Raw genomic sequence first — 132,884 nt, 5'->3', positions numbered from 1 at the left:
GTGAGGAGGAAACCGATTACAAACGAAGCCTAGCATCTCTGCTGCTCTGACCTGGGCGTCTCTGGGCGACTGTCAATACGCCTGACAGGTTGGAACAGATCTGCACTGAAAATGGCTTTTAAACGCTTCAAATTCCTCCACTTTAGACAGTTGGACGGAGAGGAAGTCAGTTTTTTTTGCCAAGGAGATGTTCTTCATGGAAGCTTATGAAGTTTGCACAACCTCTGATGCCTGCAATGTAGCGCCATAGCTGAGCTGAGGACAGGACACTTGCAGTAACTTAACAGCAGAGAAGATCTCCAGTGGCTCAGTAGTGTGACTTTGTGCAGAAAACGGGGGCTGAGATGCTGAAGGTGCTAGATGACTAAAAATCCAGCACTGCCACTTTAACCCCAGCATCCACATTTAGCTGATTCTGTATCAGTTAAAGGAAAATTCAAGGCAATTCAGCAGGGACAGTAAAGGCTGGAACATGCATCTTCCGGTTGAACTTAAATAAACGTGCAAGTCATTCACATGGCTATTTCCCCTGACACTTGTACATATTTAGAGTATAACTATGTTTATCTTTGCACAGGCATAGTTCCAAGTGTACAGACATATGGACAATGTAGGGAAACCTCTATGGCTTAGAAAATGTCTTTGGTGGAACAATATTGTGAAACTGACCGAGAGAACAAATTAGGCATGATGTGTGCATCCTCAGGAAAAAGTCATTAATGAGTGTCCTCGCCCAACTACATAAAGGTATAACTTCAGGTTGTAAATCAGGTCTGTAACATAACCAAATGTTAAAGCATCTAACAGTAGCTATTAAAGGTAAACGATCAGAGTTGTGGAAACGACGACATCAGGAAGGAAAAAAAACACAACTGCTTTTCATCCACAGGGAAAACAGAAGTGGAACATTTACGAGCGGGCATATTGTCAGCCAGCAAGTGGCGGAGAGACATCAGATGGACATTTTGGGAGAGCAGCTGGTAGTCCCACGGGAGACAGTGAACGACACCTGAAGGCATGAAGTGATGTTTAAGTCGGGGGAACAAAGGCCTGTATATTGTGTTCAGTGGATAGAGGGGGCACATAAAGGGAAATGTATACTGGCAATGTGTATGTGTGTGTGTGGTGTGTGTGAGGATGTGTATTACTCGTGTTGTGGGGACATAAATCCATCCACACAGTTACATTGTGGTGGCTCGCCTTCCTTATGGGGACAAAACTCAAGACTCTGTATATGTTTGTGTGTGTGTGCGTGTGTGCATATGTGTGTGTGTGTGTGTGTGTGTGTGCCATGTTTTTCCTACCTAGTAACTACCTGATTAAAATAGCTGCCTGAAGAAAACAGTCTCTGATTTGATGACCGTAATATGAACCCTCGGGGCTCTGGATCCAGGATTGATAACCACGACTCTGCAGTCACTCATGTCAGCTTTGTGAGGCACATATTGCATCATGGATTGTTACACTGCAGCCTCTGTAGTGGAACATGCTGAGTTTGTTCACGTACATAAATATGACTGTTGTTGATCTCAGTGGATTTTTATTTCTTCACAGTAAATCTGTATCTGACACTGCTCTGATCCCCAAAGTAAAATGTTCATCTTCCCCAGTTGTCTCCAGATGTCAAAGGTCACCCACAGAACAGAGGGGGGTGGTGGCAGTTCAGCACGGAGGATTTCATCTGGATTCTTTTGTTGTAACTAAAACTCAAGTAACTAACACGTTAAACCAAAAAAAAACTCGCTCCACTTAGTGCTTTAACAGTCTTCACAATGTATGCACATTCCTGCTCCTGTAAAGTTAAAACCAAACAACACTCCACACTGCGTAAACGTACAGCGACTGAAAGCTGAAGTTGTATCATCTCGAATGATTATATCACGCTGTTCCCTGCTCCTTTCAACTTTCTACCAGGTCTCTTTAGTCTCGATCTTCTATCTACATCCGCTGTGTAAGTTGGTTATTTTTTTTGCTAGATTTCCATCAGGGTTTGACTCATGAATTATTCGGAAGTAACACCTTTATTCTGCTTTGTTGTGCTGAGGATACTCCTCCCTCAGAGAGTTGCACAGAATCTATTTTTACACTCTTTCATACTCGGCGTCGTGTGTGTATGTGTGTGCTGAGGATGTGATGCACACACACACACATATGGAAATGTATGTAAACTAGGCCTTTTGTAGACATTTGCATAGATTTCTCCAAGATCAAAATGATTTTGCTGTTTTGTTTGGAAGCCCCACACACACCGTAAGCCCATGCCATCTGTCATTTAAAATTCCTCTGTGAAAATATCCAGAGTTTGCCATGCACATATCATACCATACATGGTGTAATATTTTCTGTTATTCCTAATTCTCTTTTCCACACAACAAAACTGCTTCTTTTTAATTCCTGTTTTTTTTTTTTTTGAAAAAAAAAATGTTCTTAAATCAGGATAAACCCTTTGAGATGTACCATCTCATTTTCAAGGGGGTCCCAAACTTCACACAATGCAAAATAAACATGAAACAAGCACAAAAGCAGCGCTGTTGATCATTAAGATCCTGCTAATAACTATGATAATTTTCTAAAAAAAGTGCTGCAACAATAGTAGATGATGTTTAAAATGCTAGAACATATGTGTTCACAGTGTCGCTTTTCCACTTTGGTGTGATAAGATTTTTGTTGCGGCAAAAACATGAAAGTCAACAAACCTGGTGTGTGCACAGCAACGTTACTGTGCCATATCTCCTCTATGAAGCAGCTCACACACACACACACACACACACACACAGACACACACAGGATCAATCTCACCTTTATTAAAGGAGACACAGAGAGCATTTCAACCACAGACAGTTTTTCCTTTCATCCCCGTCTGTCTGAAGAAGCCAACCTCAGCCCAGCAGGTTGGTACACAAAAACAAAGACAGTGACCTCAGTGTCCTTCCTGCTGCAGAGCAATGTGGATAAAAATAAACGTCTTCACAGACCAAGCTGAAACTGTCCAGAATAACTCAAACATATATCACCAGTCATCATCATTTCATCATGACCAAGAGTCAGTTATTGTTTGAAAATGTAAAACATATTCGAAATACAATTTTATGACATCAAAAATGTGTTTGACACACAATATCTGATTATTTTATTTATCCTGATGTGGTAAAGTCCTCACATTTAACAGTGAACATATATTGACTTTGGTCTCTGGCGGCTGAAATAGCGTAAATCCTACTCAGTGATGTCTTTCTAACCACAAGAGCAAGCAAAACAAAAGAAAGTTAAAGGATGAGGCTGCAAAATTCTGTATTTTTCTTGAATCCCATGGCAAGACAGAAACCAAGTTTTGTTTGTGCATCCACAGTGAAATCACAGTTTACTCCTATTTTAGTCATGTTTGTCACAAACTACAGTGTCCAGCTGTTAGGGAAGTTGAAGGCATAAATTAGTGATGTGTTTTAAAGAGGGCAGGGGGTCGATTGTCACAGACAGGTTAGGGAAGTCAGGAAGTATTGAGAGACAGACTAACACAGTGTTTGCATGGTCTGTTCATGCAATTTGTATTTGATTTCATATAATTGTATTTCATTTATTGTGATGAAAAATGTAGAGAAAATCTTTTGTTTGAAACTCCTCGGCGAGGACCTCCTGCTCGGTTGGGAAATTCTCAGATTTGGTCAAAGACGCTTCAGGAAGTAGGTGCTGGATCTTAGGCTTGTCTGCTCGCACATAATCTCTATCATCTCAAATAATTTTGTTGCTTTAGAAAATAAGATCTAAAGTACAAAAAACTAATGATCCGTTCAGCTGTACAGCAGAGATACTGACAATACTGATTATGTAGAGACCTGCTGATCTTTGATTTTGTGCTTGCACACTGTATCACCATCTTTTACTTTAGTAAAAGTACTTATGCCACACTGTGAAAATATGTCTGTGAAAAGTCCCTGACAGTGCTTACTATCCCTTATAATGGATTAATATTACTGATATTATATTATTGTTGCATTTTACTGCTGTAGATGTTTACAGTTGAGCTAATTTTAACTATTTTATATACTGTTGTGTAGTATGTTGTATGTTTGTAGCGTCAGTGTGCTGTGAAAACCATGACAATGCATTTTCCAGCTAATCCAAGACTGTTGTTAAATAGTTTAATTATTTTAAGAAGTAATAAATTTTCTCATTCCTTCAGTTTAGCAGAAAAATTCAAAATCGCAAAATTTGGAGATAAGTGTTGCCTGATAAGAACTTGTGTTTTTTTTTTATTAAACCTGCTTATTCCAAAATAAAAAAGAAATTGTTTCAGGACTTGCATTATTCACATGCAGTGGGACTCTCAGTCCCTTGAATCACTGAGCACAATCGATGCACACAGACTTGTCTCTGTGACACTGGTGCAGACTCAGTGACAGCTTACGGAGTTTCACAGTACACACAGTCTGAACAACGGGAGCCGAGTGTAAAGTATAATTCACAGTCGCCGTGTACTGCAGGGGACATCAGCAGACATATAATGCACAGCCGAGCACAAAGTACAAATCAGTCCACACGTACATTCGCCCTGCGGCATTATATAGCACGATGGTTTCTCGTGCAGTCTGCTATACAGTGTGATTGTATCTGCAGCGGGAAGTGATTTATCTTTATCATTATGTTATTTCAGCCTCCACATAAGGAAGCTGAGCTGCAGTTTCAGACTGCTGCCTGTAGCTAACCTGACCTGATATCTATCACCACCACTGTGAAAAAGAACAAACCCATGGCTTTCAATTCCACGCAGATAATACTGTTCGCTTTGACTGGCAGCCGTAAACAATGTCCTCCACATCAGCTGTACATGGACTCAGTTCATCACATATTCTCTTTCCAGTATTGTAAATGTTAATGTTAGGACTGGAATTAGCCGGATATGAGAAGAGAGAGGGGATAATAGTCTATATTTCAGCTGTTAACAAGGGTTTAATTTGTTCAGCTAATTGAATAATAAAAAGATCAGTTCAATAAATCTGCAAAAGACGTTCAGCATCAACAGACTTTCCGCTCAGTGCTACAAAACCAGAATGAGCTCTCTGGTGGAGAAATTGCCAATTTACAAAAACATCAAGACGGAGGAAAGCAAAAAGAAGAGAACACATAATGCACAAGATGACACTTAGGTAGTGCGATACTATAAAATGAGACGAGAAGAAAGGAAAGCAAATCACCTCCCGGCAGGAAGGCCTCTGCTCGCTCGGGAGGAGAACAACCAGATCAGAGCTGCCTGGGAGAAGAAGAGCGAGACGATCAAAGGTGGCCAGGCTGCGAAAAATGGGAAACTGAGGTGGAAGAGTGAGTTGATTCAGAGCAAGAAGGTGTGGAAGGAGAAGAGCAAAGTGAAGATGATGAGGAAGATGAAAAGGCGAGCTCAGCAGAATTAATTAGAGCAGGATGTCACAGTCCTAATCATTCAGAATGCTCAGCTGCACAGACGGTGATCATTTTGCTTTGGAATAATGCTTCTTTGGACTAAAAACTTCAAATTGCTTGAGGACAAACGTTTGAGAGTGAGATAAAAATACATCGTCTTTTCAAGAGCAAGAACTTCTGCAGCTCTTTCTGTTGAAAGGCAAAGAGCAACGCAGATGGTGGGTGTACGAGGCTGTTCATCACGAAGCTCAGGTCCGGACAGCAGAAGATCGTCTTTCCCGCAAGCACCAGCCCAGGATTTGTAGGAAGTGTGTCTCTCCATTGGTTAGCGGTGACAACCAGCACAAGAACCAATGCCGGAGGTCGTGTGTCCTGTGTGAAGCAGGGCTGATAATAGAGGTGTGGAGATCGGGTATTTTTATTTGTTCTTTGTTTTCATTGGATGACTGTCAATTTTCAACTTGTACATGCAGGATCCCATCAGCATTGGATTTCAGAACTGGTGTATTTTGGGCTGCACTGATAAGACGGGAGTCCAATGGTTCCAGGCTTTCAGTCTGTTAGTGCCTCTGTGAGCCAGGGGTCGAGTCCTAGTATAAAGCTGGAAGGTAGAGAAGAGCAGAGAGGCGGCCTCATCTCTCTTGTCTCAGGTTGTTGTGTCTGTACGCCTCGAGCCGTAGAATCGCTCAGCGCTACATCTTTTGTCTCCACGCGTTTGATTAAAGTTCAACCACGCAGCGCGCATTCAAAGCGCAGCTCTTAGAATTCTGGTCAGGGCTGCTGGAGCGTGTGAGTGCAATGTAATGTTAAGATTGTGCTGCTTCTGCTGGAAGGGCACAGACTGATTTATACAGCTCATAACTTGTACGCTTTAATTCAATATACGATCATCCGTGTAGTAATTCCTTACTATGTCTTCTCTGTCATTAAGGAGTGTGTCAGACATTGCTTCTCCATGCTCCTTTAACTTACATAAAAGATCAACAACTCTCTGCAACAGTGAAATTTCATTTAGACAAATGTGCAACGTTTTTGCATTGTTTGTAGTATGTAGGATTTAGTGGCATCGAGCAGTGAGGTCGCAGATTGCAACCAGCTGAAAACACCTCCCTTTCCAAGCAAGTTCCAAAACTTGCGAAACATGCAAAAGGTCAGTGGTTGGATACCCGTCCTGGGCTGCTGTAGAAACATGGTGGTGCAACATGGGCGGACTCTGTGGAAGAGGACCCGCTCCCTCTGTAGAAGGAGAGCTCGTTCTAAGCAAACAAAATTCTACCAACAAATCGCACTAAACTTTAGATCCTGTAAGGGATGGAGCTGCTGGTCTATGTTGCAGTCTAACAGGCTGATAAGACAGCAATTTCATAAGAGTTCAACTTTTGCCCTTCCCAATTACTGCCTCCTCTGTACATTTAAGCTTTACAGGTTGTACTATAACTCTTAAATGTGGCCACCAATCACTGATGTGTGTGTGTGTGTGTGTGTGTGTGTGTGTGTGTCTGTGTGTCTGTGTGTGTGCGTAAGTACCTCCTCACACTCTCTAAACACACATTGTGTCATTAGAGCCTGGGGACACTCTCCTTGTTTTTATGACTGTGGCTGGCAACTTAATCTAATCTTGTGAGCTCGGCCACCACGGGCGAGCCCAGAGACAGGTGTGTAATGAAATCTCACACAGGGAAAACCTGACAGCTCTGCCGGCCTGGAATACTCCTCTTCATGATCTACACCTATTGCCTCTCCCTCCTTCCTCGCTCTTCCTTTCTCTCCCTCTTTGCGTCCTCTCTTCAAAATCCCCCTCATCTGAGGTGCTCCCGACGGTCGTCACACGCCTCGTCACCGCCCGTCCTTGTGATGCGCCCCGTCTCGTCAAGGCGTCGTGTGCTGTGGCTGCGACCCCGCCGTGGCGAGACGCTCCTCCTCATCAGACTGTGCAGAGCCATTTTTATAATAAGTGCTAGCGGCTGGGCACTGACAGCCACGGAGCCAATCAGCTTCTATTAGCGCACAGCTCACTGAAGGCAAAGTAGGGTACAGCTAATGAGATGCATACTGTGTGTTTGTGAGAGGAGAGGAAAAACATGGCTGCAGCAGATCAGCGCTGCAAAGGGGGACCTGATGCAAATCATAATGTTGTTTTATTTATTTTCATGGTCTCATTATGGGATCATCTTTTACCATAAAATGCTTCATAAATGAAAAGACACCACTCTCATGTCTTACAGTGAATATGAAGCAACAGCCAACAGCCTGTTAGCTTAGCATAGCATAAACACTGAAAACAGGGGGAAGCAGCTTGCCTGGCTCTGTCCAAAGATAACGTCGCTTGTTGTTTGCTTAATCAAAAACCGAATTGTAAAGATGACAAGTTGTGGTTTTGTTGAGGGTTTTGTGCCTGACTATTTCTTGGCTGGGAAGAGCCGCTTCCAGGAGGCACTGTGAGGCTGCCAGATCTCTGGTGGTCTCGCAGGAAGTTCATGTCTTCACACTCCAGTTTTTGTGCAGATGAATTAATTAATTAATTAATCATATTTACCCCATATACAGTATATGACAGTGGAAGTGGTCTTTGCATCAAGAAAGCAAATAAAAACAGTGGATTTCCCCGAAATATTGAACCATTCCTGTAAAAGGTGTTCGATATGCGTGAAGAAAAATAGAGAAAAGCACTTCCTGATTATGAAAGTCTCTTCATATCTGACCCAGCAATATGGATACTCAGCTGAAGCCATGTGAAAACACAAACACACACAAACACACACACACACACACACACACACACACCTTCCTTAGCCTCCACACATACATTTTCCCGGCCATGCAGCGCTCCAGCTGTCATGCCCAGTGGGGATCTCCAGCAGAGTACAGACAGTTCATTTCATGTCTCAGCTCTGCACACGGCAGTTATCAGTGCTAATTACTAGGAATGTTGCCAGTCAAAGGAAAGTGATGATAGTCTTCCTACATGTCAGGCGCCAGTTGAACGTCTGCCTGACGGAGAGAGGCGGCGATGAGTGAACTGGAACCCCCCGACTTGATGTCCTGAGAGTAAATTTAGCGCTCTTTGCCTACTGGTGAGGTCTGGATTCAATTTGTCTTGCCTTGTCTGTGCTGCCGATCAATACCAACTGTATTACAAGTGGAGCAGAGCCAAACCAGCGTGCACTGTCAGCACCTGCACATGGATGGATTGGTCTGAGAATATTGCCATTACTGCTGTTTATTCATATCAGGGAGAAACACCTTGCTGGTAATTGAATCCATCTTAAACCTGTCCTTCTCATCATGTACATCAATAGCAAATTAAGGATAACAGCAATAGGGATGATTGTATTGTCATTTGGTCGCAAAGTAGACTTGTGGATTGCAGAGAGCTTTGTGTATCATGACAACTGTGGATGGATGAAATAAAGTCTAATATAATTAGGCAAATTTTGTTACCCTTGAACAGAGCCAGGCTGGCAGTTTCCCCTTGTTTCCAGTCCTTGTGCTAAGGTAAGATAAGCTAACTGTCTCCTGTACCGTCATAATGTAATATATAATATATAATGGAGAGATATTACAGTGGTATTGATCTTCTCATCAAACCGTCAGCAAGAAAGTGAATGAGCGTATTTCTTAAAATGTCAGACTATTCCTTTAATTACCTGTAGGCTTTAAAAAGTGTTCAGTCATGCACTTTGTAAGAGCACTGTAATTTGACTTTAATTGTTTGAGTAGATCTAAAATTTCTCTGTCAAGCACTTTTCCCAACATTTGGTCTTTTTAAATGTACCTTAATAAATAAATTCACCTGTTTCTGACTGTGTCTGTGAATGTGACGAAACATTTGTGAAGCACTTTCATGCCAGAAACGTTTAGACGGCTTTTACATTTCCAGGACCGTGTTTATGGAGGCGTTAAAAGCAGCTGTTCCATTATGCTGAAGTGTATTTATCGCCTCATGATGTCGCACAAAAAAAAACAAAAAAAACACAGCAACTCTGTAAAACCAGAACAGCACAACCAAAGGCAGGAATCACAGAGAGCAGACAGTCTTAGAAGCTGGAATAGTTACATAATAAAAACTCAGACTGCGAGTCTGAAAGTGTCAGGTACAATCAGACAGCACAGTGATACGTATGAGAGTTTCATTTGGAGGTAAACAAACACTCTGTTTGGTTTAGTGCAGCTTTTATGCAGCTTGAGAGGACGGAGACAAACAGACTGCTAGCTTGGCGTTTCTTGGATGGAGGGTGATTCTTTGTTGACTTTCATTTCCTCAACAAAAAGGGTGGAAAATCAAGATGTTCAGGAGCACGCACACACAAAAATCCACTCCGGAGGTGGTGTGCAATTACGTCGTTTCACACCTTCCCCCGGCTCAGCTGGGAAAGAGGGGCGAAGCTGTAGATTCTCCCATTAACACAATAACGATGTATTCGAGTCCTGAAAGAGGTAAGCAGTCAAGTCAGCAGCAAACGACAGAGCGGCCATGATGACTCAGTGCTTAATTACTACACAGCCAGGAGACCTTGGTTTCCTCCAACTTCCCAATGACATTATTGGAAACTGGTTCTGAAGATTACTTCAAGCTGTATTTTATGAGACATGAAATTGCTGAACGAAGCCTCCTGAACAGGAGCACAAAAGGCTCTGGCAGAGCACGAGGGTGCATTACTGATGGCGTATCAATAGCCATTAGCTTGGAAACCTATTAATCATTCCTCATTCACCCAAATGCCCTGGAGGAAAGAGGAAGGCCGAGACAGGCAGAGGCATCAAGAGAAATTTAGACATATCTGCATGAGACAAATGGCTCTGTTGTAAATGGATGTTAACTGATAAACCAAATATAAACAATGAGGATTTTATTGGCTTCTTCTGCAGCAAATATACAATTAGCACTGAAATTGAAATTGACATCACTGCCTCTGTGGCAATGTGGTGTTAATGAGTGTCTAGATCGCCTTGTATGGAGCAGAAAGGACTGTAGTTCAAATAGTCTGCAGAATCATTTAATATGCAAGTGCACATGCTGAAGAGAAGACGGCATGGCTTTTATCAGAATACATTTCCTTTGTTTCTGAAAATAGGTTTGTTTTTTTTTAGTTGTTTGAACTAAAATGCCAGGAGGGTGCAATTTTACAGCTAAACTCCCCACTGCCAAGGTTGCCAACTGATCTGGCAAGATAATCAGGAGCGTTATGTGCTTCACTTTTCTTTTTTTCCCAATTCTTTCAGGAGATCCTGGTCCTGGTGTTGGATATAGCTGCAGGTTTGATGGTTCAGTGTCATCAGGGCACAGGGTGAAAACATGATCCGCAGAGAGGATGAAAATCTCACATTTTACTGTGCACTAATGTAGGCACACTATGTACGAATTAATAACTGAGGTCAACGATGAAGTGAGAGGCACTCGCCTTGAGGTGCACCACTTTCTGTTAATGTTTCTCTTTCCCATACAGTCACTCTCTCTCTCTTTATGAAGCTACAGGGCAAGTTCAACTAACTCACCCCAGCTCCCACACATCTATTTCTCCTCAGCCTTTCATCCAATCACAGCGTTCCACACTCTACACTTACTATTCCCTCTACAGTCGATGCATTTCCCCACCCTTTATCCAGTCAGCTCAATTTCCTCTTTCTCTGCGGGTGATCCCAAATCTTTGAATCAATCTTTTTGTTTCTTCTGTGACAATTCTTAAACCAATCATAACCTCAAAGTTTATAGGTCGACAGTACGTGTACACCTAATAAGATATGCACTCTATAGTGAGCAGTGTGGAGATTTCATTATCATCATTATGTCATCATAATTTTGAGTCATCACTGGGGACAGAGTCACACCATTGTTCTATTTTGCATCTATAAAATGTGGTGCATTGCATTGTGGGAGTGTTTTTTATTACATAATGGACTGAATTGGATGAATTTCTAAATGCAAAACAATCCATATACAAATAACATAAACATATAAATAATTAGAGGATGATTTTGGTCACAGAAGTGGTCTTTCAGTGTATAGCAAAGTTCTTCCTCTTCACCACATCCAGCATTCACGATCTTCACTTCATCGGCAGCCTAAGTTAAAGCCCATTACCTCACTTACTGTACAGAAACTCACACATTTTGTTACTCTTTTCTGATGTTTTATATGCCAAACAATTGATGGATTAAAATAATCTGCAGAGTAATCGATAATGAAAGTCAACTTTTGTGGCTGCCTGAAGTGGTGTCACTTCACTTATAATAACTTAGTTGGTGAGACTCTTCATGTTACTTTATGATTAAAGAAATAGAATATGCTCTGCAAATAAAGAGGGATGAGATTGGATTTGGTTGAGTGCATAAACCAAAAATATATTGTATTTTAGGTTTATGAGAGCAGTTTATTAATGAAAAAAGTGGAGCTCGCCCTCAAGCAAACGCGTTTCAGATTTCAGCAACTTTCTTTTTTTAAGTGCGAGTTGCATGTCAAAGGCTGTTAGAGTGAAAAATTAGCTGACTTCAAACAAATAAGCTGCCACTGCAATATTCCAAACTGCCATCAGTTATGCAGTGAAGGCATTTGTCATGTTGCTGCCATTGATTGGTGTTTCAGTTAAATAGAGGGACCTGCTCAATTGCCTCCTAATAGCTTGATTTGGCCATTTAAGAGAAAACAGGAATACCACATTCATGGAGAGAACAGGAGGTGAAAACGTCTCCTTTACATCTACAGACAGGAAAACATTTTGATATTTATTAGATTAGATAATGACTTAGATGAATTAGATAATCACTGATGGGAGTAAGAATTGTCTGCTGTGAGAAAATGCCAGAGGTGAGAATAAAATTGATAACACTGTTGATAAATGAAATGAAACTCTGTTAAAATGCATTTCAAATGAACACATCATGGATTGAGTTTTATAGTGTAGGTTCCTGTCCTTATGCAGTGGAAAAACAGGCCAATTCATGCAAAGCACAACGGGCAAGCTTGAGCACTGTAAGTCTGTGGATGTTGTTGTGAAATGGTTTAAAGTTATCAGCGGGTTGGGGAAACGTTACATTTTGGGACGTGATGTCCAGGCGGAGGGCATATGAGGAGATCATCCAAAAATGACAGCTGTGCCATTTGATAAAAAAAAATGCTGCAGTGGACTAAGCTGCACTAGCATGATGTGATGAACCAAAAGCCTCTTACAGGACCAACTACATTCTCCACTTGCACTTTTCCACCTGACACAGCAGTTCAGGAGCCAAACATGCAACAGATTTGTACAACATTTGCTAAAACGCTTACAGGAAGTTACACAGCGATGGATTGGACGCAAAATCTCTTAAATTTATGGCATAGAAACACAAACTGACCCCTGAGGCTCTTTGCTGTTCCCACTCCAACGCGCACCCATCTCGCAAGCTGCCATATTCAGGCTGTCATTACTGAAACCTGTCCATTTTTGCTTCTGTGTCACTATTTCTTGGTCAAAAAATATCAGATGGCCACTGATCAGTGACATCCAGCATCATGTTGCCCTCTACGGCATTTTTTGCCTTTAATATTCTGTGTGTAAAAGACACCATTGATTTTTTTTCCCTTCTACTATTTTGAGGTGTAAGGCAGATGAAGTGTGGGCGGCTTCCCTCTCTGAGCCTGAGGTGAATTCTCTCATGGTGTAGTGAAATACCCTTCATCTTCCCCCACCTATCATGAGATCCCACCGAATGATCGAAACTACCTTTAACATACAGATAGAAGAGAAGTGAAAGACAAGAGGGAAGATGTATCTGATGGCCCTTTGGAAGAACCTCTGTGAAAGAAGTGCCTCAGTTCAGTCTGAAGACAACTTGCTCCAAGGATTGTTGCAGGCAAGAGTCAGAATTAAACTGTTTCCAACAGCATTTTTGCATGTTGAGTCAGTTCAAAGATCTATTTTGAGGCTGTGTTTTGTGTTGGTGTTTTATTCAGCTGCATTATATTGAAGCCGTTTCTAATATTTTGCCCACCACACTTGCATAAGTTCTAATACAAGACCAAACTAAAGCCTCAAAACTGACCACAGAGTTGAATCAACACCTCAGTGACACAGTGTTAAAAAAAAAACAATTACTGTCAAGCTTTAGCTAGAATTGATGGGTTTAAATAGACAGGTTTCTATTTTTCTTGATTATTTGGCCAGAAGTGTGTCCACCGTTTCTTTAGTTTAGTTTAGTTTTAGTGCATAAGTCAGCTGATTGCAGCAGGGATGCCCGTACATGGCAGAAAAGAAGCCCTTGTGTTTCTGTGGGAATTGCTTTACCAGCCTACTGCTGTCAGGTTGAGCAACGAGTCAGTACTGGATTTTACGAGAAGTGCTTTCTATTACAAGAGTACTGGCACGTAAGTCTTTTTGGGTGCCCATTCAATGACAGCTGGATATCATTTATCAGGACAGCGCTATCAGGGGATGTGGTCTGCAGAAGCGCTGACGTGCTGAACTGCTACGCCCTCGCTGCCAATGTTGTTGCCACCTGAGCCCGGCCATGACAGATGGGCAGGATGGGGACACGTGAAAAAAAGGGCCAGAAGAGCTCAGAGTTTGCTCAGAGTTGCAGGAGTACCGGTCCCTTTGGGAGATACTTGAGGACTCTGCGTCCATTAGGAATATGGGCCTGATCAGGACTGGTATCAGTTCACCTTCAGCAGAGTGAGGGCAAAAACGAACAGAATCATAATTTATTCAGCAACAGTCGACACTTTAACCATCGTATAAATCAGCACACAAGGTATATTCAACTGCAGGTTCCTGAAGCAACAATACGTTAAGAGATAAGATAAGTGTTACTGGTGTAATGGACTTAAGCAAGGATTCAAATGACGACAAACAAATGTTTAAAAATGGATGACAATTTGAAAGCAGCTTCTCCTTTTACCGCATCTGTGGTAAGTAGCCAGAGTGAAAGTGCAGTAATGATAAAGAAATAACGGAGATGTCAGCAAGTAAAAGTGGCAGTCACCAACGGAGTGAGGAAATTCCTAGCACAATAACTGCTGGCACAAAGTAGAGTACATGCCTCTGCCAAATCTATGAAACGGCCAACACATGCTCGTTCAATCTGATCAGGTTTCACCAAATGAATTATTGAAAATCAATTCACATTTTTAGGAATGCGCTGTACCTCAAAAGGGAGTCGAATCCTACCTTCAAGCCCCTTTGAAACACTTATTATTTGTATATTTGCTCATTACTGTACAAAAATTATGACTGTATCAAGATAAGAAAGATTTTGAAGACTTTTTTCCCACTAAAAGAGCTCTCCATCGTCCCCTACGGTGTTCAAGTGGACCAATACACTTTTTAAAATCCTGTTTTTGTCTATGTAGACACATGATTCAGCTTTTTGTTAAATAAGCAAATATCATGCGAAGAAACAGATCCCGCTCATTAAGGATACAACATTCTTTCGAATCTCAGCCGGTAAACTAAAGACTTTTTGTGGCAGATAAGAAAGACTGAATGAGATCTGACACAACACGGTGAGTCACACTCGCAGAGTTGAGGTAGAGGGACTGAACGGGACTGGAAACATACCTCTGAGGCAGAGGAAGTGCTCTGCTCAGCCAGACTGTGACCAGTGCTGACACCCGCTGCACTGGACACCAAGGCCAGTTAATCAGCCACAGGGACCCCACGCAAAAGACAAGGAACTCCATTGTTATGTGTTTTTCTCCGTTTGACCGCTGAATAGCTCTTAACTTTGCACTGTGGTAATTAGCCTGTGAAATCACTTGCTGAGTTGCATTTAACAGCTAATAAAGAGCACCCTTTGTTAACAAGGTCATGTCAAGGATTTTAGCCTCAATTGCTGGTAATGGCCCTCGACACATAATACAGTGGCACAGAGTTACGTTTGAAGGCCTTTAATTTAGTTGGAGGCCCGTGCCGCGATGCTCTTCAAAGCATTACCTTTCAATAATGAGAGGACGTGCTAAGTTATTCATCAGTGGTGCTCTACCAGGGCTGGCCTTCGAGAGCCTAAACAAAGCATGAACCACTTAATTTGCCCTGATCGGCACCAAGAGGGCCCATTTAATTCAAGTCGATCAACGCAGTGGCATCCTGAAGCAGCAGGGCTTTTACGCATCTGTTGTGCTTGAATACGTTTTTATAAAGCTGATAGTCGTGTGCGCCATCATCATGTTCACGTTAGAGGAGGAACAGCAGCGTCCTTGTGGCCCCATGTCTTCAAAAGTCAATGATAAGACGTGATTGTGTCGTCACCTTTGTGCTGACTCAGCTGAGGTGAGGAGTCGTCATCTACAAACCAGAAAAGTCTTCCACCCTTTCAAAAATTTGAGTTTATTTTTGTCATGAACATGTCATGAAACATTTTACAAATCATTTTACTAATGAGCATTTTCTGGGTAGCCCAAGCCTGCTAGCCTCTGGACCATAGGCCACCACTGTTGACCACATCGTTGTACTGGGTGGCATGTTCATTACAGTGAACATGGGCACCATAGTTTATTTTCAGTTATTACAGTTACACACCGTCCTCCTGCTGTAAATCCACTGGAGCACCAAATGTGTGTCAATCCGCTGCTGAAAATAGTCCTGAACAAATGCGCTTGCAGTTTAATCCTGTTTGAGTAACTTTTGCCAAAAACTACAGTGCCCAGTTGTTTTAGGCAATTTAACTTCTTTTGCAAATGAAACTACACATTTGCAAGCTGTTGTTTATATGTGTTTATGTGACAATAACAAAACTATAGAATATTGCCAGCCTTAGACCTTAAAAGTGTCTGACAAAAAGTGAAACACAAAGATGAGGCCGTGCTACTCAGGCACAAACATATTAAATTAAATGTATAATAAATAAAATAAATAAATGTGTGCTTTAAGGTCCTCGCTCTGCTCAGCATCCTCTCTTGCTACAGCAGTTCACTGACTGCACCGCTAATGGACCCTGATGAACAGGAAGTGGAAAGCAGAATATAACAAGCCACTGGAGACATCGTGCCGTACTCCAGAGAGCCATTAGCAAAAGTTTCCATTTATTTATCCATACACTAAAAAAACGAGTGCAGTGGCTTCTCGCTAATTGCCAACAGAAAACTGTTGAGGTTGCTGGGGAGCTGCACCCTATAGCAGCAACTCCTCTCTCGTTGTCCCTGTTGGTTGTGTTCCACTTGGTAATTTTCTATGATGCATGCGGGGAGGAAGGGGATACCTGCTGCACTGACAGCTGGTCCCTTGCAGACCGAAGAAGTTTGCACGTTGACGTAAGAGTCTGGGAGTCGTGCCGGAGAGCGAGCATGTGCAGTGTAAGTGTAGTGTCACACGATGACGCAAGGAGGAATCAGCTTGTGACGGGCAGGAGGGGCAGAGCGGACAGCGGCTGAGTGACAGGGACTCCAGACGTCGGCCACAGTTATGAAGGGCGAAAGTGAGGGACCTTGTTGTGGCCTCACTTCTGGACAGACGAACACTAACCGGCCCTGGCTGGCTCTCTGAGCTTTAGACGCCTCCGAACAATATGAGCGCACCACTTTGTGGAGCGTAACTGACACCCATGGAGTGCCCTAAGTAAGCCCCAGGGAAGGGTAAGGTTAAGCTAGAAAACAAAACACTAAAGCGGGTCATGTAATAGGCCTCTCATTTTGCGCCTGTCTTTGTCAGGCCCACTGGAGGGAACCTAATTTATTTAATAGCCTGCCACTTCAATGCCAGGCGTTTGGTGCGAGAAAACAGAAGGCGGCAACAACGAAAGCGTAGCGGGAGAGAGAGAGAGAGAGGACAAACACTTTCCTCGCATTCACTGGCGAGATGTGATTTCCAAAGCGAAGATCTGTGTCAGCCATCTGGTGATAGAGAAGAGCAGGAAACTATGTCAGCACGCTGTTTTCAATAATGCAAGCGTGCATGCTGTCGCTACATCATTGACAATTCAAGAGGAGATTTCTGTGGAATCGCAGCTTTTTGTGTATATTCTACATAACTTCCATTCGGATGCTATTCATCTATTTCTCCTTTCTTCTTTGTCTAAAAAATGCTGGCAAGCCAAGACAACTGATCTCAACACACTGTCAGAACTAAACAGAGCCTCACATTTGAAGGGTGGTGTGGTAAGTATTCAGTGTTAAATCTTTCAACAGCGGCGCCAGTGCGAAGGTTTGTGGGCTACAAAAGCGTCTTTTGGTACATCAGGTTTCAGGCTTGTTTGTGGCGTGGTTCCATGCCATCATTCAGTCCAACACTTTGGACTAGACGGAAATATCGACGACATAAAACAGAGCGTCCTGTCCACCACCCAGGTCTCTGCCCCGGTTGATCCTGGGGGAAAGAGAATCTCTCCCTCATACTGGATTCTTCATTATATAAAGATATATGACCTTGCAGCCGAGTCCACTGCATATGACTGCATTTGTTTCCAGTAGCGCTTGCATTTGAAGAGATTTAGCCACCATGCCATTCAGTTATGGGCTTGGAGTCATATTCTGCTCATCAAGGTTGCCAACAGAGATAAATCAAATCTGGAGCTAAAAGCTCCAATCTGAATGTGCATTAGCCTTCAGTGAGCTCAGAGAGCTATTCAACAGAGCACAGGCTGCTGAGTGCATGCTTTGCCATTTCTTTCAAGGCCTATGCAGATGTGGGAGTTGACAAATGATGCTTAAATACTAAAAGAGTCAAGCGTCATCCAGAAAAAGCTCATTGGTACAGATTTTTAGTTCAATACATGATTAATCAATAATAATGGGCGAATTACCACATTTGCATTCACCGTCAAAATGGTTTCTGAAATGTGAAAAATAATTCATGTGTTTCAACAGGAAACTGCAGCAGTATGTTAAATTCCAGAGAGGTTTTCTTTTTTTTTCAGGACATATATTTTTTCCCAGACACCAGTTATAGGCATGTCAGGTTTTTAATGCACACCAACTCATTTAATAACAGCAGCGCTGGTGAAACTATAGAGCGTCTGGAGGATTCATATACCTCCACCTCCACCACTCCACTCCCCTCCATCCTTTACTATTATAAAATGCAAATGTTATGTCACCCACTTCATGCGGAGATAAATCTGCTATTCCATGCATTACTGCAGAGAGCTTCACCACCGCATCGCTCTCATTGCAGCACCAGCCACAGAGTGTTAATTTACACTGCAGCCTTTACCACTGATACTGTATTTTGTAACAATTTCTTTTCCATGACTGGTAAATTAATGGAATTTGAGATGCTACCACATATGAAATAGAATAAGAGGTATATAACAGGCTTCTCTGGGCTGGAAACGAAACAATGATGTACTGTAAAACCCCGATTCCACAAAAGTTGGGACGCTTGCAAGAATGCAGTCATTTGCATGTGTTGAACCTCGCTCCATCCTTGCTTGTGAACGACTGATCTTTCATACCCAATCATGATGCTATCACCTGTTACCAATGAACCTCTTTACCTGTGGAATGTGTCAAACAGGTGTTTTTGGAGCGTTCCACATCTTTCCCAGTCTTTTGTTGCTCCTGTCCCAACTTGTTTGAAACATGCTGCTACGTCAAATTCAGAATAAGCAAATATTTGCAAAAATCAATTAAGCTGATGAGGTAGAACATTAAATAGACTGTCTTTGTTCTGTTTTTAAATGAGTATACGTTTTACTCAGATTTTTTTAACACAATGTCTCAACTTTTCTGCAATCGAGGTCGTAAGACGAGGTATGATTGGAGGAGAAACTCTTTCTCTGGGGGGGACGGTGGGAAGACGGTGCAGCTGCAGGTAACAGGAAAAATCATTTAACGTCATCTACTTCAGCGCAAGTTGTCAGCAAACACTGAAGGAAGTCAAATGAAGCCAATAAGATCGGCAGGTGTAGAAGACAAGCCAAAAGTGTCGTCAATAACTGGATTGTTAAAACACCTAACAGCTTGCACGCTGTCTGACTTACACACTAGAGGATTATTCTGGTTTATTACAACTTGGATCTTATTTTTGCACTTTGGCCAGTTGTTTCTTTTTGTAATTATAGCATGAATTTCACTTAGTTAATTGCTGAAATCTGAGAGCACAACAACGTCTCTAAAAAGGAGAAAACCAAGTCAGAAAACACGCATCACAGTTTACAGATCGTCTACCTGGTTCAACTTTGACCCACTGTGCTTATGGTAGTTGCCCACCCACAGTTATCCTGTGTTGTAATGACAAAAACATTGTAACCAGTATAAATGATGGCCAAAGCTGCCTGGATTTCAATAGAAGCCAAGAACAGAAAGGAACACAAAAACAAATTTATTGTGCTCTGTGATACAAAAAAACAGTTGACATATTTTAAGACTACTTCAAATCTTGAAGGTAAAGATGTCACAATATTGTTTCAAATTATTCTGTGCACATTTAACTCAAGACCCAGTAACATTAGCTTCTAGCTTTACAAAAATATGAAAAATTACAACATACAAACGCTGGTGAGTGGCCCACCTGTAACTACTGTGCTGTGCAGCCGTGTTCACCATGAACACTGTCTTTGTACATAAATGTTTTCAAACTGTGGTTATTCTCCTGACGTTCTTGGAGCTTTCCTCTGACAGACACACCTGTGCTGTGCTCTCACTGTGCAGAGACAGGCTGCTGGACGACACGACATCAGGGACCTGGAGCACATCGTCAGATTAAGGCTTTAGTGACAATAATTATCTGCAGCAGCGTAGACAGACAACTATCACAAGAAAAGGCTAAAAAAAACTGACTGTCCTCCACCTTTAGCACCTCTAGAGGAGGTAATGCTATTACCAAAGACAAAGCACCTCAAGTCACAGCTGCTCCACATTAGACGTAATTGGGAAAAGAGGCAACATAAACCAGTCCAGAGGAGTGCAGATGGCCATTCATTAGCAGACACCAGGATATTACACAAGATATCAATAGTGTGTTATCCACAATCAATATAACAATCAATTAGTCGATTACAGGCCAAGCCCAGAAATCCCTTGAGGCACAGTTACCTCATTTGACACTGACAGGCTAGAATCATTTTAGGCTGATGTCAATATTTACAAGGTACAGACAGAAAAGGTATTTTCTTTTCAATTTGCGTCTCAGTCAGGCTGTTTAGTCCACATCTTCATGTACACCTGTAGAAGCTCCACCACAGCGATGATGTAAGCTAAAGATAGTGCTAGATAGTAAGATAGTAGATTTAACCACTATGACCAAAAAGCATGTTATTCCACGTCCCTGCTTTATGCCATAATGGATGTGTTGAGCTGTCTGACACCAAGCTGTCTGATGGACAGCCTGCAGAGGTGCAGCAGTATAGCTGTGCAGGACCCTCTTGTTCTCATCAACATGGATGGAGGTGGCAGAAACTCCAGCTGTAAAATGAATGGTTGCATCTTTCAGCTCCAGTTGATCTCTCTCTTGCTCTCTACCTCTCTATCTGTCAACCCTCCCGCCCTCCCTTTCTCTATCTTACCTTGTAGAAGCTGAAGTCCATCTGGCTACCCGTTTCCATGATTAGCTCATTGTAAACTGCATCTGCAGAGTGAAAAACAGCAATTTAGGCTGATCTACCCTCGCAGCCCCTCTGACCAGCTGCAGCTCGCTGTGGACTTAAAGCAGACCTCAGCGAAATAGGAGGAATTAGGCGATCTATTGACTCATAGGCCTGAGATGTGTACAAAGTAAACACAGCACGCAGTTTAAATCCACCTTTTGTTTCTGTCTGAAGAACAGAATAAAAAATGTTCTCCTCTCCTCCTCCTCCAACTACTACTACTGAAATGTTTTGCTTGATTTTGAAACCTTTATATTATGTTGCTCATGACTGCTCAACTGGTGATGATAGCCATTTGCAAGGCCCTCACCCAGCTAAAGACATTACTTGGTCTGTGTTCCTTGAAGCATCATGTTACTAATTACTGTGGCAATGTACTGTGAATACAATAAGCAATACAGTAACTAAAAGAACCAGACCGTGTTTTTACATTCAGCCCATTTACGACAAAGTATGTGTAGTTTACACCACAGGAAGCCATTCTGCAGGGTTTTCAGAATTTGAGTGGGCTTTTTTCTGCTATTCATCCATTGACTTCATTCCTATGCAATATGAATATTGATTAGCAGACTCTTCAGTCTTTCTTAAGTTGTTTTGTTTGTTTGTTTGTTTTTGTCAAAGTAACATTATTGTTGTGGAGAATCAATCTGCAATAAAAGTTCATTACAGAGGACTCATAATCTAACTTTGACAAAGAAATAATAACAACTTTATGTTAAATGTGATGATTGATTTCTGGAATTGCAGGAAAGCGAATGGACACACATTCCTGCAGTGTGTAGCATGAATTCAAACATGTTTGGCAAAAACATATATATAATATGTATATATACATGGATATATATTTTGTGGTTAACACGCAAACATAGTAAAAAGGCTTTTTTAGCTGACTGAAGCTATAGTGATCTATCACATGAATTGATCTGTATCAGAAATGCATGAGATATGTCCTCTATAGAGGTTTTTGAAGATACAGTCATATTAGATTGAAACATTTTGAAAGGCAAAAACTTCATCAAGTAAATCCACGACCTTATTAAAATCCCAACAGAAATATTGTTGTAATGTAGTGTCATGAGTGTGTAAAAATCTGACTTACCTGTGCATTACAATAGTAATCCTACTTATTGTAATTTAAATCCACAGTTTATCAGATTAAACTGAAACGTTCATCTGTGCACTCATTCTGCTGTCGTTTTTGCATTTTAGAGGTTTACAATTAATATGTTGAACTCTATGTCACGCTCTCACCTGTGGGGCCCTCGCTAGAGTATGCCAAGTTGATCTTCCCGCCCGTCGCCTCAGCAACCAAGCCTCTCCCGCTCACTGATTGGTCAGACCTGCAAATATCCAAACGAGTCGTCCAATGAAAAAGATAACCTTTAGCTGAGATAAGGGAGAGCCGTTTTGTCAGAGGCTATGCTGTTGTGAGCAACATTTTCTTCTCTCACAAAGCTGCAGTATATCCTCTTCATTGTTTTCATTATAAAGTGGTTTGACAGACAAGAAATGAACATCATCATCATTTTTCACTGCATGTTATTAGAGCCAACCAAAGTGCTCTAGTCCCACTTCAATGTGCTCAATGAACAAGCTATAAAATGTATTTCAGCTGCATGGAAAATGCTGACAAATATAACATGTAATATAGCTGCTTCTTAAATGAGTGAACGACAACGTGACTCTTAATTAAGCTGTTGCAAAATGAAACGACTATTTAATGCATGCAATTTCCAATTCAGGTTGTCAGTTTTCTTTTACAATGAGAAACAACAAAAGCCTGTTCATTCACTCTCAGAGAAAAGTTGTTTGAATTCATTGAGATGTGCGCTGAGTCTTCACCTTCTTTCACAGATTTTTGGCAGCTACTTTGTCCTCAAGTCAGTCACTTTTACTCAATACACCACAGTTGATATTAAAGTTCTTTTTGTTAGTTTAAAATGTGAAGAAAATCCAAGTTTTTCATCATCTAAAAATAGCCCCATAAAACAAAGGGTGTCTACAAAAAGAGCTCTTAAATCTTACCTTATTGCATCCTGTGGGCTCGGCTCTGAAAGGTAAAAAAATGAGGCATTAAGTTTACAGAACTATTATGAGCTATCAGCCGCTAACTTTATTATTCTCACTGCGTTGACCACAGAACCACTGTGCTCGCTCACTGCATCTACAGCAATATGAAAGCTGTAAATGTCCCGCCGTTTATTAGTTTTGGGTTCTGCACTAATATCATAGCCTCCAGTCGGTTTGCAATTCAACAGTGAAAGCTGAAGCCGAGTGTTAATTAGTTTTGTAACACGGCTTCATGGTTAGTCTTTGCCAAAGGTCCTCCTGGCCACAGCGAAAACACAACAATATAACAATGGTGCAGATGGCTCTTGCCTCAGGAGAGATATAAACTGTTCCTTTTACAGGGAGAGAAATTGCCTTTGTCATTATATTTTAAATCCCTGCTGTCATGCTGGCCAAAGTCTTTGAGGGTGACTATATTGGATCGCTTTTTTTCCCAATAATTACAAAGCATACATTACTCCCCATTGAGGTGGATTACTCAAAAAAGAGCTTAGTGACTTGGAAGCATGCCACATCCTCTAACATGTGAAACATCCTCATGAAGTTAATTTAACCTGCTCAGGGATGTTACATTAAAGCCTTCGGACTGAAGCAAGGACAATGGCGAAGGAGGTATCAGACGTTTCAGGTGCAGAATCAGCTGCCGGAGGAGAAAGGTCACACCTGCTTTATGATAATCCCTTAGCTCGAAACCATAGCCGTGATTTGCAATGGTCCAGAATCAGTCACAGGGATTAGAGAGACTTCTAAATGTGTGACTCAGGGCTACTTTTTGTTATCGCGCACAAACAGGCCTCCTCCGCCTCCTTGTGCTATAGAACGACGGTCCCCACGGAGATGGCACTCCAGAAACATTTCGACGACGTCGCTCCTTTCTGGCCAGACCTCTCACAACATCACACGACAACTTGCCAACGTATCGACCTCTCTATTTGGAGAGGTGACACCAAGCCCGGCCACGTATATTTGGGGCTGGGTTATGAGCTCTAAAAGAGTTGCAGTAAAACTGTCTCATTGCGTGGTGGTTTTAAGATGTTATTAATGGGTTTTGTAGAATTTCCTGAGCCAGGCAACTTGGTATGGCCTTAGTCACCTTTAGACTTAAACAAGACTGTTTCCAGTCTTTATACTAAACTTGGCTAACTGGTGGATGGCTGTAGCTTCAAAACAGCATCAGTCTTGTGATCTAACTGTCTAACCTGACGCGTCAGATGGTTTGTCATGCAGAACTATCTGGGAAGTCATCCATGGAAACTGTTTGGAAAACGGCAGGCACTTTCAAAAAGGTACTGAATGAAACTTCTGTGTATGGTCATCTATCACAGCCTAACATCCACCAATCAGATCAACGAATCATGTGATGGAGTTGGGAGAAGAGCGAAAACATATTTTCCATGGAGAGATGCCTTCGCTGCTGTTCTTGCTCTTCTTTCAATGAAGAAATGCTCTCCGGTTCTAATATCACCAATGCTATAGCAGCATCTGTGTTAGCCACTTTAGGAGCGGCATCGCTGTTTCTTTAAGGGAACAGTCCTGTTGTTGTCACATCTAAACCGCGCCCACCTGCAGCTGCCAGTAGTTTCTCATACAACACTGATTGGTCTGAAGGACTGTTGTGCAGCCACAAGTGCATAACCTTGAAAGCAAGTAAGTGTGTTTTCCACAATGTCTAACTATTCCTTTAAATCTAGAGTATAAACTGTGTCCAAAAGCTTAATGTGACAGTCTGTTGACAGTGCGGTATGTTCAGTCACACATACTGACTCATCTGACAGGGACCAAGTATGAATCAGGGCCTCATGCTCCCCAAGGTACATTTTCTTCCAGTGTATAAACAGCTGTAATCCTTTCAGCAAACAGGTTGATAGCCAAGGTCACCACTTTGACCGCATTCCCACCAAGCGACTGTGAGCTCATCTTTACATCTCAGTGGCCTTTATCTGACCGTCCCACTGGTGCAACTGATAGGGTTTAGATATAAACTGAGGACCAGGACATGGTCCCTTTGGAAATCTTTTCATCTATTTTTCTGCAACACTGTGTAACACCTTTATTAAATCATGCACCAGCAGTGGAAAGACCACTCATACAAAAGTGGAAGTGCTGTTTCTTGGCTGGTACTTAATAGAAGACATTATTGTGAAGGACAGTAGCACAAAGTTCAAAATAGATGAACAACAAACAAGGAATTACAGAACAAAGTGACAAATGAAGTTTACATTACATTTCTGTATGTATTTATTTACATCACTGGCGTATTGTTCACTGTGAATGGGTCTATAAACGTCCTGTTTCTGATACCCATGGAAAGCTAATAACATTGGACTGATGTGATTAGTGTGAACAGTGGTATGGTAAGCTAAGTGAAAAAGTTAAATTGCAGCCTATAAAGTTCAACTGAAATCACATTTAGCCTTCCCCTTCCCCTTTTTTTTTTTTTTTTTTTTTTTTTGATAATCCACCCTTAAAAGTAAGAAAAAAAGGCGTTCAGGTAAATATCAGAAATGTCCCTCTTTCTCTCAGCCTCTGAGTGGGTGTGTCAGTATGCCTGGTTGATTGATAGCAGAGCTGGCAGGCTGAGCCCCAGCAGGGGAGTTACAAGCTGTGGAGAGACAGTGTATGGTTAGCACATTAGCTCAGCAACATTTCAGGAAACACAATGACATTTGAGGAAGCACAACAACATTTCAGGTTCCAGAAAAGGTAGGAAAACACGACCCAACAGGTGACAGTTCAATGTCATTACCTGTTTCTACTGTGTACCACTGTCAGCAGTGTCCTTGCAGGGTAAAATGATAAGATGGTGCTAACACATGCCCAGACTGTTATCAGCTGCCCGACAGCTAAACTACCAAACAGCAGGGTAGAGTTTCCCTCCAGTTGATCCAATCTACTGTAGCACCAACCCACCTTCACACATCTATTGAAAAAAACTCAGAATTAACTTCGGTTCTGCCCAATCACAAACAAGAAGTGTTGTCCCACCCTCAGTGTAATCTGAAATGCTGTCATGTTTTGTGAAATGTTGTTTTTCTGAAACGCTGTTGTGTTTTGACCCTCAGGGCCACTTCAGATATGTATGTTGTAGCAGGAAAAACACTACTATGCTACTTAATTTCACTTGGAATAAATATATATGGGGGAAAAAAATGAAGTAACTGCAATTGCAGGGACAAAAGTGTTGATGTTTAGCTGGTGAAATGTCTTGCTCAAGGGCACCCCTGCAGTAGTTGATCAGGAAGAGGATAAACAGTCATTACTCCCTCCTGCTTGAATTGTTGCAGTTGTTCTGGGATCTAGACCTCCAACCCTGCAGTCAAACACACGCTTCTCTAACCTCTGTGCTGCCGCTGCTTCCTCAGAAGAAAAGCTTTCTGCTGACAACTAATGTTCCACTTTTGTCAGAAAAAATATTGCGTGCCCTTGATGAAGGCCAGCGTGGGGCAGCACCGAGTCACAGCATGTAACCACCTATCTTCTTCATTATACTTTAATCACACTTTGTGTGCTGGAAAAGACATTTTGTCACTTAGAGCAATTTAAGTAAGAGAAAAATGCCTACTTGCTTGTCTCCTTTGTCTGTACCAGTGGACGGTGCAGATGCAGAGCAAGAGGAGCAGCAGAAGAGCAGAGAGGGAGGCAGTTACCGCCAGCGGGACTGTGCAGTCATCTCTTTCCTGCACCACCTCTGCAACTGAGGAGAGAAGGTCACAGCAGTGTTTTAGTAAAGAAATGCTGAAACAGTCTTGTCACTTTGCAATTCAATTTCAGATTTGCAGCCATAGTGTAAAGAAAGCTGTGTTTAATTTCCTGTTTTAATGCCGGCATGAGGGTGTTTGCTGAGGGAAGCTGCTCTAAGTGTATTTTGAGAAAATGCTACGACTACAACTACAAATGGAACAGTAGTAAGATAATAAAGCAGTATTTGTATTTTGCGGCAGTGGGCCTTCGAGAGGTTTGCAACCTCAGCTCCACTTCAGCGACTGTGATGCAAACTCGTGCAGTCTTGATATGGCAGCTCCTTTCTCTCCTCTTCAATAACAATGCTCAGCGATGATTCACAGGCTTCCCAAAAGAGAACAGGGCAAAAAAAAAAAGTGGAACCAAATGAAACACACAAAGAGAGACAGGCTGAAAAAGAGATTAGCACACAGAAATGTAGAGACAGAGGACTAAAGTAGGACAGAACAAAGAGAGGATCAACAGAAGTTTCTCTCTTTGCATTTGCCTGCACGCATGCATATGTTATTTAATGCAAAACACGATGGTGGCGTTCCCTCACCCACTGTCAGTCGGACACTGCTCTTCATTGGTGTGGGGAGGGCGGACACAGCGGCCAGACAATCCACATGAGAGCTCTTCGCTGCCGTCACGTTGAGGCTGCTGGTCACTGTGAAGAGGCTCTTCCCTGACTCTTCACTACTGATGCTGTATTCACCCTGGCTCACCTCCACGCCAATGCCCAGACAGGGAGAGAGAGAATTAGTATTATTTATACTCTGCTGACTAAGTGGGATGTTTATGATCTGATGTGATGGGATTAACAGAAACAGAGTCTTGATCTTGAGTTTTCTCAAAATTACCTCTTTTGATATAAAGATAAGAGTGATGACGATGTATATGTTTACCTTTCTGTCATACACCTGCCATTGCAGGGTGGGTTGAGGGTACCATCCTGCTGCTTGGCATTCAAACTGAACCCACTGCCCCTTAAAAGCCAACTTGTCATCTCCAAAAACTTTCACGCTGCCCTTTTCTGCAATCAGTCGAAAGCACATTCACAAAAAAAAAAAAATACATAGGTTTATGGGTATGCGTATGGGTTTCAACAGCAGTCTCCTTTGAAATTCATGTAGCTGCATGCACATATCTGTGCCAAAGATGAGCATCACCTCCTCAGCTCGCCTGCTTACAAAAGACGGATTTCATTCGTCCCGGGTGATTGATCGCGTGTCTCAAAGTTTCAAATGCCTGACGAGCGCTTCTCCTCTTTTCCCCTTCATCTCCTTCCCTGCCAGCCAAATAAGCCACTTAAGGCCCTGGGAGATACAGTATCTCATATGTGATGTCTATTGTCTGGCAGAATGAAAGGCGGTGGTTGCAGCAGACAATTGCTATAGACAGAAGGATAATTACAGAAGCTTTGGTGCTTTGTCTAAGCGAATGACATGTCTGTGTTGATTTACGTTCAAATCCCCAGATGTTTCATAGGCATTATTGGATATTCCCTTTTCTCCAGGGGCTTTTATTTGATGCCTGATTTGGTGTCATAAACATCGTACCATCCAATTCTAAAAGCCACCGGTTCTGATAGTGGACTCCAGCTGCTTTTAGAGAGCCTCAGCAACAGTGAATAAAGGTTGGCGAGGAACCAGCAGCCTCATTTTCACTGACTGATGAGGGGCTCTGGGCGATCATGGCTGATTGATACATCTGAACAGAGAAAGGAACGAAATCAGCACTTCCTCCCAACACTCCAATCAAAGTGATCCCTGAAATAAGGTTTCATAGGGTTTGTTAATCACTGTAGGGAAACTCTGAAGACTTTGGGCTGCTGTGGCAGGCTCTGTGAGGCGCGGAGCCCTCAGTTAACTCTAATTCCAGTGATTTTTCAGCTGGAGTCCTCTGAGGGGAAATTGCTACCTTGTGGGCAGCATTAAAAGACTCGTACATGTCTGTGTGTGGGATTGGTGGTACATGAACAGTATGTAACACATTCATGGTATGTGTGGGTGTGAATTTATTCCAATGAGGAGAACCCTATACAGCTATGGGCCAATCATCACAGGGACGGTCACTCTTCTCTGATTTATATCAAAGAGCTTTTCTGCCGCTCAAGCCTTCACTGCAGATCATGTTCGTACTCAACAGCGCATGCAGCCATATTGATTTGCTCAAGTGTGCGGTTTGTGCGTACGTGCTTCCTCAAAGTGTATTTGTGTGCGAGTGAGTCGGACAAATAAGCAGAGAGGGAGCGGCGATAGCAAGCAGCAGTGCGCGGCCATATTTACATCATCTTCATATTGGACAATTAAAGCAGGGAGTGTGGATGATAGCATACAGAGTCAAGCAGCCCGCTGTAGATTTGTGGCCCCATTCCAACCATATATTTGGAGCTGCAGCACACAAATCACAGGCAGAGTTGCTGACTGTTAACTGGGCGTGCCAGCATGCACAATTAATTAAAAGGCTGTGTCAGGCCATAGTGATCCTCTGCATCGAGACTGGAGGGCCTGATTCACCATACACTACTGTTAATGGCTGCATATGTCGTAGGGAATTTGTGGCCCTGGCAGCAATGGAGGCTCTCTCCATAATATATTGGAGGCGATGGGTCATTGGTTTTGTTTCCTCGTGCTTTTTGCAGAGGAGATGTTTCCACGTAGATTTTTAATTTTTTTTTTTTTTGCTGAGCTCTCACTTCAGTTTGTACAGACTGTAGTTGCAAATAAGTTGAAGGATAAGGTCAAGAGAAGCACAGGTCCAAGCAAATCTTGAAGCATTTATGTAATAAGCTGTCGTCCATTTTGAGGCATGCAACTTCCAAGTGAGCTAAAAGAGCGGTCGAGTGGCATTTTTATGAGGCAATAAGGAGCCGTACAAAAACTATGGTTGTGGCGGTGGGGTCCCTTCCCTCTGATGGAGTAAAAAAAAAGGAAATATGCTTCTCTGCACTCCCAAAAATCAGATTCCTCTCCCTTCAGTGAAAAAGGAAAATTGCATAAATCTTTTTCTGCCCTCCCCTCCACCCCAAATAATTCTTTTACAATCCCTAATTTGTGTGCAAATTAAACTGTTTGTGATTACTCTGCCCAATTTAAGTGCAGAAACTTGCCTATTTAGACTTTTTTCAGGGAAGTCCTACTTGTTAAAATGCTGGTCCACACTGCAGTGCTCCAGCTGAGATCAGAACACCATCAGAACTGCTGAGAACAACTGATTCTTATCAAACCCCGACTCTTAACTATCCAGCAAATGTGCTACCCGGTCCTCACACAGCATAACCCCTTTGGCACGGCGTCGGCATAAAAATATATACTAAATGAGGAGAGGAGAGGAGATTGGCTGTAAATCCCGCTCTGCTGCCTGGTCTGACTGGCTTGGAGTCCGTGGCTTTCCACCTGCTATTTATATCTGAGGGACAATCGATTCCTATCCCGGACACCACCCACACTGTCATCAACTATGTCACAGAGCCCATCAAACATGCCTGGGCGACTGTACTCCACCACACAGACCCAAATGATTTCCCACCCTTGATATACAACCTGACTGATCATTAGTTGAGCTGCTTTTACAGGGAACTGAAAACTTTCATTCTTGAATCCCCACTTCAAACAAGTTAAAACGAAGGCCCAGAGACAACAGTGTGTGGGCGGGCAGAATGAAAGCAACTGCACAACTTCTGCTTCGTCCCTTCGTTTACCTCTTCTTTATACAGGCTGCTTTTTGCCTCGTCAAGGTTAGATTCAGCGTGTTACTGCACTCCCTCGCACTGCTGCCGTTGAGTCCCTGAGAGGATCTGGCTGCACAAAAAGCCTTTGAAATTCTCTGCAGCAGAAATAAACAGTTTCCTTGCTGCCTTCCTGCTACAATGAATGAAGCTAACACACACACACAGTTCCTCCTCTGAGTCACTCTCACACACAAACATACAACAATTGCATATGAACATACAGACCTTGTACAAACAGTCCTGCTGTTTTACTCTCAATGCCCTGGAGGTCACAGGTTACTTGTCCCTGGTTGCTCCTCTCTGTGTTCTTCAGGACAAACACCCAGCCCTCTCGCTGTGAGTCAGGGCTCTTCTCGGCCGTCACATTAGGGGTGACGGCGGGCAGGACGCCGTTCTCCTTGGAGACGGTTAGAACCGCTTTTCCGTTCAGCAGCCACACCATAACGGTCCACCGGGTGTTGGAGGTGCTGCAGGTGAACCGGGCCTCCTCTCCTTGCAGGACGGTTAGTGTTTGAGGTGACAGCTTCACCTGAGCTCCAACTGCTGAAATTCCAAAGAGAAACAGACAAAAAACACATGAACAAGTGCTGAGCGCCACTTCCTAACACTGCAGCCACAGACGATAAAAGTTCTGACATTTTGCTTTCTTGTTGAGAGATGGATACCACTCTCATGTCTGTACGGTAAATATGAAGCTATGGAGCAGCCAGCTATCTTAGCTTAGCACAAAGACTGGAAACAGCTAGCCTGACTCTGTCCAAATGTGACAAAATATACCATCACTTTTAAGATCACTAATTATCATGTTATAGCTTGTTTGTTTAATCCATATAAAACACCAAAAAAAAAAACAGCACCAGTGGCTCCCTGGAGTTCCTTTGAGTGACATGAGCACATGTATAAATCTAGCAGGACTTGCAACTATTTTATTTATTTATGTATTTATTTTCGCAATGCAAACAGACTCCTTCAAATATGATATATGTGCATATACAGCAATATCACATTTGCAGCAGAAATCAGAATGAAACCATCCAGGCAGAGTCTGATTGACATTATTTGAGAAAGTGTCACAGATATAAATTGAAGTTAGTGTCGGAAATATGAAGGAGAACCATAATATGGTGGAGAATGAGTGACCAGTAAATATAGATGCATCCACTCAGTTTGTTCAAAGAAGAGAAAAACAAAACAGCCATTGTTTCAGTCGAACATGAACCGTAGCGCACAAATCTAAATCCCGCCATGGCAGAGGACCCACTGTCACTTTCAAACTAATTTGCCAGAACATTCAAGACATGCAGAGAGTGAGTAAGAGATGAAAGGAAAGGAAAGAGAGTGAAGACGGACAGAAAGCAAAGAAATGAAGACGGCCTTCGAGGGATAAAGAGACAAAGAAAGAGAATGACAGCACAACCCCCTGAATCTGTTTCTTACTGTGGCTGTCCAGATGGAGATTGGTGATTTGGCTGGGTGCATGAATGAGGGCAAATAGGATTTAGGGAAGAAATACTGACAGAAAAGGGAGAGTGTAACTTAATCTGTAGCTGTCAGCAGCAGGCCACGGCATCACTCTACAGGGTAAAACATTTTAACAGTTACCTGCAGAATTTGATAAAGCTACAAGGATTACATGAGAGCTAAGATAGCAGAATGGAGAAAACATTCATAAGCTGCTGTGCAGAAAGTGTTCAGGCCCGCTCCACAGTTACTCTATCATCATCACCCAGACACATAGAGAGGCACATCAATTCACACGACCCCGGCTGAAGTCCAACCTATCTTTGTGGCTTTCTATGGCTGACAAATGGAAGAGAAAGGGAATTAATATTAATGGCAAACCGTGAAATATGAAATAACAGGTTTACACCACTACAGTCAGGGTGATGTATAACTTGTTTGCGGTGAGCTAACTGTGTTACTGTCTACATCCGGCATGCAAAATCACAAATTATGCATCCGTTGAGGAAATTAGGTCTGTGAAATATCTAGGCCAGCGGCATACAGCTTTTTCTTTTCATTGCAGTCAGAGAATGGCAGAGTAATGAGCATAATTTGTGCGTGTTCCTATTGGGACCATGAACCAGTGACTCTGAAGTCCCCTGACCACTGGCTACATCTTACTGTTAACTAGATAGGCAGCCATTTTGAAGAAAATTAATTATAATGTGCAGCTAGATCATTAGGCCCTCTAATTAGATTGTCTGTGGGTTTAATCTGAAGGGTGCTGCTGCAGTATTAAGCACCCCACGGCACTGAATGCGGCCGTTAATACCAGCACATTACCGGACTCTGTGACGCGTCTCCAGTCAAACAAGCTGCTGTGTTTGTTTTGAGCTGAACTCTCACCTTGAATCCTGCATGAAAGTAGGAGCACTAACAGAGAATAGAGCTCCATGTTGAATCAATCAATACAGTCAATCCATTGTTCAATGCTGAATGGACCTGAAACAAAGAGGACTAAATTATTCCCTACAGTTCATCATAATCACAACTTTTTAGCCATGTGAGCAACATGGATCTACTGCAATGTTGTCCTGTCGGTCTGTTCCAGTGCACCACGACTGACCAGACTGACATAGTTATAAAATCGTACATAACATATACAGTATATATCCATATCCTACATATTGTATAAATGACAACAGGGCCTTTTTTCATAGCCTAACCTGATAGCCTAATAAAATTACCTGCTGGTGATTTTTTTTCCAAAAGAAAAGAAAACCAGGTCAAAAAAATAATGAATAAAGCTTATTTTAGTCAGATTTAAATTAATTCTTATTTTATCAGTTCTGACCTTAACTCATGCATTTCTGTCATTTCAAGTAACATTAAATTCAGGATTTACTGACACTACAATTAAGGCAATAAATGCAATAAAGTCAAACCAACCTGAAAAGATGACACAAGTTACAACAAATACAACTTGAATATGTTTGTTTGTAATGTAACCATCTGTTGACTGTATATATCTTGTTTCTATCGCTACTGACGGGACAGTGAAGTAACTCCATAGATGGATCGTTTTACCACACACTGTATTTTATCCAGGTCAGATTATGATTACTCACAGAGACACTAATTACACTGTAAAATGTTGTGTTTAAGTATCTTGCAGCTCTGCACCTGTCTCTGACCCATTTCTTTCACACACAGCTGAACGTAGCATCTCCTAAATGAAGCTGAAGTCAAGTTAAATGAACAATAAACAACCATAACTCCTGCAACTGTGTTTGTCTGACATACCTCAGCCTGGTGTCTCTGTGGATCAGCGGTAAGTTATCACACGCAGCGGATGCATGTCATCAGAGCTGCTTCTTCCACATGCTGGGGCTCATGTCACCCAAAACTGTCCCGTTAAATATTACCAAACTCAGAGGGAACTTTGCCCCGTGCTACACACAGATGTAAATATTCAGGGTGACTCAGACTGCAAACAATGGCCCTTGTAGTTCCCAGTTCCCAGGGGCCCAAGCAGACCTCCGCCCTCCTCAAATGAATGCATTTGGACACACTGGTGAAGTAGCCGTAATATAAACATGGCAGATGTACATATGATGTGTGGCCAAAAGATGATATGCTTTGATAATCTTTAGCCATGCTAGCAGCGTGGCTCTGGTTGGCAATGTCAGTCTGTCTGTATAGGTTGGTCCACCACTTTGTTTCAGACTGAAATATCTCAGCAACGCTTGGGTGGATTGCCATAAAATCTATAGACATTCAAGTTCCCCAGAGGATGAATCCCAATGGCTGAACTGACTGAACCACTACGAGCTGACATTTTTGTCTTTTAGTGGAATATCTCAACAACTTTTAGATGGATTGCCAAGAAATTTGCAACAGACCTTTTGGTTCCCACACAATGTATTCATTTGACTGTGGCGATCCCCTGACTTTTGCTCTAGCGTCACCATTATCATGACATTTGTAGTTTTGACTGAAATGTTTACAGACATTTATGTTACCCATGGGATGAACTGTAGTAACTGATCTCTTCCTGGTATAATGATAGATGAACAATGGTGCATTGTACTTTATATTTGGTTTGTGGTGCTGATGGCATTCCCGTGGAAATGTTTGTTATATTCAAATACTGCCACTTCTTTTAGTGTAGTTACTGTTCTGATGTGAGCTAACAATCTTGTGATCTAAATCTTGAATCTAAATTGCTGCATTTTGAATTTAGCACTAATTAGCACATTAACATGCTAAAATAAGATGGTAAACAGTCTACCTGCTACACATCAGCATGTTAGCATTGTCACTGTGAGCATGCTGATGGCTGCAGACCGTCGTGTTAATAACTTTTGGATGGTAAGGCCACATACTGTGTTTTTTCATTTTGGAAAAGTGGAACACAGATTTTGTCATGCTGCATTCACATCTTATTTCCCTTCAGTGACCTGACTCTCTATTTGAACTAAAGGTTCTTACTCTAGGTAAATGCAGAGCAGTGGTCCTGTGTCGATGACAGCCTATTATATATTTAGCATATTAACAACACTTGCATGCTATTGTAAAGTACTTACAGTGAATGCTGTATCTAATGATCAGGCTATAGTGAATGTCCTCCTCCACCTTATCCCACAATCTCCAGGGATGAGGCATTTGCTTTTTTTCCTGCTTGTCCCTGAACTGCTCAGACTGCACAATGGTCCACTGATCTATAAATATACCAAAAAGAGTTCAAAATAAAACAACATACAACCACTGTTTTTTTTTTCCAGTTTATTGCATTTTCAATTGCATCCAAGTCTTAGTCACATGTTTCACTCTTCATTCAACAAAGTGCATTGATTAGACAGCAGTATTGGCAGAAGTAATTGTAGTGGTGGTGGAGTAGTTTGCAGTCTTGCAATATGTGCGCATTTTCTTTCTCATGTGGCCGTTAGAGGTCTTAGTTTTCATTTATACATTCATTTGTAGGGAAAGACTGATCAAGACAAAACATGAGAACAACTATTTTTGTTTGATAAAAGGACAGGACACTTACTGTAAAGTGTGAGTTATGAACCTTTGAATGTGATGTAGAGACCACAAGCGAAGGTATGCCACGGTAACACTTTTTGAAAAGGTCACTGCCTATTTGTGTTAGGAAACTAGGATTTCTAAAAGTAAAACATGAGAAATGTGCTATTTTGCATTTTACAAAAGCTACTCATTTAAAACAAACTGACATCACTACGCTACTCTGCACAATTTCATTACAGCATGTCTCTACTCGCAAAATATAAAAATTAAGTCAACATTGCAGTCAAAAGGGAAATGGGTGGGGGCCAATGTGGGTTAGGACTTTTCAGTTTGGATGGTGCCTTCAAGCACATGAACGACAGTTTCCAGTGGGGTCCAGTGGGTCCTTGGGGATGGGGGTCTGACGGGGTCAAGCATCAGGGGTCAGGGAGAGACAGAACAGGAGGCTCCTTCAGGCTGAAACACAAGGCAAACAGATGAAAAAAAAAGGAGGTCACACATTCCCCAGTTGTCTGTGGTGGTTGAGGCAGCCGCCACCACCGCTGTGCCTGTGCCACCCAGCGTGCCCGCTTCTCCGGAGGCACATCTGAAGCTCACTTAGCAGCTTCCTCTAACAAGGCGTGACAGGGGCTCGCAGGGGTTGGGAGACAGCTAAGAGAGGAGGGAGACGAGCACCGCCATTCCTTCAAAGCTGCTCTGTGGCTCTTCATACAGTGGGTCATAGATGCCTGACATGCAAAGAAGGACTAAAGGACGGGCTTTGAAGATTAGGATTATTATTATCATCATCACCATCATCATCACTGCCACTGCCTTGGAGGAACACACACAGAAAAAAAAATTGTGGGATGTTTTTGTTACGGCTGCAGATGATCCCCAGGCACTCGGCGTGCTCACTGAAGCTGGCTGCAGATGGAGGCAGCAGTGGCAGTCCCTTGTAAATAGGATGCCACATTATTTTGTTTCCTATGACTGAACACCTTTAAGTGCATGTCAACGGAAAGCAAAATACAGCTCCATGCAAACACCAAGGTGAAGCAAAGAGAGCATAGGCTTCAGTGTGTGAGATCCAGGCATCTCATGTGTAAAGGCAGGAACATTAAACTGGTGTGAATACTATAACACTGCTTCATGGGTGCGATAATCAACGAAGATGAAGCAGAGTGGTTGAGTCATTGTCATTACTCTGTAGCTTTTGATTTGATAGCAGGGTCAAAGAGTCAGACAGAAGCCAAACACTGATGTGAATACAGGTTTAGAACAATCTGGTTACATAAATGCCAAATATAAAAGCAACATCATGTTGTGGTATTGTTTGCTACCGATTCACATTATGTGTTACTGCCCTCCAGTGGTAAACGTAAAGCACTGAAACAAAGCAGTGAGGAGAGTGTTTTACCTGGATATCAGTACGTCAACATCACTGACGTCGCCTGGCTTCAACTACTCAGCCTCTTCCTCCTGTTAAAAGATAGCATTGTGAATTAAAAACAAGAGCTTACAAGGAAAACAATGAAAGATGGCAGAGGTGGAAAATGTGTTTTCAGTTACTTTCTGTAAAATTGTTATGACCATAGCATTTTCAAATGTTTCTCATGGCATGGGTTTTTGTTTGTCAGGGATAATTGGTGCAGTCTACGTTGCTTATTGTTTCAGCCCCTTTATGTGCCATTGGGCCAGGGGGCACAAAGCTTAGCGGATTTAAGAAATAAAGGATTACAGTTGGGTCGGCTTAGTTTGTTGCGTGAATAAAAACGAGGATGATTCCTCTGACAGATGTATAACAAACCAAGAGCTTTCCTCTCTTTTCAAAAACAATTGTCTTATTGCTCTCCACAGAGATCAGGGTCCACTAGCTCTGAATTAAAAAGATGTTTTATTAGTATGTATTTGTGTCCTCACACGGATCCATCCTCTTAATAAGAGTAAGACAAGACTGTCTGCAGGCATGTCAAGAACAGGCAGCAGTTCAGGCGTGATAAAACACATTTCACTCGTTGCTGTAATACTACCTGTGTTTCTTCCACGTCTTCCTCTTCTTCTTCCTTTCATGCGTTCAAAAAAGAGAGGGGGGGGGGGGTTGTGTGAGGCCATGGTCCAAATGGCAGGAAGGTGAGAGGACTTCACACGTTAGTGGTTGTAGTGAAAGCCGGTTAAAAATGGAGAGGAGATAACCCGAGAAGTGTGGTTGATAGCAATGACAGCAAAGGCGAGAGGAACTAAGGAAACTAATTGCCGACAGATTTCTGTATATCCTGAGATGACCTAAGTGAGACAAGAGTGGTGCTTAAGACGGTGCACCATATATGATGTACACACTCACCGAGGGACAAAGAAAGCATCCAACATGATCTATAATTAGAGACCACAATCATGCCACAACCCGGCGTACCTCTTCAGATAGTGATTACCAAACACCAACACCAAATCTGATGTAACAAGTACATTTTTATGGGTTTTTTTCCTCTGAGTTTTGCACAACAACAAGAAGTGCTCCAGCTCGTCCATCCTCTTTGGAACTTGTCACATCCACTTTGTTTCAGAGTGTTCTTGGCAAAAATAAACAAAAGGCATGACTTCTTAAAAAAAAGAGAAAGGCATGTCCCCCCCTGTCAAGTCAGAGTGTCCCCACTCCGTGCAAAAACATAACCAAACTGAAAACACGTCCAAGTTATGCTCATGTGCACACAGCTGAACAACGCAACCAAATTTTCCACCTGTTCTCATGGCATCAAAACAAAAAAAAGTAAAACCGACCTGTCAGACTCAAAGAAAATGCTTGAATGACTTTTTGTTGCTGCTCACTGCAACACTGAGCTAACAGCAAATACAGTGTGGTTCTGTCTTTGGCCCCACACTGCACAGTCTTTGTATGCAATTTGATCATGCAGAAAAATATGATCCACACCATGCAAAACATGGACAATCCAATTATACCTCTTGTACTTCAGCCTCTTCTTCTTCCTATGGAAGATGAAATCATGTGGTATTAAGTTTGTGAATGTCATAAAGAAGGAAAGAAGACCGACGTAATTCCGTATATATGGCATTATTGTTACCACATTAAATGTTTCATAGGGGTAACTGTTGGGTCTCTATAAATTATATTATATAGAGTGCGGTCTGAACCTGCCCTGACATAAGCTCAGGTAAGATTTGTTACTATGCAAATAAAACTGACTTGACTTGACTAAATCCACGTATGGTTTACGCAAAATATTGTCATATTTATCATGCTGCACACCATCAGGCATGATCATGGAAAAGAAGTCCATGCAGAGAGAGAGAGAGAGAGAAAAGAGGGACAGTGAAAACCTCTAAAGTCTATAAAGCCTGAAAAATACAAGACCCCGCAAACCACAGAAACTACCTCACTGCCGTGTTCGTCTTGCTCCTGCAATAGAGGTGAGACAGCAACAAAACAGATGTAGAGAGGAAAGAAGGCAAAGCAAAGCAGCGAAGGATACATGGCAGAAGACCAGGCAGAGGTTGGAATGTCTCAGAGAAGCAGAGCGCTTTTCACACAGCACTTCGCGCAGGGACATTTTTTTCAGCTGGACATTATTATTCAAATTTGATTAACTTTAGGGTGTTACACTCTAAAGCAGGTGAATCCTAATTTGGGATCTGCTTAAGTCTGAACTCTGCAGGGAAGTCAGCCCTGAGTCAAGAAATGCTGTGAGAGAAGTCGCTGAATTGATCCCGCACATGCTCACAGTGTGTGAGCACAGTGTGTGAGCATGTGCGTGGGTTTCGGTTTCAGAAGTGGGCAAGACACAGTGGCATCCAGGGTCTTCCTGTATGAGCCCCCAAAAAATTCAATATTCTCTCATCTGGATTATGAGAGCTGGAGAATGTGGGGATGTAGATACTGCATCAAACTCAGGCTGTAACAGTGAGTGGGTGAAGAGGGGACATGTTTCCCCCTCTCCCCAGTCACATTTGAATTTGTGTGAATGCAAACAGGGATGCAGAAGTGGGTAAAACTTTGTGAACTTACAGTAAATTCATTGCAAACATAATAGAATCAAATCAATGTGACTTATGTAGGTAAAGGGACTTCACATCATTACTCCTTTAACACAATTCTTATATTGGCAGCATCCTTATGACAAGCACTGGAGGTCATACTTAAATCATCACTGCATATGTAAGTGGATAGAGACAATCCACACTTGAGGTTACGAGCAAAACCTCTTGGTATGGCCGACAGTGTTATCCATAATGTCACACTTCTGATTCTGACTCTTTGGTTACAGAGACGCCACGCTTCTCATCCAGCTATGTGATTGGTCCCTTTGATCCAACAGCAATGGCATACAATCCAAACTGTGGAAAAGCCTTTGTGGGAAAAGGCTGCTAAGAACTAGTGAACGAGAATACTGAAGGAACACTTAATACACCAGGAGGTGATGAAGGAAAGCAAGACAATGACTGAAAAAAACACAAGGCGAACTGAAGAAGTCCAGAGGCAGGTAAAAAAAATATATGACAAGGATCTACCTCAAGCTGTCGTAGCTCTTCTTCCTCCTAGAGGGAATAACAGATAGCAGGTCAGCAGGCTGTATGGGGAGCAAAGAGCACCAGAGGCATGCGCGACAGAAAAGCCTTCTCATTTAAGATGGAAACTACGGGGATAGTTGAGATTGTCAGGAAGCAGCTACAGAACTAGGAAGAAATGAGGAACAGGATGTTAGCAGAAAGAGAGGAAAACAAAAAGGAGTAGAGTGAGAGTAGGAACTGCAGACCAAGACCCCACCGCCCCCCAACCCAACCACAGCCGCCTTCCCTGATCTCTGCACCATCAAACCCACACTGCTGATGACTATATGGAGGAACCGCAGAAAGAGACGATCGCCGACGCACAGTTACCTCTGACTGCAAATCCTCTTCCTCCTGGAGGGAGCAAACCAAGACATGGACAAAAGAAGGGCAGAAGGGGTCATACGGTGCGTGCATGAGGATCAAGACTGGTGTGAACACCAGCAGAAGGACCTCTGAAACTGATGCAGCTGAGTGAACTGAGTCAGTGGTTGAAATGGACTGGAACACAAACTGAGGGAGCATGTCAGTTCTTAAATGCAGGATCTAGCTACTGTGTGTGTAACATGTCAGTCAATAACTGTGTGTCTCAATTAAAATTAGTGTATGACGGTAAGAACTTTAAAATAAACCCCACATTTCCAGGGCATATAAATGTGTAACAGTAAAGACTCTTTAGTTCAAAGTAGCCTTTCCTAATACTTTTATCTGATAAGATAAGTAATGCAGGGAAATGTTGAGTTAAATCAACACTCCTTGGCTAAATTTATCCGATCATGTATTTGTTCTCAGTGGCGTGAGGCTGTTAAATGAGTTTCATGATCACGACATGCATTCCCACCACAAACAGGAGCTGAGCGGAGTAGTTTTTAGAGGCTATAAAATAGGGAAAAAAAGAGGTTTCAAGCATTCAAGTGCTAGCGCACAGTCAAAGGAATGCAAAAATTAAAACACCCACTACCCTCAAACAGTGAATGCGAGAGGTTACACTGAAACCTGCATGTTATGCATTGCAGCTACACTACAGTCACGGTGGGTTTGTACCTCTTCTGTCTAACATACCAGGCGTTAGAAGTTATTAGCATTGACTCTACCGCAACTGACTCGGTACAATAGATGATTATATAACAAATTTCACATGGATACTGAAATCAGTCATATGTGAAATTATAATACTCATTTTTAAAGGGGAAGAGAAACCCTAACTAAAAGATTTTTTTTATTTGAGGCTTTCAGGCGAGAACTGAAACAAACCGTAAATTGATTTGACACAATAATAGAAACCCTACAAGTTCAGCTCATGTTAGTAATCGTTATTTTAGACGGATCGCTGGCAAGCAGACGTGGTGGGCTCTGGAGATGACTGGAAAGAGCACTGACTCCAAACCAGAAATGACAGACAAGAAAGGAAAGTGTTAATGAAAATCCACTTGATGTATTTCACATGCATTCCATGATACATGATTAATGACGTGTCGTACTAGATGGAATTAATGAAACGGAAACATGTATGAGGTCTATTGAGCGCAAGCTTGTCTTAATACGAGTAAAGCTGCCACAATGCACAGCTGGTATTAACTGCTACTGTTGCTGCTGTTTGCTTTTATTAATAACCCCCATCAGATCTAGCATCAAGAACACCCAGTGTCTCTTCTTACCCTGTCATCATCGGCTCCTTCCTGTTTGAGAAAAGAGAAAGAAATCAATGAAAGACACTTCCTTCAAGTGTTAACTGTAGTTCAGCATGTTCATAAACGTTTGAGAAACCTACCTGATCTTCTTCCTCCTCTGCACGGGCCTCCTAACAGAGGAGACGGGATAGTATTAGAGATGTCGGACACACACGTAATATATAATGCACAGTCACACTGAAACACAGCAGCATCCACAGATCAGGCTTCCTGAACCAGACAAAGTGGGGTGTGTGTGTGACACTAATGACACTCCTTGATCTGGACAGTTAATAGTGAATGGGTATGCAGTGAAATGCAATGTCATCAGCAAAATACAGACACGGAGGAACTGAAAAGCATACAAAAACCCATAAAAAGTTGTAGAAATACAACAATTAACAGGTCCAAATGGTGCTGAATAAACAGGCAAGAATGTTAATAAATAACTGAATCAAGGGAGAGACTTGACGAGGAGATGCAGGAACTTAGAAAGGTGGTAAACCCTTAATGTGGAAGAAAAGGACGACTTTAAAGGGAAAGTGGAGACGCTGAGGGGAGGAAAAACAGAGCATTCCAGGAATGATGGGAAGATGGAGGAAGGACATTCAGTTCAAACCATTCAAGGGACGGAGGGAGAGGCAAAACTAGGAGAGGGAGGATTCTAGGTAAGTGAAAATTACTGTGTCTTCTGTGACCTCGTCTGTTTCTTCCATCGCCTCCTCCCCCGTCTCCTCTGCGGGGGCCTCATCTCCCGCTGTTTCTCCTTCCGTGGCTTCTGCAGTCTCTCCCTCTGCTACCTCCTCCTCGCCACCCTCACCTTCCTCCTCCTCATCCGCTGCCTGTGCGTCCTCCTCCCCGTGTGCATCCCCGTTACGCTCCTCCACTGGAACCTCCTTATTGTGAGGTGAAAACAACAACTGGTGGTCAAGAGTGAGAACTGATGAAAGAAACTTTGAATATTAATGGCATTCAGGCACGGCTTCAAGAGCACTCATCAGCTGGAGGGGCTGAAAAACGTAAAAGGTGTTAGTCAATCCTGGGAATGAAGAGGAGGAGGGAAGATGTACTAGCAGTTAAAATGAGACTGGAGTGTCAGTGCTTTGGATAAAAAAGAAATAAATCGGCACATACATTCACTTTCCTGCCGAGAGTAAATGATACTAGATTACTAGTCTCATAACTGTGTGGTAAATATGTCTAAAGGTGAGAATACTCACTGACCTGCATGTTAAAAGCTCAGTAGTTGAAACATGGTTTGTTCAGTTTGTTTAATCTGTACAATAATTGAAGTGTATAAATAACGATTTGCTATTTTACCTGTCGTTATGTGCCAGACGATTAAAGATAAAGAAAAAACAAGATATAAAGTGCCCATCAGTGGGTTTTGGAGATGCCAGTATGTTCAGGCAGAGCCAAGCCAGCTGTTTCCACCTCTTTTCAGTCTGTGCTAAGCTAAGCTAACTGGCTGCTGGCTGTAGCATCACATTTAGCATATGGACAAGAGAGTGGTGCGGAACTTTTCATCTCACTCTCCTCCAGACAGCAAACAAGCATATTTCCCAAAATGTCAAACTATTTTTCTAATCATTCTGGTCAAAAGTGCTTAAACATGAGCAGAAAGGGCACAGGGGCAACTGAACTCCTGCTGGAAACAAAGTGCAGCTCAAGTGAACCCGGTTTGCACTCTTTTCATGTAGCACTGCATTATATATACCCTCTGGGATAACAAAACAGGCTAAGATAAGCAGCGGCAAAAAAAACAATAAAATCCATTAAATCTTCTTCAGCTACTTTAAATTCCAGAGTAGAAAATCGGTTGAGTTAAGAAACAGAAGTGCTGCCACATTTTGCAGCTATGTCAATATCCTGTAATGCAATGAGTAAAGCATGTAAGTGGAGTAAAATCCTGCTTATGAGGAATGTTTGCTCATATCCCGGACTCACGACTGGAAGTCTCAAATCTATCATTCCATTTTAAAGATGGCTAAATGTAGAAATGATGTATGTTTTTGAAATTAAGGACCAGCAGGGGTTTTCTTTTGGGAGGAAAACTGTTAGAAAGTCACTGGAATCAAGAAATATGAAAGCATGCATTGAACAAAACCACAATAATGAAACAAAAATCAAATTTCTCACAGCAAACCAGACACACTTTGTAAAGTGCTAATTATAGAAAGGACTGTAGGAACATGATGCCTCACGACTCTATGGCAGCCTGGACGAAGTGATGTAACGTCCCTGTGTTATAATGATGACTCAGTATGTTGTGTGATTGCGAACTCAGATGTCTCACAAAAAGATTGGTCGATGTGATGACTGGGACAGAGCAGCCAAGAGGAAATTAAGGGTCTGTTCAAGTGGACAGGTGTGGACGGAAGGGAAGACACACTGGATGGAATGGAAAAGGTGATACACAGAGAAAAGGAACAAAGCATGAGAGGGGGAAAAAGAAAGGAACGACGGCATTACTGCTGAGTCATCAGGGTTCCCCTCTGCATCGGCCTCCTCAGCATGGGTCCCGTTCTCCACAATGTGCGCCTTGTCGGCTTCGACTGCTTCCTGTGTCAATGAAATGATCAGGTTTAACAGGAGCGTATCAAACAGAGTAAAGGGCTTAAAGTGAACTGTGGGGGTCACCAGCCAAGAGGATGTCCTCTACATCCTGAAGTTACAACCACTCTGAATGTTGTCTTGAAATAAAAGGCCGATTTCAACATATTTAATAGCAAGAATTAAAAAAAAATACTGAAAATTTGTGCTTTAAGCAAACTTCTGTCTGAAGTAGTGAAAGCTAGAATTTGATTTAGCACCCATGAAGTCAGGTGTCAGGTGATAGAAATTGATATTACTCAGAGGTGACAGTGAATCCAGTTTTCTTCTGTATTTCATACAGTGACAATGACAGTTTTCATGAAAAGGCCTCATATGAATGAACTGAAATATTCTGGTGAGCAGATGATCAAACATTTGAATTATTGTTTTAATGTTGATGTATTTAAAGAAGCCAGCTGTCTCATAAGTGCAGAAAAAAGGCGAGATGGACATCTTTACTTGGATTTCTCCAGAAGGTTAGAATCATTTATGCATTATCAGTTATCTATGAATTCTGTTGTGGGCATTAAGGTCTGACAGCATCATTAAATAGTTTATGAAATCAGCATTCTGCGTCTGGTTTTAATTGTAAATGTGTGCTATATACATTACACAATAATAAAATGTCCTCATCATGCTGTATATACTGGTATTTGGCAGCAGTTCATTTCAAGCCCTGTGCATAGCTTCAAAGTGTTTTAACACCCTGATAATTACTTGATACGGTTAATTCAGTCGATTGCACAGCTTTAATGATTCTGCTGAGACTTTTGCCAGACTGTTGAAGACAGGTAGGTGCTGAATCAGCTGCATTGTTCGACTAATTAAAATTAAAACAATATCTTTGCTGACAATGTCTTCAACTAACCATGGATCATAGAGTCACATAATACTCACTTCAAACAACTATCCTAAATAATAAGGTTTATATGTCTAAATATACTGGAGGACAATATGTTAATGTCGCTCTTTAGTTAAACAAACACTGTTGATGCTGTCCCAATACAGCAGACTTACAACCTAGCACAGGGGTCAAATAATTGAGATGATCTTGTTTTGGTTTTTATTTAACATCAGCAGGGAAGAGAAAATAGTCCCAACCTTTGACCCAGGAGGAGGGGGCAGCCCCAGGAAAGAATACACCGTGTTGTCCTCCTTGGCATCGAAGAACGTGTCATAGTCCTGCATGGAAATGAAAGAAATTCATCTTCTATTTCTATGTACTCATCGTGTGTACATTTTTAAGGGAAGTGCAGAGCTGGTTAATAGAGATGTGTCTTCAGAATGATACGTCTTTGTTCCTGGGTACTTACCCCGCAGTAGCTGTCTTCATTGAAGATCTGAGGGGGCAGGGGGATGCCGTTGGTGGGCTTCTTCTCCATGGGGACATTCTGCCTCATCCACATGCGGTTCTCCTCATTGCAGGCGATGTCCAGCTGAGTGTAGTCCACTTTGAGAGCCTCCAGGAAGCCGACCACATCTTGCTGCTTCTTCTTGATCTGGGACGCCGAAAAATAAATGATATCAACCCTGGCTGCACAGTATGAGGGGAGATGGCAGTAATATAATACAATAATTCATATTAATATGAATTTTAAGATGAAAAATGCTGCATTCTAGTGTTTCAGGATAAAAAGTGTGCACTATTTACATGCTGAGATCTTTCCTGTCCTGCCAAATAAGTATATAAACTAGGGATCAAAGGATTGATTGGTCATTGAAATTATTATTATTATCAGGCACAAATGCCTAATGTTTGTTTATCCTAGCTTCTCAAATGTGAGCAATTGCTGCTTTTCATTGCATTAAAACACTGCAGATTGGACATCTTTGTGTTCTGGACTGTTAGTTTGACAGAAAATGTGACTTGAAGACATTGTTTTGGGCTGTTTTTCACTATTTCATGACGAATCATAATCAAAACAATCAAGCTATTAATGGAAAAAAAAACAAATAATCAGATTAATCAATGATGAAATAACTCAATTTGAGGCCCTGTATAAACACTTTGAACACAAAGCAGAAAAAACAAGACATTTGTTAGTAGACCAGTCATTTCTGCACACCTTCCCCAGCACACACTGTGTGGCAGACAGACAAACAAGTCCTTTCAGAGGATCAAACCCAGCTCTGTCTTGCTGTGAGGCAAAACTCACGAACAACTGGGCCACCATGCCACCCCGTCCACCTTCAAACTGCTCATTTAGCTCTGCCAAAACTAGATCAAGAGGATTGAATCCACCCCTCCCTACTCTGTTCATCACCCCACCTAATGTACAGACAGCTACTTCGGAACACATCTGATCACAAACAGTGTGAAAAGGCTGTTTTGTGAGGGGTGAGCGCGGTCCCAGCACCCGGTATGTGGTCTAAAAGCGTCTGTGTATCGGGGGGTCCGTGACATGAGTAGCTTGGGGAGCCCTCGTTCTAGAAAGCTCGGCTTGAGAATCCCATCGACTGCGATGGAAGTCCCGAAACACGGCTCAAGCGCAAATCTAAGCATGAATCAAGCCAGAAACACCGCAGAAGGCTTTAGGTGCGCAAAAATGAAAGACTGGTGACATGAAGTCCGAGGTTTAGCGCTCTTCAGAGACTGAGAGTGAAAGCCCTGCGCGGTTTGAGGAGCACGAGCAGGAAAGTTGACTCTAATGAGAAATCAGTCGCAGGCCTGAATGCTTACCGCAGTGGATCCCGATGAAGTGGCGAGAAATACTTTGATTACCATTTTGTTACAATATAGTTTGCGGAGTATTCAACAAGTGGCCTCTTAAAGGAGCAGGCAGCCTCCTCTATTATTAGAGCGCACCCGGGACGGAGACACTGAGATCACACACACACACACACACACACACACACACACACACCCACACACACAGCTGAGGCTATTTTTGTCTCCGGGCTCCATTAGTGCAGGATTGGCGGGTTGGCCCCTTGGGGCGCAGCACCACACAGACTGATTGGCAACTTCAGCTGTCCGTCGGCGCAGAGGACAGTGAAGTTAGTCTCCAGCTCCTTGCTGAGTGCATATATGGACAGAAATAGTACTGACCAGCACTGTAGGCTGTAAGTCTTTGGTTTCCAGACGCAGGAACTCGGGCCTGTTCGGGGTCCTTGAACAGAGTCCCCCCACAAAGTACGAAATGGTTTACTTCATTCAGGAAAGGGTGTTTGTGCCCATCGAGATTTCATTCTCTAAGCTACCGTCCCTGCAAAGAAAACACAACACTTATTTTAGTTACATATAACTCTCAAAGAATGGGAATGTGCACCAACATTAGCCTAAACCTTAATTCAAAATACATTGTGGACACTAGCTACAATTCGAACGAATGCGGTCCACAGTCTATATTAGATACATTTTGTATAACTTTATATTGCATTGTTTGGTCTACTAGAAGAAAAGTTCGAGCTTTTCCATGAATCTTCACCCATTCTGCCGCTTGTTGCCATGACAACTGCGAAAGAGTCAAAAACAGGAACAGGTTTGATGCGCCTATATTTTCAGGTACGGAGGCCCTCTAGGGTCATAGCCAGAATTATTTCTAACGTTATCTCGCACGTATCTCTCGTGTGTTGCATTTTCTCGCATATGATTGCTAAGTAGCGCAAAAAAGTTAAATATCGCCTGACCCTAGATCGAATCCGTATTCTATTTTTAACAAAACAGCTCCTGAGTATTTTTTTATTTTAACTGGAAAGCTGTCTCTTGCTTCGTCTGATTTTGTGTCGGCTCACATTAATACCCTGCTTTTCCTCAAATGCTTCATCAGAGTGGAGAAGCCTACGAAGAAGTGTGTGTGTGAGGCAGCAGCGCCTGATGCGCCACAAACAGGAGACTGATGCTGATGCTGTGAGCTGCAGCACCGACCCCTCCAGGTGGTCCTCTCCCTCCAGACTGCACTGTGGCTCTCATATTTCACGCTACTCCTCTGACTTTCAAGACCAAGCTGACTCACTTCTAGACAAGATCCCAGCAGCCAAGTCAGGGAGCTGAAGACCTGCAGCAGCAGCTGAGCGAGGCCAGCACCGAGATCAAGCTGCTGAAGAGGCTCCAGCTTCGCCACATGGGGGCGCTGCAGCACTTCCAAGACTCAGAAAGCAGCCCCTCACAGGTTGGTGCCTTTGCTCGAGTTTTGTGTCTCTTTTGTTCTCCACACTTTCTCCACACTCAGAGCAGGAGGTTGGCATGGCGGTGGGTGTCACATCCTCCTCATCCCAATATACTGGGGATAAATAGGAACAGGAATTTTGATAATTTCTTTCCTCTGTTATAATCTAGAATTTGGGGATTAATCTTGAATTATCCCAAGCCTCATCCAATCACCAAGTAATCACTGAACAGAGAAAGATCTTCAAGGCAAGACAGCTATCCTGCTTTCTGCAAATATATCAGCTAAGGGGGGAAATTCAAGTAAGTTGCAAGGTGCTGTTTCCCAGGCACTATTCTTTGAGGCATTATACATGTCCTGTAGTCATTGTTAACACACAGCATTGTTTATTATGCATGCTTCTTAGTGATTTTGAACCCAGAAATGAGAATATCCCAACTGAATTCAGACTAAGCAATTTGTGGGAGAATTTGGTTAAAGTGTGTGGATCAATATTTCCATTGCCCATTAGTGAACCACTGATACTGGGGGCTTACTGCTAGCGTTTGATGGTGTACTTCCTGTTTGGTGGTCACCAATGACACTGAGAAAACTGACCATTATAAACTGATTTTCTGTGTGAACATTTCATAGGCATAGATTTTCAAATTCTTAAATTTTCAGTGATATTCCAAACTGTGACATGTTTGCACTTGCTCATGAAAGAGAGATGTCTGATATCACACTATGTTTACAGTAGATCTCGTTTCATCCATACAGGATAGACAAGACCCTTGATACACAGAATATTTACTCCCACAGATTCTTAAATGGACTTACCAAAAAAGGTGTTTGAACATTAACTACTCTAGCTCAGTTTAGCCATATTTGTTGTAGCTTTGGCTGACAGTCTTTTCTGTTTTACAGTCAGAGAAAGCTATTTGATTCAAACAGATGCCTCTAATCCCTCCCCCTTCATTTAATGGAGTTTAATAGTTGACTTACGCTGAATGTAACTGCTAGTGACATTTGAAGATGTTTCCTGCCTTTGCAGATCTATATTTTTTTTGTCAATTATGAATTTGTTTAATAATCCAAATACTTTTAGATTTTGCACTCATAGTAATAAAGCCTGTGCATCATTTCAGTGTTGTAACAATCCAGTGCAGAAATCTTTAGTAATAGAAACTTCAGAGACAAAGGTTTTGGCAAATGTGACATTGAAGAAGAGAATCACAGAGAGGATACTGACACACATGCAGGTAAGTGCTTAATTAATGCAACAATAACAGTATAAGGTCAAATTAACACTACTGGCAAACCACATGTGCAAGGTTGTTGAAAGAACCAATACCACAGTGGCCCTAATCCACCACCAACTCTCCCCAGGATATACTGGGTGAAGGTGGGGAGAGTTGGTGTGTAAGAACGAACCTTCATTCCATCAGCTGTCAGATTATTCAACTCCAGCACCATGCAACCTAAGACTGTATCCATACATTTTGTGCAATATTACATATTTCCTTTTACATTTTGTTCAATATTACATAGCATCTACTGTTTTGTATATTTTATTCTTCTTTATTCTTCTGTGCAATAGTAGTAACACTATTGTTATTTTTATTTTCTGAAGGCGACTCACATTGTTCTTTTTTTCAAAGCTACTAGGGCAATACACTTTTTACATATTTTTTATATTTTTATTTTATATAGTCAAATTCCATTGTGCTTGTATATGTACATATATATAGTCTACTTTTTGTTTTTTTCGAATGTTCTCTACCTCTGCTGCTATTTTTCTTCCCACTGGTTTAACATGCTGCTGTAATGCCCAAATTTCCCCAGCTGGGGATAAATAAAGTTTTATCTTATCTTAAAAACAAGACAACAAGCATCCCCAACAATAACAGCAAGCTTAGAATGGGGTCTTCATTTTGGAGATAAATGTGTTTTGTTCAAGGGTCATTGAGTATTTTTCAAAGAAGTACAAACCTATTTGTTTTTAAACACCACAGAGCAGAATGGCTGTTCAGAAGAGAGCCTTGAAGATCAAACTGAGGGAGTTTGAGCCAAGAAAAAGGAGGCATCAGAGGCCCCATGGGTGTTACAGGAAGAGGAGGAAAGAGAGGAACATAAGTTGTCCTCCATTTCTGAAAAGTCTCTAAACATGACTGAAATGGAGAAAAGAGAAACGGATACAGGCTCCACAATATGGCCAAACTACACCTTCAAACAATCCATCGAGAACCTGCACTGTGGAAGACCAGCCTACAGTAGTGTAGACTTGAATCCCAAAGAAGCACCAAGAGCCTGATGAGGGTGGAAACACTTAGCGGTGGGATTTGAGAACTTCATCTGGGGAATCGAGAAGAGGTGGAGTAGGTAGCCCTCAGTGTGAGTAAAGGGCAGGTCAAAACAGAAAGAGCAGGCCGATGAGTAGCTCTTTGATCCAATCAAAAGGTTAGGGCTCGAGTGATTTGGTGACTAGACAGAAGAACTCCGCTGAGGGCAAACTGTCAGATATACATTACAGTTTACTTTATGTTACAGTTTTACGTCAAGAAAACTTCCTGACTTGCTTTTGCTAGTGTATTCCCAAATTACAACACTGCAAGAAATAATCAAAAGCTTTTCTTTTATTATCTCTTCTAAAAAAAGCCTTTCAACATTTCCATATCATTATGTTTTTAAATAATACAGACAAAACATCATCACAATTAACTTAAAATTAACAAAAAATGAAAAAAATTCAACATCACCAAAATACATGGAACATGAAACAGCCAATGCCAAAATGCTCTGCATTTTTACATGTTGACCTGAAGCAGATGACAAAAAATGACACAAAACTGCGGCCTTCATCGGCAAAATGTTGAGGAAGAAGTTAGATAATGAGTGTATTTAACTCAGCTGGAGTCTCTAGCTGACGGCATGGAGACCCAGTGTAACTACTTTGTTGCAAACCACCAACCAGCATGTGATTCCCACTCCACCTGAAAGGAACAAACAGCTCTGTCAGCGAATGAATAAACAGCTGGGGCTTGATGACAGTTGTAAGAGAGGGAAAGTACAAAGTAGTGTAATCCATATATGTGTCAGCACTGTGAGTCAGTTCAAAAATTGTAGACCCAAAAAACGATATCTATATGTATTACAATATCATAGATGAGTCATGCACAAATTGTTATATTCTAGCAATTATAAAAAACAAAGAGTGATTACCTGCCACTCCTGTTGGGAAGGCCACAAGGCGCTCCACAGGGGCGATCCATTTACTGGGGACCACTGTCACTGGATCAGAGTAATACTTCCATATCAAGGAGATCATCAGAGCAGCCTGACAGATAACAGAAAGGAATGGATGGATGGATGGATGGATGGATGGATGGATAGATAGATAGCAATATTAACTTCTACATTTATTTTCTATTTATATAGTAAAATTTTAAAAAAATCATGTATCAAAGACTACAGATCCCTACAGATCGCAAGTATTGAAGGAGCTCTCTGTGTGGATTTCATTGTTATATTAGAATCTACAACTAAATGCATTTGTGCCTGTGCTTGTAATTCCAACCAACCTGCAGAATATAAAAGACAATGTTCACAACCCATTTCATTTTGGCTTGTTGTGCTGTTCTTGATTTCACTGCAAAAGTGAAGAAACAAACGTTAGACTCAATACATACATACAATACATTTCTGTGGTGATGCAGCCTTCTTTAATACTAGCCCTGTGTATTTTAGCCCGTTAATCTGACTGAACAGCCAGCTCCTTTTGCTTCATTATTTGAATCACTGAAAAAAACAACAACAAAAACCAAACAGATGTGAACAGAGATTCAGAGCTCTGAAACCAGGCTAAGCATCTATTTTTGTACCATCCCAATTAATGTGGTGCAACCAGTCACAGGGTAACAAGTATCAAAACAGTGTGTTCTTTGTAGGGTCTTGAGCAAAACCGAGGGTGCAGTCTCAAAAAATACATGAATACGAATTATAGACATATTGCGTTAAAAAATCTGTTGTTTATTTTGGACATTTAAGACAAAAGAAAAAACACCTTCTCTTTAAACAATGAGGAGTCCCTGTTGATGAACACAATGGTAAAAACAATGAGTCAGCAGTTTGATCATAAACACAGTAAATCTAAGAGAAAATCGGGATTGGTTGGTATTTACTGAAGTCATAGAGAGTCAGATATGGGCTGTATAGCTCGCTAATGGACGATTTTAACTGTCGCTGTGCAGTTAAGATAAAGAAAATACCACCACAGAAAAAGCCTTTGCTCTGCTGTTGATTCTTATTGTATCAAATTATTTTTAGCCACTTCCTGTGGCTAACGATGATGATCCTGAGGCTGATGCTGAAGGATGGTAAAAGGCAGTAAGTATGTTATCCAAACCTTCTGCCACTTCCTGTGGTTGGTGGTTAATGATAGATAGATACTATATTCATCTCCAAATGCGTGAATCTGTTGTGAAGACACGCACAGGTCTGGAAGACACTGTGTGTGCCTTAAAAGTACAAGTGAATGAGATTAATCTGTCTGATCATACAAGGGCTGGACTAAATAATAAGAACACAAATACTAAACAGCCCTGCAATAAAGCCTGTCAAATAAATGCTGATTGGTATTTAGAGGTCATGATTTTTGGCGGTGTTGTATGTTGTTGCTACATGACTTAAACCTCTCGGTCAGTCACATTGTCTACCCCAATGCAGGCCAATCACAATAACTACTTCTGCCTCTCACCGTGTGTTTTCAACTTGTCGGTCATCTTGTTGATTTTGCGCTCCAGTCTGGCATATCTAGCAAACTCATCCATCATGCTAATTGAGGACTGCTCCTTCTTCATCTCCTGGATTTCGGCCCTCATCTCACTCTCCTGCTCTGCGTCTTTCTGAACCATTTTTGAGAGCTATAAAGAAGAAAACAGTGTTTAACTGTGCAAAAGGCTGTTCTGTTGTTCATGGATGCAGAGGCTCAATCACACAGTTCATTATTGTTGCTAAGGTGATCACTTATGAGTGTCTCATGCCCAGACACACAGATTATTATTTTGCTAAGCTATCTTTAGCTATAACGCTAAGATGCAAATTGTTCCAAAACGTTCACGTAACAGTCGTTTCCTTACACTTGAACAATGATGCAGCACTACAGTATTTCCCCCTTATGTGTAGTTACTATACCGGGATCTCGGGAAACCCCACCCACTAACTGTAGTGGAACTTCTACGTTGTTTCAAACTGCCTAGCTATCCATGTAGCATTAGCCATTAGCTTTGTCTTACAGTTAGCTAAGCTAGTCTACTGTATGTGAGACGACAAAACAGGAATTACACTGACACCCATAATGTATAGCTGTAGCACGTCCCTTCAAGGTAAACACTAAATATATTCTAGTAATCGCCCCCTACTTACGAAAGACGATATGGTCGGCAGCAGTGTTTTCATGAGATTGCATAGAAAAACCGAGCCCAGCACAAGAAACCACGCATAGCCGGTCGCCATGTTTGTTCCTCCTCTATAGTCAACCTCCTTGTTGCAGTTGTGGATCCTCTGGGCACCATTCAGGTTATGCTGAGAAAAGCTAAAGGCGTAGGAAGGCTATTTTTTTCAACACAATACCAATGTACTCATTTAGCTCAATATACCGTAAGATATATATAGGTTACACTGTATATATCATAAGAATCATTGTCAAATGTGAGCTGTGTGTAGTTTTCTGGGCATCTGCAACTTTATAAACAAGAGTTTTGAAAGGCTTCAATAATGTCAGTATAAAAGGTAACTTTATCAACAAAAACATACACATCACACAGCGGTGAAATGCAACAATTTAAGAATTGACATGAGTCTTTGTATGGCGTGTTTATGCACATACGTTCTCATTTAGTACCCCATAGCACTGGTTGCCATGCATTTTACACATCTTACACGAACCCCGTGAACAGCCCGTGATTAAAAAGTAAGAGTTGGCTGGGGTTGACTGATTGGCATACAATCCTGCCCACACAGGTAAGATGTTATGGTTCAAAAATGTGTTGCCTCGAAGTCAAAGCCAATCACTGGAAGCAAGGGGCGGGGGATAACTCTTCCTGGTAGGTTGGTAGGATAAGGGAATAAAATATACCAAAAGGGGGATCCAATCCGGTTTCAGCTAGTTCTAGTACTGGTCGAACATTTACGTTAAGTTACAGACTGTTCTGGAGGTGTAAGCTGAGGTGTAGGGTTCATTCAGTTTCCTAAACTGTGAAAGGCTGTATTATTCTTTTATCTCTGCCGCACTACCTAAGCCACAATGGGAAGGAAAAAAGTAAGTTCAATGTACATTATGTGAAATATGATACATACAGTAAATATATTAACATTGGTTAAAATGGATAGGCTGTATTTCTATTTCACTCCAATGTATCTTTTCACACTGCTTTAGCGATAATGTAACGCTATGATTACTTGCTACAGCGCGTCCATGTGCATGCATGAAGTCCACCTTTACTGTACTCAGGTTTGTCGTGTCCACCCTGTTGATACAGGGAAGTGGCGCCTTTTTACTTGCAATGCAACGTGCAGTCCCATCGAACAAGTTTGCAAATTACACGACCACGTCTGATGCGACTTCTGGGCGGTTTAGTTGCTTAAATGTGCATCTGGCTCTGGTTTAATAACGATTTACCGACACTGTGTGCTCTGATCAGACAAAGAGGTGTAACCGCCGTCGATGAACAGGTTGCCATTTCAAGGAAATTCCTTGCGTAATTGCATCTGGATGTTTGAACTTATCGCGGCTGTGCGCGTCAGTCGTTTTTAGGCGGCCATTTGCACTTAGGGTCGAGTTGTTTCACGCGCATTTGCTGCCCACGCTGTTGAGATTTTGACCTCTGGCTTCGCGTACTGTAAGGCTGGTGAGCGTTAGCCTCTGAGGTGTACAGTCTTTTCTTAAGCGGTGTCATGGCAGCTGAAACATCCTCGAAAAGACAGCGACACATCTGGTCGGTCTAACCGAAGCCCGCACGGTCGGCCAAGTTTTACTGAATAGCTCTGAGGTTTAGTCACGTTGGGCACACGAAGCAGATTCCCTGTATTGATGTATGGACGCGCACTGGAGGTGGAGCGACACTTCCCTCTTTAAGTAGGCGCAGCACCATGCTTGCTCAAAGCACACATTTCTGTCTCACGAAGCAGCGCTTGGCGGGAATAAAGTTGAGCTGGTTGAACCTCCTTTAGTCAATTTAGAAAGGTGTCGCACCCCCTTCACACACACACACACACTCTTTAAGGTTGCATAATTTCTTTGTGACTTAAGGGGAGGGAGAAGTGCCCATCCCCCCTTTGCACTACACACCCACTTTTAGCTCACTAACGAATGGCTGTTGTTCCTGCCTAAATGTATTTTTCCTCTCTCTCACAGTCTACCAGTGAAGCAGATGCAAGTGCAGAGGTTAGTATTCAATCCTTGACATCCAAACTGGCCCCAGTGGATCTCGACACCCCTGCTGACACCCAAATGTACATTTTGTTCTAGTTTCTGTCAGAGGAAAAAAAAAAGATTTTAATGCAGATTGGTGGTGCCCAGTTTGAATCCTGCAAGTGAAAACTGGGGTTCTGAGGATGACTGTCAATCAGTTGGTCTTAATGTACAAGTTATGGGCCACACATGGTCAGTTTATTGGGTATGTGGAGCTGCACAGCCAATAGGGGGCGCTGGTTAGTTTGCAGCCCAAATGGGTCCCTTATTCGCTACTTTGCTCTTTTGAATTTGGGTGATTTGATTCTGAGCAAAGATTTCTCCTGTATACGGTGCCCTCAGAAATTCTCACAAGTTCATTTTAGGTGCACAGCATTATCACTATACTTTGCTACAAATCCCCTAATACAATATGGGATCAATTATGCCAACATCAGCATAAAGTACATATCAAGGACAGTTATGCAGCCTTGATTCTGAGCATATGAAATCTCAATATACTGTTCCCTATGGAGTGGCTATTGTATAGGGACACATGAAGGGATTCCAGTTTCAGTCTAGTTCATCTAAAGCTAACGAATATGTATTTAAACCGCTGCTCTCACAAGGAGAGAGATTTTGACTTAACCCCAAGTCTGGTTGTGATTTGTAAGTCAAAAGTTGATGCATTTGATGGAGTTGTAAGGATTAGTTAACAGACTTTATAAACCAATAAATAAGTGGTTTTATTTATTTTTCCCATATTCTGTACCCCTGTTCTGTTCCTTACATCACAAGGTGAACATCTTTCATGGGCATAACAAATTAAAACCTACATGACAACACAAAAACATTCAACCATGCATTCAACTAAGGCACCTTCTGTACTGTTAATGTAACAATAATGCATTTTATTTTTTTTTTTATCATAAGTGTTGGGGGGGGGGGGCTGTCGGTGCTATGCATTCATGTTCTTGTTATTATAATCATTGTTATGTGTGTGTCAATACTTAGTGGAATAACTGAACTAACATTTTTTTTTGTTGTTCCGCAGCCAAGGAGAAAGTCTCAAAGATTGTTAGACGTAAGTTCCATGAAGACCATGACTTTAATATAAATCTGCATGTACTACTATTACTGTGCATATTTTGTTGGTGCAATATGGTGCATAATTGTGTGTGTGTGTGTGTGTGTGTGTGTGTGTGTTACAGAGAGAGACAGAGCCAAAAGAACAGCCAGAAAAGAAAAAGGTAAAAGGAGAAATCTTGCCAGTACCAAGTACATATTTAGAAATAGTTTTTTTTTCTATTACACATGCTTGATGGTGTATTTCATGCTGCTTTGTTTGTTTTTGACATGGCAGACACCCCCTAAGACCAAAAAGGCGAAGGAGGCAGTAAAGGCCAAGCCAGAGGAGGAGAAGAAAGAAGAACCTCAGGCAGAGAAAGAAGAGGCTCCTGCAGAAAACGGGGAGGCCAAGGCTGAGGAGGTACTATGAGTTTGCCTCTTAATGACTCTTGCCATTTGAAATTTACTTTTTGTTGTTTTGCACCATAGCAGTGTTCAAGGAAAACCAAAATGATAAAGCATGTCTTCTCCATCCTCCAGCCGGCAGCAGCAGCAGATGAAGCAGAGGAAAAGGAGGGCAAGGCCGGAGAGGGGGATAAAACAGCTGAGTAGTAGAGGAGTCCTGATATCCTCTTGCCAACGCTCCCTGTACCTCTTGTACAATGCAGAGATTATTTTTTATCTCCTATTTTCATAAGACAGCAATGTTTTTAGGGACGCAGAAATGCATTTAAACAGATACTTCAAATTCCATTTTTCACAGCTTCTGTGAAGGGAAAGTTTCAGTCATTGGGTTTTGTTTATTTTTGTTGTTGTTGATGTTTTCATTGTGCTTGTGTTTTTTCTGTATCTCTGGCTTCTTATTTTGCCTTTTAAGTTGTAGTTTTCCGCATGACATGCGGTCATGCCTATATCAGGAATTTGTTCAAGTCTGGGAGAGACATTCCCGAGGCATCTTGAGGCATTTTTTTTTAACCTGTACTGTTTTTTTGAATTTAACACATCGTAATACTGTGTGTTTGATAGGGAATAGGACGATTGAAAGTTTGAGAGTTGTGGCCTGTGCTAAGTAAGTGTTTGCAACGTTCACTTTAATCATGTCACTAGTACTGGAATTGCTTTTTTTTTTTCATGCAGTCAGTGATGGTACATTTGTGGACGGTTAAACTGATCCACACTCTCAGCTGTGCTCAAAACAAAATGTATTACAGAGTTAATCACACTTGTCATGCTGTTTTCACCTCAGTCGGCAAAATGTATATGCCACAAATTTGTGGATATTTCTATTGTGGTTTTGGGATTTCTCTACCAATGTACAGTTTCCTCCTTTTTAAAAAAAAGAAAAAGAAAAAAATGTTTTCTTTATGAATGGTATAAAATGCCAATTAAAGTGAGAATTTCTCTTATCTGATCAGTTGTTTATCATCAGTTATATATTGTATTTTGTCCTGCTCTCAGTGATTAGTTAAATGCACTGATTTGAGATGCTGTTTTTATCCACTTCACTTCGAACTAGATGATGATGGGCAGAAATCCTTATACTAAATATGTGTTATTAAATGTTGAATTTTGATTTCAAATTTCATTTCCAGTTAACTTAATAAGAGAACTTGTGGAATTTGTTGCATAGCAGGTTGATGTAAAGAGAAAATCTTGGGGACATAAACCTAAAATAGGTAAACTGATTTGCTGGAAGGTAGAGTTAGAATGTGCCTTTCTTTGAGCATGATTCAAAATAATAGCTGGTCTAACTTTTTTCACAAATGCAGCACAGGGCTCTGCTCATAGAATGTCCAGAATAAGGTGTTCAGACAATATACAAAATACATATTATAAAAACTCAATCATCCTGTCCAGGAGTTGGGGGGAAAGCATTCACCTATACAGTAAAACTAGCACAGTGTCAGTAACATAGCCGCATTAATGTATTGACCTTCCACTCTGTATATAGTGCATAGTATTTCTCTGCTGAAATACCACCTGGTCTGAGATTTTCTGTGTGATTCAAAAAAATATTTGTTTTTATGAATATGCATCATGTAAGCATGATACTGTATCTGCTAAAGTATCAAAAGTCTTGAAATTAGACCAAGACATTGGGCATCAAAATCAGGAAATAAGGCAGGGCCTGCCTTCAAGCTCTTAGGTCAGTTGATGTGCGATAGAGCATTTTCCCATATAGACAAAGCTATAAATAATTACTACAAACACTTATCACACAGTGAAACATTTGGGGTCTCTGGGGATCTAGTGTCCTGTGGCAGTTGCCTGCTTTGCCAGTTGGTACTCCATTTAAATGTGGAGCCAAAAGAAAATATTATCTGTTTAAAATATTATGCCTACACAATCAGACTGGTCCGTGCAACTCTATGTATTAATATATGACTGATATTATTGACTATTAATAAAATCCTTAGTGGTTCCCAGTCTTGTGACCCCTCATTATAGGCTATGACCCTCAGTGTTGGTATAAGCTGCTGATGAGTTCTGAGAGGATTTTCTGGGGCTGTCAAATGTATCTCACAGTCTTTTTCAGTGACTCAAGTGAACTTTGAGTTTAGAATCACAGATTTATGTGTCCAAGGTCAATAATGAACATAATGATCAATTACTTATCTCATTTTGCACAGAGACCCAAAAACCAGTACTCGTATATTGGAATAGTACCTGGCCCCAGGTTTTCAGTTTGTGGTAATTAGATGAAACATAAGTTTATTTAGAAAATAGCACCATGTGAGTTCTACCATGTGAGCACAGTTTGAACTAAAATGATCATATGAATCAGATTTTTACGCAAGGCCCCTCTACAAGACAGGGCCACAAGATTATGCAATAATGCAGAAATTAGTGGATATTGTCCTTTAGTGGTGCAAATTACCAAACAAATATGCAAATAATCGAATTCTGAAAAAGCAACTGACACACACTGAACGTAGGGCCCTTGGGGCCATGGGGAATTGCCCACTTTGCTTGGTTCACCTCAGAGCTTGGCAGGGGTGGAATGTAATGACATTTACTCAAGTACTGCACAATTTTGACATATTTGTGCTTTACTTGAGTATTTCTATTTTATGCTACTTAATACCTCTACTTCACTTTTCAGAGGAAAATATTGTATTTTTTACTCCACTACATTCATTGACACCTATAGTTACAACAGTAGTTACTTTTTGCATATGAATGGATTGTTGTCTTATTGATTAACTATAACATCAGTGCTCTTACATGTATTTGTCAGAGATAAAAACTGAATAATATAATATCCTATAATAATATGGCACTGTGAAATAAGCCATTCTGCAAAATAAGTACTTTTACTTTTGACACTTTAAGTGAACTGCTTTTGTACTAATTTCGGATAACCTATCCAATAAGTATTCAGAGTTCCAAGATATTGTAGATTATAGTAAATTTTCCCCAATAAAAGATCGGTTTGAAATTGATTTCTCGATTAATTTAATCGATTTATCAAATTTATCAGTCAAGAAATTGATAAAGCAAATTGGCAACTACTATATGACGTCATGTGCAGAACTCACGACCTTGGTCTGTAAAAAGGGGCGGACGTTTGATTTACTGCGGTCTGCCTTATTTAAATAAATACACGTTTGCTTATTAATTGATTACACGTAGGGTTTGAATCGTATCAATGCCTGGCGTTTCACTCAAACAATTCAAATGTTTCTGTAACAGGCTAACGTTCACTTTTGTCTTTTGTCTAAAGTGCTCCTCCCCACCCCCTTTTTCCTGTGTTACTCCGCTGTGGCGGAAGTAAGTCGTATCGCTAAGGCCTCATCCTTCCAATGGCGACTGCTAACAGGCTGAATAGAAAGCGGGAGCAACCGTGGAGGGGGTCAGAGCTGTGTAACCGAAATTAAATAAATATATCCTATTCTCTGTAGTCATAAAGTTAGCCTAAAATTTGTTTCACCTCTCCAAATCACGGCCGATTCAATGGCCAAAAATCGGAACATTTCGCTCCTTGAGTCGGGTAAGCTGCAGAAGTAAACCTAGTTGATAGCCTAACTGTTAATTTACAGCGATATCGCTCGTGCTAATTGATATCACAACTGCTTTTCTCACGGTTAATGTCCTCACTGTTCAATTTCAGAGCTCTATTACTTGATTTCTCGTTTTCTAACAACGGGTCCATGTCGGAGAGCGGCTGAGGTGAGCTGGCGTGCCTTGACTGGCACGGTCTGTTGTATTTCAAAATAGTTGACTAGCTAGTTGATAATAGAGTTAATCGAGACAATCTAATCTGAATCGCCGCTTTTTAATCCACTGCAGGTCCTGGCGAGCGAACTAGAGGAATATCAGGTGTGTATCCCCGCTGCCTCTGCTGCTTGTTAACTGCTAGCTGCTATCGGTTGGTGTTGACTGAGTCTGGGCATAAAACTTGTCTCACTCAGTCGACTTTTTAGTAACGTTACCTCCGCACGTCTCACTCGTTTGACATCACCCGTTTTTTTACACTGGCTTAATGTGTGGTAACGGACTGGTGTTTCTGCGCTGACTCCGCTTTTCCTAACTGTTTTCGACAGCTCTTACCCGGGAGATTGGACTGGCTGGGAAACGAGCACCCGAGAACATATGAAGATGTGGTAAGATTGGACTTGATATCTGTAGTTAATTTCATTGTCGGCGGTTGTTATTGTCTTGTGACAGGGGGACTCCGTGTCCACGCTCTGTGCTTGTTTACGGTCTTTGTTCTTTTTCCTGCCGTACTACGTCGGGTTTCCTTGAGTTGTAATGATTGACAAGGTCCCGACTCGTGCCCACCAATTTAACTTTTCAGAGTGAATTGAGCTATGGTCGCTCAGAAAACTGTATTTGGACAGAGGGTTTAATATTATTTAGCTCCGACTGTTGTACTGCAGATAGGGTGGGTAGTTCGGCTTCTTGCTACGTCGAGACGGCTCCGCTGGCCAATCAGATACCAGAATGCGCTGTCTCTGCGTTATTTTGCATGTGACCTGCGCTGTGATTGGTCCATAAAAAGGAATAGTTTTGCATAAGAAGTCACGCCTTCTGGAATAGGAGTCGAGAAGCACATGAGACCACCAAAAACCTGTCAGACATTTATTCTGACAAAACTGTTGAGGCAAACTGCAGCTCCTAGAACAGTCTTTAAAACGTTTATAATGATGCATGAAGTATAGAACAATCTTATAAAACATCAGAGTATATAAATTATATAAAATGTCTATTATGGCAACTAAAAAACTACTTTCATTACCTTATCTGTTGATTATTTTATGATTCATTGTTTAGTGTATGAAAATATCAGAAAAGGGCCAAATATGATCACAGGTTCTTGGTTGACATCTTAAGATCGCCTATTCTGTTTGTCCAACAGTCTAAAACCCAAACATATTCAATGTACAATAATATGAAACAAGAAAAGCAGCAAATCTGTATACTTGAGAAGGCTGTTTAGTCTCAATCGATTATTAAAATTGTTGTTGACTGTACCACTCGCTTTGACAGTGATCTGTATTCAGTGTCACGTCACTACTCTGTCTTTGTTTGCTTTGACAGGTTGCAGCCAACAGACATATTGCACCAGACCATTTGCTACGGATATGTAAGCAGATTGGACCAATTCTTGACAAAGAGGTGCCATCATGTGTCCCAGGTGTACACTCTCTCCTGGGGTCTGGAAAGCAGTCAATGCTTAGGACCGCAAAAGGTAAACAATTGTCAAGGTGCCTCAAAGTATATCCGGGGGCCGGAAATGTGTAATGAGCTTTTTTTCTCTACACTTTGTTGGGAAAATTATACTGGCCCTTACACTGATAAATGTTGAGTTTTGCGTGATAGAAAGGTTGAATAGTTTCTTGGTTTGTGCAGTCTCCAGAACTGATACTGTCGTTTCACCACATAGGGCTAGTATGAATCGTTCCATGAACTTTTTTGTTCTGGTTTTCAGACTGCGACAGTGTGCGGTTTGAAGCTTCATCATATGCAGCCCTTCACCGGGGCAGACCACCAGAGAGGCCTTTGAACTGCAAAAAACCTCCACACCTAGGTAGGTCTGGCCTCATTTAATATTCCTCTGTTGTGTGTTTTTAAAAAATGTGGTGGACAAATGGATGTGCCTAGAATTGCTGCATGCTCTTGACATGGTATTGCTCGGCAGTGTTTTCAAATGCCTCTCTTCATTTGCCATGGATGTTACTGAATGTGTGTGCTGACAAGTCATTGAATGGTTGTAAAATGTGCACACTGAAAAGTCTGAAAAATTCAAATCCTCATTTGATCCTGATTTGCACACTGTGTAATTCACTGTTTATTCCTCTTTACCCTGACTGAAATTTTTAGTAAGAGTAATTTTTCAGGCTGTTTTTGACAAATATAACTTTGGTGCACTTCCATGACTTAGCCAGATTGGTTGCCTTGATGCAGTCTGTCACACTGCAGCATTAATTGTTATTAACATGACAATTATGTTGATCACAAGTCATCATTTCATCTAGAGCTTTGCACAGAATTCTTAGAATTTTTTTTCAATACATCCAATGCGATTCTTGAGGATTTTGATGATTCCTGTGCCTAGAGTTGAAGCCTTTATCTCCCGCACACTGCAACATTCTTGTATTCTTGTTATGCCTGTTTGCAACAATGTCTTCTATTTAAAACATGTCTTTCCTCAGGGAAAATGATACACATGTAGGCCTTTTAGATTTTTTTTTATGTTTGTTTATTTGAAGAAATGCTATTGAAGTTACTCAGCTGTTTAGACAGCCACCTTTTCAGAAGACATGCACTACAAATAGGCCTCATTAAATGCTAACAACAACTTAATTTTGGGGCAGTAAATAAAAACCTTATGGATGGTGTTCTTGTTTGTTGGATATTTTGCCATTTCCCATAGCAACAGATACAAATCACATGCATCAGACTTGAGAGCGGCTGTGATACTGTTATTGTTTACAGATCCCATTTGAATTGGGGGTTGCGTTTTCATTTCATGCTGTTGACTTGCTGTGTTACATGATTATAAAAAGAGAGTTAAAGCAAGTACGTGAGAGGGACAAGCTAAGCGAAAAGCTAACTTCATTTTGTGCTTTGCTGTACTAGGGTAAGCCCAAGAAGGACAATATGACTGTGTTTTACTGTATTTACGCTCATCCCGTGATAATGCCCTTCATTCCTGCCCACGTTAGAGTAAATATATCTCCTGCCCACTGCATTTGTGTTGATTCCAGTGTGGTTGCAACCCTGTAATTACATCACTCTCTTCTGATGATTGGCATCTTATCTTCAACAGTGAAGGTCCTTCGAGGGAGAGAGCTGACGGGAGCACAACGCTTCAGCTCCATCAACCCCGTCAGCAACTATGAGCGCATGCGGCTGCATAGGCGGATCCTGGGGCATCTGTCTGCAGTGTACTGTATTGCATTTGATCGCACTGGTCTCAGGATCTTCACAGTAAGATGGAACTTTTCAGCACAGAATTTTTGATTCAGCACACTCATCAACACTTAGCTGGCTGTGACCTGACATACTTATTATTGTTATGATTAGATCCAGGTTGCTAATGTTATGTCATATGCCCCAGACTTGTCTGGTAATGAATACTAAAGCAGAAGTTGTTATTTTTCTTTGTCAGGGCTCGGATGATTGTTTGGTGAAGATTTGGTCTTCGTTTGATGGAAGGCTTCATTCGACATTGCGAGGACACTCTGCAGAAATCACAGACTTGGCGGTTAATTATGAGAACACACTAATTGCTGCGGGAAGCTGTGACAAGACCATTCGTGTATGGTGCCTTCGTACCTGTGCTCCTGTGGCTGTGCTGCAGGGGCACAGTGGATCCATTACCTCCCTACAGGTAACGGGATCCATGTTGTGATAATCTATTGCCATGAGATACCTGTTACCCCCTTACTCTGGACATGCTAAATTGTAGCAAAAATCAAGCAATTGTAGATAATATTCATAAATACCTTTTTATCTTGACTATTTCCAGCCACGCAGCTCTCATAATTCCAGTGTGAGATATCTTTATTGTACTGCACCTCTTTTTCATTACTTAACTATCTTGAGGATGTAAATCTTACAAGTTATGTTTTTGTGTGAAAATTGTGCTGTTTAAAAGGACTGAAAAGATTGCATAATTGAGAGCACACATGACTCTGGTACATTGTTCATCTCTGTCTACTTTCCACTTGTGATGGAATTTGTCACTTTAATTACTTCTATGTATTGTGCCGTCCTTTTGCAATAGCACAAAGGCTTGAAAGCTTTGGGCGACAGTCTGTTTTAGCTGCATTGGCACTGAAATGCAACGAGAAGAGGTGGTAGCAGCTTTGGCATAGTTTTTTTTTTTTTGTTCTAAAAATCTGCTTCCATCAGCCTTCATTGCATCTTTTCTTTATCACTATGACAACTTGCCTCTGCTAAGTGTAAAAATATTTTAGCACTATGCACATGATGCTGCGTGAATGGAAACTTGCTTACTATTAACATGGTCGTCAATGCTCGTTTGCTTTCTATTTCTGTATTGTCAAACCAAATATGGACCACTGCCTTGAAGACCATAAAATGTGTTCTGGTCCAGCGTACCAATCAGTCATTGTTATGGTGTTCATGCCATCACTTGAAATGGTCGACTTTTAGTGTACACCAGAAATTGAAATTGAACTTCTGCCTGAACATCAGGATTGTTGCCTGACGGGTACCATAAGAGAGAATGTTAATATTTAATATTTGTATTTTCAGTTCTCACCGTTTGCCAAGGGCTCAAAACGTTACATGCTGTCCACTGGAACTGATGCTACTGTCTGCTTCTGGCAGTGGGATGTCAACAACATCAACTTTAGGTGAGTGCTGCTTTAAATGATGCTCTAAATGTGTTTGAAATGTTGACATTCACTTGAAGTAGTTTAAATAAAATATTCCACTGATAAAAAATATTAAATGTGTTTCATTTGGCACATTCTAAGTAAATATACTTTGAAGAACTGTGTGTGTAATGGTTTGAAAGGAATGTTCGCACTGCTGATATTTGAAGTGTGTATCAGTAGAACTGACAAGACTATTTGCAAACAGTTAAACATGCTAAACTATAGTCTGTTGCATAAATGGGTGTTGGAAGCGGAAGCCCTTCTTATGGAAATCAGCAATAGGCCTACAGCAAATGTTGGAAGACCAACCAAACCGGGTTGTCAGTATTTCGTCTGTTCCAACAATACAGTCTCTGAGTATAGCTGCATTCAAAGAGCCTGTTTTACCTTGATAAACTGAACTTGCAAATATCAAGTCGTATATCAAGCAATCAGGTAAAAGTATAAAACAACTATATGTATATGAAGAGAGGCTTGCACTTGAACAAAATGGTTGTTGAGTGATCTCTGCTGTCCTCAAAGGGTGTGGATGAGCCCTATCTGACACAGGAATGTTAAATCAACATCTGACCTGACTGTAATCATACCTGTCATGCTGAAGTTGAAATGCCAGTTAGGCTATATGAATTGACAGTTTTTTCTTTGAATCTTTCAAAGAACCCTTACATTCAAGTATTGTGGGTTTAAAAAAACCCTGTTTTTACTAGGTACTTTTGTGTGTCAGTAAATTTTATCCACTTGTCCTGTTTTGTATAAAAGAATGTAACATTTTCTCTACTGTCCTTCAAGTGATCGGCCACACAAATTTACAGAGCGTCCAAGGCCGGGAGTCCAGACTGTGTGCTCCTCATTCAGTCCAGGTAATTACTCATTTTAGGTTGATTCATGCAATGTTGTTGCTGTTTGTGTTGCATGAACTGAACGAACCCATCCAACCTCATGTGTTGTAAAGTCCTCAGAATTATTAAAAAAGTTATTATAAAAGTTAGCTTTGCTGAATTTTGTGGTTAAACTGCTTTTTCTTCTCCAGGTGGGATGTTCTTAGCAACAGGAAGTACTGATGATGTCATCAGAATATATTACATGGGAAGCGGGAGTCCAGAAAAGATATCAGAGCTCCATGAGCACACGGTGAGGACCCCTCTCAAAAACTAAACTTTGATGTGTGGCAGGTTGCATGTACACAGAGAACATATTGACATACATTTTCAACTTTACGCAGAGGCATAATGATCACTCTTCATATTTCTGCTCTCCATCCAGGACAAAGTTGACAGCATCCAGTTTTGCCACTCAGGTGAAAGGTATGATAAAGATAATTATATTTAGTCCCCATTGATTTCTCATAGTAGCTAAACTGAGTAAAATGTGACCGTGTGTACAGTCTTGGTGCAAGTTGTGTGTTGCTGTCCTGTCTCAGGTTCGTGAGTGGAAGTCGGGATGGAACAGCACGGATCTGGAAGCTCCATCAGCGGCAGCAGTGGAGATGCATCTTGCTCAACATGTCTGCCACGCTCCCAGGGTAAGGGGCACTTTGTTGTTGTTCCGCCAGCGTGGATGTGGCGATGAATGAAGTCTTTCCTGTGTGTAGATTCCTTTTAAGTGTCCTCGGCATTGATGTCTTTCTCAAGAAGAAATGGTGAAACAAGGATTTGCACTGTTTAAGCAACAGGATATTTCAAGAACAAGATTCTCATTTGCTGTAAAAAGAATCTTTGGATTTGCTTAATTAATCGCAATCATTTGGTCTCTAGGCCGTCTCAGAGTTGTTGGGGCATGTACAAGTAAATCAGGTACTGATGTACGCTGAGGAATGTTTTGTTTGTTCAGTTGTCAGATTGTCTTAAGAACTGCTTTATAGGCAGGTGAGAGGGCTGTACTAACAGATTATGAAGACCTTTATTACAATCATTATGATATAGATTTTTTCCTGCTGATGTCAAAGATATTGTTAAAATATATTTCTGTGTTAATTTTGGTCTGGATTTTACATATGCATTAATCACTCATTTAGAATTCACTTAGATTTCTAATAATAAAACAAATAAATGATATAAAAATGACATTTGTTCATTTGCAAACCTCCACTGACCTTGCTGCTTAGTTGCAGGTTAATAATAATGGCAGTGTGATCTCCCTGCTAAAATGTACCATGTAACTAGCCACAGTATATTTAATCTGAGGTGGATGATACCAAAGGTAACAAAAGGAAATGGTCAAACATTTCTTCCTTTTGCTGCTTAAATGTGCAAGTTGACCTAAATTTTTATTCCCTCTTTATCATCAGCCATGCGTGATGGACAAAATTACATGGGGGCTGATTTTGTGTTCTCTGTATTGTAGCAAAACAATCCTCTGGATAGTTTTGTTCAGTGTCAAACTGACTGAATGACACCAAACATCGAGGTCTTATTTCACTGTCATTCATGTAGAATGTGTGTCATATACTGCCTTTCATAACTAACGCTTAATGAACAAAGTCATTAAGATTTTTCATAGCGACGCTATCTCACCATTTTCAGTACATTGTAAATTTAGTAGTGTGTGTTAAGTTGGCATCACATACGTTTAGCTTTTTGTTCATATAGCTGAGAAGTTACACTTAAATCACACCAAATACATCCAGTCTGATCAATATTAGAGAGTTAGATTTTGTGGTGAATCTGGTGGAACAAATTGGGATGAGTGCTGCTGTTTTGTTTGGAGTGTAAGTGAAGCTACTAACTTGTTTATCTATCTGATGTAGGGGGAACTGGTAGCAGCATGCATATTGCGACAGGAAACAAAGGGAAAATGTGGGCTTTATTTCCAGAAATGCTAGAAAGTTAATCAACTGTATCATTATTACACATCATATTTTGAGAGGTGCAACATCGTAGTGTGTGTATTTTCTAAATACTCTCTTTTTTTTTTTTTTTTTTTTCTCCTCTCAGTGCTGAACCAATGAGTGAAGAGGAAAGCTACTTCAAACCCAAAGTCACCATGGTAGCATGGGATCGCCATGATAATACAGTCATCACGGCTGTTAACAACCATCTCCTCAAAGTGTGGAACTCCTACACAGGGCAGCTGCTACATATCCTCAAAGTAATTGTGCACAGGGTTTTTTCTCTCTCTCTCTTAGTTAAAAATAGACTATAGTGGATATCACACCCACCTTATTGAACCTCCACCAGCTAACAAATTTTAAACACAGAGACTAACCCGAACATGCTTCTCAGGGCCATGAGGCTGAGGTGTTTGTCCTGGAGCCGCACCCTTTTGACCCCAGGATCATCCTGTCTGCCGGCCACGATGGGAATGTCTTCATATGGGATCTGTTGCAAGGAACCAACACGCAGCACTACTTCAACATGGTACACTGACACTCAGCACTATCAGAACATGGCACTGACATGATGGTAAACGCAGCAGTTCTGCAACATTAACAACTGATGCTCATTGAGAGACACGCCATGATAGACATGACAAACAAAACAGTAAGCAACACGGTATAAAAACAGGCTTGTATTTGTCTGTATGACTCAAACATCAGTTTACCTTAGGCACCACATCAGGCAATGTGCCTTCTCAGTTTTTAGGAATTTTTTTTTCACCTTACACCTCTTTGTGTGCTTGGCTACTAGTCTGACTGCCCAATTATTATGTAGTTTTTGTTCTTTTCTGCACAAAATAGAGGAAAGAGAATGTGATAATACTGAAAAAGAAAATCTACTTTGAGGTCCTGCAGGAAAGGAAAATCATGCAAGGACACACATGGTGAACAAGTATTGAAATATTGTTAAAAACCCCATCTTTGTGCCGAGTTTATCTCCATCGCTGATGAGTTGTACCTTGGGTGATTTTGTGTTTCTCATCCAGATTGAGGGCCAGGGTCATGGAGCCGTTTTCGACTGCAAATTCACCCCGGATGGCCAGCGTTTCGCCTGCACAGACTCCCATGGCCATCTGCTCATCTTTGGCTTCGGCAGTTCCAAGCCGTACGAGAAGGCAAGGATAAATCTCACATGCACATTTAAATCTTTCCACAAACAATTCATCATTGTTGCTGACTGAAAACCGCAGTGATGTCGTTCATGTATTGCATTTTGCAGTTTCAGAAAAAATATTACATTTCTTGAATTTTAACACTTGACACTGTATAGTATGAAAACAAGTCTGAATAATCTCACATCACATGAATATAACAAAAGCAGCAACTTGAAGCCATCACTTAAACTTGAATTGCTTCTTCCTCCTGGTCTCCACACAGCTTCCAGACCAGGTGTTCTTCCACACAGACTACCGACCGCTGATCCGGGACACCAACGGCTTTGTCCTGGATGAACAGACGCAGCAAGCACCCCATCTCATGCCCCCGCCCTTCTTGGTAGATGTGGATGGAAACCCCCATCCGCCAAGGTAGACACAACTTCCTTTCCGTTATAAAGCAGCCATACGGTCTTCAGTCATTAACTGAGGGTTCAGATGTTTGATTGTAGAGCCATTGCAAGTTCTGGATGCCCTTGGCCACTATGAAAAACAGTACTAAGTAGAGTATGCAGTTAAATTATTTGATTTTAATCATTTAATTTTCTGTTACTTTACAGTCATTGTCCCTGTTTCTATCTATCCTATATCTATCTGCATCTATTTTTTTTGTGTATAATTAATAGCAAGGTCAGTTTTGGTTTAATGTAAAGCTAGTAACAGTCCTTTGTGAACTTGTGCAATGTTTTAAAATGTCTTTACTTGATTTTCAGGTACCAACGTCTTGTCCCAGGGCGGGAGAACATTGCTGCTGAACACCTGGTCCCTCAGCTGGGATATGTAGCCACCAGTAAGAATCGAAACAAGCACTCAAATGCCTTCATTTGACCATAATTAGCCCTTTGTAAAGTTGATAGAAAGATCTGCGTATTGACATATAGATCGCAAATTCACTGTTATTGTTTTATCAGCCAACTAGATTAAAACCGGCCATACTATGCTCATTTTCAGGTCTATAAATGGTTTTTGGGTGTCTTCTGCAACAGGTTAACATGATTTAATGTGAAAAAAAAAAACATTATTTTTCTCATGTTGTCCGTTGCTGCAGCTAAAACACAAATGCTCACACAGGCCTGAGCAGGCACCCCTCTCCATGTTTCCCATTAGCTCTGCCAGTGTTGCGTTCTTCTAACTACACTTATCCCATTAATATTACCACAATAGCCACTTCTAAGATTAAACGTTGCCACGGCACGTCGAATAGGAATCAAATCCGTATTAGCCTCGGCCCCACATCCCAGGGGGTCACTAACATTACAGCTTTGCAACTGTGTATGGTCTGAGCAAGATAGCTGCTGGGTGCTGATCAAAGTTGCACAGTGGTACTAAAAAGGCCTAATGCCAAGCAAAACAGGCCAACCAACAAAGTAAACAGTAAAACAACATAAAACGTGGCAAAACTTACAGATTTCAAGTTTGAAGTTAGTTCAGCCGGTATCAGTGCATCCTTGAGCTTGTACGGTTACTTGCCCCTTTGACAAAGCAGTCCGGCAGAGTGAAGTTAAAATGCTAGCACCTTTTTCAGTTTTCCATCCAAAATTAGTTTAATTCACTGGGTTTTGACATCCTCAGATGGTGGAAGAAGATGAAGACTTTTGTGTTGGTTCGTCGCTTTGCACTGGCCCTCCCAGCAGTCCAAAAGAAAACGGCACTCTCAAGAGTTTTCCAGTGGTTTTGGGGACATTTCTGTCAGATTTCGATCTAAAAAAGTTAATCCACTTTGTCTATCCTTAGATGGTGAATGAAGATATAGACTTGTTGGTTCTTGCAGCCGGCAACAGAGAAATTGGCTTTGCTCATTATGTTGAGTGAGTGAGATGGATGGTGACTTATGCAAAGGATGGCCACTGAGCTGGAGGTGGTGCTGTGTTACAAAGTGACATAGATGAACAACAGGCATCTCAGGCTGTTCAGGAGCGGTGTTTTCTATAGGAGAGAGTAACGTTCTTTGACATCGACTTTGGGCTTTGTAACTTCGCAGATTTTTTACATAAACAAAGCTATGTAGCACACTAAAGGAAAGGGAAAAACTTCTTAACATCTGAACCACATCTTTCCTGCTACGTCTTGACAAGCTTGATCTTTTTCTGACTAGCCCACTGTAAGTGTCTGACCAGCTACCGTCCCGCTCATGCTCTTGGTCTGCCTGTTTGATGACATTTTCAGGTGATGGTGAGGTGGTGGAACAGGTGATCAGCCAGCAGACTGCAGATCATGAGGCAGTTGCAGTAAGACGCAGCAGCCTTCTGGACGAGGCCATCCGACATCTCCAGGCACAACAGGACCGGCAAAACCAGCCTCGGGCGGCATCGGCAGCACCTGGGCCTGGAGCGGGACAAGCAGGGCAAGCTGAGGCGCAGGGCCCGACCATGACACCAGCACCAAGCACACCACGTAGAGGTATCCATACACCACCTGTGTTGTATTGAATTGTTTCAGCTGACGTATTGATCCAGTGAGATGTTGGATGCTAACTTTCCTGAAAGTACCATTCAGTTGTTTGCTGAACATGAATATTTTGTTATTTTTCCCTCTTTGCAGTGTCTGTGAATGATCGAGCAGACGTGCAGTCACCCCCTAACGTGGGTCTGCGCCGGAGCGGACAGGTGGAGGGCGTCCGGCAGATGCACCAGAACGCTCCTCGTAGCCAAATGGCCACAGAGAGAGATCTGCAGGCCTGGAGACACAGGGTGGTGGTGCCTGAATTGGCACCCAGCAGCAGCAGGTACAAAGAGACCTCAGATGGCAATATTAACTTTACCATCCTCAATTGAAGACACAGGTGTGTGTATGTGACTGGAGATGTATGAGCTCTATGTGATGCTTTATATTGGATTGTGTTTCTAAAGCGACATTGTGTACACGAGCTACAATTCATTATTTTTATAATGTAATATTTTAATATGGCCTAAATGGAAATGAAACCTATTCCTATTTTAGATCAGATCAATATTTAGTTAATATCCAACTGAATTAGACATTTTACAAATTCATTAAAACATTATTTTAGTTATCCAATGAACATATCCACTTGGACAGAATTTTGGCAAGCAAGCTTAGGTTAGCCAGCTCGCTATAAGAGCTATGCTGTAAGAATACGTTACCTAGGATAAGACTACGTTACCTAGCTAGCAGTTTGTCCGCTTTAGCAAGCAGCTAATGTTGGCTAACGTTAGCCAGCTATAATGAAACATATTTCACCTGCTTTGCAGTAATGTTAGCTTTGACTTTGTGTTGGACTTTGAGTTGTGGTGGGTTCCAGTCATTTGTTGAAATTAGCAGCCTCAATTTAAGATAACGTTAGCGAGTGCTGCACACTGTTGCTGATGTAGGGGAGCATAACACCACAGCTGGATTTTCCTGGAAAAGTACTTTACATAGAAATCAGTCCACAGGCTGTCACAGACAAGTAGGAGAAGATAGTTGGGCTATATGTTCACATATAGGTAATACAAAAGCCACAAATACATGGAAATTGCTTCACATTCTTAGTATTGCACATTTAAAAGGTTAATTTTGACTTTATTGTCACAAAGTCAGTAAAAAAAAATCTTTCAGTTTTTACTACATTATTTTCACAAGCCTTTCTTATAAAAAACACTTGACACATCAAAAGGATTTAAGTGAATATGAATGTAGCTTGGTTTTCTTAATGATAAGAACAGACCCATCAAGCAGCAGAATGTGGGTTGGACACCTAATGAGATTTTACAACATTTCTTTGCTCTAAATTTTCTAACTGTCCCTCTTAAATTTTAAGCATTATGTAAATTATTTTTCAGGGACCAGGAAGACATTCGAACAGCCAAAGGAGATGAGGAGATTGCTCTGTACAGTACAAAGAAGAGGCGCATTATCTACAGCAGCTGTCGAGTAGGTTTCTTTTTCCTTCGTTAATGCAGGACGTCTTAAATGGAGATTTTAAAAAGGTTTTTGTACCTGTTTTATGAGTAGTCCTGAAACAGTGTGTACAGTGCTTCAACTTCTCTGCAATTTGCATGTAACACTGTATTAATTAAAGGCGTTGCGTTGGATGGTATCAAAGTATATTCACTGTGTCTTCTATAGGGTTTTGTGTTTCATTGTAGTCATGTTATAAACAACAACTGTTTCTGCACAAATCTTTGCACTGGTGTTGAGTCGGTCCCATCTGTCCCTCCAGGATGATTCAGATGATGAGCCTCCCACTGCGAAGCGAGCACACGGCCACAGTGACGGACTGGAATTCATGGACTTATCATGTGAAGAGGGAGAGGAGACGGCAAGCTCAGAGGTACACACTGAGGTATCACATTCTCCATTCCACTGTGACTTTGCTAAAAGTGTCATTTACAAGCACCTGAGGTCTTTTTTTCACGTTTTTTAAGCAAGGCTTTGTTTTTAATCTGTTCAGGACAATGAATTGGATGGCAGCGAACTGGATTCCTCCAATGATGAGGAAGAGTGGAATAGTGACAGCTCAAGGTATGAAGTTTTACAAGGGTCGCACACTATTCGGGAGTCATTCTTGAGATTTGTTTGAACTTGTTTAGAGTACCGGATAAAAGGGTTTTCCTGAGTCACAAAAATCATGATGTAGACAGAGAAATGTTGACTTTCATGTAAAAACTTTGTTGCTCTTTGGTGGCAGTGCCCACCCATCTGGTACACCAAGCAGGTTAAAACAAGTTACTTGATTGAGTTTTTGTTTTGCCTGTTTTCATATTTATAACTTAAGGTTGTAATCATGACTGCTTTTGATTGGACAGTCACACGTCCAGCGAGTACTCTGACTGGACGGCAGACGCCGGCATCAACCTGCAGCCCTCCACCCCGTTGTCGTCACGCAAACGAGTGCAGCGCAAACTCAGCAGCTCTGAAGAGGAGGAGGAAGAGAATGAGGAAGAAGAGGAGAAGCAGCAGAGTGATGAGGAGGAAAAACCCAGCAAGAAAAGCAAAGAGAAGGCCAAGAAAGCAAAGAACAAGTCCCCCAGGGTGAGTTGGTGAACACAGTGCAGAGAGTATATCATACTGCACTCATGAGATACTAATCCTGATGTGAACATTAGCTGGTCGATTATTGCCCAGACTCCACTTTAGATGCTGTCATTGAGGAAATATAAAGCATTTTGTAACACATATTTTAAAATGAGTGTACATGTACTCGCTTAACGTTTTACATTTTAACGCACCTGTCAGCGTCCAAAGGCCAGACCATCGATCAACAGAGAAGTCTCCAATGAGTTCAGACCCTCACCATGGATCACTGACGTCATTCCCAGAAAGTCTCCTTTTGTTCCCCAAATGGGTGATGAGGTGTGTACATAAGACGATAGAAGAGGAACTTTACAGGACCATGAGAAGACATTTCTTTAGTACTTCGTGAATGATCTTTGTTTTTATCTTTTTAGCAGGAAATTATGATCTTTAAGAACATAAGAACATTAAAAATTAATGCGAGTTCTTGCCAACAATTTTAACATGTCAGGCATGATAATAAATTGGAAATACTGGGGAATAATTTATTTAGAAATATTGACAGTATGGATTGTTCTTAGATAGACGTAGATGTCGCCAAAATACTTTTAGCAAAACATCATAATCATCTTTGTGCTTCTGATCACATAGAAAAGTAACTTTCTAAGCTCTGAGCCTCTCTGTGTCTGTCAGGTGATCTACTTTCGGCAGGGACACGAAGCCTACGTGGAGGCCGTGAGCCGGAGTGAACTGTACCCCATCAACTTGGACAAACAGCCCTGGAAGAAAATGGAGTTGCGGGTAAGACAAAGACAGATAAGGTCATAAAATGTTCTCAGTAGCAGAGTTTGAAAAATACACAGTTGAACATAATCCACAAAGTCTTGACAGATGTTATGAAAAACCCTGAAAATAAAGATGAGCTACAATATCAGTTGAAATGTTTAAGTAAAGTCCTGTTTTTCTATTTTCTAATAGATTTTTTCCCCTAAACTGAACCCATTCTTTTTCTTTTTGTTGTGTTTTTTTGGTAAATATTTTTCAGATGTGTTAACCAAAATGAAAAATTGTAAATGGAAATGTATATTTCCTAGGACCAAGAGTTTGTGAAGATCACTGGGATCAAATATGAAGTCTGCCCTCCAACACTCTGCTGTCTGAAGCTGACTCTTATTGACCATGGCACTGGCAAAATCACAGACAGGTCGTTTTCTGTCAAGTAAGCAGCTCAGCTTCGTTAACTGGCTCTCTGTTAAGAAATACATTTTGTATTTTAGCGTTTCTAGCATTAGAAAACAAACATGAAGCTGGTGTTTGGTTGCAATTATGTTAATAAGCTCCCTGCTTAAAAAAACTAGATTATTAAAAATCAGTTTTTGGCTTGGACATGCTGGCTGAATTTCTTGTCCTGTAGGTTTTGTTTTTTGTATGAGATGCAAATAATTCTACATTTTATAGTATATTTTACTTCCCCATTAAAGTGATCTCTCTCACAGGTATCACGACATGCCAGACGTGATTGATTTCCTCGTGTTGAGGCAAAGCTACGACGAAGCGCTCCGCAGAAACTGGCAACCAAGTAAGTTTGCACGCCTTATTAGAGATGCTATTTAATTGTTTTGAGGCCAAGTAACATCTTGCATGTGTTTGTTTCATCAATTTAAAAATGTAGATTTACACAGAAGATGCTCTTGTAGTGAATATAGTAACTTTGTCAAATCTAATTAGTGCTCTTGTGGAGCTGTGAGGGGTCTTTTTCATTTCTGCATTGCTACTTCTCAGTAGATTTTACAATTTTTGTACATGTGTAATTGTAAATTTCCATCTTGCTCTACTCGTTCTCTTGCTATGTTTATCACTCTGCACCAAAACACCAGCGCAAAGTCCTTGTGTGTGAAAACCTACTTGGCGATAAACCTGATTCTGATTGTTGCTCTTACATTGCTCTTACATTGACATAAATAAATACTGTGGATGTTTCCTCCCACTCATAAATGTGTTAACATCTCGTCCCGTTCAGACGACAGGTTCCGCTCAGTGATAGATGACGCTTGGTGGTTTGGGACCATCGTCTGTCAGGAGCCCTACCAGCCAGAATACCCTGACAGTCTCTTCCAGTGCTTCAAAGTCAGGTGGGGAACAACACATGTTGTCATAAGAGGGTAAACTGGGAGACATTGTGGTTGTGGCACCATCACCAATAACAAATATTAGCTATTTTCTAGGACAGACTGCTAATATTTGGAGCAAAGCTTTAACACTGACAGCTGTGAGTAAAGTGAAATTTATGACGACACGTTTGGGTTGTTTGCCTCTCGACATGAGTAAATACAAATGCAAGCTAATACTTTCTTTCCCAAAACTGTATTTTATATTAGGTCTTTATTTTTCAGGATTTCTAGGTATACCTTTACAGGCTACAGTATTTCCAACTGGTCTATTAGGACCAGTCCTTCTGTCCCCTAGTGGTTGTTAAGAGGCATTACAGCATCATGTCTATGACCAGTTAAACTCTTTTCGCTGAAGCATCTGTGATAATTGGCTTTGGTAACACTTGTTTTTTTTTTTTTTTTTCATTAGATGGGACAACGGGGAAACAGAGAAACTAAGTCCTTGGGACGTGGAACCTATTCCAGATGATGGTAATGTAGACTTTCTACTATGTTATTGCAGTCACATCCACTCACAGACAGCGTGTGTGGGGGTCTGTTCGCAAAGTGGGCTAAATGGGATTTGAATGCATATTGAACAAGTCTGTCTCTGCTGTGCAGCCCAGCAGCCAGAGACTGAAGGAGGCGGTATTCCTGCAACAGCAGATGAGATGAGCGAGCTGATGTACAAGCCTCTTCCAGGGGAGTGGGGGGAAAGAAGCAGGGACGAGGAGTGTGACCGCATCATCGCTGGCATCGACCAACTCATCACCGTCGGTGCGTGTGCATAAACAGACCTTCTTTAACTCCCTCTTATTTCCTCTCACTCAAACACTGCCTCTTTCACATGTCTGGTCATAATCCACTCACATCAGGGTATTTATAGGTTCCTTTGACTATTCCAGTATTACTCATCCACCTCCCCCTGTGTTTCTGCTACAGAGATTGCAGCTCCCTTCTCTGGTCCTGTGGACTTAATCCAGTATCCCACTTACTGTACTGTGATCGCCTATCCCACTGACCTGGGCACCATCCGACTGCGACTCCTGAACAGATTCTACAGGTTAGTCCCCGCCAGTCTTTCCTCCTTCCACCTGCCTGACAATGAAAGCAGGTCAAAGCATGCAAGTGTTTGTACTCGTGACTGTTGGCCCAGCTCTGTCCCTGAAATGTCTTCAGCTGCTGAAATGAAATGATGTTTGGTATGGTTTGTGTGTATTTACTCACGTTTGGGGATCCACAGGCGCCTCTCAGCATTAATTTGGGATGCCAGGTATATTGCACATAACGCCCGCACTTTCAATGAGCCAAGGAGCAAGATTGCCCACTCTGCAAAAATCATCACAAATGTCCTCCAGAAATTTGTCAAGTACGTTTTGCTCGTTGTCTGTCTAGACTAGCGTTTTTCCAAAAAAGAATAATCATACCCCAAATTTCAGACACCTTAACTGAACTGTCTTGCACACTAACATATCATATTTTTCCTACTTTCCCAGTAATCCAGCTTGCACAGATATCATGGAAATTTACAATGCTGTTGAAGAAATGGATGATGATGATGAGGTAAGTCTGGCTGAATTAAAACAGCTTTGGTTTTTAATTACTACGTATTAGGTTGACTAGCAAGAGTATGCAAATAATAGAGCGAATAATTAAGAGAAGAGAACAGGTCAAGGAAGCCTAAATTGCCCATGAGCTGTTTCTTTGGAGTGTTAGGACGGTTGTTTTCAGTATTAGTCGCAGTTGATTTCGCAATTGTCGAATCATCTAAATTTGATTTCTACCTACAGGAAGAGGATACAGAAGCACCAGGAACGTCCGCTGGACACAGACTGCGTCAGGTAAATACGTACAAAGAACAGATAACATACAAGGTTAAATACAAAGGATTTTGGCATTACATAAAAACAAAACCACCCAATACAAAAAATTACAATAACGATATTGACAGTTTATATAGCACCTTTTCATACAGGGGTTGTAGCTCAATGTGCATTAGATTAAAGTGACGAAACATAAAAAGACACCGTAATAAAAACAGGCAAATTAAAACAGGTGCAAATACTGTGTGATAAAACCAAGCAATCAAATGAATGACAAACAAAACAGGAAGCAAATTGCAAATACATTTATGTGAACAACCAAAAGGATGATGAATGATAGTTAAAGGCAATTTTGAATAAATAAGTTTTCAGTTGTCATTCAAAAATGTTCGGAGCTGCCATCTCTTACTCCTTCTGTAGGGAATTCTGTAATTTTGGTGCGTTTTTCATGTGATAGTTTGAATTTGAAAAACTGGCAACAGAAGATATAAGAAGCCACGAAGGATTATAAAATGACTTAGAGTTGATAATGTAGGTCAGTAGTAGTATTAGCTTGCATGAACAAGTATTTTGGCATCCTTTTACCTTTGCAGTATTTCTTGAATGAAAGAAACGTTGGTTGTTTAAACCGTGTCACATCATCCGTACTGTCTTATCTTGGATGACAAAATGATTTAGTTGCAGCATATGTCATGATGATTTCCTCTCTGTCTCCTCGACATTTGCAGCGCTCTGTGGAGGTGCTGCCTGACAGAGACGCCTGGAAGGAACAGTGCAAGAATCTGCTCAACTACATATTTGAGTGTGAGGACTCAGAACCGTTCAGGCAGCCTGTGGATCCTCAGAACTATCCAGTAAGTTAACCTGAGATACCAAAGGCACGCCAGCATGTTGCGTTTTGACTCGTGTGTTCGAGTGTTTTGAAAAAGATGGAGTCTAAATCATGTCTTGTGCACATCTCCAGGACTACCATGACATCATTGATACGCCAATGGACTTCGGCTCAGTGAAAAGGACCCTGGGGGAAGACGGCTATGAAAACCCTATAGAGCTGTGCAAAGACACACGGCTAATATTTGCCAACGCTAAAGCCTACACACCCAATAAACGCTCCAAGGTAGAGTAATTAAAGATGAACTGCTCCCCAGCGCAGAACATGACCAGAGAAATGTAATGGTTGGAGTTTATCATATAAAATCTGCTTCGGGTTCAGATCTTAGATTGAACCAAGTAATTTTTAATGTATATTTTGATTTCAGGGTTTACGTTTTAGCTCACCTATCTCGCCTTTTCTGCCCCGTTCTAGATTTACAGCATGACCCTGCGGCTCTCTGCCTTCTTCGAGGAGCAAATCAGAACAATCATATCCGAGTACAAAACTGCCATCAAGAGCAGCGATAGGCTCCGCCGCAGCCAGAGGTTCCGCAAGAAAATGCAGCAGCAGGATCAGCCCTCTGCTACAACAAGGTCAGTAGGAGTCGTGCGTCTCACCGGCGCTTCTGCTCAAAAAGGGAAGGAACAGGATTCGTGTTTGAGTGAATCACTGGGCATAGACTCAAACTTGGCTTAAAGTACTGTTACAAAACTTGCTTGGTGCTGTCTTTTTTCGTATTATAGCATTAACCGACACCCAAATATAATCTGATGTCATTCGTGCAGGTAGTCAGAACAGGCCAGAACATTTCAGGTGCATATGATGGCACGTTACCTGTCCATGTTGACATCTGATCAAATTCTTCTTCTCTCAAGTCAAAAGAGAGCTGCTGTAAAAACTCAGGAAAAAGTGGAGTCGACGTCAGTGACCAAATCTACCTCAGCCAAAGTGTCTGTCCCTGAGAGAGCCAGGAGGAGGAGTCGAAGCAGCAGCTCAGGTCACAGCTCCTCGGAGGATGACTCTAAAGCTGCTTCATCAACGCCTGGTACAAAAGACACCTTTCCTCTTATAGCTTCTTTAACAATAATCCTACCATGGCTGGCTAACAGCAATCCCATTGTGTATTCATGATGATGATCTAGACTCATCTCAGAACTATTGTGGGAGTAGTTTTAGAGCTAGGTTGAAGTGTGACGATAAATAGTTAAACCTGTGTTTTAGACAATAAGTTTACTTCACACAGTCTAGAGAATTGTTTCCTTAAGTGCAATAAAGTCTGATATTTTAGCTGGCAGGAACAGACAAGTGTTATATTTGACTTCAGCAACTGTTCTGTCCGCCCTCTAATGTCTCCTCTATTCTGTCCCCACAGTGGTGGAATGAACTCCCCACTGATGTCGTGACCTTGTACATTTTTCACAGCAGGCCAAAACACCTTTTCAGACTGCACCTCGGCACCTCATGCTCCATTTCACGTCTCACTTCTTTAAAAAAGAAAACCGCGGTGTAGTTCTCTAACATGTTTTTAGCTGTTTATGTGGGAGGGCTGCATTTCTAGCTCCTTTTTTGAGTTTGAATACGCTAATTGTAGATAAAAGGCCAAAATTATGTAATGTAAATTATTTCTTTTGTTTCAGAATCTGAGAGCGAGAGCGAGCTGAGTGAGTCGGAGGAGGAGAAACGTCCAGGTTCCTCAAGGCACCATCAACTCAGACAGAAAGCAAGACTTACAAGAAGCAACGGTGCCAAGCAGAGGAAAAAAGGTAAGGAGTTTAGTATTTCCTGTGAAAACGCAGTTTTTAAACGTCATTCGTCATAAAGTTCAACAGTGTAATCAGGAAAAAACATTATAAGGTCATAATGGGAAATATGTTATTCTTGTCAGTTGCAGAGAGTGACAGTGAGGAGGAAGATGACGACGAAGAAGAGGAGGAGGAATTTGACAGTGAAGGCGAAGATGGCGAGGAGGGAGAGATGTCCTCCCAGTCTTCAGGTCGTCGCTACCCGAGCAGGAGTAAAAACAGCAGGAGCACACGGCTGACCAGAAACAGCGCTGGGGCAGACAGGAAGCGCACAGGTAAACCTCAAAGACGACTTCAGCCTCACACCCAGCAATTTACACAAAACCCAGCAGCCGACATGTTCAACATCCTTCTGCGTGGCTCCTTTTCAGAGGGCAGAGCGGAGCTGAACGGCCACGGCAGCAGGTCGTCTCGCAGGGAGAGACGCCACCGCCGCGACTCCGACAGAGCCACATCCCAGGGCTCCGACAGGGAAGAGGAGGAGGAGGTCACGGTGCGCAGGTCGCTCAAGAGGAAGACGGCGAGGGCGGCTGTGAATAAGATCAAACTCCTTGAAGCATCAGACGAAGACTATGAGGAGGAGGAAGAGGAGGAGAAGCCAAGAAGGAGCAGCAGCCGCCTCCGCCACACAGCCCGAGCCAGCAAACGCACCGCAGTGATCCAGAGCAGCTCAGATTCTGAGGAAGAGCCTTCGACGCGGGGTGCGCAAATGCTTCTTTTTAGTACTTTTATCATCAAAACCTGATTTTACACTTGTAAAATACAGATACATTGACATATTTGCATTTTAAGTTTTAGGCAGCTTATAGGATAGATTTTTGGCTCAGTTGTGCCCCTGTTTCTCTTTCTAGCTTCTCGGAAAACAAAGGAATCAGGTGATGAATCAAAGGATGAGGAGGACGGCAAGGACAGTGATGCTTCAGCCTCCTCCCAGAATCAGCAGAATGGAGACATGAGATCCAACAATCGGAGGACATCAAGACAAGCTGCTAAGACCAAGGGAAATGGTGAGAAATGCCCTCAGTTGTCATTTTTAGTTGCCACTCACTGTGATGAAAAGTTTCCCTCATCAGCTGGATTTCTTTTGTCTCCTTTCTCCTGCAGATACGTTGTCCCATGTAAACGGACACAGTACGAAACATCACAAGTCTGACAGCAACTCTGAGCAAGAGGAAGCTGCAGAGGAGAGCTCTGGAGAAGCAGAAGAGGAGGAGGAACAAGAGGCTGTGTCTCAGAAACCCTCCAGAAGCACAGCAACCACTGCAGCCAGGAAAAAGAGGATCGCAAGTGAGGAGGAGGAGGAGGAGGAGGAGGTAGAGGACACTGAACGCTGGACTACAAGACACAAACCTCCTGTAAGCTCAGAGGAAGAGGACAAAGACCACAGGTCTCAGAAACACCCACACCAAAATGGAAGGAATGTGGAAGAAGCCATCCACAAGAACTCTAAGAGAAAGAGTAAAGTTTCACCATCAAAAAGCCAAGATAAACAAAAATCTGCCTCAGCTAACAAACTGGATGGTGCAGAATCAGACAACCTCAGTCATTCTCCAAAGAGATCCAGCCCACGCAGGAAAAGACTGAAAAAAGATGAAGAGCGCGACATAGAAAGCAATCACTCCAGTGAGGAAGATGAGGTCGAAACCAAGTCAAAGAGGCCCACGAGAAACAAGGGTAAATCTAAACCGCCTCATGGTGACACCTCGGCTTCAGAGAGTTCTGAGCAGGAATACAAACCCAAGAGGAAATCGAGGAGGAAACGCTCCACTGGCTCATCAGACGAAGAGTCGGATAATTCAGATAACACATCAAATAGACGGCTGAGCCTCCGAGCCCTACCAAAAAAGAAATACATCAGCGACAACTCTCTGTCTGAGGAAGACTCTGCTTCTGCGAGCCAGGGAAAACAGAGAAACGGTAACAGAACAGTCACAGCATCCAGGGAAGACAGGAATAATAAGAGAGAGTCGAACAGAACCTCTCCCAACGAAGCCAGGAATCAGCTGTCTTCCAAGAGAAAGCGTATTTACACCTCAGACTCTGAAGATGCGGAGGAGGGAGGAGAGAAGGAGCCAGTGTCCAAGAACAATAAAAACAGCCGGTCAGGCTCCTCAAAGCGTCCCAAGCGGGAATCCAAACGAAAGGATGGTAACAGCAATGAGGAGGCCACCTCTTCAGAGTCAGATTCCAGCGAGGAGGACGAGGAGGAGGAAGCTGCCGGTCGTTCAGGGAGGGGGAAGAAGAGCGCGAGGCGGCCAAAACACAAACAGAAGGAAAGCTACAGCAGCAGCAACCGCAGCTCCGACTCAGAAAGCGAGCAGTCGTCCTCAGCCTCCGAAAAGTCGTTCGCCAGCTCAGGGTCCCACAGCAGTCCAAAGAGGAGAAGTCACAGACGGTCTGGGATTGGCGAAAGGACCGCCAGCCGCCAGCTGAGGCAGCGCCGGCGACCGTCGGCCTCAGAGGAGGAGGACAGTGATGAGTCGTACAGCAAACCACAGCGAAAGACACGCGTCAACACCCGCAACCGGGGGAAGCGTACGGTGACCTATCACGACAGCGAATAAAGCAGGTAGCGGCTGGAACTACAGACGGAGACGTTAACTGGAGACCTTAAAGACACTTGATGGCCACGTTATGGTAGTAGCACTGGAGTCCTCGAGAGAAAATGCTGTGAATCTGTTTCATTCAGGGATATTTATATTTTCTATGAAAAAACGTGTTTATAGATGTAATACAAATTCAAGCATTTGAACTGCTGGTTTTTCACAAGGATACAGAGCAAAACGCCGCCTCCCATACTGCTTGTTGTGATTTGGCCAGCAGAGTAACCATTCTGGGGAATCTTGTCAGCTTGGGTGCTATCTAATATACCTCTGTTTAATCAAGCATATTGCTGGCTTGCACTAAGATACACTGTAATGAGGTATTTCATACACTAGTTTTGCATTAGAAACTCAGGGGTCAACAAAGTTTACTGTAGTCTCAGACATGCAGTTGTTTTTTGAGCTAAGGTAAGGACAAGAAACAATTCCAGGTCGGCAGATGTCCAAGCACACTCACTGGGACAAAACGAATCCATGTTCAGACTTTTGACTACAGCACTCCTTTGCAAATCCACACACTTAATGCTTGACTGTATTTTGAGTTGATATGAGCCAAATGGACGAATATGAATTCTTTCCCCCATACCATTTCATTTTCTGAAATTAGTTTTGTGTTGTACTCTAGTGAATAGATGTAAATATGTGATCGAGAATGACTATGTCTGAAAGGTTTTACGATCAGTCAGTAGCAAAGTGTTTATTTAAAGTTGAGCTTTTTTTATTTTTCTTTCTTTCTTCTTCTTTTTTTTTAAACTGCATTGTCTTGCCATATGTCACAAATTGGTACCTTTTTGCTAAGTACAAGTAACCAAAAGTACTTATTGCAAAATACTGTGATTTCTCATATTGGGAAGACCTTTTATTGTTGTTCTGTGTTACGTACTTTCAGTATTAAATTCTTTTTCAGAGTTGACTTAAAACGTTTTGCCAGTCACATGGTTTAGTTTTGTTTATGGGGAGGTTTCTAAATACAGTCGCTTTATGACATTTTGCTTAATGTTTTTCATACTACACCTTTAATAACAGATTTCACAGGAAAACTATTAACGCAATGTGGTTGTGGAGTGCAATGAATGAGTTATTCCTCCTATTAATAAAGGCATCATTTCAAGGTGTATTCTGTGTTTGACTTAATCTTATCTGTTGGCATTATGAGGACAAATCAGTTTGTTGGGGATCTGCAGGCTATTTTCTTGTGACTAGTTTGTCTGTTAAAGTGAAGTGCTATTCCAACTAAAAGCCCCAATTAACTTGGATTATTCAAGTATAGATATGCATTGTTATTAGGAGAAATAATTACATTTTTCTGTCATAGTCCCAGTTCAGATTGTAAAATTAGGACAAAATTATTGGATTTCTGCTTCCAAAACATTTATGTCAAGATTCAAAGGAATACTTCAGCATTTTGGGAAATATGCTTACAGTAAGTAAGTGTAGTTCCCATTATTGCCTTCAAATCATTAAAATTACATTCACTACTTTTTAAAATCCTGTTTTGCCTACATAGTATAGTATTAAATGTCCAAATTGAATTGTGTATAGAGACATTCATGTTGTGTTCAGTTCTGGCACTCTATATCTCAATGTTTCATGGAGCAAATTAAAATGTCTTCTGAGGGACCATACAATAGATTTCTTGAGAAATCCCATCTCACATTTGTCAAGAAATCCAATTTCTTAACAAACCTGGAAGGTGAAATTAGTTGATTTGTTTGTTAATTCACCTTCCAGGTGTTATATCACCTGGAAGGTGAAATAATACCTAAAACAGATTACAGTTGCCTTTATTTACGATACCTTGGGAATATTTGCTCTGTCGTTATCAGAATATGTTGCTGACCTATTTGTAAATATCCTTCTCTCACTGCATATAGATATTAAGATAAAGAGGAGATTCCATGTATTCGTATGTGGACATTGGAGTGCTTTTATTATGAAGGGCTTGGAAAACAAGCAACTTCCGTCGTGTGTATATGACGACATCGCGCTGTTGCTTTTCGGTATCTTATCGCACTTTCGACTGGTTTTATTTTTACAGTTTTTAATAATTGTTATACAGCAACATTAGGAAAATTCAGCATTATTACGTGTAATGTTGAAAGTGACACAACCATTTATTTACGATAAAAATGGCTTCCTTCAATACGTATTTATATATATGTAGTGTTTATTTTTTTCCACGAAAATACCACCAGCTGCAGTCCTGTACGTTGGCTTTGATAGGTAGCCAGTGAGCTAACATGTGAGCAGTTGTGTGTATTGTATTGACAGGTACGCTGCTTAACACATGTGAAAAAACAACAGTTAGCCTTTACCTTTCCTGGAGAAAAAAGGTTTAGAATATATTAACGTTATTTCCATCGCTGGCTTTTACGAACAGGCTAACACTGAAGCTAAAGTTTAGCATGTCCTCTGTCAGCCACTGTCAACACTACAAGCTTCAGTAGGCACCAACAGGACATACAGCAGATTTCAGTCAAAATGTCTGCGTGTAAAAGGTTGCTTTACTTTGTGAAGCACAGAAGCTTGTGGACTCATGTTCGGAGAAATGTCACAACATGGTCTCCTGTTGGAGCTGCGTTCAATGCCAAAGCTCAGAGGAGGATGAACCTATTCGAGAAAAACGGGGTTTGTATTTGCTTTCAGTGTGTTCTGTTATAACACTGCTGCATCACTGCTCAATGACATAATGTAAATAGAAATTGCACAAAATCTTGATAAATATGTCATGACACTCCCTGTGTGTGTGTGTGTGTGTGTTACAGGGTTTGTTTGGAGTACCAGAGCTCAGCTGTCCTGCAGGCTTCCAAGTGGCCACAAAGGCAGCTCTGAAGAACACAGAGCGCCTGGTGGAAAAGGCCTGTTCGTGTCCTCCAGGGGTGGAGACAGTCGAGTCTTTCGACCAGCTCTCAGATGGTTTGTGTAAAGTGGCTGATCTGGTGAGTTCAACGCCCAAAATGTGCTAAAGCTTTGCATTGTAACTGATTTCATTAGGCTGCCATCATTTGATAGATGCCGTACACTCAGAGCTGCAAGTATTCATGTTATGCAGCAGTAGTTACCAGGTAGCCATTTCAGCCTCATTATGAGAGCAGTGTACCAGTGTTTGAACAGAACAAAAGAGAATAGAACAAACTTTGTTTTCCCACCAGGGCATGAAATTAGTGTTCATGTTACCTATGATGACAATACATGCAGTAAACAGAATACAAAATACCAAACACAACACACATAACAAATCATCAGTAATATACACAAAAAATTACTGAAATCTCCTGCCAAGGGGCTGTTTTAGTGTGTTCAGCCCATTATATTGATTATCATGCAACAGATTCCTTATATATCTTTTTGTTCACCAGACGTGTTCTGTAGCAAACACATTAACTCAAAGTCAGAGTTCAGCAGATCACATCTAATGATTTTTGCTGGTTACCAACAGTTGTCCCAGTTCTTCTAACAAACCGGGCGATGGTCATGGTCCTTCACCAGACTGAGATGGTGAACACAAAGCTGCTCTCCAAAATTTAGTTTGTTTTCTGTGTCTGTTAGATCAGTTAGGTTACTGGATTTCTGAGCAAGGCACTTCACATTGTTGTATCTGAACCTGTGCTGACGCCTCCGAGCATTGCCTGCTTCTTGTGCTCTTTGTAGGGTTGTAAGTAAACTGTGATCTTTCTCCCAACCACAGGCAGACTTTGTAAAAGTAGCACATCCAGATCCAGAGTTTAGGGAAGCTGCAGAGAAGGCCTGCGTAGAGATTGGCACAGTTGTGGAGAAGTAAGAGGAAATACATATTGATCTCCCCTTAACAAACACACATGATTAAAAACAAAAACATGTTGCATTATATTTCTGGTAGTTAAAAGTCCTGCTCCTGCATGCTTCAGGTGAGACGGACATTGAGTAGCATAGATGAGATAGATGTTAAGGTTTGCTGTTTGTATGTTTCAGGCTGAACACGAATGTTGAGTTATGCCAAAGCCTAAAGAAACTGCTGAACAACCCGGACTTTGTGGCTCAGCTGGACCCTGATACACGGTAATTTTACTGTCATCTTATTTAGCATACGCTGTATTGTAGGTGTCTAAAGTAGCTGTTGAGACGGCTGTGTGGTTGTAGGATTTATTGTTTATCTCTCTCCGCAATTATATCAATAACCAATGACAAAATCTTGTCCAATGATGGTGACGTATTTCTGCCTTTCCAGACGAGTGGCAGAGTTGTTCATGTTCGACTTTGAAATCAGCGGAATTCATCTGGATGACAAACTGGTGAGATGGTCGTGATGTATGGTCGCTCCAGCTTCACAGTCGTCTGTGAAACATGAACACGAACAGAGAAGATATCAATAATAAATAAAGACAACATCAATAGCGCATGTTTTGATATGCCCCTCTCCTGTACAGTGTAAAGTATTTACTGCACTTGCTGCCATTCTCTCTGCAGAGGAAGGAGGCAGTCGCACTTCACGTGAAGCTGTTGGATCTAAACAACGAGTTTCTGGTCAGCTCTCACCTGCCCAACAGAATCGCGAGGTCTGCCATTCCCGAGCATCTGCACCTGCAATTTGCAAGTGAAGGAAGCTTCATCCAAGTCGGGGGATTACATGCAGATTCCCCAGATGACTTGGTATGTGCTTTATTTGGTCTGAGTCACAGCAGCATTTCACCCTCTTGCTCAGCAGGTGGCGCCTTTCCCATGTTAACAGCTCATAGGGCTGGGATGTCAGAGCAGGCTGAAAATGATAGTAGCCCAGTCTGTCCTGATTAGCTAACAGACCTCTTTCAGAATGCTTCAAAAGGGTTTTTGAGAGCATTCTTGTTGGCTTCAGCCTCCTTTTGGCAGTGCTGAGCAGCGAGTTGCTATAAAATCAGTTCAAATACACTCTAAAAAATACTAACTTTAGTTTTAATGCTAATTTAATAAGCAGATTTCTTGTTCTGCCCCTTTGCTGCTTTGCCTCTTTTTAAATGTCATGTTGTATCTGTCCTCTCCTCCACTCGTAGGTGCGAGAAATTGCCTACAGGATTTACCTCTATCCAAATGCAGATCTGATGGAGTGTCTGGAAGAGCTGCTGAAATGCAGATACAAACTGGCCAAACTGGTGGGCTACGAGTCGTACGGACACAGAGCCCTGAAGGGGACGATGGCCAAGACGCCGGGTTAATATGTCTCTTTGCTTCAGTATCTGCAAGGTTATCGTTAGTCGGTGCTGTAGCCAAATGGTTTGATGGAGAGAGCGTGGAAAGATTAATTTCAGTGTTTGCTTTACAATAACTGGTAATAATTTTAAACTAGAGACCAGGTCATTCTCATTTCCTGAAGCTGAAGACGTTTGCTTTGTCTGCACATTTGGCAGCTGGTCTCAGGTAGTTTTACATGCTGCAACCTAATTTTTCTTGCCCCTTGCAGAGACGGTGATGAGCTTTCTTCAGTTGTTAACAGACAAGCTGTCAGACAGGTACAGTCTACTCTTAAAAGTTTTTGTCCAGCATGGGAAAATATGTACACATCCAATATTCTGTTTGGCAATCCACGTGGTTGTATCATGACCTGATTTTTGTTATATCTTGTCTAAGGACCAGTGTGTCGTTAAAGATTAAATCAGTGCTTCCCGTTATGGTTAAACATGAGTCGATGGGCCATGTGACACAGCGTGTTGCACAATATTCCCTGTGACCCACAGACTTATTTCCTTTTACAGACAATTTGATTAGTTCTTGTCATGTTTCCGTTGTTGATTCAAGGCCACAAGCTGTTTGTGTTGTTTGCATTTATCTCCTGTTTTAATGCACATGCACTCAGTGAGCTCAAAATTCCTCAAACAGCCCTAAATTATGCAAGTCAGGTGGACCCAAGACTCTAAAATACCTACAAGTATGGATGTGAGCACGGCAGCCTGTCCAGGGTATTTTCCTGCTTTCAGCCACATGCATGCTGGGATATGCTCTGCCCCCTCCCCTTGACCCCGAGTAGAGATGGGTTTGGTAAAGAATGGAATTAATGCCTGAAGTCAATTAGTTCCTAAGATGTTTTTTTGTCTTTTTGTCTCACAGAACAGCCAAAGACTTTAAGATGATGGGAGACATGAAGAAAAAACTCAACCCTCGTAACTCTGTGAGTTACTTATATTGTCCTCGGCTGCACAGCGTTACAGCGTATCCTGATCCACATTTGCACATTTCCCTCAATCAGAATGTAGTCAGTACCAACTGCTTAAAGCTTGTGTCTGTTTTCGTGCACTTTGTTTGATGTGATTAAAATCCCCCCGGTGTGATTTCACAGGAGCTCATGCCGTGGGATCACCCGTTCCTCAGTGGTGTCTTACGTGCTGAAAGGTGAGTCGCTGCTATCTAATGAAACATATTTTTCAGCCTGCTGTCATTTGATAAAGTAATCGTGATCAGTATCTTTGTGGTGGTTTTAGATGTTTGTAATGTCATATTCCACCAAGGTGTAAGTTGTTGTTGGGTCCCAGCTCATCCTCAGGTGTCAGGTGTTACAAAAGGTGTTAAGGGAGAAGCATGGGAGTTGTCTAAGTGTTCTCTCTAACTCCTTTTCTGATTCAGGACAAAAGGATCTGGTATAATCGACCTCTCCTGCTTTAGCCTGTTGGGTTTTTTTTTTGTTGATAGCACAACCCAAGCAGCACGGATGAAACGGTTTGTCTGAGGGAGCTTTTAAGTTCACCCAGTTTGAATAATCACATTTACGCTGACTGACGACGGCGCTGAACAGTCTGATTAACCGTTTAGGATGTTTACGTTGGAAAGAATGTCGAACATTTGCTCTTTCAAATGAGAGCTGATGCCGCTTTTCTCTGTTTTTATAACTTGAAGACATCTGGAAAATTGTGATGGGTGTTTTTCACACTTTTTTTTTTCATGTAATGTTTACATGGCAAGTTACAGCTGTTTAGTTTAGAGCTGTTTGATGGTGTTACTGAAACATTTGATGCCTTTATTAGAAAGATGGAGTAGAGAGAAAAAAGGAAATGAGGGAAGAGAGAGATGGGGAACAACATGCAACAGAGGTCCCCGGCTGACCTCAACCCCGACGCCACGTCACTGAAACCCATTTAAACAGGGATCATCTTTGTCCTTCAGCAACTCCATCTGCAAAATCCAAGCTGCCACATTCTAGCTTCAGCTGTTATTATTAGTCCCACTGAGCATCTCCAGCTTTTTACAGATGTCTGTTCTTAATGAACTGCACTTTTCCTTCCCAGTGCTCGCCAGAGACTAATAACATGACGCGCCAAACCTTCCAGATAGGTTTTAAGTAAATCTTTATGGCTGACATTATAGATCCCTCATGTGTCCTTTAGATTTAAGCAGCCACCAAGCTGTGTGTGTGTGTGTGTATGTGTGTGTGTGTTACCATGTGCCGCTCACTGTTCCCAGAGCTCCAGAGGAGGAGGAGTGGATCTGTTAGCTTGTCGTCTCTCTCCTGCTGCCGTTTGTGGTTTTGGGCTCTGGCAGGAGATGCTCCAAGAAATTTAGGGTGCAGTCTGATTGCATTAAAAAGCTGTTTCCCCAGAGCTGCTTCTGTTACCTGCCACACAAGTTTATGCACACACACACACACACATACAGCCATGTAGACCCTAAAGCTGTCAATCTCTGTTACAAACACTCGTCACTTTGTCGTGGTTTTCTCTCAATCACTCACTCAATCATTTTGTCTCTATCTCTGCCTTTCAATCAGTAACTGTTTGAACTGGAAAGTCTTCAAACCATATTGAAATGGGCTAAAAATGTGTGTGTGTGTGTGCGTGTGCGTACGTGTGCGTGTGTGTGAGCTGTGCTCAGCAGCAGTCTGTTATTCGTCACTGATAATACACTAGATTTGGTGTTCAGGCTAAACAAGTGTTTTGGTTTGGTGGGCTTTATCTGAAGTGCCTCACAGCAGCCTGGGTGGCCCCAGGACAGGAACAGCCCCCCCCCGAGCCCTGAGCCTTGGCAGTCTGGTGGCTTTGTCCTACAACTTGATAATGGTCCAGGGATTTTTAGCCAGACCGCTCACTAACCTGCAACACAACATTTATAGAAATAATGTGCTCAATTTAAATAGGGTGGTCATTGTGAGGCCTCAGAATTGGCTGTGTTTGCATTTGGTCTGCAATCAGAAGAGTCTTTCGGGACATTTAGTCTCTATCTGGTTGTGTTTTAAATAGTTTGACCCCACTTCCAGACAAAGGGTAAATCTTGAATTATCAAGGTTTTTTTATTACAATAATTATGGTGGAGATTGGACAACTTCCTCTGCGGGACAAGTGATTCACTCCTCTGTTCTGGTTTATGTTTTGCTCATGGCAGGTACAACATAGAGCCCAGTCTGTACAGTCCGTACCTGTCTCTGGGCGCCTGTATGGAGGGCTTGAACAACCTCTTCACTCAGCTGTACGGTGTGTCCCTCATGTCCGAACACCCGGGCGCTGGAGAGGTCTGGAGCGAGGATGTCCGCAAACTGGTAAACCAAAGACAGTTTTCCACCACGTGGTATCAACAATCTGTGTTTAAAAGTTTTGAAATACTGTGTGTGTGTGTTTTAATGTGTCTTTATGTCTGTGTGTGTGTTTCCAGGCTGTGGTACATGAGACAGAGGGACTGTTGGGATATATCTACTGTGACTTTTTCCACCGGCAAGACAAACCTCATCAGGTGTGCATACACACACTCGTCTGCACAATTTCTACATGTTCATGTTGGTTTCTCCTCTGAAAAATGGGTCTCTCTGTATTTTAAGAGGAACTTTTTATGTTACTCATCTGTTTTCTTTCCTCTGTTTAGTTTTCAGATCAGATATTCTTTATTGTCATCACCGAATAAAAAGTAATGAGAACAGACAAATCAGAAATAAATAAATAACTGAATACATCAATAAATAAAATTGATTAAATCATGAAAATGAGAATTTAAAAAGAAATTCTGTTTAAAACTTTGTACTTGTTCTTTAACCTTCAGTTTCTCTAACCCTCACTGCCGATCAGTTGATAACACTAAGTAATGATCATTAGACCGCAGGAAAGAGATGAGAGGTGACATCCGCTAATTAAATCAGTGACAAAATAAGCATCTTCATCTACATAACTTCTTCATCAACGTCGCCTTCCCTGCTCACCTCTGGTCTCTCCTTCTCCTCCTCCTCCTTGTCCTCACAGGACTGTCACTTCACCATCCGTGGCGGCCGCCGGTGCCAGGAAACTGGTCAGTACCAGCTTCCGGTTGTGGTGCTGATGCTGAGTCTGCCCCACCCCACCAAGAGCGCCCCCACCCTGCTCACCCCGGGCATGATGGAGAACCTCTTCCATGAAATGGGACACGCCATGCACTCCATGCTGGGACGCACGCGCTACCAGCATGTGACAGGTGAGCAGATTTACTTTAAAATGACAAATAACCAAAAAGCCAGACACAGTTGAGGCAGGACTGCACACATGTATCATTCAGTAGCTCCAGCAGAGCAAAAACAGTGCATAAATGTGGTGTGAGGTGATCGAGGTTTGACATTTTATGGGTTTTATCGGCTATGCAGTTCATAAATGTCACAAGCTAGGGTTCTGTTGTTAGAAACAGAGTCTATAACGATGGATGACACGTCTCCACTTTCTCCCACTGTACAAAAATGAAGTCAAAATATCCTGAAATATCCGGTTCACTGTCATCCTGCGCTGGTGACGTCATTTGGAGCCATACACCCGCCCAATTCAGTCATGATTATGATTAGCTGTCAATCATAATGCCACACCCCCTTTTTATAGTATCAAATAACTAATTAAAACCAAACTTATCAGAAGAGCGAACACTTGAACATACATCAGTGTGGTGAGAACTAGTTAATGACAGACACCATCTTTGGTAAATATTTATTCAACTTTAACATGTCTCCTCCTCTGATGTGGAGAGGGCGGGGTTTATGAGCCACACTGCAGCCAGCCACCAGGAGGCTGTCATGTGGCCCATGTTCATTGATACAGAGCTGTAGGTCATTCATTACAGTATGGCGAAGGGGGAATCCAATTAAGTGTGAGAGGAGAGCTTGCCAAAGCTGCCATTTGATGCTGTTTCACTTGTCATATAAAGTTGATTGATCTTCCCAGGTAATTCAAGATCTCCATAGTATTTGTTTTACATTAACAACAGTATCCATCGACTCAACTTGAGGCTGTTTCTACAGTCGACACCCGTTCAGACGTGCTGAAGCTCACGACAGTTGCATTACCAGTAACCCTTATATTATTCACTTTTCACATCAGATGTTGCACATGATATTACATTTAAACATGTGTGGATGGTCAAAGTGACAGCGTGTATTTGCAGCCTAAAGTAATGAGCTCATTGGAGTTGTGTGTCGGGTCAATGGACGATCCCGGTGCTTTTTTTTCTTTTTATTTGGGTGAAATCAATACCTGATTTCTTCAGTGCACCACAAATCTCATTTTCAGTTCTTGAGTGTCTGCAGTTTGTGTGCATTGACCCGCACAGGAAGAATGAAGAAGGCCACACCATCCTGTGTTTACATTTTTTGGTTTTATATCTAAGCTCTGACATCTCCCCTCTAGGAACCAGATGTGCGACTGACTTTGCTGAAGTCCCGTCCATCCTCATGGAGTACTTCGCCACTGACTATAGAGTCATCAGTCAGTTTGCACGGCATTATGAGACTGGACAGGTACGCCCGAGCCATGAGGATAAAGAGCAATGTTAAGACGCTGCACTAAAAAGCATTACTCAGTGGTTGCAGTGAGATATTTCAGTCATATGAAAGCCTTCGTTTTTCTTTTTAGCACTGATGTTGTAAATTGAGGTTGCGTCACATCAGCTGTTACCATGCCAACCTTCTCAGTCCATTCTGTAATGATGAAAGAGAGCAGATGTGCTTCAGAAGTTAAAAAAAAGGTTTCTCCTGTCTGTGTCATCGTGTACTCAGCCTCTGCCTGAGAGCATGGTGGCCCGTCTCTGTGAGTCGAAGAAGGTGTGCGGAGCTGCAGACACTCAGCTGCAGGTACAACCTCACACACCACACACACCACTTTCAGTTATATCCAAACGTAGGTTTCACTGACTGTGATGAACAATCCTTCATTCATTATGTCGATTTCATCAGATATTGTGGGTTAAATTATCAACCCAAATTATTTTTCTTTCCTTGTCCAAAGCTGCTGGTTTTGTGCTCATATGTTCGATAACATATTTCTAAACTAAAACTAAAATCAGAGGAGAAAGACTCCATGAGAAACATCTTGAAGAGGGCCGCAACTAACAATTATTTTCATTGTCCATTAATCTGTTGATTATTTTGTCAATGAATCGATTAGTTCTTTGGTCTTTAAAAAACTTCAGAAAAAGGTGAAAAACGTCAATTAGTGCCTCCCAGATGACGTCCTCAAATGTCTTGTTTTTTCCACAACCCGAAGATATTAAGTGTCCTGTCAGTGAAGGAACCAGGAAACGTTCACTTTTAAGAAGTTTCTTTAGAATTGTGACTTTTTATTTCTTAAAAAATGACTCAAGCCGATTAATCGATTATTAGAATAGTTGGCAATTAATCAGTTAATCATTGCAGCTCTAATCCAGAAGAATAATCTAAGTGCTTGTGCTTTAAATATGTTGTTGATGGTAAACACAGAAATGCTTCTTCTTTCTGTGGAGAGCTCTGCCTGTCCAGCACAGTACACTTATATGTCCAGACCGTGTTCATTTCCTCTTAACGTTCAGTTTGCATGTTTGCAGATTTTCTATGCTGTCCTGGACCAGATCTACCACAGCAAACCTCAGAACCGCTCCACCACAGACATCCTGAAGGAGATGCAGCAGAGCTTCTACGGCTTGCCTTATACGCCCAATACGGTACGTTCCCCGCTGTCTTTCTGCCATTTAACACGCTGCCTTTGACTTGGTTTCTTTCGAGCAGCTCTTTCCTTTAAGATTGTATCTTTGGATCGATTACAGGCTTTGAGGTCGACGATAATTTCTATCAGGGGAAAGTTCTGTTGTTACTGCTCAGTTGATCACAAACGTGACTGAGGAAACCTTTAGCTTTTTCCGCCTCCCTCTCTTTCTCTTTGGTTTTATATCTTTTACCCAGGCACAGCAGCATTTAAGGGATTAAAGCCTTTTTTTTTTTTTTGAAGCCCTGCTAAAATAACAAAGCAGAGGTATACTTTGAATGAGCCCTCCTGGGGGGAAATATTTGAAACTCTTCCTCCTGGTCCTTTAATGAAAAAAGCTCTCTCTTTACCCCGCTTTTGCAGATGTGGGCGAGAGGATGAGGCCAGGAGGGAGTAGGGAATCAAGAACACAGTCATAATTTAGCTGGGAATGGCCTTCATAGAGCATTTACTCTGGGCTATAATTATGTGGGGTGCCATCAGGAATAGAGATTAGAGAACCGCTGTATATTCTCCTAAAACGTCAGTGTCCCGGCCAGCGTGGCTCCTTACTGCAGTCCTCCCACTCCTCCGCCCTGCTTTGTAGCTCCCTCTCCAGAGATTGTGGTTTATGTTATATAGTTTCCCACTGTCGCAGTCGTTCCCCTTCAACGTTTCAAACCTCGCTGAGAGCTCTAACAGACACTTTCGCTTCAGCGTGCACAGCTAACCACAGCAGGATCGTTTTCCTCATTTGAACTCTGCTGAAGCTGAGGATGATTGCAGCGCTTAAGTTTCTTGAATTGGATCATCACTGGACCAGAGCGAAGTGAAAACAGATTTGTTTAGACCCTTCAATGACAGACTTAAACTTGTTTTCTCTTTTAAAATCGCCCTCTGTGTCCCCCTCTGGTCGTCCGCCCGCATGGAAACACGGCTCAGGAAAAGTTTCCACAGTAAAGTGAACATTTGAGTGGCTAATAGGTTACGGAGCGCCACAGATTATAAACATTAGGGTGATACTGACATGTGTATAGTTTATAGAGCAGGGCTATCATTTCCCGCTGAGCGCAGAGTGAGAGGATCAGCTGTGAGTAACACAGACCACATGCTCGCTCTTGAGCCGAAGATAATATTTGGAAATAAATGGCAGAAAGCAAGACGCTCTGCTCGCTGTGTTGACATTTCTTGAATCTGCGATTCTTGGCCTGAACGATTTGGGGCCATGTGGTCGCTCCCCTCTTCACCGAGCAGTGTTTTTAATGCACGCTGAAGCACAGATAATCCACATCCTCCTGTAAAAGTTGCACCTTCGCACCACGAACAAAACACCACGAGTTGAGTTTAGAAAGTATCTCACAAGAGAAGCAGAGTAAAAAGCCTGCGCTGACTTTGTCTCCTTTGTATGTAAGGATCAAAAGGATATCTCACTGACATGTCACCCACTTGCACTCTCTCAACTGAAGTCGATATTTATCATTTGATGTGAGGCGGAGGGGTTGGAGACAAAGAGGAGCTTGGAAGTCTGAAAATCACATTCGTGGCACGTTGTGACGAGCGTTTGAAAGCATCTTAGCAAAGACGGCAGATCAAACTGCTCCTCAGTAGCTGCTTATTTGTTTCGTGGATATCAGCAGCCATCAACCACAGGAAGAAATACAGTGGAATCAAAGAGTCTTCAAATCAAAGGCTGGCTGTCCCGTAGGTTTGAAACTCAAATTAAGCAACAAAAAAAGCACAGAACTGCTGTCTTTTGACTTTTTTTCAATATATCAACTAATTTTGTTCTTATGCATCAGGACAATCTTTCGTCAGTGTGTTCTGATCTTTCTTTTCATATGAATATGAATTAACTCCAAACAGCTAAAACAGACTTCTAACCGACGCGACCCAAGGCACTTTATCACTGCTGCGTTCAGCTGACAAAGCAAACTCGGTCAACTACAGCTTGCCTGGGCCGTTCTGAGCCAGAGCTCCTCTCAGGAGTGCTATTTACTCTTATTAAAGTCACTGCAGCCCAGAAGAGTCTCGTCAAGTCGACACTTTGGAGCTTAAGCATTTTTAACGCTGTTGGACCACCCGGATCAGACCACGGGGCTCCCTCCCATCAAGCTGGAGATGAGCTCTCGAACAGCTGTTTCCCAGTTTAGTACACTTTGTCATCCAGCAAACATAATTTTAAAGGTTTTTCTCATGAAAGTGCATGTAATAAACAGTTTTTAAAAGTTTTTTTTAGAAGGTATCTGCTGTTTTTAGATTAGTTGTTCACTGCTTTAGTAGCTGAATTTAGCTAGTTAGCCTTTCATTACAAGGACTTTAAATGGTTTTATAAACATTACAAGGCTAGTACATTTTATAAGAACTAAACCAGAATAACTTAAAGGATCTGTTTTGAACTCCTCGCTATACTGTCTACCTCTGACCTTTCACATTATAGTCAAATGTAGATGCAGAGACAATTATGATTTTATAATATTACCCTGTCAGCATAATCCAAACTGAAGACACAGACTTCTAATCAATTTTTTTGTCACTGATATTATTTCTTAAAGTATTCAGTGCCGTATAAAAGTATGTACTTTCTTTAAAGTGAGATCTCAATCTTAGTGAGGTTTACCAGATTAAAGCTGCTATCGTCAATATTTTTGTGTAAACAACAGATCACATGACTATGGGTAAAGTGAAAGGGGGCTGCTTTGTAGTGACAAACCCACAGCGAATTATCACCTGACTCTGCTGTTCCCCTTATCGCTGCAGAGGTCTTTAGCATCTTTTAACTCACTGTTTTGGTTTTACGGCCTACAGCTTTACTGTTTTGGTTCACTCATTGCTCACGTCACTGCTGATTTTTTTCCTCTGCACCAAACAGGAGACAAAGTTAGCGACTAGCTGGTGAACGTAAAGGAACATTTAGCAGCTTCATAGCCAGATATGTCCCCCTGGAGGCTAAATAAAGGTTGTATATATAAATGCAAAGTGAATTTTGTGGTTAACACTCAATAGCTACTGCAGTAGTTACGTAGCTTTATTATAAGGTGATAATACGTCTACGTTGTGTTTACAGCTTGTTTCTGCTGCCACCAAGTGGACAAAATCAATATCTATTTAAATACAGGATTAGAAACAGCATTCTGCTTTTTAAAATATTCATTAAAATGATTAGTGTTGGGCTGCATGGACTGAAGTCACTTTAATCCACATGAACAGTAAGAAGCACCAGGATTTCCTCTCTCTCTCTCTGTGGCGCTGAAGCATTTGTGTACAAACACAGTCCATACAGGAAGTTGTCTACAATCTTTGATTCAGTTGGAGTATAAATCATTAACTTGTTTAAAGTTATTATTATTTTTAATGTGGAGGTAGAGAGAGGCGTCTGCAGTCTGTTATGGTTTTGTTGGCTATGACAGCTGCTGTCTTCTCTAAACGGCTGAATGTTTGAGTGTTTGCCAGCTGAATTCCCCAGAGTCCCCGTTAGCAGAGATCATAAAAGAGCTCATCTTTATAGATATGGAGAGGGGCCCCCCGAGGCAACTACCGGGAGAACAGAGGAGAGGAGAAGGGGGCTTTCTACCATTTAGGAATTTCCATGTTTTGTCCTTTAAAGAAGGAGCTGGCAGGTTGTGGTTCAATGTTTTGTCATAGAGGTTTTTTGGAGCAGAGGTGTATTTATTCCATCAATATGATGACATCAGTAAAGACAACAGAAGCAGCTTAAACGTTTTTTTTTTTTTTTTAATTAATATCGATCAGTTAAATCAAGCTTCAGTTTATTTGCAGTGTCACAACTAAAACTGACGCCGGGTGGCTCGTATTTAGCCGCGGCCGTGGAACAGCTTCTCTCACTACACGCACTGTATCCAACAAATGCATAACATTTTTCATTTTAATCTAATAGAAATAGATAATTGCATGATGTCTTTGTGTAACCTCTTTATTAAGGAGCCAGAAATCAGGCATCGTCCCTGTTTGTCTGTCTCATCCAGTCTGGTGAAGTAGGAGTAGAAGCCCTGTCTTCTCCCTCAGGTGATGGTGATAATGTTGTGGCTTCATTTTTTACATTTCCTCTATAGGCATGGCAGCTGAGATTCAGCCACTTGATTGGCTACGGAGCCAAGTACTACTCCTACCTCATGTCCCGCGCCGTGGCCTCCATGGTGTGGAAACAGTGCTTCCTTCAGGATCCTTTGAACAGGTGAGACAGCCATGTTTCTATGTCACGATTCTGTCTGTGTTTTCTAAATCGATGAAATTGAGGCCACGATTCAATAGCAAACTATCAAATTGTGCAGGCAGGGAAAGTGCCGAACTCCTGTCCAATGAAAGAGCAAGTGGAGCTACAGATTCATGTGGAGTGACACTTGGTAGTGAAGGGACAGTAAGGTGGGACAGTTCAACCCCGAAGGAAAGACAAAAACGTCTTTACTTTGGGGTTGTCACCGCAAAACTGACACGTCACCCCAAAAACCGATCCAAGGTTGTAGTTTAATATGCAGTGCAAGCAAGGAAGATAATCTGCACCTTACTTGTAGAAAATCTCACATTATCAGCATGTATCTACTTTACCTTTGTGAAACCCTGATGCTTCTACTGTTCAGATGACGGCTTTGATGAGGATTTTTAGATTAATCAGTATGGATTTGATTTGAATACTTTACTTTAATTGAATGGATTTGATTGGCATCACAGTGATGGACATGACAAATTTAATCAGTGTCAACAGTAGAAACCACAGGGTCACGAGCTTCACTGAAAAGTTATTAATCACTCGTTCAGCTCCTGTACTTCAGCTTCCACAGAGGTTTGAGATATGTTTTGATTAACTCGCAGTCTTGACTCTCTTTTCAGTCGCTTGTAACCTTGTGTTCACGGTGAGAGTTAAACAAATGATATAAAGGCGCGACGTGAACCTGTTTCATGTTTGGAGTGCCGAGACAGATGCCCCCTGACAGGCCTCCTTCCCTGGATACTGTTAAAGTCTCTGCCGCCTGACATTGAATATGACGTTGATATGAAGCTCATGCTGATGCGACAGGTGCCTGCTGTAATCACAGCACCCACATTACCAGGCCCTCCCTTATCACAAGTGTTTGCCCCTGGACAGAGCACAAAGGCTTTATTTTGAAAAACGACCCGAGCCCTGCAGTGTTTTCCGTCTGCCTCTCTGTTCTCTGTTTTCTTTTCCTTTGCTTTCTCTCTGTTTTTACGCCTCTCTCTCTTTCCCGCTGAGTTTGTTTTAGTTCCACCTGCTGTTGTCAGATCTCTGGTTCCTGTCACCTGTCTGTTGTGAACAGGGCAGCTTATGAGACTTGGCCCTGGGGGTCCGAGCGGCAGCGGCGGTGTTGGAGGGCTGACGGGGAAGAGTACAGGTGTCTGTAACCGAACCTCTTTGTCTTCTCTGTTTGTCTTTCGTTTCGTCAGGGACATGGGTGAGCGTTACCGTCGGGAGATGCTGGCCCATGGAGGGGCCAAGGAGCCCATGCTGATGGTGGAAGGTAATTTACCACATCCAACCCCCCCAACCCCCCATCCCCAAATGGTTAAAGAATCTTTTCTCGTTAACCCAGAAAAGTCAGCCAAGCACTTAATTTTATCACCAGTTCATCTCTAAATGTTTGGCACTTTTAGGCCTCAGGTCCCCCTCCACTATTTGTGGACTCTCAGCTGACCGTTTGACCCCGCAGCCTTCAGGCAGCAGCCGTCCCACCATCGATTTCACTGTTTTAACAGCTTTAGGATTCTCCAGAGTTCATCTCCTGCTTTTCTTCAGTTTAGGATTTAAAGTGTCAGTCCATTCGCTTCCAGTAGCACCAGTGAAATTGGTTGTGTATAATTACTGGAACATATTGGTGTTGAGTTTGTTTTTTTTCCCACAGTGTCCTCTCTCTGAGGCAGAAAAACATCCTTGAAAAAACAGAGTTTGTTTTGGTGGCAAAGAGGACTAGAGGAATACACAGGAAGAAGCATTAATAATTACATAATAAATAAAGGGACAGATGAATAAATAAGTAAAAGCAATACATGGAAACAGAAAACCACCTTTCTCCCATTGCATAGTGGCGAAGCTTACACAATTCAAAGTAAGAGCACGAGAAAGGGGGAAAATTTAACATTATCACTTATTATTTTGCAGAGCCTTCAGCTGCTTGTTGGTATTTCCATACCAAGCATGTCAACAAAAATTTAAATGGGAAACCATCAAGCATAAATAACTATTGGTCATCGTTGGGAGAAAGATGGGACTTTTCATTACACAGCAGTCAAACCAGAAAATAAGATACATTATTTTTGGGTTGACCAATCAATTATCAATCAATTGCAATAATTTGGAGCAACTAGTAGTTTATCTATTAAGTAAGATTGACTGGATTTCTTGGGGGCCATTACAGTCCTTTAACCTCACCGGGAACATGTTGCATCAGCTGATCACCTGGACGTTAAGTCCTGATGTGAGTTTGTCATCAGACAGAAGCAGCTGTGAGTCCATTAGTCAGGTTGTATTTCCTTCAGGTGTTCACAGCTGCTGCTGCTGTTGTGGTTTGGCCCGCCCTGTGCATCAGCTCCCACAATGACACATATTTACCGGTTTGCCACACCTGCCAAGGTTTCTTATCTTTGTTTACATGAGCTTTGTGAACCCAGAGACACCGTCAGTAGGCTGCTATAGTATAAACTGTCGAGTCAGCTGCGTCTGGCCGCCGTTCATGCTAGTCCAGCCCTTTTCTGAGGTCATTTATTTGATCCGCTCTGAAAGCATGTTTACTGAATGACATTATGCTGCTTTTTTTTAAGCACAGACAAAATACAGGAGGCAGGAAAGACAGACATGGATGATTATGGGTTTGAAACCGAGAACCTGCTGACTCTGCAGGCCTGAAATCACACACTGGCATGTAACCACTTCAGATCAGCTACATTTTTTAGCCATGCTTGTGGCGTGGCTCAATCGGTGGTTGGTCCAGCACTTTGGTCCAGACTGAAATATCTCAACAACTATCGGTTGGATTAGGATGAAACAAAGGTTAACATGCTGATGTTAGCATTTAGCTCAACACACCGCTGTACCTAAGTCCAGCCTCACAGAGCTGCTAGCATGGCTATAAGATCTTAATCTTGTTTTGCTATATTCTGGTGCGTCTTTCTCTCAGTTTGTAACCATCAAACTGTAGTTAATCAGGTTATGCCCTTTTAGCAGAAGCTGTGGCAAATAGAAAACTACTTCCTCGCATTGCCCTCTGCCCTCTCTTCATCTTCCATGACTTCCTCCTTCGTGGAGCAGCCACTGTGGCATGTTGGGACAGGACAGCAGAGGAGAAGGTGAGAGGAGAGAGGCAGAGAGAGGGAGTAGTAATATCAGGTGACATTTGGGAGTGTACTGTAAATCTCTCCCTCAGGGTCACCTCCTCCCTGCTCCTTTGGATTGTCCTTCTGACAGCTCCAACCAGGGCTGCACCCAGCCTCTGAAATTACAACCACCAGCAGATCAGATCCTGGTTATTAAATCTACTGACCAATTAACTGTTGTTGAACTGACAGTATTTGCTTTTATGGCTCCCTTTGAAGTGAATGCGACTCTAATTATAGGCCAAGGCCCTGTGTGCACGATAGCTATCGGGGTCATATTGATCCCTCTGGCTGTCTTTCCCAGCCATAAGTCATTGTTCAAGCCTCAAGCCTGTAAAAATGTGTGCTATGGAGTAATACTTTACCAAAATAATTTTGTGTTATAACAGAGAATGCAGATCAAATGAAATGAGCCTTGTAATGGCTGGATGTTTAGTTCCAGTCTCACATTTTTGGCAAGGTCCGGTACAGTTTTCAGTGCAGTTTCATTACCTGCATTCATGAATTGATTTATTTTTATTTTTATTTCAAACTTCTTTCTTTATTTCTGTCTTTCTTTTCTTATCATAAAGTGTATTCCATGTCTTGAGAAATGCTCAGACTGAGGTAAAACATCTCCACATTTTGATGGCTACATATGTCCTCATAATTTACTTTAGCATCATGAAAGCCGCAGTCAGAGTTATAAAACTGCATCAGCGCATGTGCTGAAACATTTAGCTTTTCACCATTATTCGCTATGGGGTTGAGAGGTTCATAGCAATCATCTTGAATTCCTATTGGGGAATGGAAAAGGATTTTGAAGAGAATAAGAAGGGCCCTTTTATGTCTAAAGCAGTATTTAGGCCAGATGAGACCAGAAGACGAGAGGAAGGATACAGGATCCAGATCCAACCCATTACACATAATCCTTTCAAACAAAACCCCTTGTAAATGGAGGTGTGTAACATTTCCCTGCTATCCCCTTCAGCGAGGTGGTAGAGGGGGCACAAGGGCACACAGGGAACCGGAGCAGGCCCAGCAAGGCTAATCAGAGGCCAGCCTTTATCTGTGTGGCTGCCTGCCTGCTACTGGATGTTTCCCAGGAAAAGACAGCGTTGAAATGTAAACCCGGGCATTAAATCCAGGGCAGCAGCATCAGGACTGAGTGAGCGAGTCAGAGGAAAAGTGAGAGTAAGAGGGAAGTGAAAGGCGATCGACTGACTGAGCTGAGGCTCGGCTCCTGCTACAGAGAGGGCTTTCATGGCCCAGACAGTTCCCATAGCCCTGACCACCGAGCACAGAAAATGGATCTACTTGGGTTCGGTAGCTGAGTCCCAGGACCCTGATGGTTCTTTGTCCGGAGGCAGCCTGACTGAGTAGTTCTTATGATTGTGTGCATAGTCACTAATAAACCCCAAGAGCTCAGTGGTCTGCACCGTCTCTCAGCACATTTGTGACAATGATGTATAGTTAGAACAGAGATGATTGGTTGAACCAATCAGATGTAATGCTGCTAAATAATCTATATAATTTATAGCCTTTACTTAAAAACAGGCATGATTTGTGATAGAAATCATCTTTTTAGTGCTCCATACAGCCCAGGTACAGAGGGAAGTGTCTCATCCTTGATTTACTGATTGCCCTTTGATGGCTGCTGCGCTGTGAAGAAAAAAGTAATAAAAGTCCTGCAAGATTTGAAGAAATACTTGTCATCGCTGCAGACACAGATGGCAATTTGCTGTAGCTTTTGTGTGATGGAAATCCAGCCAAATGAATGAAATTTAAAGAAATATGACAGTTACAGAAATGCATGCTCACTCGCTCAACTTTACAGTGTTAACATGCTAGTGATCATGTTGTTAGCTTGCAAGCATTTACTAATTAGCGCTGAACACAAAGTAGAGCTGAGATTGATGGGAATGTTTTTGGCTTTGCAGGTGTTTGGCCATAAACCAAAGTATCAGAGGAATTCAAGTTTTATAGGCGAAAGTCACCAAAGTTATTAAAATTCATCCTTAGGGCGACATGAACAACTTCACCAAAGTCCCATCTATCCAAAAAGTTGTCCGTATATTTCACTTCAAACCCCAAGTATGAACCTTGTGGTGGCGCAGGAGGAAAAGCGAGCAGATCATCAGAGTCAGTGGGATTCATCCTCTGGCGGCCATGAATGTCAAAACAGTTGTTGAGATAGCTCAGTCTGGACTAAAGTGACACACTGCTTGTGTGGCTAAACATCTGTTTACATAAACATTTCTAAAATACCAGTAGGTCTAGATGCACATTAGGTTGCATAACTCTGATTTTTGCACTTGGATGCAGATTCATTTCATGCTGGTTTAGGTGGGGAGTTTTTCTTACATTAAGAGGTCGCTTTACTGAGGTTTGAGGATCATATTCAACAAAATTAAAGGTTTTCTTCTTTTTTAGTTTTTGTGAAGGCACGTACACAACAAAGAGCTTCCCAGTGCAATGTTTGTCATCACCCTTGTCCTGCTTGCATTCAGGACCTGTCTTAAGTGCTGTTTGTAAAAGAAGCTTCCTGAACTTCAAAGGTGTAATTACAGAGGCAGCGAGCCGAAGGTTCGCCTCCAGGTTTGACAGAGGCAACTGCTTTTCACACCTCGACATGTTTCGAATGGTTATGAGCCGCGGCTGAACAGCTACTGAAGCAGGCAGAAATGTGCCATGAAACGCGCGAGCGTCAAAGCTGAAGTGATAGCGGTGTATGAACATTGTTTCGTGTGCATACTGGGAATATGACGCCGCAGAGGCAGTGAAGTCGAGGCTCAAGATACTGTGAGCTGCAGTTTGTTCATGTTTTAAATGCAAAAATGTGGCAAACTGCTGCGCGCTCCGAGTTGCAAGTGGGTGTAATTGGCCTATAAAAGCTGCCAATTAAATCATGAAAGAACAGAACACAGCCAAGCCCATGGGACTGGGATCAATAGCTCTTATAAAACGACCAGTTTCAGCTAAGCCTTTCAGTGGTTAAAGACACTGTCTGGCAGTGCTGATTAGTGCTCTAAAAGCAGAATACAGGTAAAAATAAAAGTGCTTGCTACACTTACTTTCAGGGAGGCTAGACCCATATTCAGAAAATACTGTCGTATTTAACTGACTTTAGAAGAATGTCTGCCATCAGACAGTTTACTCCCAATTTCTTTATCTGTGACAGAAAAAGTCTTTTTAGGCGGCTGCTCAGATGTTTGATAAGTTCAGCCAGCAGTAGCTGCAGGCTGGGCAGCAACTCTGAAACATTTCTACTGAATCCTTGTCCCCAGAGCTGTCATTAGCCAGGCTCAGAGCTGTTAGCCAGCCACGAAGGTCTTCATTTGCCTGATACCCATCGCCCACCACCCTTTAACAAAATAAATGATCCTGTGCGAGCCGTGTATGTTCTCCAGTGAGAGATAAAGCCTTGTTTATTTGAAAGATTGTATTCTGTCTGTGAATGTATGTAAGTGCAATCAGAGAAAAATATTGAGGCAGATTTTTCCATGCACACTTGCAGCTTTCTGCAGCGATCAGAGGGTGATCACGAGGATTTACATGTTAAGTCATTTTTTGATGGAGCGGTAGGAGTGGAAAAGCCAAGAGCTGTGTTTAAATACGCTGTCAATATAAAGTGAGTTTCCATTCCTCAATGGAAAGAATTCTCTCTGATCTGTATTGAGAAAATAACTATTTCAGACCAGAAGACGAAGTGGAGCTGAAGAGGAGGGTCTGTGATTTGAACGTACCCACACCAGCCTGGAAAAACTGGGCAGGCACAGAGAATGAGTCGTGCACTTTCCTTCCCCAACAAGTGCTCTCGAAGCGCCCTCCAGAAAAGATACTCAGCTGCCAGTGGGGCTGTTCAGTGGCCAATATGTGTGGAACTGCAAAGGATTTGGCTTAAAAGGTGCATTCGTAATCAGCGATCTGTCGTTAAGAAAAGAGCCGCTGTTATTTCAAACATGCTTTGTTCGTTACGTGTCTGCCGTTTTACACAAACTCCGTTGGCCAAATTGGCTCACGCTCCAGGCCCTGAGACGGCTGTAATAGGTAGAAGCCTCGTCCCTCAATGGCTCTGTCAGTGCCATTATGAATGGAAATGGAAACTCTTAAATCCGAGATGACTCACATGGCAAAGCCTCTGTCCTCAGGCTTTCCGAACAATGAACACAAAGCGCAGCCTATGTTTAGTTTGGCTCTGGATTTCCTCTGTGCGTCGCCAAGGCTGAGCGTATATTTGTGCCCACTGTAACGCTGTCAGGCACGCAGAGAGACTCGTGCTGTATCTGTGCTGCGGTGGTCCGGTTGTTCTAATGTGGCTACTTTTTGCCAAAGTAGCTGCGGCTCCACTTTGTTTGGGTGGAGGAGGAAATCTTTCAACCTGTACAAATAAAACTGTTTCCATGGGTGAACACCGCTGAGTGTAAGTGTTCGTCCATGGAATGAGTGAGCCGATCCTTTAAATACGAATGAAAAATGTGTGTAATACAGTCCAGATGAATCCACTGTCTTGGTTTTTATGGTTGTAGCAGTCGGAGGGCTTCCTACACACATTCATTCTGTAGTTTACCCTGCATGGTTTTATCTGTTCATTCAGAAGCATTCATTTTATTTATCTTTGGTGCTTACCGTCTCATTGTGCACTGATTGTACTCTGCCGCTGTGCTTTGTCAGATTCGGCTCCACCTCCTTGTGCGCACGTATAAAAGCAGCCTCTCAGATCAGATACTCCTGCGCGGTGTTGTTATGACTTTGAGTTTATCTGTGCATTCCTCTCAAACTCTCTCAGGGATCTGGGCTGAGAAAAGACTCACTCTTCACCGCTTATTGTTGCGCCTCTCTTCATCTACTGTTGCCCGCCGTGTGGGACCCAGGTGCTGACACCCCGAGCTGCTGGTGATGAGAAGCCGGGAAGGGCGCTTTTGTTTACCTGACTTCACCCTTTCCATCTCTCCCCTTCTCCTCCCCCTCTCTCATCGCTCTTGTCACGTTAACTTTGCTTGTTTAACACAGTAACCTGTGGCAGGCGAGACATCAACAACCAGACATCAGATCCCCCCTCCTGGATACACAGTCAGGAAATTACATCTATTAGAGAAAGTGGCGGTGATGCTGCAGACAGAGTATGGAGAGCTCAAATTGGTAGCTGAGCCCACAGCTCCATCTGAACCAAGTAAACAAGTGTCATGTCAGAACATGTGTGTACCTGTGCGCTTGTTTCTTACACTTACACTGGTGGAGTGACGGGGGAGGTGACTGCCTCTGGCAACTGAAAAGATTCATGCAAGGATTAGCGAAGCGTCTCATCGACATGTGATTGTTCTCTCGAGCCAGACGTTTTCCTTCCTAAGCATGAGGTCACTGATCACGCTGCTTTTTTAAGGCTGCACTGATCAATGTTTTTGTATCAGCAATGTGTCAAATGTGTAATGTGAAAGAGGTCACTAACCCACAGAGAGTTATCACCGGGCTCAATGGCTCCCCTCAGCTACATGAAACGCTTTAGCGTCTTTCAGCTCCTTGTTTTTTGTATCGTGCGCAACTTTACTGTTAGCGACTAGTCAGTCAAGTCCATTTGATTTATTTAACCCATTATCACTCTCATATTTGTACATATTGGTTCAGTCTGTACCTTAAACTGTCCACTCAAATAAGGAAGAACGAAAAAACAAAAAGCGGGGCAAAAAACTGAATTAACCCCAAGAAGAGTAACAGAGGAGGGATCCTGCATCAGAATGTAGACCATAATAGTGAAATTACAGTATGCTGGTGAATATTTAAACACAAAATACTTAACATGTCTGTATTTAAATATCTAAAAACATTACATTGTGTACTTATGTCTTCCCAAATATTTCCAACAGTGGTCAAACTCAGAGAAATCCCTGATTTTGTTCAAGGATCTCTGTTAGCGTTCTGATGTTAGCATCTCAGTACAGAGCCGTTAGTATGGCTGTAGACACTTAGTCTATTGCTTGAACTTCCCCCTCCACTCAAAAATGTATTTTTTCCAATCCAATCTTAAGGGGCGGGCCTACGAGCATCACAATCCATGTCAGACACAAATTATTATTCAAAGGAGATTATTTTATATACATCTTCTACAACATGTCTGGAGGGAACTTTAATTTTAGCCGGTATGTTTTCATGTAGGGAAATATGCTTGACTTTCATCATCATGTGTTTTCATCTACACAGCCATATTTGAATTGGAACGATCCCTGTTTGTTGTCTCCCGGCTTTGAAATGAGAAAGTATCAAATAATCATGATCAAAACTTACAATCAAAATTAATATGAATAGCTGGTAACATAACGTGGAAACATACATTGATAGCTGTGTGTATAAAGAAATTCTATAAACTTTATTTTCCACAGTTTTATTTCTAGTAACAGAGATAGATTGGGTGATAAAGGCTTCGAGGTTCTGGAAATGTTTGGTTTAGGTACTTTGAAAGTGCTTGAAAGGTGCTTGAATTTTAAAAACTCTGATGAACCCTGTCATTAAATGGACAGGAATGAATTAAAATGAACAGCGTGAGATGTCCTGTGCCTATATTTAGCTGAACATGTCCCCTTTCACCACTGACACCATGATGTCATCTTGGACTGAAATTTCAATACTTAAGCACTTTTCAGTGGCTGTTGTGTAAATTGTATTTCCTTACAATGCCAGCTCTCTGAAGATGGATTTAAGTGCAACTTGATAAGCTGGCCTCGATATCCTCTCGATTAACACCTTGTAGTGAATCTTGAGCTGCTCATACCGTTTTGGTCCCCACTTTAAAGGGGCCATCAAGTGCCACAGACGTCAACGGTGGTCACAGCAACAACATCCTGCAGCTCTTTAATTAGGCCTGTCATTTATGGTTGGAAATCACGGCTTTCATGTGGCTGCCTTGTTCCCTGGGATGCAGGGGCCTTGCGGTTGTGGCGCGTTGGGGACCCCTGTATGTTGGTATCATCTTGTAGCCAAAGGGCAGGGTGCAACTGGTGGGTAAGAGGAGATGATAATCCCTTCTCTGGTGCTCTCATGCAAGGCGATTCACTGGAGGCCGGGCCAAACCCGCACTCAGCGTCTACCTGCTGAGCCAGTTTCAGGATGGCAGCGACACAGGCCCCCCTGTGCGCGCATGCGTGCGGGCATGTCCGCGTGTGTTTGACCGTCCGTGTCTTGCGGCGTGTCTGTGCGCTCAGGATCGACGTGTGAAACTGCTCGCGTCTCGGTTCATGTGTGCCTGTGCAGACATGCTCGTGTTTGAGTGTGTGTGCGTTGGAGGTGACCGATGCAGGAAAGAGGGGGAGGGGGAGAGCGCCTATTTACATTGGCAGCAACACAAGGGGAAATGAACTGACTTCAAAGCGGGCGTGCAGCTGAATTGTAAAGTGAGCGAGGGAGTCCTCCACGCATGAGCTGGCAGACAGGCTCTCAAAACACAGACAGACATTCCCAGGGCTTGCTCGCTGGCTGCACACTCATATTTGCTCTAGGGCACTGCTCACAGGCTGGTATATCCACAGATTGTGTGTGTGTGAGAGAGAGAGTGTGTGATATCCCATTTAGAGCACTTTAAATGTGTATTCCAGGATACCTTTTTTTTTTTTTTTTTACAGGCAGGAGAGGAAGATGTTGAGAACTTCATGGCCGAGTTTTACTACATGCAGTCTGTTGGGTCATGTCATGAGTTTCTCTGCAATAAGGAGAATGTGTGAGGGTGCAAAACAAATGTCCTTAATGATTGGATAAAATAAACTAAGTTTAATGGATGTTGTGGTTCTTATGCTCTTACTAATTAGAATGCAACATTGCCCTCACTAAACACGTGAAATTAAAATCCTGAAAATACATCATACTCCTGATGATGACATTGCAGGGAAACTGGAATTAGAGCAAAAGTCTCAGGAGTGGCAGCCTGTATCCATAAATTTAATTGGATTTTAGCTTAATTCAGGATAAAAATAGCTCTCACGTCAAAGGATTTCTTAACTTTTTTTTTAAACCTCGGACTGCTCTGCTTTGTAAAACCACCGCTGTGGCTTCATCTTAAATGTTCCAAAAAAGGCTGCTCTTTTCTTGTCAGAATGAGGCGAGATGGAAATAGCATAGAAAATAGAAAACCAGTTTATCCCAGTGCCCCGCCAGAGCTTTTTCATTCCCAGAGACAGATGTGCATTGGACACAAACCCTGAAAGCTGCTGCTTTGTTTTTGTGTGGCAGGGATGCTGCAGAGGCGGCCCACCATTGAGGACTTTGTGGACGCGCTGGTGTCTGAGCTCAACCCCAACTTTGAGACCTTCATCATGGACTCTGAAAGCTGAAAGATGCCCCATGGCGGCATGGAAAACAGGCTCGAACCTTTGGGAGGTAAAGAGAGCACTGGTGATGCCGGGCTAAGAGGTGAAAGACATGCAGACAGGGTGCACCTCACTCTTACCAAACATCTTCACTCTGTCTGGAAATGAATTGTTAGCATTTTATATACTGCTGTCTCTCTAAAAGTCACATTGACTTACTTGATATATTTGCCTAATTCTGCTGTTAATATAAGGTAATATGGAAAGAATATAGAGTTGCTACCAAACCTGGAAACTCCCGATTATGTCTAAATAGTCATTGCTGCAGATTATTATGGTATAGTGTCCCATTCAAACACTTCCCAATGCTCTGGACTCCCACGTGTCACCATGCATAGCATTTCAACAGACTCCACAGCACAGCACGTGCTGTTATCATAAAAACATTTTGAGTTTGTACATGAGCTTTTTCACCTTTTGTCAGCACTGAACTTGTACTCTGTAATGATAATCCCTATAAATTTCTGTGAATACGTTTTAAATAAACTTCAGATTTTTGTGTATTTCATCATTTAAATTGCTTTTATTCTCATAAATTCATTAATCCCACCACCAGTTTACCCCGTTAAATATCCCTTTTATATCCCGCACTAGCAAAACTCTGTTTTTTCCTGATCAAATCAGCGTGAGGAAGAATACTTAATCTGCTCTTCCTGTCATGTGATCATTGTTTAGGCTTTAAATTAATACCGCTCCATCTGTTTTGTCTGTCAGGGGGAGGAAGGGGAGGAAGGAGGAGGTCAGAGAGAAATTCAGCACTTTGTGCAATGAATTTTCAGTCAGAAATTGGAAGTGTGGTCACGTCTTAGCATGGTGTAGAGCTATATGTCAGCTGTATTATTATGGAAAGTTACTTTTTACTGCACACTGTGTTAAAGCTGCTCAAACATCACCTTTAAGCAGAGCCTCTTGTAGTTTGGTCTCTAAAGGAGTTTTTCCACGTTTCCACAGACGAACAGAACAGACAATCTGCTCCACAGACTGTACGTTTGAACAGATGCAAGCAGCTGCTCCCTGTAACAATGTCCTTGCTTGCCCAGCTCAGATATGAGACCCGAGGCAGGCGGCGAGGAGCAGCTTTGCATGGTTATTGATGGTGTGAACACGCCATCAGAGAGAGACAGCGAGCTGGGTGGCTCGAACCACACAGGGGCTGCAACACAGCAGTTGACGGTCTCCAACATGACTGTACTGTCATTTCAGGTGTTATTTTAATATTTGTGATCTATTTCCAGCTGATCCTCAGGCAACTTTGTATCAGCACAGACTGTGGCTGCACTTCAGCTGGATTTAGAAAGTGTTTGTGAAGGGAGCCATTATACTTAAAGGGCCCCTTCATCAATTTTACATGTCAAAATAAGCAGGAGTACTAGTCAGTGTTGTTTTCAGTGTTCCTATTATTTTTTATTATTATAAACAACAAAAACACCCCTCTGTTTGAGAGACATAGGTGTTTAGAAGGCAAGGAGGGTCTAACCAAAGAAGCTGCAGGACAGCAACTACCGATTATTTTCATTATTAATTGAAGCTTTAATATTTTTTTTAGAATAATCGATGTCTGTACATAAAATGTAAGAAACTGAAAAATTCCACTCACAGTTTGACGGCAACAAAATGCTCGTTTTGTCTGACTTTTGTCATTATGTGTCTCTGAGAGATTAAATAACTATCAAAACAGTTGGAAAGTCATATTTGTTGATTGAGTAATCGTTTCAACTCTAAAGTCGGACAGTGTAGGATTCAGCGTTTTTGGAGCTAAAACCAAACTTGAGTCCCCACACAATGGAAGTGCATTCATAAATCGCTCAATTTAATGAACTGAATGAATATAAGTACGTAAACTTGTTCAAGTGGTTTATTTACAAAAAAAAAATATGTGGAAGTGACCATTCACAACCATCAACACTATAACTGGGGGCAGAAAAGCAAACATATTGTCAGTCATGTCTATGTTACAAAAATATTGACCTATTTAATATTTTACAGTATCTACAACACAGTTATCACTTTAAACATTCCTTGTCTTAACTTGTTCCATATTATCAAGATTGTCTTCAATGTGCAACACAATCACTTTTGACACTTTTCTTCACGCCTCTAATTTTACAACTGTTACCTTTTACACACAAAAGCTTCATAACACCAGCTGCTAGATCAGTGGTCACGTTATGTTCTCCTACATGTGAAGATGGGAGACGTTCTCCAGGCAGAGCAGAGGCTCAGTTTGATTCACTTCAAGTCAATACTCCTCCACCTTCGAACTTCATTCGGTTTCACCTTCTGGGCCAGCAAGTTCACATAGTGTGTGTGTGTGTGTGTGTGTGTGTGTGCGTGTGTGTGTGCACGCCTTTGCCCTCATGCTTTGCTTTTCCTCAGCAGTGCTTTTGTCTGCATGTATGTACATATTCTGTTTGGACCCTTTGACGAGGGGCTCTGAGGTCAGCGGCAGGCATTTCAAAGAGGCGGCGCGAGCACACTTGAGAGTGGCTGCTGCTCATCTGTGTGTGTGTGTTTGGGGGGGGGGGCTCGAGAGTAATCTGATAGGGGATCTGGCCGTGGCTGTTGTTGAGTTCGGGGTGGTTCAAGGTTGGAACACGAGCCAAAGAAATCCATGTCATCCTGGAAAGAGAGCAGGAAGAGGAACACAGACACGCAGTGATTAGTAACGGATCTACCCGGAGCCAGCCAGGGGCCGACATAAAACAGGATAGTCTTGTCTACATCAAAGAGCTCCTGGCTTCTTTTACCAGCTGCTCTTCATGGACACACACGCACAGCAATGTCCCAAGAGGAGCCGAAAGTGTTATGAAACAATGGTTGCAGGAAATCTACATGCAGCAGTTTAAATGCTCCGTGATTTAGTCTGTGGGAATCAGTAAAAAATTATGAAATTTGAAATTTCATATGTGTTTTCTGCAGTGGGAGAGGCCATTTCTGTTCATTCTTTGCAGTTTGCTCTCTCATACTTCCTTCTTTGCTTGACACTCCAAGGAATCAGCAGAGCGTTTAGCAGTTTGCTTTGAGGCAACTCATCTTAAATCCCAGGGGAGTGTCCTCACACAACTTTCGAAACATGCATGGGGAAAACTGATGCATATCCAGGGAAGTGCTAAGCAAGCTGTCGGGGAGTTTGGTGGAAATTTGTGTGCAGTTTTGTTTCTATAGGTTTCTGGAGTTTGGCAATAAGGGCAATAAGTAGGCTCACCTTCCTGACTGGAGGAGTGCTGTTTGGGAATAAGTGCATCTGTCACAGTGTCACTGTAGCTCTGCCCGGCTCTCTCAGGTGAATTCTGCCTTGACCTGCACCCTTCTTCCTCCTCGTCATCCTCCTCCTCTTCGTCTACCTCCGGTCTCCCTGCAGGCTCAGCGTTGCAATGAGGCGGCGCCAGACCCTCTGCAGGCTCTGAAGTCGCTCTCATCCCGCCGTCCTCTTTGCAGGCAGACTCTGGACGTCCTCCCAGCTGCGTCGGGGTGCCCTCCTCATCCTGGTTTGTGTTTCTGGGGAGCCGAATAAAGACAGCTGTTATCACCACGAATCTCTGTTCACAGCCACACCCTGTGGCTTTTCATTTCTATGTGAAGTGCCTTTGTTGCCAGAGCTTCAAAGAGTCTAATTAACCACATGAAATTATGTGTGCAGCAACAGAACTGTTATGTGTTTGGCTGCCTGCTGTTCCCAGGTTTACTGTTGGCGTATCAAACACTAGCTGATGAAGAATGACGTTATATGAAGTTCCCACTGAAGAACACAAGTATGTTCCTAAACCATCCTCTGTACGTTAAGCCCTGTGTATGCCGTGACATATCTTCATTGCAAAGGCATGCAGTTGTGTGTATATAGTTGTAATTTTATTCTGTTTGTTGAGTGGTTGATGTTGGGTTTAGCTGTTAGCCAGCTGTAAAGGTTCAGCGCAGTCAGCAGAGCGTGGCGCAAACATTGTAGAGTTTTATAGTCATTTCCTCTCTGGGCTGAACAAAAGGTTTGCAGTCATGGTGTTCACCAAACACCGTGTCATGTGCAGTAGTAATGTAGCACATGACATATGGAGTTTGGTGATTACCCACTATTCTTTAAAAGGGAAAAACAACTAGGGAAAACTCTTAGTTAACGGCCTAGTAGTTGGAGAAAATGGTCATGCAGAATAAGGCATTAATAAGTAATGCCTTATTCTAATAAGTAATATTCATAATGACGAATAAAGAGCCAATATCCTACTAATATGCATGCCAATGAACAACTAGTTAATGGTGAACATAGCTACCTTAGTATAAACTGTTACCAAAAATAATTAAAACATTTCAGTCACAGTTCTGAGCCTGTTCGTCCTCACCCGTCACTGAGGCTCATCTGGGACTGGAAGGGACTGCTGTCCTGGCTGCGGCCCAGACTGCAGCTCTCATCACAGCACAGAGACGGGATCAGGTGGACTGGACCTGAAAATCACACAAATGCTAATTCACCCACGACGAGGCCACTGTACGGTACACCACTGAAGTGAGAATACAGTACTTTCCTTACAGTCGTGATGTTTGATGCCAAAACACAGCTGTTGTATAAAATCTGTTTAGGCTGAAGCACGACCTACCACAGGTGTGTCCGGGGCCCAGGTGACACTGGCAGCAGGGCCTCTGGGGGAAGTCGTGGAGCCAGCGTGGGTCCAGGCAGGACAGCTCTGCTCCACTGTAGGGACAATCCTGGGACCTCAGAGAGGCCGCTGAGGACACATGTTGGAGACAGTCAAACACTGATATACATACAACAACCATGGCCCAGTGCAGCAGAGGTATTCTACCAGTACCACTTCAATAACAATAACATGTCATTTAAGAAGGCTGTATAAATTAATGGTTAATAATTTGTTCACTAATGCTTTATAGATCAGCCAGAAGCCATTAAACAGAACAGGTTTTGGGTTGCCAGGTTGTGAAAAAACTTGGAAGGATCTTCTTATTACCAAACAAAAGGGATAAACAACTGCCAAGAATTTTTCACAACCTGGCAACCCATTGTTTGGCTCTATTAATGGCTTATAACTGATCTATAAACATGACTAAAAGATGTATTTACCATCTATGAAGCTCTTTATATAAGAATGCCTTGTTAATATTATAGAGAAAATGCTTCTTTCCTATCAAGAATAACAACAGAGCCCAGTCTGGATTTAGTTTTATTTTGTGTGTGTGTGTAATTGCTGCTGTCAGGTGCTCTGGTTGTGATGTCTATCTCACTGAACTTACATGCTCCCTTATGTGTTGGGAAATGCCTAACAACCCTCGGGTCCATGAGGCCGATTAAAATTCCTTTGTATAATTTCAAAAAACAACTGTGTTAGCGTTTTGTAGCAGCTTGGGTGAAGGGTGGGGTGCGTGTTTGTACTGAGTGAAACTACTGGCAGGATATTTGAAGTCAAGCATTCACTTCACACTATGGCAGCGAGAAAAACACAGAACTGGTAACGCCTTGGTAACTTGTACCACACTCTTTGTTTCAGGCCAGCTTACCAGGGAAACGTGATGTCATTAATTCTTTGCCTCGGGACGTTTCACATACTCGAACGCTTTTGGCCTCCAGAATGCTCCTCATTATACAAGTTCCCACAAATATGCAACATCAGGGTTTAATAAGGCTTAACACTGGAGATCACAACTGACAGCTGAACTGGCACTGTGTCTGTGTAGCTAACAAAGAGCGTGAAATCATGCCCATCCAAATGTATATAGTCTTTCTTTACCTTATTACGGGATGTATAAGTGCCACTCACATTTAAACCTGCACATTTTAACAACACTGATGCATTGAAAGTTCAGTATTGTAACAGTATTCAGTATTGTGCAGTGCACTAGGACATAAAACAGACAGCACACAAGCAACTGGGACTACTGATCACCATGTATATCTTCTTTGTTTGGCCATTCTGGTGAATGTGTTTTGGAATACATGGTAAAGCATGAGGCTTTCTTCCACTTTGGAAATCTTGATGAAAGAACAAAATGTACTGGAGATTCATTGGCTGTGCCTGCACCTGGGCAGCGGGGTTCAAAGTTCACCGCTTGCTGCATAGAACCACATGCAACCCCCAGCTCGTGAAAAACACACAGCCTCCATAGAAAGCTGTTGCAGCGGTGCATGAAAAGTCTGTCTAGTATTAAAATGTAAGTGTAGGCCTCGGCATTGGTCTGGACTGCATACACTGCACCAGTGCACCACTCATTAGTAAAACGCTTCAAAGAAGCCCCTAAAGCTCCGGCTCTTATTACCACGCTCCTCTTTCTCTGCATCATTCGGACGCACCCGTCCAGATTTCAGAGACACGCTGAAAATGTGAACATGTGAGTGCAGATACTCACCGCTGGGCTTCTTCTCCAGCAGCTGTCGCTTGCAGTAGATGACGCAGAGGACCAGCAGGGCCAGCAGCACAGTGGCCAGAGCGCTGCAGATGACCGCCGCCAGGGCCATGTCCCGCGGACTGGTCACCACCACGGGCAGCGGCACCAGGTTCACACGCCCGCTGCCTGTGAAGAGGGCGGAGGGACGTGAACGTTTAGTGCGGCTGAACAACGGGACGTGAAATGTTGAATGTTTCTGTGATTGACCGCATGACCGCCAAAAATGAATGCAATGAGTGGCATTAACATATTAGACCGGAGCTTTGAGACACTACAACGTATCTCTCATGAACAGCGGTTGTGAAGAAGACGGAAAAGACAGATGTGCAGTTACTTCACATTACCCGACACCCCTCAGCCAATCCGATCAGGTAATGTGAGACAAATTATCCCTTTTTGCCTTGAGCCAGTCATCTCTTTGCTGAAGTCTAATGAAATAAGCAGAAAAGTTCAAAGAGAAAATGCCTGTGGTGGATTCTCTCTTTATCTGCCTCTGTCTTCTCCACAGAAGATGATTTACAGACGTTTCACCCCCCCATCCGCCCCCAGGCTCCCTCACATGCTAATCACGCAGCCCAGAAATCAGGAGGCAGACATGCAGGTCAGGCTTTTGAACCAGGTCGGATATGAGTGTGTGGGTGACGGAGGGAGAAAACAGATTGGACAGACATCACCGTTGCGGTTGAACAGTCTTAGGAAGGTTCCTAACTGAGTGAAATGATGTGAAGGAAAGGTGCTTCAATGCTTACTTCCTTATCTCCTTTAGCCTAGGGTACACGGGACCAACCAAACACATAGGACCCCATTGTTTTTACACTTCTGTGTGTCGTTGTGTGTGTGGCGTTGAGTTGTGTGCACATGCACAGATTTCGTGATTAAGCTGCTGTTAAACAGTTCTGCTGCCCGAGGGGAAGCGTGATGTCACTGCGTGCCCCTCCTTCAGGACCCCTTCACACACTCTCCTATAAACACTTCTTGCCTCGAGAATGTTGCTCGTCGTCATGCAAGTTCTCACAAATTCAGAACATCAGGGTTTCATACGTCTTAACGCTAGACATCACGACGTAAGACAGATGTCCTGGCACTCTCGTTTGAAAAATCTGGCTTCGGCTACGTGTAATTATCCCTTCAAGCCTTCATCAGAGATAAAGGAACAATACCCGATCCACATGTAAACGAAAGAACAGTGAAATTCAAAACACAACGGCAGCTTTCAATCACTCTCACACTTTTTTTTTTTTTAAAAAGGGATGGACACAAGATGATTATGAGTTCACATTTTCTGACACTGTCTAAAGCTGCATTACTTGAATTTATTTTGTTTTTTTTGGCTACTTGGACACAGTGGAACAGGTTATAAACAACACCTTAAAAAATTGTTGTGGCCAACATGTTAGCAATGTTATGCCTGTGGACAACAACGCACATAGCAGACATGGAGCAGCATCAGGTTTCAGTGTTTGTGTCCCCCTGATAAATGTAAGCCCAACATTCACTCTCTTTTAGCTCTATTTTTGGTCTCTACCAACTCCTGAGGGAAATATACGTGTCTTTAGCTGCTAAATGCTCCACTATGTCCACCAGCAGCTAGCAGCTAGCATTGTCTGCTTTTTATGTGAGACTGTTTGCAGCTGCCTGCTGCGTCTTGAAACGATCAATGAGAGTGGTGAGACTGAACGAAAACATTATAGCTGTGGGCCGGAAAACCAAAACTATTATCTGAAGGGCACTAAAAGAGCTGAGGGGAAACGCAGATGATTGGATGATACTCTTTCTATTTTCTTTTACATTACACAAAGGTGTTTAACCCATTGTTAGTATTAAAATGTTGATTAGTGGGGCTTTAAGCTTTCTTTCCATTGGTAATATTTGTGAACAATAAGAAAAAGGCCTTCGTTCAACTACATTTATCTCCAAAATTTTAAGTAAGATGAGGTGACACAAAATGCTTATTTTAATTTCTCCGTAGTCTTACTATCTTAAGCTACGTGTTAATAAATAAATATTGGCCCTTTAAAGGCCCAGTGTGTAAGATTTAAGCATTTAGTGTTGAGAACCAACAGAATATCCCTCGCCTCACCCTTCCCTATGTTGGCCTCTAAAACCGCGAAAAAACGTAATGTGGTCTCTCTCGAGCCAGTTTGGTTTGTCCGTTCTGGATCACTGCAGAAACACGGCAGTGCAACATGGCAAACTCGCTACCTCTGAAGATATCCAGAGGTAACAAAAACATGATCACTCTCTCCAGGTGATTACACGCTGCTGAAAACTTACTCATGAATATTGCCTTTCATTATTGCCAATTGATGCAGCTAAATCCCGCACACTGAACCTTTAGCACTGTAATAAAATCCCAATAACCCAGTGAAGCATACTCTGAGGGGGAAAATACCATTCAGATGAATCCCTCACATTCCAGTGGAGGAGACATCACTCAGTGTTAGGGAGAATCACTGGTGTGTCTAATTACCCGATGGTCTCTGATAGGTGACATGAAATTTCCAGCAAAAACAGCTACACTTGTCTGGGATTGTGCGAATAAGCACCAAGTCCTTCTATTTCTGACTGCGGCCCGAGACTCAACCGTGACACGAACAAATCATGCGGCTTTCTGGATTTACTTGGAGTTATTGAGTTCTAAACATCTGCAGCAGCGCATCAGTGATCCTCTGCAGCTGTTCATCACGCACAAATTGTATACAAAGACACAGTGACTTTCCAGACATCCTGTGCGATAGCAGAACGATCGGGGAGCTGCGTTGCATCAGCATGCGAGCTGCATGTCCTCCCATGACAACCTCTCTGGTTTGTAGCTTTAACAGGGAGTCGGAGAACAAACAGTAGCACGCCTGAGCTCTCAGAGTGACTGGCATTTCTCTCTGGGGCTAGGTACATAAGGCTTAACATAATCGTGATCATTATCGGTAATCAAATACGATCAATGCATGTATGGTAGAGAGGGCGTGGGTTATTGCAGAGAAAACAGTAAGAGTATGTGAGACCACTCAACAACACGTGGGAAGAAAATAAATTGCGAGCCATCGCTGATGAACGTGGCAAATATAATGAATGAGTTTTTGTTTGAGAAAACAAAACCTGCTGTTTGCTTTTCAGTACATTAATCATAAAGGGAACTGGTCTGAACCTTTTCACATCCAAGAGCTCTTTGTTATGCAATGTAAACATTACTTTAGCTCTGGCAGTTTTTTTATTCAGTCGGATAGGGGATAAGGGTATTTTAACATTCCTCCTGGGGGGGGGGGGGGGGACAAAAAATCTCAAAGCAGCGCTTCCAAACTCAGTTTGACCCAGAGGGCACGATAAAGGAGCATATTGATACAGGCACAGAAAGGCACATAATGCCAAAAACATGTCACTTGTTACTAAAATAAACTGCCACATTCCAGTGCCAGATCTTAAAAACTGTTATAGCTGCCAGCAACAAGACAGCTAAAATCACTACAACCGCTCTAAATCATTTATACAGCAGCATTTCTATGAAAAGGCTCTGCGTACAATTAGGCCGTTAACTTTTTATTTGATCACCCTGAACAGCAAAGTATCAGGCATAAATGAACATTAATAAATAACTATTAACCCCTTGACGCCTGAATTTATTTAGAATTATATTTAAAAATTAATTCTTTGTGTTTTCGCTTTCAAATTGATCCTAAATTAAGAGGAGTTTGTTAATTTTTCTGTAGCACACACAATAGATATAAATTTAGGTATGATGCAAATAAGCAACAACAGGTGTTAATACTAAAATGCAATAAAAATACTTTTTTTTTTCAAAATTCATAAATGTGCATTATAAAAGCCATTCAAAATTCATTTATTTCATCAAAACAGCCACAAAACTGGCTTACAACCATTACATTTTAACAACAACACAAGAGATGTAGTTTTTACTTTGACCGGTCCGACAAGAAACCAGTGCTTGCATAAAGGTTCCTAGGTCTGTGTTGAATATGCACAAACTGGCATTAGACGAATGCATGCGTGATTCGGCTGCAATGTGGATTAAAGCGGTATGATGCGAATTCGCAACAATCGGCGTTAAGGGGTTAAATTCCTGTTAAAACTATAATACAAATATGCATCTATTACTATAAACAGTGGATGGTTTCTCGGAAGGACATAGCACCATGATTTGTATTCAAGAGTTCTCCTAGCAGGGATCACCATAATAACCTTCACATGCACATGAACTGTATTGACCGTGGTGTTTACGTTTGGTCTGCACTGTCAAGATCAAATTCGACTCATTCAAGGTGAGCATCATCTGGCCCACAGCACAAAGGCAGCCTGTTATCAGAGGCCCAGCAGCTGCAGCGAACACAGATAAACACCGGCCCATTGAAGAGACCTCACCTGCTGATATTATCTCCACACAAACCCGACCAATAAACCGCAGCCTTTCATAGACTCCCCGCCTGTTGACTTTATGCAAAGCCACACACTTGAAATAAAAGGAGCACTTCTTTACACCTCAGACGGATCTTTGACATTCGTCTGTACAAAGTCTTTTAAGAGGCTCTTCAGGAGGACTGAGCACCGTTTAAAGTCTCACGGTAACGAGACGATCGCATGCAATAAGTCAGCCTTTGAGTCCCTTCAGGAATACGCTCTTTATCTCAGCATTTATTATGGGAAATACTATTTGAATCACTATTGTTAGAAATGAGCATGTAGTTTGAAAGTAATGTGTAAAAGTTAAGTTCTGCTTCTTGATACTGATGTCCTGAATGACTCCATCACTACACGCTGTCTGCTCTAGAACAGCTCCTCCAGGTGCAAATATATTCTACACAAAAACACCTCCACAGGAGCTCATGCTGAACTTCTGGTGCCTGTGGCCTGGTGTCTCTGAGCTATAAGAGGCAACATACTGAATTGCCATTTTGCATTCTTTGAAACTGAAACTGGATACGTCTGCTGCGATGATTTATGACATCCAGCAGAGTAACACCCAAGGTGTTGTGTTTGTTTTAAAACACTTCATAATCATCGCTTCTTGTAATGTGGCAACACCAAACATCATTACGCCGTGAGGTTGCGGTTTGATAATTGCACGATGACTTGATTAAGACGCCAGTGAGGATAAACTGCCGCTGACAGCTGAGTGGCACTGTGGACGGGAGTTCGACGGTCGGTTTGAATTGCTGGCAGGCAGCTGGAGTCAGGAATGTTTCCTGTACCTTTGCCAGCCTGGTACATTTTGTGCCATCTGTAGTGAGGACTGCCTGCATGACGCTTTGAAGTCAGCCAGCATACCGTGTTACAAGATGGAGTGTTGAGGTTATCGGGAGGGACCAGAGGCTTGTTGGCTCATGTTTCCTTCGGATCGTCCTCATCAGGAGGTCAGCAGCATGTAAAAATGATAAGTGGCACCTATTTGCCTCATTTCTTTAAAATATTAGTGGAAAGGTCAAAGAGAAATGATGCTTCATGGCTGCATTGCAAACCCCCGCCACTGTTATAAGTATAATAAATGAGTAATAATGACAATACAGAGATAAGCTAAAAAAGAGCAGGTAGGATCCTCTCTACTTGTGTGAGTAGGTGCATGCATGCGTGTGTGTGTGTGTGCGTGCCTATGTGTGTTCGCATGGTCCAGTCAGCTCTGCGAGATCTACCGTGACAGCGAAAAACTCCAGCAGATGAAACACATTAAAGAGGCTGAAGGAATCCATAAAACACAATCTCGTTTTTACTCGGCCCCACAAAGCGGGTGGGGGGGGGGGGCGAAGAAAGGCGGGGCGGTTTAAGATTTACAGTCCACCCAGACGGAGACTGCTTCCCCTGCACAGCTGCACCACTGCCCCGGGCCAGTGTGGCCTATTAGAATGATCTGCCCTTTAAGTTTTCACCACCCTCCTCAAGATAACACTGGAGGGAGGGAGCAAGACTTTCAAACATTTGGAAACGCTCCGCTGAGAGTCCCTGTGGAAGCCAACGAGCAGCTATGCTCTCAGACACAATGGCCATTTTGTTTCGCCGGCCCCCTCCAGTATCAAAACGGGAAGCTGCGCAGATGGACAAATGAGCAGACAGAGGGAGGCCAGTTGTCCCAAGGCCGGCATTCACCCTACAAACAGTAAACGCTGCTTGCAGCGATATATTTAGTTTAAATCAAGCAGCTCAAACAGCGGATGGTCTGATGAATTCATGACTCTTTACATTCGGGGCCTCTGAGCATAGAACAAACATGTTTTTTTTTTTTTTTTTAGTTATCCCAGAGCTGTCTCCATTTATTTAACACAGGGTTGCTAACCCTGGCTGGGACTGTGCTGATGCTAACGCTGCCAAAAGCCTCCTCCAAAAACAGCTGCAGTCTCCTCTGCCATCAGGAAGTCACACTCAATTACCAAAGGTATAAGTTCACTCGCCTGTTGGTTTTATGTGGAAACCTGAAATCATGAGGTTGTACTTAACTACTTATAATGGCCGGAAGACAGAAGTTAATTGGATCTGTAGCCTACTGGAACATGAGCCCTGCTTTGTGAACATACTGTAACACACCTCCTGTCTGCTTTTTGCATGATGGATCGCTACAAAAGGTAATAAATTGTGCTACTTGAGCGCACTCCCTGTCGTGTTTACCCCGGTGCACAAGAGCGCGGCCGTTTTTTTTTTTAAATGCTACGGACGAACGTTTTTGTCTCCAAACGTCAATGGAGGTTTTGTTCAAGGAAGTTTGCTCGTTTAATCCAAACTGAGTGCTAAAAATGAGTGACATGTTCTGAGCTAATATAATCCAGTGTTGGCAAATCCAGCATTATGTTAGTGGTATCCATTTCAGCTTTTCAACTGCTCAGCTTGTAAATCCAAGCATTTATTTGCACATATAGCACAGCCGCTCGGCTCAGCGAGACTTAGTGAATGAACTATGGCTCGCTCCACCCTTTAAAGGCTGTGGTTCTGGTTACTCCGAGGACCTTGTGCCGGCACGTTGTGTGTGTACAGGCTTTGTTGTGGCACTGCAGCCTGAGTTTTGGTTCGAGCAGGATTTGGCTAGAAGTTCAATGGTGTGCTGTAGCTGGTGATGTTTGCTTTCAGACTATTGTATCCCTGCTGTTTCATCTTAAAACATCACCTATTGTGGGCTGGGATGAATAGCCTGCATTCATGGGAGCATTTAACAAAATGCCCCACTGATGTTAGGCCAACTGTTAGAAGATGTAGAAAGGAAAGGTGCTTACAGTGAGGCTCATAAGGAGGTGGAGGGTCTCCACAGGGTATGCACTCCATGTCTTGGAAGCCACTTAATTTTGTCTTCCTGTAATATCTGTTGAAGACACAAAATTACATGTTTTAACCTTCAAAGCTGTAGTGAACACAGGAGCAGCAAACATGCGCGGTTCATAGTGCTACATATTAATGAGACTGGTGTGTTGTAACGTGTTTCTGACTGGTGGAACTATGTGTGTCCTCTCACCCCGGCAGACAGTCGCCACACACGGCGTTGCTCGTGGTGGAACAGTTGCCCTTCTGGAAGCGGTTGATGAGTCCACAGTCCAGGCAGGGCTTGCACTTCTGCAGGCTCCGGTCCTCTTTGAAGCGACTGCTCCGGCAGGGCACGCACCGGGCATCCTCTCCATAACCAAAGCCACATTCCTGGGGGGATTAACGGGAGAAATACACCGGGTAAGAGGTGGGGTCGGCGGTTTGGGGAGATGTGCAGCTGGTGAAAAGGGGGCTTGAATGTGGACTACCGGGGGTCTGGAATTAAAGAATGATCTTGGCTCGCGGGATCAGAGGAGAACAATGGCTTGCCTCTTTTGAGAGTCCATCTTACACTGGCAATAATCTCCCTGACTCTCTCAGTATGAATGAGCAGCCTTCCGCTGCAAGACCCAGAAAGGCCAGGCATTTGAATAATAAAGGGCCTGGGGGACACCCACTGTTGTATTATTGCAAGTTTATTGCTGTGTTTTTGTGCGCCTGCCTCTCAAAGTAGACTCAGTGAGTGTCCCGTTGATTGAGAGGCCAGCAAGCAAAGGAAACGCTTGAGGAAGGGGGCAAGGATTATGGAGAGGTATATGGAGAAAATAAGATGAATACTTTTTGTGTTCAACAATTGAAAGTGCATTTAAAAAGCACAGCTTCCTTACTGTGTGTCTGAGCTCATGCTGAGTCACCTTTTGAGGATTTGTTCACCTGAACCAAGCCAAATTTAAATTATGAAAGATATTTTCAGGAAAAATGTGAAATATAAGACACTTACACGCCATTTTCTACAACTAAAAATACAGACAGAAGATCAAATATGTATTTTATTTGGTTAGCAGATTAACTCTATCTCAGATTTAACATTGTTTTCTTGTTCTATACAGCAACTGGCGTGGAAACACAGAAATATAGTTTACAGGCAAAATTCAACATGGTGTGAGGAAGCCTATCTCAACACTAAATTAACCACGGATGTATTACTAATTCTAATTATTACTCTGGCTGTTCATTTCCATCTGCCAGTGTTAGTCTTGTTTTGTCTCTATCGGCTCTCTGTCACACGCCTAAAAATGATGTTGAAAGACTGGTGACCTCAATGACAAACTGACATTTACATGACAGCTGATATTACTGTACAGCACACTGCGTGAAAAGACCCTGCAGGGCTGACATCATACGTTGATCATTCATTATCAGCTCCATAGCAGCTGCCCTCCTGTCGTCCAGTGTTGCCACACTTCAGTCCAATAAAGCCAGGAGGATCGACAGGATGGTGGTGGTGGTGGTAGGGGGTGCTCATATATCATTAAAGTGAAGGCCAGCTTCAAACACGGCGTCTCTCCTCTCTTCTCTCCTCGCCCGTGTCCCGTTTCACTGCCCGGGCATGCAGTCCTGCTGGAATGTGGGCACAAGAGTCCGATATGGGGGTTGGGTTTGGGGAAGCAGACTGGCGAGAAATGAGAAGGGGAGGTGAGGGGCAGAGATGTGATGGTGCGATGGCACCGCAGAGTCGGGACAGAAGATGAGGATTTCAGTCTTTCCAGCCAAACATATGTGAGCCTGACATTGAACCCTTGGGCCAGGCCTGGGCCTGCGGTGGACCAGCGAGGGCTGGACTATTGCAGCTGTTGTTATGAACTCTCCATATAAGGTCTTGCTCTCCAGCGGGGCAGGGAACAGTGGAGGTGGTGGGGGGAACGTAGGAAGGGAAGAGACAGAGAAAGAGTGAGAAACGGAGAGGGGGTGGCTGATGAGTGATAAAGAGGAGAAAGAGGAATAAAGAAGACTCGGCCGCCCACTTTTGCAAGCCAAGATCTTGCCTGTCTGAAGGGAATAAGCTCAGACTGAACCAGGGGAGGCTGGAAAACTACCACAGCACTGAACTCTAAAACTGGTTCTTCAGAACGTGCTGTAGGCCCAGCCACTGCAGGGTACCTCACAGTGGTTCTGTGACCCACTTCCACATGAAGGATAGGGGCCCCGGGACCGTTCGCCCCCGCTAGGCCCAGCACTGGCACAAGCTCTGCCTGTGGGGCACCGCATGGCAGGATGGGGGCTGATGCCACGTTGACACAGCAGGTCAGAGCGCTGAAACAAAAGGCGAATGCAGCCAACTTCTGGCCCTCTGATCCAGGCAGCACAGATCATCAAGGAGCGATCTCTTTCTTCTTTTATCCCCGCTAACAAAGCTCAACAGAGCCGACAGCCTGCGCTCACTGAGACTAGTGTAGCAGCTGAAAGAAGAGCTATACTCAGTGCTAACCTGTGATGTTGAAGTTATTATTGAATGAGAGGGTGAGCACACAATGTATAAGGCTTTCCCAACACATCACTACCATTAAACAGCCACATATCGACAAAAGAACACATTCAGTCTGTTAACCCTCCCTGAAAATAGCATATGTTCAGAAGATCGAGGATATAATTTGCAAAATAACGCATAAACGCACACACACACAAAAAAGGAGGAAAGTTAACTCCCTATCACACACATCTGCTAGCAGCTGAGGGACAGTATTTTCATGTTTCCCTGCAGGGACATCTTAGATTATTCGTGTACTGCTTGTCCATTTCCACACGGTACGTTAAGGTGATTTCATGTCAAAGCCGTCCAAAGAAAGCAGATGCTTAACATCCCGTTTCCCTGTACTATCTCCCGATCTGGTTTGGGTGAGACTGCCAAGCACAACAGCAGTGTGGAGGGGGAGAGCTGGCTGGGACCTGAAGCATGTTCAGACGCAGAGATATTTCTGAGATTAGGAGGGAATCACATGGGGGGCGGGCCAGTCAGATGACCTGGTAACGGAACAACGCTGAAAACAATGCATGTTAATTAAAGCCGTGCTCTGTCTTGGACAAAACACACTCCTTACTCCTTTTGTTTTACTCTATTACTCTTTTTGAAGCTTTTTTTTGCTGCTTGTGCACTTCTTGCACCACTGTTTCTCATCTTTAGCCAGTACCATCCAAAAGTCCTTTGGCCTGGGAGTGTGGCTGAAGGAAATCTTATACTCTTGCTACATACTACAAGATGTTGACACATCAAAGTTGTGTTCCTGCCTACCTTTTTTTTTTGCCACTGGCAGTTTTCCAGCATGCACTGGAAAGCAATTCACCCCTTCTCCTTCACGCTTGACACAACACGAGAGACTAACTCACTATGAATGAAACCTAGAATGAAATATGTCTGAAAAAGAAGAACTGGTTTTAATGGACGCTCCCTCTGTTTGGGTGGTTCTTTTAGCTACAGTTAGTGTGAAGGGGCTAATTGATGTTTGTCAGGCCGCCTAAGAGCAGCTTCCAGAGGCAAACTTCCAGAGCAAACTGGGCCACATTCCTCTGGGATCTCTATGGCAGCTGCACAGAGTGACTCCAAAAGTCTGCTTCCCTCCCAACAGTCAGTCCTGCCTTTCAGAGTATGGACAGATTGTCTTGGTTACGCGGAGTTCAGATCAGAAATTGTGCCTCTGGGAAACTTTCTCTGAGTGCAGGCCTAGGTCTCCGCTGTGAGCTGACATCCCGCTACCTTCAGAGAAAGAATGAGGCAGCCAATTATTAACCAGGACCCCAGGGTGGCTAGCAGCATTCATGCCTGTTGAGCTGGCAGAGGAATACGAGGACTACTGAAGCGTATTACCAACCACAGAGTGCATGTCTGTGAGCACTGAGATTAAAGGCAACTGGCCTTAAATGCATGTGTGCAACAGATGTCAAGGGTGGTAGTGTTTTTTTCACCAGTACTCCAAGGCGTAGTGGAGTGTAAACCCACCTATAGTCAAACTACCAGCCATTTTATTTGCAAAACCATGTTTAAATAAGGCTGCCATTAATGTTAACGGTGTAAATATACATAATAAACTGAAAGTTAATTTATGAGGGCAGAAATAACCCTCTCAAACCCTTTAGCTTCGAGTCCTATCTTATTTTCCTTGGCACTTCAGTATCTTTTGACTTTATAAATAAAAGCTATATGCTTATATTAGCTGCCAGTTTATTAATTACGCCTAGCTAGTCTAATACCACAGCCCTACGATAAATCCTACATTCACGTTCAGTTTTTGTTGAATATTTTGATTCAGCTAACTCTCAAGTTGAATCAATACTGAGAACTGTTTCTAATATTAAGCCAATCATATAATTGGATGATTATTTGTTAGTCTGTGTATTACAGTTAAAGTACTGAATGACCTGTCAATCACTTTGGGAGTAACAAGATCCAGTCCATTTTAAAATTTGGTGATGGAGATTATGGGTTTCACTGTCTTGTATTAACCTTTTTAATATCAAAACAAGGGAAACTACGGTAGAATTTTCAAATTATTTTATATAATAATATTTTTCAAAGCTGCATATGACGCAGAAGTTTTGAGGTGTACCGTTATTTACTATTGAATTGATTTAAAAAAAACTAAAATCTTAATATGTTTGATGTGTAATCTGTCACCTTTACACTTGCAAAGGTAGGTGCATAGCTGCTGCCACAGAGGAAAGCCTTTGCCGACACTACAGAGGCCTGTTTGTACAAAGCACACAAAAACCTGTGGCTAAGGTGGTGGAAAAAACTGTATTCCCAGTCGAGAGAGCAGCAAGCTTAGGCATGGCTGGCTTCAAACAGTGAAGACAATAAGTTGGACAGGGTGCAATGGGGAAAAACAATGCAAGCCATTCAGCTGCAGAAGGTCAAAAGTATGGGTGTGACTGATTAAAGAAGGGTCGGTGTTCTACAAAAGCTAATAACGGCTTGGCTGTTCGCGGCATGAAAAAGAGGAAGTAATAAATAACGTTGGTTCCCTGGATAAGACACAATTTTCTAAACAGTGATGTCCTTTCTTTTCACAAATTCAACAGTGTCAGAATTTTTTTTCACTGCAGGAATAATCCAACGTTGTTTTTTTTTCACTTTAAGGAAGTTGATTCAACTGACCTGTTACAGATCTCTTGTGTTACTACGCTTTCCTTTTCCTAAATAAACAACTGACGATACTTTTTCCTTTTAGCGGCTCGGTGGAAAATGCTCCCGAGTGAACATAGTACCATTAAACCTGAAGTTAATTTGAGTAAGGTGATAAAAAAAAACAGAAGAAATACAGAACTGTTTTATTCCAACCTTTGATAGCTCCTGTCCTGCATCACACTGCTTGCAGGGTTTACAGTTCCCAAACCGGTCCTTGTACTCCTGTTCTCTGCATTCTCTGGACTCCTCCTCGGCACTCACAGGAATCTGAGAGGGACAGTCATTTGGTGAAAGTTAGATTCCTGCATTTCATCACCACTTTCATCCATAACAGAGAAAGCAGACTGAATCCCGAGCTATGCATCATAATCTCTTATAATAGTTTAAGGGGATCAGCCCCCGCCTTGGACTCTTCTTGAAAACAAGTCTGATACTGTTGGGATGAGATAAGATGAACTTTAATGAGCCCTGTGGGAAAACTGCATAGTTGCAGCAGCAGAATCTAAGTCAAAAGCAACAATACAGGGCTCGCCAAAAACCAGAGACTAGATAACAAATAGAATGGGGACGGTGCAGTGTAGAAAGGTAAAATGATACTCAGCATTGTCAGTGTTACCAGTAAGGGGTTTATAGATCGCACTGTGTGAGCAGCTGTCTGTTTAACACTGGCATGCAGTGCAGTTCAAGTTCATGTGCGCAGTTTGTGCAAAAACTTGGAGTCCGCAGCCTCTGCAGTTCACTTATGCAGAATCTTCCCTTCAGAAGTTGGGGTTTCCCCAGTTGGAGAAGGTGTGAAATGCTGGTGAAAGCTTCGGAAAAAGCTAGCGAGTGGACCTCGAGTTAACTTTTATTTTGTTAGACCACTACTCCCTTAGTCAAGAATGACCTTTCACAATCAAATAAAAGAGTGGAACAGAATAAAATCAAATGGAGGAGAATATGTACTCGTCCACCGTGTGTTTGCAGTGTATCTTCCAGAAATGTTTACAAGACTTTAACAGGGAAGCCACATGCACAATAACAACAGATTTAGGGTTAATAACAGGTTGGCCGCAAATCAGAAACACTACATTCTCTCGCTTGTGCTCAAAACAAAAAGGTCGATGAAACGCTCACTCACCAGAGTTGAATATATGACATGTGCTGCTAGTAGAAGTGAGAAGGTGTGCTGAAACATCCACACCATTTTGATGAGCCCCTTGTTGCCTGCAGCTGGAAAAAGGTCGCAACAATAGAAGACTGAGGTTCACAGTGGTATTAAAATGTTTGTCTCTGTCAGACACAATTAATAACTTATCAAGAAGAAAAACATGTTTGGCTGGGTCACATTCTAAAACAATAAAAAATGACTTTGATTACTAGCAATAGGGACAAGTTCAGTTGTCATTAAACACTAAGTGATGGGTTTTCTGATCATTGTAAACATCAATACAGCTCCCTCGATGAATTATAACAAGCACACAGAAAAAATATGTGGTACAATCATACAGTGTGGAATAAGCTGGAATTTTCATCCTCTAAGCTACAGAGGTAAGGCAGTAATAAAAGTTTTAAAAAGCATTATAAGGGATTAAGTACGTATATAATGTATAATAAAGCAGGCACACTGCAGGCTGGTAAGCACCAATTTAAAAACTAACCTGACGCACGTGCAAACTGCATCAATTCATTGATGCTGTTTGATTAAAGTCATCAGGGGCTGACAGCTTCCATAGCTTCACACGAGGAACACTTCACAGTCCTCATAGGACCATTACATCAAAATGTCTCAGAAACACATAATATTGTCACCATGTGACCAACATCAGCCAAAGATCACTACAGATCCGTCTGTGAAGTGCAGTCTACTAACTCCTGACTTTTAGGCGGCAGTTTATTTTACAGTGGCGCAATAATAACATTAAATCACTCTTAAACAATAGGTTGCATTTAATAACTAGAGGTTTGCTGTTGTCTCGCGCCCTGAAATTAACCAAAGGCTTGTTCCATATCGTACGTCGCGGACGCATTAACTGCGAGTGTCCAGAAGTGATTAAACAAAGCTCTTCTTACCTGCTAAAAAAGGAGCGTGATGATCAAAGTAGCGCTCGTTAAAAGTCGAAAGCAGACCGGTGAGAGGTGTGGTGGTGTGCTTCCCGCACCGGTCTGCTCACCATGTCTGCCAGCCCCCAGCTCAGCACAGAGGAGCCGCGGCGGATCGAGGACGAGCCCAGCGCCCAGATCAAAGGCGGAGAGAGAGGGAGAGAGGGGGGTGGCTTTATGGATCTGAAGCGCGTGTATCTGATCTGTGATCAGTGTGCTCGACATCAAAGACCCGGTCCCACAGAGAGCCAGTCCCACAGCGCTGACTGAGCTCAGTGTGCACGCTGTGATCAATGCGAGCGTTTCCATTCAGCTGGGGGGGGGAAACAAAACAAAACCAAGTAATGTTGAAACACAAGAGGAGGACCAGAGCCACTCCGCTGTGTGTGTGTGTGTGTGTGTGTGTGTGTGTGTGTGTGTGTGTGTGTACTGTTTATTTGCTGCTTCATGGCAGTTTGCGTTCTGGAGTTTGAGAGTGGTTCCCAAACAGTGGTCCGTGGACCTCTAATGGTCGTTCACAGTGTCCCTACGGTCCCCACGTACAAGTTTTTATCTACCTTATTGACTG

General features: G+C 42.3%; 7 protein-coding genes and 1 pseudogene across 15 annotated transcripts; 4 read left to right on the top strand and 4 right to left on the bottom strand.

The window, feature by feature from the left end:
- Nucleotides 1-19,749: 19,749 nt before the first annotated feature.
- Nucleotides 19,750-33,796, bottom strand: igsf5b (immunoglobulin superfamily, member 5b). Its single transcript, XM_041941371.1, has 10 exons — nucleotides 33,665-33,796; nucleotides 32,768-32,863; nucleotides 30,644-30,961; nucleotides 27,591-27,718; nucleotides 27,245-27,410; nucleotides 26,525-26,656; nucleotides 22,918-22,942; nucleotides 22,144-22,232; nucleotides 20,812-20,873; nucleotides 19,750-19,990 (listed from the first exon to the last, which is right to left on the bottom strand). Exons 2-10 carry the CDS (start codon nucleotides 32,814-32,816, stop codon nucleotides 19,880-19,882), a joined length of 1,080 nt encoding a protein of 359 aa, XP_041797305.1. The 5' UTR covers nucleotides 32,817-32,863; nucleotides 33,665-33,796; the 3' UTR covers nucleotides 19,750-19,879.
- A 1,350-nt stretch (nucleotides 33,797-35,146) lies between these two features.
- sh3bgr (SH3 domain binding glutamate-rich protein) lies at nucleotides 35,147-47,012 on the bottom strand. Of its 8 annotated transcripts, none has more exons than XM_041940126.1 (11): nucleotides 46,877-47,012; nucleotides 45,510-45,695; nucleotides 45,298-45,378; nucleotides 44,074-44,163; nucleotides 42,285-42,497; nucleotides 41,703-41,732; nucleotides 41,590-41,610; nucleotides 38,327-38,353; nucleotides 37,402-37,434; nucleotides 36,789-36,850; nucleotides 35,147-35,845 (listed from the first exon to the last, which is right to left on the bottom strand). In XM_041940126.1, exons 1-10 carry the CDS (start codon nucleotides 46,919-46,921, stop codon nucleotides 36,833-36,835), a joined length of 744 nt encoding a protein of 247 aa, XP_041796060.1. In that variant the 5' UTR covers nucleotides 46,922-47,012; the 3' UTR covers nucleotides 35,147-35,845; nucleotides 36,789-36,832. The 8 variants fall into 8 exon arrangements, with proteins under 8 accessions (XP_041796060.1, XP_041796061.1, XP_041796064.1 ...); XM_041940127.1 differs by having other exon boundaries at nucleotides 42,300-42,497; XM_041940130.1 differs by lacking the exon at nucleotides 42,285-42,497.
- A 632-nt stretch (nucleotides 47,013-47,644) lies between these two features.
- LOC121609169 lies at nucleotides 47,645-50,686 on the top strand (annotated as a pseudogene).
- A 219-nt stretch (nucleotides 50,687-50,905) lies between these two features.
- On the bottom strand, nucleotides 50,906-53,846 carry get1 (guided entry of tail-anchored proteins factor 1). The gene is made up of 5 exons (XM_041940134.1): nucleotides 53,709-53,846; nucleotides 53,041-53,206; nucleotides 51,866-51,933; nucleotides 51,507-51,621; nucleotides 50,906-51,277 (listed from the first exon to the last, which is right to left on the bottom strand). Exons 1-5 carry the CDS (start codon nucleotides 53,796-53,798, stop codon nucleotides 51,204-51,206), a joined length of 513 nt encoding a protein of 170 aa, XP_041796068.1. The 5' UTR covers nucleotides 53,799-53,846; the 3' UTR covers nucleotides 50,906-51,203.
- A 586-nt stretch (nucleotides 53,847-54,432) lies between these two features.
- On the top strand, nucleotides 54,433-58,213 carry si:ch73-281n10.2 (uncharacterized protein LOC561719 homolog). The gene is made up of 6 exons (XM_041940135.1): nucleotides 54,433-54,603; nucleotides 55,699-55,728; nucleotides 56,789-56,818; nucleotides 56,946-56,984; nucleotides 57,098-57,223; nucleotides 57,343-58,213. The coding sequence occupies exons 1-6, from the start codon at nucleotides 54,589-54,591 to the stop codon at nucleotides 57,412-57,414; spliced, it is 312 nt and encodes a 103-aa protein (XP_041796069.1). The 5' UTR covers nucleotides 54,433-54,588; the 3' UTR covers nucleotides 57,415-58,213.
- Nucleotides 58,214-60,605: 2,392 nt separating this feature from the next.
- brwd1 (bromodomain and WD repeat domain containing 1) lies at nucleotides 60,606-85,006 on the top strand. 2 transcript variants are annotated; one of them, XM_041940176.1, is made up of 44 exons: nucleotides 60,606-60,793; nucleotides 60,914-60,972; nucleotides 61,093-61,122; nucleotides 61,347-61,406; nucleotides 62,344-62,494; nucleotides 62,735-62,833; nucleotides 64,076-64,236; nucleotides 64,418-64,639; nucleotides 65,530-65,630; nucleotides 66,444-66,514; nucleotides 66,685-66,785; nucleotides 66,918-66,958; nucleotides 67,075-67,176; nucleotides 68,588-68,741; nucleotides 68,876-69,010; nucleotides 69,516-69,644; nucleotides 69,907-70,055; nucleotides 70,397-70,473; nucleotides 71,850-72,083; nucleotides 72,225-72,408; nucleotides 73,466-73,556; nucleotides 73,846-73,956; nucleotides 74,077-74,147; nucleotides 74,432-74,657; nucleotides 74,862-74,978; nucleotides 75,333-75,440; nucleotides 75,734-75,858; nucleotides 76,136-76,218; nucleotides 76,660-76,771; nucleotides 77,220-77,281; nucleotides 77,411-77,566; nucleotides 77,732-77,852; nucleotides 78,033-78,158; nucleotides 78,286-78,352; nucleotides 78,580-78,630; nucleotides 79,341-79,466; nucleotides 79,577-79,729; nucleotides 79,919-80,079; nucleotides 80,362-80,531; nucleotides 81,124-81,249; nucleotides 81,372-81,563; nucleotides 81,660-81,989; nucleotides 82,140-82,295; nucleotides 82,393-85,006. In XM_041940176.1, exons 1-44 carry the CDS (start codon nucleotides 60,757-60,759, stop codon nucleotides 83,850-83,852), a joined length of 6,798 nt encoding a protein of 2,265 aa, XP_041796110.1. In that variant the 5' UTR covers nucleotides 60,606-60,756; the 3' UTR covers nucleotides 83,853-85,006. The 2 variants fall into 2 exon arrangements, with proteins under 2 accessions (XP_041796110.1, XP_041796109.1); XM_041940175.1 differs by having other exon boundaries at nucleotides 73,846-73,968.
- A 1,098-nt stretch (nucleotides 85,007-86,104) lies between these two features.
- LOC121609110 (mitochondrial intermediate peptidase-like) lies at nucleotides 86,105-111,897 on the top strand. Its single transcript, XM_041940658.1, has 19 exons — nucleotides 86,105-86,519; nucleotides 86,657-86,830; nucleotides 87,580-87,668; nucleotides 87,843-87,929; nucleotides 88,099-88,162; nucleotides 88,338-88,520; nucleotides 88,898-89,054; nucleotides 89,305-89,353; nucleotides 89,949-90,009; nucleotides 90,178-90,230; nucleotides 92,211-92,364; nucleotides 92,478-92,555; nucleotides 93,056-93,263; nucleotides 94,457-94,566; nucleotides 94,825-94,899; nucleotides 95,628-95,744; nucleotides 99,835-99,956; nucleotides 101,183-101,256; nucleotides 111,302-111,897. Exons 1-19 carry the CDS (start codon nucleotides 86,373-86,375, stop codon nucleotides 111,400-111,402), a joined length of 2,103 nt encoding a protein of 700 aa, XP_041796592.1. The 5' UTR covers nucleotides 86,105-86,372; the 3' UTR covers nucleotides 111,403-111,897.
- Nucleotides 111,898-113,829: 1,932 nt separating this feature from the next.
- Nucleotides 113,830-132,605, bottom strand: tnfrsf19 (tumor necrosis factor receptor superfamily, member 19). Its single transcript, XM_041940737.1, has 10 exons — nucleotides 132,287-132,605; nucleotides 131,355-131,446; nucleotides 130,388-130,501; nucleotides 125,267-125,445; nucleotides 125,031-125,116; nucleotides 117,787-117,951; nucleotides 116,025-116,153; nucleotides 115,770-115,872; nucleotides 114,644-114,936; nucleotides 113,830-114,057 (listed from the first exon to the last, which is right to left on the bottom strand). Exons 2-10 carry the CDS (start codon nucleotides 131,418-131,420, stop codon nucleotides 114,053-114,055), a joined length of 1,140 nt encoding a protein of 379 aa, XP_041796671.1. The 5' UTR covers nucleotides 131,421-131,446; nucleotides 132,287-132,605; the 3' UTR covers nucleotides 113,830-114,052.
- Nucleotides 132,606-132,884: the final 279 nt, after the last annotated feature.

Source organism: Chelmon rostratus, chromosome 7 (genome assembly GCF_017976325.1).
Source record: "Chelmon rostratus isolate fCheRos1 chromosome 7, fCheRos1.pri, whole genome shotgun sequence".
In the NCBI taxonomy this organism is placed as follows: Eukaryota; Metazoa; Chordata; class Actinopteri; order Chaetodontiformes; family Chaetodontidae; genus Chelmon; species Chelmon rostratus.
This window is presented reverse-complemented; position numbering and strand designations above follow the sequence as displayed.

Coding starts and splice junctions, on each gene's coding strand:
- LOC121609110 (XM_041940658.1), top strand. CDS start 86,373: ATGTCTGCGTGTAAAAGGTTGCTTTACTTTGTGAAGCACAGAAGCTTG. Junction 93,264..94,456: donor GCGCTACCAGCATGTGACAG/GTGAGCAGATTT, acceptor TCTCCCCTCTAG/GAACCAGATGTGCGACTGAC. Junction 94,900..95,627: donor CTGCAGACACTCAGCTGCAG/GTACAACCTCAC, acceptor GCATGTTTGCAG/ATTTTCTATGCTGTCCTGGA.
- get1 (XM_041940134.1), bottom strand. CDS start 53,798: ATGGCGACCGGCTATGCGTGGTTTCTTGTGCTGGGCTCGGTTTTTCTA. Junction 53,207..53,708: donor TGCCGACCATATCGTCTTTC/GTAAGTAGGGGG, acceptor TCTTCTTTATAG/CTCTCAAAAATGGTTCAGAA. Junction 51,934..53,040: donor CGACAAGTTGAAAACACACG/GTGAGAGGCAGA, acceptor TCACTTTTGCAG/TGAAATCAAGAACAGCACAA.
- sh3bgr (XM_041940126.1), bottom strand. CDS start 46,921: ATGGTAATCAAAGTATTTCTCGCCACTTCATCGGGATCCACTGCG. Junction 42,498..44,073: donor GGAACCCTGATGACTCAGCA/GTAATGCCGTCG, acceptor CCTCACAATAAG/GAGGTTCCAGTGGAGGAGCG. Junction 41,733..42,284: donor ACGAGGTCACAGAAGACACA/GTAATTTTCACT, acceptor CTCCTCTGTTAG/GAGGCCCGTGCAGAGGAGGA.
- brwd1 (XM_041940175.1), top strand. CDS start 60,757: ATGGCCAAAAATCGGAACATTTCGCTCCTTGAGTCGG. Junction 61,123..61,346: donor GCGAACTAGAGGAATATCAG/GTGTGTATCCCC, acceptor TGTTTTCGACAG/CTCTTACCCGGGAGATTGGA. Junction 72,084..72,224: donor ACCAAGCACACCACGTAGAG/GTATCCATACAC, acceptor CCCTCTTTGCAG/TGTCTGTGAATGATCGAGCA.
- tnfrsf19 (XM_041940737.1), bottom strand. CDS start 131,420: ATGGTGTGGATGTTTCAGCACACCTTCTCACTTCTACTAGCAGCACAT. Junction 130,502..131,354: donor ATGTCATATATTCAACTCTG/GTGAGTGAGCGT, acceptor TGTCCCTCTCAG/ATTCCTGTGAGTGCCGAGGA. Junction 115,873..116,024: donor GGGCCCCGGACACACCTGTG/GTAGGTCGTGCT, acceptor TGTGATTTTCAG/GTCCAGTCCACCTGATCCCG.
- si:ch73-281n10.2 (XM_041940135.1), top strand. Junction 55,729..56,788: donor AAGCAGATGCAAGTGCAGAG/GTTAGTATTCAA, acceptor GTTGTTCCGCAG/CCAAGGAGAAAGTCTCAAAG. Junction 56,819..56,945: donor AGTCTCAAAGATTGTTAGAC/GTAAGTTCCATG, acceptor TGTGTGTTACAG/AGAGAGACAGAGCCAAAAGA.
- igsf5b (XM_041941371.1), bottom strand. CDS start 32,816: ATGGAGCTCTATTCTCTGTTAGTGCTCCTACTTTCATGCAGGATTCAA. Junction 26,657..27,244: donor CAGTGTCCGACTGACAGTGG/GTGAGGGAACGC, acceptor TTCTCTCCTCAG/TTGCAGAGGTGGTGCAGGAA. Junction 22,233..22,917: donor AGCCCACAGGATGCAATAAG/GTAAGATTTAAG, acceptor GGATATTTGCAG/GTCTGACCAATCAGTGAGCG.